This window comes from Aotus nancymaae, unplaced genomic scaffold (genome assembly GCF_030222135.1).
Source record: "Aotus nancymaae isolate 86718 unplaced genomic scaffold, 86718_ANA_hifiasm-v0.15.2.pri h1tg000081l, whole genome shotgun sequence".
NCBI classification, from domain to species: Eukaryota; Metazoa; Chordata; class Mammalia; order Primates; family Aotidae; genus Aotus; species Aotus nancymaae.
In genome coordinates this window covers 4,958,609-5,102,787 of record NW_026988496.1, presented here as the reverse complement: position 1 = coordinate 5,102,787, position 144,179 = coordinate 4,958,609, and the positions used below count along the sequence as shown (strand labels likewise).

Genomic DNA, 144,179 nt, shown 5'->3' with positions numbered 1-144,179 from the left:
AACACAGATGAGGAATATTGGCAGGGGATGATGGAAGTGCCTGTGGGCTCTCCAGGTGGAGAAAACAGTTACAGTTGGCTAATACCAATCAAGAGCTTAAGAATGAAGTTAGGGGTGAAGAGCTGGATTGAGGAAAGATGAACATAGAAGTAACACTTGAAGTCCTCAAATAGAAGAAACCAGACAGTTAAAGTGGTTAGGCAGGTAAGACCCAGTATTCAGAGGCCTTTCTTTTGGAGCTCTGACTGTGGCCCATCACAGAGAAGCTTCTTGAGTATTTCTTTCAAGAGGAACTCTTAGGATCTCATCAACGCTCTCCAACTCTGTACAATGTGAATTAGAAAAGGATACCCTCTTTGGGCAGACCAAGTAGACAAAGATGTCCCTTCTGGGTGGGTACAAAATTATGAGCAGCCATTTGGCAAGTAGGACAAATCTGCCTTCTAGTCTTTGCCTGCTTTCTCAGCTGAGCCCTTTTGTTGTGTAAGGTATCAGTAGTGCCACCCTACAATGTGGTCTTGATTACCACTACCAGGTGAGTGGGTGCAGGTGGAGAAGGTCATCAGTGTTCGTCTGGCTTTCTCTGAGGGAAAGCTACCTAGGTTCTCATACAAGGAACAGGGCATCAAGTCTTCTGCTTTGGCTGAAAAAAAATACTTTCCAGAATTTTCATGGTTGTTACCCAAAGACCACAAGTTTTGGTATTTCAGGAACTTAAGCAGGAAGAAGTTTTCATGATATAATTATAGAATAGTTAAACAAAGACTTTTGCTTTGGGGTCTTGTCCTAAAAACTGCCCATTAAAAGAGCCCCAGTTGGCTTTACTGAGAAGGTGTCAGCACCAAGCTCTAAGCAGATGCTTATCTGTCTCCTTCACTCCCTCAACCTTTTGTAACTAGATGAGAGGACCTCATACTCGTCCCAGAGTCCAGCTACTCAGAGATGAAGTCAGATTCCCTGGATCCAGGCCTTATAAACCTGCTGCCAGTTAGGCTCATAATCACTGATCTAGAACGGGGGTGGGGGCTGGATTTAAGGGACTGAAGGCACAATGCAGGCAATGCAGGCAGAAACTCAAATGCTATATTTGGGGCCCCAGGACAGAACCGTAGCAGTAGCAAAAGGAAGACAAGTAGGACTTGTTTGTTGCTGGTACTAAAGCCCCATTCCAAGTCATGTTGTGTTAACTGATTAGGTCAAAAGGGCCCCAGCTATTCTTGGAGGAAGGAAGTAGAGATTGGAATCCAGGTAAGGTCTGACGAGAGACATTCAGATGCCTTGTTGTCTATAGTTGCTCTCATTAGTCCACGAGCCACCTCTTTCTTGCTCAAGCCAGAGAGTTGGTTTGAGGGACAGCTATGCATGTGGGTTGCATTCCTCTTCCCTGCCCTTGTCTTAGCTGAGATGAGCATGTAACTGGACACTGGTTTTGCCAACAGAAGCTGTCAGCAGCAGAATAGGTTGCTTATAACTAGACATGTCAAAAACAGGAGGCTGTTTAAAGTCTGGCTAATCATCCCATGAGCTAGGCCCCAAATGCTGGTACTTAGTGCCAGTTCTGGCCTATGGGGTTTACTATGCCTGTGGGAGTAATCTCTGTGTTGCCACAGTTTCTCTTGGCGGGAAGGAGCCCTAGATTGTAAGTCAAAAGCCTCAGGTTCTAGCTCTGGCTCCATGACATATTTGAAATATGACTTGGGGCAAATCCCTTCTTTTTCTTTGTCTCAGTTTCTCCATCTGTAGCATGACAGATTCAGACCCTTCTAATCTATTACTTTGTAGCTTTTCAGAGACCTTGACCTGGCTGCTTCTTGCATCAATCCTTTCCCTCTCTTTTTTCCCTCCTTCCCTTCTCCTTTCATCTGCACATTCTCTGAGGGACCCACTGGCCTTAACTTGTGACATTAACTATACCAGGAAAAATTCCTATACTTCAAGAAGGGCTTTAAGGAGATTACACCTTAAACCAGTATTTTTCAAACTGTGGGTCACAACCCAATAGTAAATAATGGAATCAATCTGGTGGATAAGAACTGGCACTTTTAAAAAGTGAAATGAAATAAATAAAAAATATCAAGGTGACTGCATATAATAAGTGTATCATTTAGTGAAATTTTTGTTTTCATATAGGTTGAACAATATATAAAATTGCCAATATGTATATATACACATATGTATGTATATATTTTGTGTATGTACACATGCACAGTGAAAGCATTTACTAGTTTATACTATAAAATGTACACCTTACTATGAGTCACAGTAAAAAATTTTAAGTCACTTCCCTAAGAAGGAGATAGCCAGTGGTGAGCTATGTGGCAATACTGGAAGAGGCAACTATGCAGAGGCTGTTTGGGACCCATCACTTCTCAAATATAGATAAAGACCTTCTCTATTATCTATATAATCTTCCAGTTCTGTTTATACACCAGTTCTGGTGCATTTTTGATAGTCCTGTCCTCCTCATCAGGATAATAGAGTGTGTGCGGGGGACCTTTTCTGCAGAACCATGCCTAAGAGGGAAAAAGAGTAATGAGGCCTTCTAAGAGTGGTGATTTGGGACCTCCATCATTGGTCTTCAGTGTTTGCTGGGCCAGTGGGCCTCCACTCACCATCATGTGCCCCCTGCCATAAGTAGAAATGGAAATGCACCACATGGGGCTTTACAGCACTTCTTGTAACTGACTGGTTCTCTCAACACAGACTCTTTTTTGGACAGGAAGAGGGGCCCTTGTACTCCCAGGAGATGACAAAACATCGACATTGTTTCCAGAGTTATATGCAACAGAATTGTCATCAGCTCCTCGACAGGTTGGGGAGTGCCAGGGACATGGTTAGAAAGCAGAATAAAGAATATCTGGCATGCAAGTCTGTTCTGAAGGGAACAAATAATAGTGGCCAGCCAGCTGCTGCAGTCCCTAATCCTCTCAAGACCTGATTCACTGGCAGCTGTTCCCCCTTCTTGGCCTCCCGATGTGAAGAGGACATTGACCAGTGTTAAGACAACAAGGTCTTTCTGGCACTGAATCTGTCAACTTCTCCAATAATTTCCCAAGAAAGAACCCCTGAGGAGAACAAAATAAATTAAAGCTCAGACGCCTGACTTGTAATGTGAGTTTAATGAAAGAGAATGGCCAATAAGCTCTCACTCTTTGTCAGGAACTGAATAACCTTTCTTGTTTATCATCATAAAGTTCCATGTAAAGAAGGGTAAGCAATGGCTGGGCTAGAAATCATGGGATATTTACATAAGGAAATCTTCATCCCTGAATATTTATATTTCCTGCCTCCAGGGTTTCAGGGTTTCAGCCTTCTGTTCTGACCTCTGTATACTTAAATCCTTCAAGATCTACCTAACTTCTACGTCTTCTGTTAAAATTTCCTTCCCCCATCCTAGATTGACATCATTCTCCATACTACCATAACACTTTTTCTGCCTTTTTATAATTCTCATACTTTCTGACGCAAATATTATGCTATATGCATCAGACAGAACTGAATTCAAATCCAAGCCCCACTACTTATTTCATGATCTTGAGCAAATTCCTTAACATCTCTGGACCTCCATTTTTCATCCGGGAAATTACTATGGCAATAATATCCACCTCATAAGGCTGTTCTGTTAACGAAAAAAAATAGCATATTTAAAATGCTTTCCCAGACTTCCAGTTTCATATCTTATATCAATCCTATCATAACAAAAAGAAAAATCCTGAAAAAACTGAATATCGATGACTTTTCTTTGACCAATCAGAGAATTAACAATGCAGAGCAAACCATCATTCCAAAATCTGGTGAAACAGGTAAATTATGAGACTTATAGCCATGACTTCTAGAGCAGAAATCCCCAGAACCATAAACTTGTAAGAACATTTAAATGATAATTTTGACAAATTGCAGGAGGCTGAGTGTGAATTAGTGTGAAAGTGGGAGCCACATAATTTTGGGGGGAGCATAATTTTGTGGAGTGTATCTTCAAAAATCCCATCAGTTTATCACGGTGAGGAGACAAGAAAAATCTCCTGATGGCTCTGACAGGAGGAAGGAAAAAGTAATCATAATTTTTAAGTGTACCCAGAGCATTCTCAATAACAAAGGCCTACTTTCCAGGGGAAAAGGCTTGACCAGAGAATTCCACATCCAGTAAAATTATCCTTCAAAAGTGAGTAATAAAGACTCTCTCAGAAAAACAACTGCAGGAATTGGTTGTTAGCAGATTCACCCTGCAAGAAATGTAAAAAGTTCTTCAAGGAAAAGTAAAATGATACAGTTCAGAAACAAGGATGCACATAAAGAAAGAAAGAGTATTATAGAATAAATAAATGAAGGTAAAACAAAATCTTTTATTTTCTCATTGTTAATTGATCTAAAACTGTCCATATAAAGTGATACTACTAACAATGTACTACTGTGTGATTATAGAATATGAATAAGTAAAATGAATAACAGCACTATTATAAGGGAAGGGAGGAAGGAATTAGGACTACTCTAAGGTACTGCACTATACATCACATAAAAGTGGTTTAACATTATTTGAAAGTGGACTTAGATAGGTTGGACTTAGGTTATATTTCAAACCCTAGCATAATCACTAATTTTTTTAAAAATACAATTGATGTGTTAAGAAAGGAAAAAATGGAAGCATCCTGTCCTTGCCTGATGACTGCAATTAGAGGCAGGCCAGCATTTATATGAGGAGGAAATCCCAGAGTCAACACATAACCCCTACACCACTACAGTTGCAGTAGTACAGCCCTAACAGCCCTCAGACTTCAGACTAGGGAAGGAACAAAAGATCTAGTCATTACGCTGGCACTTCCAGCACACCACAGCCACCGTATGGAGAAGAGCCCAGCCCCTCTTCCCTGGAAACCCACATCCCCCACTCTTCACCAGGCAGGGCCCCTGGCTCATGAATGCAGAACAGTTGCCCCACCCATGGATGAGCATGCCCACTGGTAGTGGCCCAGAGTTTCCCCGGGGAGAGGCTATCAGAGGCATATGACAGCCCCTCAGCCACTGCCACAATAACAGTTCTATCCCTGCTGCTCTTGGTCTGAGGAGGAAACAAAGAGCCTCAGGGCTACATGCAAGTTTACAGCATGCAACAAGTGGAACCCCAAGCTCATAACAGCAGTGCAGCCACCCCACCCCAGTGGCTGAACACCCCCAGTAACAGCGGCTCTGTGTTTCTTGGAGGCAGAGCTCCCAGGGGCAACTGAAAGTTTCTCTGCCACTGCTTCTGCAGTGGAACTGCTCTTGCTACCCTCAGACTAATGAATGAGCAAAGACCCCAAGTGCCATATCTATACCTCCAACAACCTTCAGCCAACCAAAAAGAGGAGGCTAGTTCATCTCCCTTGGGTTCCACTTACTTCCTTGCTGTTCACCACACAGGGAACCCCTGAATTGGGCTCACGGTGCAGACCTTCTATCCTGAGGTAATTGCACTGATTGATTGCTGACCTACAGCTCTCTGGGGTGGAACCCCCAGGAGACAACCGAAATACTCTTGGACACAGCCACTACTAAGGTCCCTTCCTCTGCTGCCTCCAAATTGTGTAGGGAGCATAAACCCTGAGATCACCCTAGAGCTGTGGTAGGCAGCCCAAGAGTGCCCAGCCACAATCTACAGCCAACACTCAAGTGGGAGAGGAGCCCACACTTTCAGACCATTTAGAGGGAACACAGCTGTAACTGTGAGGAAATACAGGGGAGCCATGTGACTGGGGAAAAGGCTACCAACTGACCAATATGCCTAAGCACCACCTATAGATCAAGTCGCAAAGCTTCAACAAACACACACACACACACACACACATACAACTCACTAACATACATACCTGTGAAACCAAAGACAAGAAGTCAGCTACAAATAAAGACTCCTGCATGAAGTCTCAGCCCTGTGAAAATACCCAGAAAAGAAGGACATCTACTGTACTCAATCTACAATGCAGTTAAAGGAATACTCACTGGCAAAGATGAGAAAGAACCAACATAAGAACTCTGAAAACGCAAATGGCCAGAGTGCTGTACATCCTCCAAACAATCAAACAGTTCTCCAGCAAGGGTTCTTAACCAGGCTGAGCTGGCTGAAATGACAGAAATAAAATTCAGAATATGAATAGAAATGAAAATAATCAAGATTCAGGAGAAAGGCAAAACCCAATGCAAGGAAACTAAAACTCACAATAAAATGATACAGGAGCTGAAAGACAAAATAGCCAGTATAAAAAAGAACCTAACAAATCTGACAGAGCTGGTAAACAGACTAAAAGCATTTCACAAAGCAATTGCCAGTATTAACAGTGGAATAGAACAAGCTGAGGAAAGAATCTCAGAAATTAAAGACTGGCGCTCTGAAATAAGACAGTCAGACAAAAATAAAGACAAAAGAATGGAAAGAAATCAACAAAACCCCCAAGAAATATGAGATAATGTAAACAGGCCAAATCTATGAATCAGTGGCATCCCTGAAAGGGATGAAGAGAAAGCAAATGACTTGGAAAATTTATTCCAGGATATTGTCCATGAAAACCTCCCCAACTTTGCTAGAGAGGTCAACAGTCAAATTAAGAAAATATAAAGAACCACTGCAAGATTCTACACAGCGAGATCATACTCAAGATACATAATCATAAGACTTTCCAAGATTGAGAGGAAAGACAGAATGTTAAAGGCAACTAGACAGAAAAGGCGGGTCACCTACAAAAGGGACACTACAGGCTAACAGCAGATCTCTCAGCTGAAACTCTATGACCCAGAACAGATTAGGGGCCTATATTCAAAATTTAAAAAAAAAAAAAAAGAAAGAAAAAAAATCTTCAAGCAAGAGCAAACAGGTAAGAGAAAGAAATAAAGGGCATCTAAATAGAAAGAGAGGAAATCAAACTATCCCTGTTTACAGAAAACATAATTCTATATCTAGAAAACCCCATACTCTCTGCCCAAAAACTCCTCCTTACCTGATAAACAACTTCAGAAAAGTCTCAGGATACAAAATCAATGTCCCAAAGTCACTAGCATTCCTATACACCAACAATACCCAAGCTGACAGTCAAATTAGTAACACAATCTCATTCACTATTGCCACAAAAAGAATAAAATACACAGGAATACAGCTAACCAGGGAGGTGAAAGATTTCTACAATGAAAATTACAAAACACTGCTCAAAGATATCAGAGATGACACCAAAAATGGAAAAGAATTCCATGCTCATGGATAAGAAGAATCAATATCATTAAAATGCCCATACTACCTGAAGCACTTTATAGATTCAATTCTATTTCTTTCAAACTATCAATGACACAGAACTAGAAAAAACGATTTAAAATTCATATAGCACCAAAAAAAGAGACCAAATAGCCAAGGCAATCCTAAGAAAAAAGAACAAAGCTGGAGGCTTCCCGTTACCTGACTTCAAACTCTTCTACAGAGCTACAGTAACCAAAACAGCATGGTACTGATACAAAACAAACACATAGACCAATGGAATGGAACAGAGAGCCCAGAAATAAGGCCACACACCTACAACCATTAACAAAGCTGAGAAAAACAAGCAATAGGCAAAGGACTCTCTATTCAATAAATGGTCCTGGAATAACTGGCTAGCCATACACTGAAGATTGAAACTGAACCCCTTCCTTACACCATATAAAAAAAATCAATTTAAGATTGATTAATGGCTTAAATGTAAAACCTCAAACTATAAAAAGCCTGGAAGGCAACCTAGACAATACCATTCAGGACATAGGAACGGGCAAAGATTTCATGATGAAAACACCAAAAGTAACTACAACAAAAGCAAAAGTTGACAAATGGAATGTAAAGTTGAGAGCTTCTCTGCAGCAAAAGCAACTATCAGAGTAAACAGACAACCTACAGAATGGGAGAAAACTTTTGCAAACTATCCATCTGACAAAGGTCTAATATCCAACACGTATGAAGAAATTACAAAGTTATGAGAAAATAAACAAACAAATCCATTAAAAAGTGGGCAAAGGACATGAACAGACACTTCTCAAAAGAAGACACACAGGCCGGGTGCGGTGGCTCACTCCTATAATCCCAGCACTTTGGGAGGTCGAGGTGAGTGGATCACATGAGGTCAGGAGTTGGAGATCAGCCTGACTAACATGGTGAAACCCTGTCTCTACTAAAAATGCAAAAATTAGCCAGGCATGGTGGCTCATGTCTGTAATCCCAGCTACTCGGGAGGCTGAGGTAGGAGAATCACTTGAACCTGGGAGGCGAAGGTTGCCAAGAGCAAAGATTGTGCCACTGCACTCCAGCTTGTGCCACTGCACTCCAGCTTATCTGTCTCAAAAAAAAAAAAAAAAAAAAAAAAAAGACCTACATGTGGCTAATAAGCATATAAAAAAAGCTCAACGTCACTGATGATTAGAGAAACTCAAATCAAAACCACAATGAAATACCGTCTCACATATCAGAATGGCTATTATTAAAAAGTCAAAAAATAACATAACTGATGGGGATCAAGTTGCAGAGAAAAGGGAATGCTTATACGTTGTTGATGGAAGTGTAAATTAGGTCAATCATTGTGGAAAGCTGTGTGGCAATTCCTCAAAGCACTAAAAACAGAAGTACAATTCGACCTAGCAATCCCATTACTGACTTACACTCAGAGAAATATAAATGGTTCTATTATAAAGATACATGCACATGAATATTCATCGCAGCGCTATTCACAATGGCAAAGACATGAAATCAACCTAAATGCCCATCAATGATAGACAATAAAGAAAATATGACACATATATACCATGGAATACTATGAATCTATAAAAAAGAACAAGATCATGTCTTTTGCAGGAACATGGGTGGAGCTGGCGGTAATTAGGCAATTATCCTTAGCAAACTAATGCAGGAACAGAAAAACAAATATGGCATGTTCTTACTGTTAATTAGGAGATAAATGGTGAAAACTCATAGACACAAAGAATCAACAGACACCGGGGCCTACTTGAGAGTGGAGGGTGGGAGAAGAGAGAGCACCAGAAGAAGTAACTATTGTTGCTAGTCTTAGCATCTGGATGACAAAATAATCTGTACGACAAACCCATGACACAAATTTACCTACATAACAAACATGCACACGTATCTCTCAACCTAAAATAAAAGCTAAAAAGAAAGAAAAATTAGAAGCAAACTAAATATCTCCCAAGTGAAGTACTTATGGAATGTTATGTCATTAGCAATGATGCTTTAGATCTGAATGTTTTTCCAATGCATATTTTGGATAGTATAACATTGCATTACAAACACACACAGACACACACATACACACACACACACACACACACACACACACACTAAAGCTGCTGGTGCTCACTGATCAAGGTCATTTTCATACCACAGGCCTTGAGAACTGCCCCCAGGAGCACCTAGAGAAGGTGGCCACTATCGTCCTGAAGGAATACATGAGGGACTTGATGTCTCAACAAAATAGTAAAATAGGCTCATGTAGAGAGAGGAGAGGAAATTACTACTAATGTTTGAAAGCTGAAAGGGAGAGAGGAATATTTCAGGCCGTGGAGTTAGGCTCCAAAAAGATGTCAACAGGCTGAAGTAAGTGGTTGAACCTGACCAGATGATTGACAGTTACAAATGGAGAGGCCTGCATTTGAGTGAAGAAAACCAACTGACTATTCACAGGATGGAAGAGACTGTCCTACACACAGTTTGTAGAAAAGGAACTTGAGACTGCCTTATAGGCATCATCACAGAGATGATAAAGCCCAAAAAAAACCTAATGGAAACTTAGGCTGCAATAACATATGTACGGTGTTTAGATCAAGGGAAGCAACAGTCCCTTTCCACTCTGTACTGGTTAGACCCTTACTGAGGGACATTTTTTTGTCTCTGAGTACCGTAATTAAGAGGGTCATATGTAGGATGCATCCAGAAGGGAGTGAACAGAGAGAGGTGGGGGCTGAAAGAATTTGGAGCTGTGGCCATTTATGCTAGTGTGCTAGTTCATTTTGTGTTGCTATAAAGGAATACCTGAGACTAGATAATTTATGAAGAAAGTAGGTTAATGGGCTCATGGTTCTGTAGGCTGCATAAGCATAGTGCTGTTGTCTTCTTAGATCCTGGTGAGGCCACAGGAAGTTTATAATCATGGCAGAGGATGAAGAGGGAGCAATAGAGTGAAGAGGGGTCCTGGATCTTTTTAAACAACCAGATCTTGCATGAACTAACTGAGCGAGAACTCATTCATCACCAAGGAGCTAGTGTTAAGCCATTCATGAGAGATCTGACCCCATGATCCAATACTTCCCACTAGGCTCCACTTCAAACATTGGAGGCCACATTTCAACATGAGATTTGGAGGGGACAGGCATCCAAATTATATCAGCTGGAGAAGAGAAGACTTAAGAGAAGTGGTCTTTGCCTGTAGACCTCTAAGATATTGTCAGGAGCAGAGAGAGCAGATGAAGTCTGAGAGGCTTCAGAAGGCAGAACTGAGACCCTTGGGTGGGAACCAGAGGGAAACAAATTTCAGCTCAACACAAGAAAGAACCTTTTAACTAAGCAGTCTATAAATGAAACAGGTTGTCATTAGATGGAGTGAGCTCCTTATCATAGGAGATGTGCAAGAGAGCCCTAGACAAGTGGTTTTCCAAGATATTGCAGAGGAGAATCATTGTGTGTGTGTGTGTGTGTGTACATCATATATATATATATATATTTATATATATACATATATATATGATATATATGTATCTTTTAAGGGGAGCAGAGGGAGTCTAGGTTATCTCTTAGTTTTATAAGTGTGTAGTTTTCTAGGCTCTGTGCAGCTGAGAATTCCCCCGGTACAGGCACAAGCATAATCTATTTGGTAGTATCTAACAGTTCACAGAGACTTAGATACTAATTCCTGCCTCAAAAGATTCTGTTAGGTGATCCATGGCTTTTCCTTTGGAAATTCAGAAACTTATTTGCTGACTTATCTACCAACAGAACAGCTTCACCACTTCTAATCACCCAGAGCATCTTTTACAACTTACTTCTCAGGATGAAGGCTGAGAACCAGAGAAAGACAGAGGAGAAAGATATGTGGATATCATAATCAGATAACCCAGAAAGGTCAGGCTGTGAGGAGACATAAGGAGTGGTCTGAGAGACAGACAGACAGACAGACAGACAGACAGACAGACAGACGGACAGATAGACAAGACACAACTTTCAGGAAGGTGGGGGCAGATGAGGGAAGATGTGAGGAGTGGGCAGAAAAGGCCAGACTGCCTTAAATATACATTCACTGGAACTCTCATTACAACGACAAAGCTCTCAACATAGTGACCTTAGTAGTTAAATAATCTTTGGATGTCTAAGTGCTTCCTAAATACTGATTATTTTTTAATTGATTCTACCCAAAGTGGACTAAATTGCCCAGTAAATTACTCATGTCTTTCTTGGGGGTTAGGTCTTTGTTTTACACAAGGAGAGAGCACAGCACCTCTGCAAGTATCTCACCATCCAGAAAAGACAGCTACAAATCCAGACTGGCATAGCCTCCTGACTCCCGACACCGGCTCCCCGCCCACCCCTGGGACACAGTCTCCAACCTTGCAACAAGGAGTGCTACAATATCGCCTTGGTATGCAGTGCAAAGACCAGGCAGCAGCTGTGAAAGTAGGCCAAGGAGGGGGATAAGTACTTTGCTAACCAACACACTTGCCAGGCTCAGCACATAGAAAGACCAAAAGAACTCTCAAGGTGAGAGTGTCCTGTTAACTCTAACTTCCCAGAAAGAATGAATAGAACACTGCCCTATTCATTTTCTTATTTAATTCTTAGTCATTCATTAAACAACTTTTCACTGAATACACATTATATGTCAAGCACTATTCTAGGCACTGGGCCTGCAGAAATGATTAAAGCAATGAAAGATCCTTGACCTCATGGAGCTGACATTTCAGTTGAACCAACAATAAGTGAATAAATTACAAGGTATGCAAGAAAGTAATAAATGCTATGAAAATATGTAAAGCTGACTAAAGGGAATTAAAAATGCCCAGTGAGGTCCTGTACCTGTTTTACAGATTAGAAAACCTGAGCTTTGAGTAACGCGGTCTGTGGGAATTTTTCTATTTTGCCATACTGCCTTCAGGGACATACAACTAAGGAGCTGGGAGCCAAAGGGTTGACCTGCTGGCATGTTTGTGGTAGGAAGTGTCCTCCTGTATTAGGCACAAAATTAGGAAGAAGGTTCTGGTAGGGCCTAAAAACCCACCAGACTAACAGCTTTGCTTGCTGGCCAGGGCTTCAAAATGAAACTTCCAATACCATTCTAGAGAGGCCAAAACAGTGCAGAAAAGCGAAGCGTGCTAGGGAGAGCTAGGATTCTTATATTCTTAGAGTGCAGTTACAGCTCCCAAAGTACTGTGTGATGACAGGTTCATCTCTTCCTTTCTGGGCCACAGACCCCAATTTGTATAATCAAGGACTTGATGAACTTTCTAAGATCTCTTTCCCCTTTGACATTCTACAGGCCACTGAGCTTAGTGGTAGATCTGGGCTAGTTACTCAATACTTTCTATAAGATTCCTTAGTTATTTTGGTTTTCCCCTGGCCCAGAAGTGAAAAGCACCAACACCCAAAGTTCCTAAATGCTCACTCTTCAGCAAGGCAAAGAAAAAATGGAAGAAGCTGAGGAGACTATATCCAAATCCACAGTTAAACTCCTGCTAAGCATACTGACGTGGAACCCAAGGAAACTGAGTCAGTAATAATGTGTAAGACAAGTAAGAAGATATAATCCTGTAGCCAGAGGGAAAGAGAAAGAAAGGGATTCGGCAAAGCATGGAGAAAGCACCCTGGTAGCTTCCCCGATAAGACTCCTGGGTTCCCTGACACTCCTCCCATCTTCCCCTCCAGCCTATTCCACCACCTACAAAATGCCTACAGACGCGGTCTGGGTTGAACTTGCTGCCCAGATCTAGCTTACCGCTGCAATCACCTTCTTTCCCTATTACCCTATGTGCCCAGGAAACCACAGCTTGAAGAGAAAGGTTTAAAGGATTACTGCATAGTGCAGAGTGTCTGCACTGATGTCAGAGGCCTGATTTCTAATCCCAGCTCTGACCCTGGCTAATTCTGTGGCCTTGGGAGAGCTCCTCCCCTCTCAGTGCCTTGTTTGTAACTTAAAGGGTTTGTAATGCCTCTTAACTTTTCGTGGAATCACAGACTTCTGAGACTCTGACGAAATCTGTAGATGCAGATACCACAGTTTAGCATATAATTTCAAGTGACTCATGGATTTGTAGGCTAAGAATTCCTGCCTGATAGCTAAGGGCTCTTTCAGCTCTGAGTCTGTGGTTCTGTGATCTGGGCATGAGGCCAAGGTCTGCCTGCCCCTTCCGGAGGAAGAGGAGGAGGAATCCACCTTCCAAATATATCCTTTAGTTTGTGCTTCCAGCTGCTTTTGGCTTTAACCCATGATATGCTGAGGCCATGAGGAGTTCTTGCTTCCCTATAAAGCCTGAAACTGAGTAACAAAGACAAAGGCAAAGTGTTACAGCTTCCTTCAAAACCCAATGGCTCTGTGCTTCCTTCCTAGAGCTTCTTGGGCCCCAGTCTAAAACTAAAGGCAGTGGTAGGAGGGCTTCTGGTTTAGGCATAAATAATTCCAGAAAGTCTGACTTGCTTTGCTAGCTGGCAAGCTTTGTCCACACTGTACTGTCCTAAGGTGGTTACGAGCATGTGTAGGATCTCAGCCAGAGGCGTCAAGCTTTAATATCAGTATAGGGATAATAATCAGCTAGTGACACTAGGAGGGGTCCCACAGGTACTTGGATTTTCCCCACAGCTACCGCTATAAGCCAAGCTCAGAATTTCTGGTATGGGAAGTGGGAGGGACAGTATTACCAGTGCATTCTGAGGTCAGCCTGAACAAGTGCTGACTTTGGGCCTTGGGAATATCATTCTGATTCTAATGAGGCCCGTGCCCCTCTTTTGCAGCTCCCTGCTATTCTTTCCCTGAGACCCTGAAGTAGAGCTCCCCTACTGTGACCCTGCCAATAGATTACCCATAAGGAAGTGGGAGGTAGGTCACAGTGGACAGCCAGGCCCCCACCTGCAAGGAGGACCAGAGCTTCTTCCCCATTACTAAGGCCAATCTCATATCTTCTTTTAGGCTCAAATCTATATGGCCAAGTGACTATTAGGCATTGAAAATATAGATGTCAGGCCGGGCATGGTGGCCCATGCCTGCAATCCCAGAACTTTGGGAGGCTGAGGCAGGAGGATCACTTGAGATGAGGAGTTCAAGACTAGCCTGATCAACATGGTGAAATCCTGTCTCTACTAAAAATATAAAAATTAGCCAAGTGTGGTGGTGCACACCTGTAATCCCAGCTACTAGGGGGTCTGAGTCAAGAGAATTGCTTGAACCAAGAGGTGGAGGTTGCAGTGAGCCAAGATAGCACAACTGCACTCCAGCCTGGCTGACACAGCAAGACTCCGTGTCAAAAAAACAAAAAATAGATGTCCTACAAATTTTTTCAAATTCAAAATATGGTAACTTAGCTCATTATTTTCCTTCATATCCTATTTGCATCATTTTGGAGACTTTAAGGTGCAATAACAGAAATTTAAGTAAAAATGATTAAATTATGGTAACAATGTATTGGCTTTATCTAACAAATGCTTTGGATGTAGTCTGTTCTGGCGTTGGTCAATTCAGTGCCTCAGTGATATGAAGAATCCAGGTTCTTTCCATCTATCTGCTCTGTTATCCTTAGCATGTCAGTTACTCCTCTTATGGTCAAAAGATGGCTGCCACAGTGCCAGGCATAAAGTTTCCATACACTAATGACCAAAGGCTGAAAAAGAGAATCAATCCTTCCTTTTGACTCATTTTTAGACAGCGAAAATCTTTCCTGTCACTTCTTCGCCTTTTGGTGATGATCAAGTGAATTAACCTTTCCTCCAAGCTCCACAATAGACTTCTCCTCACATGTCATCGGTGTAAGAATTGCACTATGCACTTTATGTGCTTCTGCAGTTAGGATTAGATTCAGCAGCAATACAGCAGAAAAACAAACAAATGAAACAAAACAAAAAACAAAATGGATGTTCTAAATAAAATAACATTTTATTTCTATATAGAAGCCCAGGGGAAGGCAGCCTAGGGCCAGTATGATAGCCTCAAGAAGTTGTCGGAGACCCAGGATCCTTCCAGCCTTCTATTCTGCCATTCTTATAGAATTGCCCATATCTACATGGCCCCAAATGGCTGTTGGAGCTCCAGTTATGACATTCATATTCAGAAAGGATGACAAAGGAAACAAAAGAGAAGACACACTATCCATTTTAAGGAGCCTTCCCAGAATTCAAATACAACACTTCCACTTGAATCTCATTGGCAAAAACCTAATGTCATTCCTACACCCCACTGCCAGAGAATCTGATAGCAATGTGCCCGGCTAAAAATTGGCACTCTATTGCTATGAAAGAAGTGGAGAATGAATATCAGGGGGCAGTCAGCACTTTGAAACATATGCCAATTCCTAATTAATCAGCGGCGAAGGAAATGAAATTACCACGGTTAATTTAGAACAGGGTTAGATTAGACCAGGGTTAGTTTAGATCCAGTGCTTCCAAACCAAGGGTGATTTTGGTCCCCAGAGACTTTGACAATGTTTGGAGAAATTTTTAGTTATCACAACTTGGGGGGCATAGATGCACAGGACAAGCCCCACAACAAAGATTGATCTCACCTAGTATGTCAATAGCACTAAACACTGAGAAACCTTGGCTTAGACTCATCAAGATCTACCACATATCTAACCTTGGTCTTCCAGCTGGAGAACTCAGGCTTTTCTAGGCTTCACTATGTCATTGAATGGCGTGATAAGCTATCCATTTGGCCCAGCTAAAAATCTGGAGAATGTCCTTCCTCTACTTAAATCTCTATAGTGATTTCTTATTGCTCTCAGGATAAAGACTAAAACCGTTGCTGTGGCCTGTGAGAACCTACATGATCTGGCACCTTCCAGCTTTATATCACACCACTCTCCCTCCTTGCTGTCTGTGGTATACCCACATTAGCCTTTTGTTTGTTTCTCAAACATGCCATGTGGTCTTTTTTATCTTTCTCCCTTTGTCTCATCCTTCAGATCCAACTGTGGTAGACTGATTGTATTAATGGTCTCAATTATTCACCCTTCTTATTATCCATGCTCATTGTTGACATGTAACATTATAGTGCCCTTCTACTCTGATTCTAGGCCCAGTTATGTGATTTTCTTCAGCCAATGGAAGGCTGGCATAAGTGACAGTATGTCAATTCTGAAGCTGGGTATTAAGAAGCTTTGTGTGTTCGTTCTCACCCCTGTACCCAATCCAGCACAAGCCCAGCCTAGTTATCACAACCCTAGTTGACCTGCTGATATTATAAATGCTTATTGTTATGTGGCATTGAGATCAGTGATTGTTTTGGACCATTAGTAGCTGACTCATAAACCCCTCAGTCTGATATTATTCAAATTCCGTTGATCTGCTACCAAAGTATCTTTTCTATCTGTTACACTGACTCAGTTCTGTCCTTCAAAATGTTCTAATTCATCTCCCTGTTTTCAGGCTTCCCCTCTTCCAGTCAGTCTTCCACACGGCTTCCGTAATTGTTATCCAGAGAAAGAAAACAAAACAATCAACAAAATATGATCATGTGACTTCCCTGCTTAAAATTCCTCAATGCCTCCGCATTTCCCCAAGGATAAGACCCAAATCCCTTAGCCTGGCATTGCAGGCTTCCCTTCTATACCACTTTTAACCTGTAAAACTTCATCTACCCTTTCCTCCCTGGTATCCTCCCATCACAGGGTTCAAACATGCCTCCCCCAGGCATTTACTCATCCCTCTGTTCCCTTTTCCCTTACCTCCCCTGATTTGGGAGAAATCCTTTTCAGCTTTCTAGGCAGAACACAAATGCTAGCTCTTCTGTGCAGCCTTCCTTTCCCCCACCCCCACTAGAAGATATCATGCCCCACCTTTGTACTTCTATAAGGAGCTGTTTAGCTCACACTTTCTTCAGCTTCGAGTTGTAATTAGCTCCTTAAGCAATCACCTGTACTACTTCTTGTGAAATGGTTTTTGTAATTTTTCCCTGCCACTTTCTCACTCTCATGCCTTTCCCATACCTAACACAAAACTTAGCACAAAGTAGGTGCTCAGTCATGAGTGTTACATTGAAAGAATTCTCAAACTTTAAGTCCTTGATGCTAGATCTGTAAGGTATTATATTTGGAGTAATTATATCCCCCAATATTATTCCCCCTCCCCTAACTTCATATTTCCAACTATAATCATCCATCAATTAGAAATTCACTGGGGGCAATTAGCTCTCGTTTTGAAAATGATATGACACCAGGGAGGGAAAATGGCATCATTAGTGTTTAGCTTAGGCCTTCCTTCCCATATATCTACCTGAGGCAAGGTAATAAGCATTTTGTTGTTCATGGGGTGGATCAGGAATTCTGCAGAGTTATACAGGATGCACACTGCAACTCTAAGGGTGCCACTCAGCTGAGTGTAGACACAACCTATACAACTAAGATAGGGCCTAGGAGTAGTGATTCTGAAACAAAGAGTATAAGGAAGAGAGAGAAACTAGAGAGAGAAACTGAGGAGGTCAAGACAGGATAGGGTAAGTGAAAAGAGATGAGAAGAGAAAAATAATGGAAACCAAGCAATTGTTTCATGTGCTTCTAGTGTACAAGCCTTCATTCTGCAGAAGTCTTTGGAAATGAAAGACCACTGTCCAGGACAGGATTGCCTTAGAGAGAGTAAACACACTTACTCTTGGTGTGTGGTCTGCCTGCTTATTCCCTGGTGTCAAGTCCCCGCAGCCTTTTCTTCCATCCCCCACTTCATGATTTAAGGAGTTTCCAAACACCTCTTTCTCCGTGTCTCCATTCCCTAGCTTGCCACTGACTCTCTGTGTTACCTTGGGTTGATTCTTTCTCTTCTCTGGGCCTCTAGATCCGCATTGATAGCATAAGTGGGGGAGGGGGATCAGATAAGCTGTGTTACAGTGGCTCAGTTCCAGGACACTGTGTATCTATGATTCCATAACTTTAAGGAGTGTTTGTGAGTGTGTTCATACATGTGTATGAACTCAGACATGTCTCTGCCCTTGGGCTTCAGCTTCCTAACTTGTAAAATGGTGGAATTTGAGCCAGGCAATCACTGAAGGCCCTTCCAGTCTTTAAATATCACCATCCCATCATTCTTTACTTTAGATGACCTCAAACCTTCTCCATAAGTCAGATCCTACTGCTTCTCCTTGTATCATTTCTGTGCCTTTGTTATCCTTCTACCCATTTTCTCTGTAGTTTAAGGATGTTTCCCTTCTTGCAATTCCTAGAAAGCAACATGCGGATTCGCAGGCTGTGCCCCAGAGCTAAAGAACCATGTTTCCTTCTGGCCATACCACTCTCAGCTTCAAAGAACTATAAAAATGCTAGTAAATTACCTCCTCTCCACCCTACCAATCCCAGGGGGAAAAAAAAGCCATATGCTTGGAGCAGTCTCCCACTGCTAATAGGTTTTTTTCCAGTTGTCTTGAGAAACTAAATTATTCTCCAAATAAACCCCACTTAAGTCTATAATAGATGTGATTTAAATGAGAAAATTATCACCTTCTCAGCCTGGAAAATGCACTTCAATTTCTCTCAGGAAGAAATGCCTTCATTAGCCAAGGCCTCTCTTAGACCTTTCAAGGCCAGGACCTCATGCTGGGGTTGGCACTCAAAAATAAATACAAAGAATACAAAGTCTAGGACATTTGGGTGAGCTCAAATTAGCCCCAGACCCACTTGGGGGACAGACATTCAGGGATCATTGGGCCCTCAAAGGAATCATCCTACACAAACCCCTGTCCTCATGCTGGGCAGCCTCTTTTTTCTAGCCAGACAGATGAATCTCTCCTGGTTGTAAGGGTCTTTGGATATCTCAGTTCACAATTTATGCCAGAATTACAGAGCTGTAAGGTTCTTAGAGATTATCAAGTCTAGCTGCCTTGTTGTAGAGATGGGGAGATCGAGGCTTAGAAAAAAAAGAACTTACCCAAGGTCACATAGTGACTCAGTGGCAAATCCATAGGAAAAGCAGCAAGCACATTGCAGTTTGATTTTGTAAATTTTCCACACCTCATCCCTCATCCTTTATGGCCTAACACTCTAATCAAAGTCATCCTTGTCAGAGTTTTTAGTTCATGTGAGTACCCAAGTTTTGGGCTCAAGGGGAACTATCAAAGTGAGGGCACTACTCCTTCCTTCAATCTGGTTCAAATAACTTGCCAACCATACCTGATTCTGCTTGGGACCTTGATTATCTGACAACATAAGCCTATGGCCAGCCTCTGTATCCTTTTATGACTGCTTTGGCTTAGTTCCCAGCCTCTTTCTCTATAATCAGGCACAGCTGCCCCATTCTTTCCACAGACAGGAACTGCTGTAGATCATGAAAGTGTCACCTTGCCTCAAGAAACATCTTTAAGAGCATACCCTATGAAAAAGGAATGAAATGGGATGTGTCATTCCTGGAGATCTTGATGATTTAGTCTTCTTCCACCCCAACTCCTGTCCTCCCAAACACCTGCCCTCCCATGAGTTCTAACATTCATAGATTATCATGAAAAAAAAGGGGGGGGAGATCTGGGACACATTTTAGGACATCATGAAAGAGGGTATTATATTAAATTCTGTGAAAGTGATGTGTATGTGACAGAACTTATAAAATCTGTCATTGGGGAGTCTTGGGCAGGGAGAATATGATGATCCCACTTGTTGCATTTTGTTTTGCATTCATCATCAATTCATTCATTCATTCCCAAACAGCCACCAAGAGTTTACTGTAGGTCAGGTCCTGTGCAAGATGCTAAAGACAAAGAAACAAGACATAGAGTCTTGCCCTCAAGGAGGTTCCAGTTTAGTGAGCTCTGTGTGCAAAGTGTTAAGTAAACCTAAGTAAATCCCTAATTTTGCTTAGGGGACTCAAGCAACACTTAACAAAGGAGATAAATTTGGAGTGATTTTGGAAGGAAAAAAGAGAGTTTTCCAACAGAGGAGGTGGAAAACGGTGCTCTAAGCAGAGGGACTAACATGCCAAAAGCCCATAGCTGTATTAAAGTAGCTAACATTTATTGAGAACTAACTATACGACAAGTACCTTATGAACTAACTCATTCAATCCTGACAACAAACTTACAAGGCAGGTAATGTTATTATCTCCGTTTCAGTTGGGTAACTGAGACACAGTGAGGTTAAATGACTTACCAAAGGCTATCTTAAGTAGACAATAGGGAAGGCAGTATTTGCCCCCTTCAGAGATGAAGCTCTTAACCACTACATGATATTTAGATATCGTGCAAATGATGTCTAATCTCTTTTAGATGCCAGTGGGAAACATCTTGGCTAGGATGTGGAGTTCATGGGGGGTTGGGACACAGAGGGTGAGCACAACAAGAAACATGTAGATAACGTCGGCATCAAAGGGCCATGTGGAGGAAGAGTGAGGAGCCACTGGAATGAGAAAAGCATTTGCATTAGGTATGACTCTCAAGTACAAATGAAGGTATACATGGCATATTCCATTCATTTGCTTACCTCCATGTAAGCCATTAATGTCACCTCTCACATTGGTCCAGGATCCAGCAGGTTTATGCAGCAACCAGAGAAATGGGAGAAGGGCCTCTAATCTTCAATTTCTCATTGCCACTGCTGACATCCCTGTTAACCAAGCCCAGTCTATGGACTATGAATGGGGCAGGCTGAAAACTGTTCCTGAGGAGATTGGGCCCTAGGCAAACCCTGTCTTTGGCCTTCAGTTAGAAAGAGCTTGTGAGATCCAACAGAGTGTTCCAAAGGTACCTTTCTTATCCTTCTAATATTTTCATTATTATATTTATAAATATACAATACTGTTTCTGTGCTAATGCACCCTTGTAAAAGAAACGTAATGCCATCTGATTCTTACAAAAGATACTCATTTTAAAAAGACAGTAAAATAAACAGGAGAGGTGGCACTTGCGATTTAGAAGGAAGCTGGGAGGGCAGAAATTTAGTTTCCTGGGAGGTGGTGCTAGGGAGGCCCCACTGAAGTTGTAGGGGCTCCTGGATACTTGTCTTCTGACCACAAAGAACTGCTTTGTAAAACTGACTTTGTTAATAAGATTTTATTTTCTTATCATTCTTTCCTTCTTTGCTTTGTTTTTAGTATTTAATACAATTATTTGTGAAATGACAGCCAATTTCAACTGTGCTGCAAAGAAGCAGAAAATGTGTGTGGCAGATTGCTTGTTCTTATCCCATATCCAGTCTCTTCTTCCTTTCTAATAGAGCATTAATTTTATTTGAGGCAGAAGTGCGTCCAGCTGAACAAACTACACTTCTCAGCCCTCCTTGCTTCATAGAGAGGTAGCCAGAAGACAGGTAGTCAAGGAGATATAAACAGAAGTCACTGTGTCAGGATTCCAGAAGTTCATTGTTTTGTTTTGTTTGTTTTGTTTTTTTAAAGGATGGACTCAGTAGGCACATAAGTTTTGCCTTGTTCCTATCCTCTTCTTTCTTCCTGCAAAGCAGGCATGATGCCTGGAGCTTCAGGAGCAATCTGTCCTATAGATAGATACCTATATCATCAGGATGATGCCACAGGCAAGAATGGCAGAGCATAAAGATACAAGGGCCTGGATATACAGTGGTTCCTGGACTTGCTAGCTTTTGATTTTTTGTTATATGAGAAAAGCAAACGCCTTGCTTGTTTAAACTTCCGAGTTTCTTTGTTTTCTTATTTGCTTTTATTATTTGTGGCCAAATATAATCACAAATTTATGTAGTTTGCATACCTTCTTGAGATAGAGTTGAATGAGTAGTGGGGCAGTGTTGTCTGCTGAGAAAGAGATCATCCTGAGGGGTGAGCTGTGGGCAGCCAATCCTTCCCCTCCTGCAGGCTTTCCTTCCCAAGCTCTTCTTTGTCCAAACCTGGGAATTTCTCCATGCTCATTAAATTGAGAAGTGTGTTTCCTTACAAGGGGTGGCAGAGAGATCCAGAGCCTTCAAGGGAAAGTAAAACCCAGAAGATAAAATATGGGCATCTAATACAAACTGTACCTTCCCTCCTACAATCTTGTCTTTTGGAACTCTTATTTGGCAAAATCTAGGATGTTCCCGGTCCTGCTTTTTAAAAATATGCAAATGTAGTGATTTAATAGTGATAAACAAGACAAAATGATAGAATTGTGCTGCATTTACAGACAGGGTACAATAAAATGTTTAGCCGCAATTTTTTTATACAAACCTGAAACAATATTCATATAGAATAAACAGTCTCACATATAATTGATGGATCATAAATATACACAATTTGACCAAAGGAAAATATATATGGAAAATTGTTGGAGTTATTCATATTTTATGTTCAACATGCTCACTCTATTTTAAAATTAATACATGTAGAAGATCATAATAAATTATTTCTATTATCGGACATTACAGAGAAGGTATGTTCCATTGTTTGTAACTGTTAAAGTAATTATTAAATTAGAAAATGCTACTATGCCTCTTACTAAAAAAAGAAAGTTCTGATTCATTTAAAAATTTAAAAATTTCATTTTAAAAATTGCTATAGAATTATAGTTACTGACATACATTTTAAAAACACAATGATTACAGCCTAGCCAACAGACAAAATTTAGAACAATATACATAGTTTTCATATTCCTTGTTTAAAAGTTTTTCTTTATTATAGTAATAAAATTTAAAAGTAAAAAATGTATTATGGGAAATATTTCAACATTGTAATGATTTGTCAATTTATTCCAATGGAAAACAATTTAGAATTGTGTATCCACATTTAAAATGTTATATGATGATAAGCAAGGCTCAAATACAGAGTATCTGCCAAGTCTGAACTAGCTTGGATAACTTGAACTATCACTTCTAAGTACATGAAACACAATGTTTTCATTATTATGCTTATAAATATACAATACTGTTTCTGTACCAATACAACATTGTAAAGCAAGCATAATGCCATCTGACTCTTACAAAATATATTCATTTAAACAAGTCAGTAAAAATAAACAACAGCACCCACTTTTAAAGCACACAAACTGTAAAACTGCTGTTTACTTTCTTAAGATCGTTCTGTGCAATAACAGAGAAGTAAAATGAAATGAAGAAATCAAAATGGTTAAATATGAAAGAAATGGCTATTCACAGTTACATTGCAGCATTCTATGTATAGTCTATGCATCATTCTATGCATATTCTTTTTATTTTTTAAATTTCAAAATAAAAAGCATGTATTGTCTACAGGTTCATAAATCAACATAATAACAAGAACAATCCAAGAGCATGTAACACAGATATTAACGGAGATTGACAAACTATGGACCAAGGTTTACGTCTATCACAGAGTGTTTTCACATTCAAACAGTGTTCACAGCAACCACTTCACACAGAATAAAACATCATCTGCCCACACAAAAACCAGTTCTTTTTAAGAACAATCTTTCTTTCCAAGTAATGTATATATGAATGTCACACTTAGTCCACCATTTATAGTCAAATTCGATGTCACTACAAAAGAAAGCAAATTTGACCATAGTTACATGTATTCGTGTTTGTAAAGCCCTAATGGCATAGAAATACCTATATAAATTAGGAACTTAGCTGGGCACTATGGGTCACATCTGTAATCTCAACACTTTGGGAGGACAAGGAGAGAGGATTGCTTGAGCCCAGGAGTTTGAGACCAGCCTGGGCAACATAGAGAGAACCCTGTCTCTACATTTGAAAAAAAAGTTTAAAAAATTAGCTGGGCATGGTGCATCCACCTGTGGTCTCAGCTACTTGGGAGACTGAGGTGGAAGGTTAGCTTGAGCCCAGGAGGTCTAGGCTTCAGTGAGTTGTGATCACACCACTATGATCCAGCCTAGGCAACAGAGCAAGACCCTGTCTCAAAAAAATAAATTAATTAATTAAGAGCTGAATATTTTTTTCCTTAATAGCCTCAGGTATCAACCTAAGAATGAAGTTTCTGATAACCCATTTGCTGATGATTTTTTAGGTCTATAGGCAGAGAAAGATTGGTAGTTAACAGTGGGACTGTTGCTGGTGCCATTCATAGTACTGGATATGTGAGGAAACTGAAGATGAGCAGACTGGATTGGAGTAGCGTGGCTAGGCAAACAAGAAGAGCTAGAGGAAGTAACTCTTACTGGGTCATTGGCCTTGTCACTTCCAAAGTCACATTCCAGTTCTCCAGCATTTTTGTCAGTTCATCTCTCCAGCGACTAAGTTTCATTCTTTTACTAATAGGTCAAACACCGTACATTAAAGGAAGAAGTTAATTTCTTACCCAAATTTAAATGTAAGTAATATACAGTAGAGTATATTTATCCTTTAAATATTCCTCTTCATACATGACATCAGTCTGGGAAGTATAAGGTATGTTCCTTAGGTGCATCACAGTCATTCCAGCTGAACGTTATAAATAACTTGTATCATTCACGACCTCCTTAAACTTCTTTTTGTCTTTGTTTACTTCCTGTTCTGGTCAGAAAAAGCCAATGGATAAACTTATTGTCTCATCATTAGTTGTAATTCTCTTATCTACATCTGCAACTTCCCTATTTTCAATAGAGTCATTGGCATCAACAGCTGAAGAGATGCATAAAGATCCCTTATCATTTTATTTTTGAAAAGACCTGGAAGTAATTTGTATACAATATATTGAGGATTTTTATCTGATGTTATATTCAGGAGCATAATGGTTTTGTGAACTTGAACATAACAGGATAATATTTGCTGGTCTATAGGTAACACAAAATACAGGTTTTACAGAAGGAATGTAGATATTCTATTACAGTTCTGGCATCAATGAAGTATCCTCCACAAAGCACACTCATTAAGTGGAGATTTAGCTCAGTGATTTTGACTTCGATTGTTCAATGCATTTTTGTGTTATGAAAGATCTCAGAAAAGCAGCCACTGAGAGGCTATTAAAGCAAGTAGAAAAGACAATGAAAGTTAAAAGTCATTCAATAAAAAATGAATGTGGGCCAACCGGCCATCCTAAAGTGAGCCACAGATGCCACTGTCAACAAACAAAGAGGAGTCTCTGCTTTCTGGATATTCAGCTGGGCTACCTCCAAGGCCTGGCTCCTCTTCTGTGCCCTGGGGAAGGAACATGAGGAAGAATTGTGATCAGGAATTAATACTGTTCTGTTGGGCTTGAAGGTATTCCTAATTCCAATCAGGGCTTCCTTGACAACATCACCTCTGCTCCCACCCCCACACTCACCCCTGCCAATTCTCTTTCAGCAAGAGCAGCTGTTTTCCTTGTATGATGGCAGGAAAAGATAAAAGCGGGCCTAGTAACATGGCTAGAAAATAGAGGGAATGTCTAGAAGGCAGAAAGATTAATCATGGTTGCTATGGATTAATCATTTTGCTTTTCCCAGTCAATGTGCTATAGGCTTTTTATGTTCATTTGTCATTAATCCTAGTAAGAATGCTATGCCATAGGTGCAATTGTTATTGCCATTCTATAAAAACTCACACAGAGAGGTTAAGAACTCACCCAAGACTACACAACCAGGAAACTGAAAGTTGCAATTTTAACTTAGAAGCTCTACTCAAGTATAACCTCAAAAACTTCCATAATTTCTTATCATCTCTGGGAAAATCCCAGACATTTCAAAAGGCCCTAAAACACCTTTTCAGCCAAACCTGAATCAATTCAAAGGAACCAAGTCTGTTAGGGCTATAAGTTTTTTCAGAGATTATCTAGCCAAATGTCCTTCTTATATAGATGGAAGGACTGAGGCCTAGAACTCATTCCTAGCGGTAGTACCAGAACTAGGACTCAGTTCTTCAGACTCAGCCCAGTGTTTTTTTCTGGTGTGCCTGGACAGGAAAATGTAATTAATAAATGTCCATTAAATTAATAGATAAATGGATTAAAGTTACACCTAAATGACAACAGGTGGTTCTGACAGTGCTGTGGGAATGCATGGAAGAGATAAATTAGGGCTATTGATCTTAGACTTAAAGCTCCTGGGAGGTAAGAACAAAGTTTCCTGGTCCCTTCCTATATAGATACATATCTTATTTGCATATGATTCAGTCAGTACCACAAGGAACCTAGAAAATACCTGATGAGGGCAGTGATTGATTCTTCTCTCAAAAGGTTGCATGTCACTCTCTCTCTCTCTCTTTTTTTCTCCCTCTCTCTCTCTCCCTCTCTCCTTGTCTAAGACACACACACACACACACACACACACACACACACACGATTTCTCTCTGGCAGAGTATCCTGTAAGAAAGCTGTCACACAATGGTATAGAAGAAAGAACATAGGAACTGGAATCAGATAGATCTAAATTTGGATCCAGAATCTACTATTTAAAAGCTGTGTAGACTTAGACAAATCTCTTAATCTGTTTCTTCATGTGTCCAATTGGAATAATAAAACCTGCCTCATGAAGTTGATGAGAACATTAAATAAGATTATTTTATCAGTTAAGATTGTGCTGACTTTGTGTAATAGAAATTCACCTAAAGTGGCTTAGATAAATAAGGGCTTTATTTGGGTCACTAAAAAAAAATCATAGAAGTAGACCACAGAGGATTGGAACAGTTGTTCTAAAAAGTCTTTAAGTATCAGGTTCTTGGGATTTTTGGCATTCAAATCCTTAGCATGTATATTTTTCCTTGTGCTCTCAAGTTGCATCACACTCTAGGTGTGAAAGGAAGAAGGGCAAAATGCACAGGATGAGCACCAGCTCAATCTATCATTGGCCACAATGGGTCACATTATCACAACTCTTTGCAGGGAGTTTGTAGAGAGGAGTATTTTAAGTGAGTGCATTATTTACTCAAACAAAATTATGGTTCTGTTTAGGAGGAAGAAAGAATGGATAGAGAGTAGGCAACTTGCCAAGTTTATCACAATGGTATAGGTCAAAGTTTTTAGACACTGGGCCAGTTTGCTATATAAGAGATGTTCAGTAAATGTGAGTGATTGCCTTCTAAATCTCAAAAAGAGTTGAAGTGGTAGATGAAGCCAAGGACATTCTGGTCCATTAGTGGGGCACTCAAGAGCCAGAGTCCCAGGTTGGATCTCCCTGCCAAGGTGTCTACTGGGAAATCCCTAAATACAAAAACAAAATATAAGAAAATCTCACATACTAAGTTCTTGTCCACTGGCTTTAAATCATTCCTGAAATTTTACTACTCAGCTTACTCTTTTGAGCTCAGGTATTGTCTCTAGGTTAAAATACCAACATGGAAGTTCAGAGCAATCAGGCAAGAAAAAGAAATAAAGGGCATGCAATTCAGAAAAAAAAAAAGTCAAATTATCTTTGCTTGCCAATGATACAATCATTGGAGAACCTTAAAGACTCCTTCAAAAGACTTTTAGATTTAATAACTGAATTCAGCAATGTTTCAGATAACAAAATCAATGCACACAAATCAGTAACACTGCTGTACACCACCAAACAAGCTAATAATCAAATCAAAAACTCATTCCCTTTTATAATAGCTGCAAATAAAATAAAATAGGAATATACTTAACCAAAAACATGAAAGTTATCCACAAGGAGGACTACAAAACACTGCTAAAAGAAATCATAGATTACAAAAACAAATGGAAATACAACCCATGCTCATGGATTGAAAGAATCAATATCATGAAAATGGCCATACTGTTCAAAGAAATCTACAGATTCAATGTATTTTCTATCAAACCACCAATATCATTTTTCACAGAATTATAAAAAAAAAACCCTAAAATTTATATGGTGCCAAAAATAGAGCCCAAATGGCAATCTTCAGCAGGCATCACATTACCCAACTTCAAATTATACTATGAGGCTATAGTGCCCAAAACAGCATGCTACTGATGATATAAAAGTATATACATAGACACCAATAGAACAGAATAGAGAACCCAGAAGTAAAGCCAAATACTTACAACTGACTGATCTTTGATAAAGCATACAAAAACATAATGTGGGGAAAGGACACCCTATTTAATAAATGGTGTTGGGAAAACTGGATGGCCACATGTAGAAGAATGAAACTGGAGCCCTATCTCTCACCATATACAAAAATTAACTCTAGATGGATTAAAGTCTTTAATCTAAGTCCTGAAACTATAAAAATTCCACAAGAAAATACAGGCAAAACTCTTCTGGACACTCGCCTAGGCAAAGAATTTATGACTAAGACCCCAAAAGTAAATTCAGCAAAAACAAAAATAAATAAATAGGACCTCATCAAACTAAAAAGCATCTTCCCAGCAAAAGAAATAGCCATCAGAGTAAATAAATAATGTAGAGATTGGGAGAAAATATTTGCAAACTATGTATCCAACAGAAGACTAATATCTGGAATCTACAAGTAATATAAACAAATCAGCAAGAAAAAAAATCCCTTTTAAAAAAATGGACAAATGTCACAAATAGACATTTATCAAAACCAGATATACAAATAGCCAAGAAATATGAAAAAAACATGGCCATTACATCAAACATCATTACATTGTCTTCAGGGAAATGCAAATTAAAATCACAATGAGATACCAAACTTTACCCTACCCAGAAGGCTAGGTAAAAGGTTAAAAAACAGGTTGCATGTGGTTACTCACACCTGTAATCCCAGTATTTTGGGAGACTAAGGTGAAATGATTGCTTGAACTCAGGAGTTTGAGACCAGCCTGGGCAACATAGTGCAACCCCATCTCTTCAAAAACTAATAATTAAACAAATTAGTCAGGCCTAGTGGTACACATCTGTAGTCCCAGTTACTCAGGAGGCTAAGATGGTTGAATCACTTGAGCCCTGGAGTTTTAGGCTGCAGTAAGCCGTGATTATGCCACCACAATCCAGCCTGGGTGGCAGAGTGAGTGAGACTCTGTCTCAAAAAAAATTACACACACACACACACAAACACACATACACACATAGTCAAAAAACATGTTGGCAAGGATGTGGTGAAAAGGGAACACTTATATATTGCTGGTTGAAATGTAAATTAGTACAACCTCTATGGAAAACAGTATGGAGATTTCTCAAAGAACTAAAATTAGATTCAGCAGTCCCACTACTCATAACTACCCAAAAGAAAAGAAAATATTATGTGAAATAGACACCTGCATGTGTGTGTTTATTGCAGCATTACACACAGTTGCAAAGATATGGAATCAACCTAAATGTCCATCAACTGATAAGTGGATAAAGAAAATATGGTATATACATATACCAAGAATGTTACTCATCTATGAAAAAGAACAAAGTAATATGCCTTCTGCAGCAACATGGCTAGAACTGGAGGCCATTGTTCTATGTGAAGTAATTCAGACATGGAAAACCAAATACCACATAGTCTCACCTACAAGGGAGAGCTTGCAAGCTATCGGTATGCAAAAGCATACAGAGTGGTATAATGCACATTGGAGACTCTGAAGGGGGAGAGCGCAAGGGGGTAAGGGATGAAAAGCCACCTATTGGGTACAATGTACACTACTCAGGCAATGGGTACACTAAAATTCCAGACTTTACCAATATACAATTCATCCATGTACCAAAAAAAAAAAATTATACCCTTAAGGCCATTGAAAATAAATAAATAAATACCAACATGTTATAACTTTAAGTTGGGTAACATGTTGGTCTCTTAAGCCATATGTATATCAGTACAACTAAAAATGTGAGCGTCAGATGTGCCCTGAAAGAATAAAGGGGCACTTATGAAAAGGTGGAGGTGGAGTTTGAGAAAGTCCAAACAGTGGGAGAAGTTCTGTGGTGACAGGCAATAGACTTAAATGTTGGGCACAGGAAACCCAAAGGGAAGACATAAACCCTGCCCACTTTACTATTTTTCTTTGAAATTGACCTGCTGAGTTGCTTTTATGTCAATTAGGGGACACAGACACACCAACAAGTTTGTCAGACCCTTTTGCCCAACTCTGCTCTCCAAGCCACTAACAAAAGTTGTCCTTATTCTTCTTCTCATTACCATGGTTGGGATTTCTTTTTACTTAGAGAAAAATTAGTAGAATAGGAGTCAAGAGGTTTGTGTTCAGTTTCTAACTCTTACATCCCCTTGTTGATAACATGGAGAAATTGTTTAGAGTATACATTCCAAAGCTTTACTTCCCCCACATATCAAATGAGGATGAGAATTGCCACTTAGCTCACACAATTATTGTGTGGATGAAATCACATAATTGAAGGAAAGTACTTTAAAAATAATAAAGCCCAATGTGTTATACAAATGTAAGAAATTACTTTCTGGGTTTATCTATTCAGTAATTCAACAGCACTTATTAAAAACTTACTGTACTTTGGAGTCTGATTCAGCATAGGGGACACTACTGTAGGAAACAAAACAAGATTCTTATTTTTATAAAATTTTAATTCTGTTAAAAGATTTAGAAAATAAACAAGGTAATATCAACAAGTAGTATGTAAGTGCTATGATGGAATTAAAGAGGGTAATGTGATTAGGAGTAACTTGTGAACTAGAGAAAACTATTTTAAAATTCATATGTAACCAAAAAGGAGCCCATATAACCAAGACAATCCCTAGACAAAAAGAAGAAAGCTGGAGGCATTACGCTACCTGACTTTAACCTATACTACAAGGTTATAGTAACCACAACAACATGGTACTGGTACAAGAACAGATACATAGACTAGTGGAACAGAATAAAGAACTCAGAAATAAAACCACACACCTACAACTATCAAATCATCAACCAACCTGGCAAAAACAAGCAATGGGGAAAGGATTCCCTATTTTATAAATGGTGCTGGGATAACTGTCTAGCCATGTGCAGAAAATTGAAACTGGACCCCATCCTTACATCTTATAAAAAATCAACTCAAAGCCGGGCACGGTGGTTCATGCTTGCAATCCCAATACTTTGAGAGGCCAAGGCTGACAGATCACAAGGTCAGGAGATCAAGACAATCCTGGCTAACACCATGAAACCCCGTCTCTACTAAAAATACAAAAAATTAGCTGGGTGTGGTGGCACGCACCTGTAGTCCCAGATACTTGGGATGCTGAGGCAGGAGAATCGCTTGAACCCAAGAGGAAGAGGTTGCAGTGAGCAAAGATTGCGCCACTGCACTCTAGCCTGGGTGACAGAGCGAGACTCTGTCTCAAAAAAAAAAAAAAAATCAACACAAGATAGATTAAAGACTTAAATGTAAAACCCAAAACTGTAAAAACTCTAGAAGAAAACCTGGGCAATATCATTCAGGACATAGGCATGGGCAAAAAAAAGTCTTCTGACAGGACCTTCGCAAATGGTTATACAATGTATATGGCACAAAGGCACTCAATTGAGAAGAGAGGGGCTGAAATTCAGCCCACAGTCTGCTAACCAAGACTTGAGCCCCGGCTTGGGGTTGTGTCAGCAAAAAAAGAGTGCCTTTTCCTAATCAATCCCTGAAGTTGCCTTTTTTACAGTTTATCGTGGATGGGGAGGTGCCTTTTAATAACTTACACAAAGGTACTATATGCCTTGGCAATCCTCTACTATCTTAGAAGGTAACAATCAAGATGTGAGATGTGACCTGAGCAACAATGGAACATGTCTATCTCATCCAGCTGTTGTTAGCACCTTAAGGTCACAAAAGGGCCCACATATCAGCCTTTCCCTGTGCTGGTTGTCTGGCTGGCTGATTAAAAGAAAGTTTGGCTGGCTGATTAAAAGAAAGTTTAGCTGTCTGTCTGACTGACTGAATTACTGACTGGCTAACCGAATGCTGTACTGACTAAATTTCTGTTTGGCTGGCTTACAAACACACAGAGTGAGTGGCAAATTTATTTAGTTGATAGGATAACTTTCTGATTCCCTAACTAATTAAATGATTGGCTGACTGACTTATTTGTGCTCTATTGAACAAGCTTTCTGTGTATCTCATTAGTGGTCTTGCAGGCTGATTCATTAGCTACTGTTTTCTATCATATAGATAATTTACAGGCTATCTGATGGACTGTCTGATAGACTGATTCATTGACATACAAACTTGGTGATTCTCTGACTGTCTGACACTCTGACTGACTGGCCTACTGGCTGGTTTCATACTGGATAACAGATTATCTAGCATTCTTTCCAACTGACAAGTCTTCAGGCCAATAGGCTGACTGACAGGCTAGTCAACTGGGCATGGAAATGGCCAACTAGATTGCTATTACTTTGTCTGAAAGACTTTCCAATTGTGTATTCATGTACAGAGACAAGGGTGAAGAAAGAAGACTGATAATACATACAATTCAAGACACTATCCTACGCAGATGAAAAAGGAAGGCAAACTAGTGGCAAGCAGAAGAAAAGGGCATTTTATAAAGGCTTTATTGGCTTTTTCCTGATAGTTCAAAGGGGAAAAATGGCTCCATATAAAATCAACCCATTAATAATGAGGCATAGAATTAATGTTAGCTCTAAACCTCCTGAGAAACACAGCTTATTCCTCAATTTGATCATTAACAGGGAAAGCAACAGATGACACTTGAATAATAAACAGTAAAATATCAGGAATGTTCATAAAAGAGTCACTTATTGAGCCAGCAGAATGAAGACGGAGAGGGCACAACTCCCAGAGCCCGCTGATTAAGCCCCAAGCATTTAGTCATAAAGAAGCAAGCCCAGGAAGAAGAGAAACTCAAAAACTATACTTCTTTTCTAGTAGAAAAAAAATGGAAGGTATTATTCTCTCTTTGTTCTCTTATTAAACTGAGCAGCTGAGTCTTTGAAATCTCCTTTTGCCTAATGTCCTTTGACTTTATACTAAGAAATACCAACTGGTAATTTACATACTGTGGTCTATACATTATTTATTTTGCATTAGATGTCAATTGTTATGTCTGCTCACTCATGGTTTCTTACAGACAGCTGGCCATGACTTCAGACCCTACTAAAGGAACATGTGACTTTACTCTCATGCATGGCCATAGCTATTAGACTATGGTATGAACTTAATGAAATTTTAGCCTAACCATAGACTTGCCAGTGAGCTATTATACTTTCTACTACAAAAAGATGTGCTAGGGCAACTCTCCAACTTTTGAGAAGTTGAACTAAGAAATATAGAGACAAGGGGGCTATTAGTATTACCAGTACAGTAGGCCAGAATATGAAAGGTTATCAGGGAAAGAGAGACAAGGGCAACAATGATTAACCTATTTTAAGGCTAAATTATGTGGAAACAAAACTGCAAGTAAGCAGAAGCCAGGAGGCAGAGAAAAGGGTATAAAACAGGTTGTAATTGAAAAGTGAATGGAGAAATTATTGAGGAGCTGAGTTCCATTCATGGAAGACTACTAGTGTGAGACGCCATAACCTCCAGTTGCTGAAGTTCCTTGAACTTCTTTGACCTATTCTGTAGTTCTCCATGCTACTGAATACCAGATGATTTGCTTTTCTTGGGCTCCTGGGCACAAGTCCTTAAGATGGATCCTCTATACTTAAAAAATGAAGTGGACTTCTTATAACCAAAAGTGCCATATAAAGTCTGTATATAGAAACTCCTAACATCTTCCTCCTCTCCCCATCTAGATTTCCTTAGAATTTAATCCTTTTATTAAATTGTTCATTCTTCTCCATCTTTTCCACATCCCCAAGAGTGTTAAAGCAGAATGTCAGATACAACCCTATTTGCTTAGATATGTAATGTTATTTCCCAAGCCTACAACTATTGGGTTTCTAGTGATTACTAATATTTTTACAGAATTTTCACATTCCTTTAGAATTTTATATTACATAACCATGAGAAGTGGGCAAGGTCTTTGAAATATTTGAGATGAAGTAGCAGAGACTGAGGAAAAAGAATGATGAGTCCAAAATCACACAGTAGTCAAGCTAGGACTAGAACCCACTTCCCCTTACTTCCAGTCCTCTACTTCCTAAAATGTTTAAAGATTCATTCTTTTGGCCACAATTCTCAAAAGTGAGGTGTGCCTACATCAGGAAATGTGTAAGATGGTATGTTGCACAAAATAAACAAAATATTAAAAATTCTATATAGACTTCTGCTTCTAGGCAGATGGAGCAGATACAATTTTCCCCATTCCTTGCATTAAGTACAACTAAAAGCCCTGAATGTGATATATAAAACAAACAGAAAAAGACTGAAATGTAGAGAGGAGAAAGCAGACTGGCAAGGGATATCGAGAACTGAGGAACAACATGGTGATAGGTTCCTTTGGGTTTTCCTTTTGCTCATATATCTAAGATATGGAGCCAAAGAAGCCAGTAACCCAGAAATACCAATGGACACAGACAAAATATGCTACAACAAAAGCCTGTTGTTTTTATCCAAAAGGTCAAGAAAGGAGCAACCTAGCCAGACAGAAGATTTTAGACAATAACCACTCTACTTCAGCCAAACAATGCAGAAAAAAAATGATGAAATCACATCAATCTTATTAAGGGTTTTCTAGCAAAAACAAAACAAATAGCAGGCTTCTCTCCTCCAGAGCTGTGAAACAATAAATGTATGTCATTTAAGACAACCAATACAGTCATGTGCCACGTGATGATATTTTAGCCAATGATGAATCATATATATATGATGATGGTCCCATAAGATTATACTACTGTATTTTTACTGTACCTATTCTATGTTTAATTATGTTTAGATACACAAATACTTACCATTGTGTTACAATTGCCTACAGTATTCAGTAAAGTAACATGCTTTACGGGTTTGTAGCCTAGAAGCAAAAGGCTATACCATGTAGCTTAGCTGGGTAGTAGCTTATTCCATCTAGGTTTGTGTAAGTACACACTATAACGCTCACACAATGGTAAAATTGCCCTATGACACATTTCTCAGAACACATTCCCCATCTTCACGTAACACACAACTACATATGGTATTGTGTTATGGCAGACAGAGTTGGCAAATGCAAATACTATGACAGCAGATAAGGCACTCCATAAATCAATGGATGATAATTTTAGTAGAAACGTATGCTGGGAAGACAAATCCATATGCAGAATGTCTATTCAGGTAATAACAAAATGGTGCCCCTTTTATGATCGAAAAGGTTCAATGTAATCAGCCTGCCACCAGGCTGGTCACCCTAGAGAATGGTGCTGTACTGGGGAGTCAGCGTTGCTCTCTGCTGTTGGCGGATTAGGTACTCAGCAATGGCTGTAGCCATGTCAGTCTTGGTAAATGAAACACCAAATTGTTAAGTCCATGCATAACGTCCATCTCTGCCACCGTGTCCAGTTTGTCCATGAATGCATTGGGCAATGACTAGAGTGATAGGGAAAGAAGCTGACTGATATTCACAGAATGGGCTATCCCATGCACTTATTCATTAAAATTCTCCTCTGCTGAGGTTATCCTTTGGTGAGCATTCACAATATTCACATGGATTCACAAATATCTTAATGTTTTCACCCATTCAGAGAGGTCTATCCATGCCCCTCTTCCCCAGACCTCCTTGTTACCAATTTTCCAATCATGTACCTTCCAAATCCCTGATCATCCTTCCAAAACATTGGCCATGATGCATGAACCAGTATACAATCACATGTCTGGCCATTTCTCCTTTCAAGTAAAATGAATGAACAGGTATACTACCAGAAATTATTCCCAGTAGGAGGATTTTTCTTCACCACTGTCTTTCAGGCATATCCCAGAAAGAGAATGTACAGCTAAAGATCTCCAGTTTGGGGTGGTACCTCCATACTGCAGAGAAGCATCAATAAATCAGGCCCTAGTTTTCACTTGCCTTGGCTGTCTGTTATAGGAAACTCCCCAAAAGGCTTAGGTTGAGGATAGGAGAAATAAGGTAAGATAGGAGGACCATGGACATTTGGGCCACATCCTTATGTACCTTTGTTGTGCGTTCAGTCTTACTTGAGGCTTCTGTGCACATCCATGTTTATGGTTTGGTGGGTCAAACAACACCCAGTTTCTGATAGGCAGCTCAGATATGGTAACTTGGTGGCTAAGTTAAGCACTCAGTCCTTAACAAGGTCCAGTAGCAGATCAAAGCCTGTTTCTCAAAAGTACTGTAGTTACCTACAGAGGATTACAAGGCTTTGCTCCAACATCCTAAGGATCTGAGCTGTGATTCACCTACAGAGGCTTGTCAAAATCTCCAAACGATATCACTATCTGCTACTGCCACTTTAATTACCATTGGATATGCTGGCTCATATGGCCCAAGTGGCATGAAAGTCTGTACCTGTTGCAGAGCCTTCTCTTGTTCTCAGGCCCACTCAAAATTAGCAGATTTTTGGCCCTCTAACACCATAATGATGGATACACTGTCTCCAAAATTCAAAGAATCCCACTAAGCACTGGGTCTCTTTTTTGGTTGTAGCAGGAGCAAGATGTAACAACTTATTCTTCACCATAGAAGAGATATCTCAACATGCCCTACACCACTGAGCCCCTGTACATTTACTGAAGTAGAAGGCCCCTGAATTTCTGATGGATTTATCTCTCATCCTCTGACATGCAAATGCTTTAGCAACAAGTCTGTTGTAGTTTCTACTTCTTGCTCACTATGTTCAATAAGCATAATGCCATCAATGTAATGGAGCAGTCTGATGTCTGTGGAATGAAAAGGTATCAGGATCCCTCAATCTAAATTATGACATAAGTCTGGAGAACTGATACATCCCTAAGGTAGAACAGTGAATGTGTATTGCTGGCCTTGACAATTGAAAGAAAATGGTTTCTGGTGGTCCTTGCTACAAGTTATAATTTTTTTTAAAAAAAAGCATTGGCCAGATTAATAGCTACACCAGAGAATTTGTTAATCTTCTCAAGCAATGAAACTACATCTGATATAGCAGCTGCAATTGGAGTAAACAGCAGGCTAAGTTTATGATAATCCAGTGTAATTCTCCAAGACTCACCAATTTTCTGCATAGGCCACATAAGAGTGTTAAATGTAGACTGAGTGGAAAACTTAAGCTTCCACCCTTGTAAGGCTGTAATGATGTACTCCAAAATCCTTACCAGGGTAGTGTCAAAAAAGGCTAAGTAGAAAGCCAAAACTTTCACCCAGCTTGCTATTAACATATCCCCCCATCACAAAAGTGTTAGTGGAGACCACTCAGCAGCCTAGACTTCCCCCATCAATCATCATTAATAAGATATCCCACCACCTCTTAACTGCAATTGTGTCAGAGTTGTACTAGTGGAGAGTCAGGACTTTCACTATCACCAAATGATAAATATGTTTCCCCCAGCACAGTGTACATGAAGACTTTGTGGAAGTCAATACTCTCACCCCCACCTAGCAGTAATACCCTGCCCTTGTCAACAGGAGCTATATGAGAACTTCTACTTCTACCTGGGAGTAATGAGGTGGCAATCTTGCTACTCTTGCCGGAGTGGTCTTTTTAAAAAGTCAGTTAAAACACAATTTAAATCAGGTTTAAATAATGTCCAGGGCTCCTAACATAACTGAAAATGTTCATGTTTTAATAAAAAATTTATCATCTTACTAAGAACAAGGAGGAAGCCAAACAGAATGAAAAGACTATAAATAGATGGCAAAACAACATAATAGAGATGTTAGAATTATCTGGCAAAATTTTTAAAGCACCCATGAAAAAAATGTTTTAACACACAATTACAAATATACATGAGACAAATGAAAAAATAGAAAATATGCCCCCAAAAAACAGACTGAGCAAAAAAAGGAAGAAAGAAAAAAAAACAAAAATGAAAGAAAGAAACAAAGAAAAAGAAAATAAAAGGGACAAGCAAATGGAAAATTGGAATCTACAAATCATGGGCATTCCCATGGGAGAAGAAAAAGCAAAAAGTTTAGAAAACCTATTTAAGGAAATAATTGATGAAAACTTCCCTAGCCTAACAAGAGTTAGACATTCAGATATAAGAAGCCCAGTGAACCTCAGGAAATGCATCGCAAGGTGGACTTCACCATGACATATAGTCATCAGACTATCTAATGTCAATGTGAAGAAAAACATTCTAAAATCAGCAAAAGAAAAGCATCTAGTAACCTATAAAGAAAACCCAATAAAGCTTACAATAGACTAAGCAAAATCCTTGCAAGCTAAAAGAGATTGGGATCTTATTTTCACAGTGCATAAGAGAAAAAAAATTTACCAATGACAAATTTTCTATCCTGCCAGAAAGAACTTCATAAATGAAAAAGAATAAAGTGTTTCCTAGACAAGCAAATGCTGAAGGAGTTATTCATCATTAACGAGTCTTACAAAAAAATGCTCACAAAAGTTCTAAAAATGAAAAAAGGTAGATATTCCCCTATCATAAAAAAAAACACACAAAATATAAAAGTCACAACTCATGAAACAATTGCACAAAGCAAGAATTTTTAAAAAGTGGCAATATGACAGAACTCCATCAAACCAGAAAGATACACATGCAAAAAAAAAAAGAAACAGGAGTGGAGCAAGATGGCAAAATAAACGGCTTCACTTATCTCCTCTTCACCTTGCAAGGGCACCAATTTAACAATTATCTACATACCAAAAAAATACACATATGTATAAGAACCAAAACTCTGGTGAGTACTCACAGTATCTGGTTTTAATTTCATATCACTGAAATAAGCACTGAAAAGGTAGGAAACACTGTCCTGAATCACCAACTTTACACCTCCTCCATCCCCCAACAGTGATGGCATAATGTGGAGATCATTCCTTTGCCCTGGTGAGAGGGAGAGTCAGCAACTGTGATGCATTGAACTAAGTGCTGCTCTTATCATATCAGGAAGCAAAAATCGACCAAACTCAGCTGATGCCTGCCCATGAAGAAAGCATTTAAACCAGCCCTAGTGAAAGATGGATCACCAGTCTTAGTGGTCAGAAATTGAGTTCCTGCAAGCCTTGCCACCATAAACTAAAGGGCTTTGGGAACCAAAATATACTTGAGAATCAGTCTGGCCACAAGGACTGCAACACTTTGGCAAGTCCTAGGGCTGAACTTGGCCAAGATACACTAGGCTCTGGGGGCATGTGATTTACCGAGACATCAGCTGGGGAATCTAGGGAGTACTGGCATCGTCCTTCCCCTAACTTACAGACTGCACAGCTCACAGCTCTAAAAGAGACCCTTTCACTCCAGTGAAGAGAGGAAAGAGTGGGAAGGACTTTGTCCTGAGTCTTGGATATCAGCTCAGCCACAGCAGGATAGGGTGCCGGCCAAGGTTGTGAAATACCCTTTCTACACCCTGGCTCCTGGATGACATTCCTTGACACATGCTGGGCCAGAAGGGAATCCACTGCCTTGAAGGGAAGAAACCAGCCCTGGCAATATTTATCGCCTGCTAACTGAAGAGCACTTGGACTCTGAATAACCAGCAGAGATACCCAGATACTACATCAAGGGCTTTGGGTGAGACACTGAGAATTGATCGCTTCAGATGAGACTCAGCACATTCCCAGCTGTGGTAGGAAACACTAGCTACAGGGCTAGATTCTGTCTGCTTGAGAAAAGTGAAAGAAAAAGTAAAGAGGACTTTGTCTTGCACTTTAGGTACCAACTCAGCCACAGGGCTCCTGACTCCTGGATTTGGCTCTCAGATGACATTGCTGGACCTGCCCTGGGCCATAGGGAAGCCTGCTCCCCTGAAGGGAGAGTCCCAGGTGAGGCATCCTTCACTACAAGCTGACTGAAGAGTCCTTGAGTCTTAAGAGAATGTTGGTGGTACTCTGACAGTACTCCTCATGGGCCTGAGGTAGTAGTAGCCACAGACTGAGGCTCCTCTGCCTTTAAAGGATGAGGAAAGAATGGAAAGAACTGAATTTTCCTGTTTTGGTACCAGTTCAGCTGTAGTACAACAGAACACATGATAGACTTCCAGTTTTTGACTCTAGACTTTAGCTCCCTCACAGGACCCCTGGACCTTCCTAGAGCCTGGGGGGAATTCTCTGCTCTGAAGGGAAGTATATAAGCCTAGATGGCCTTGCCACCTGCTGATTGTAGAGCCCCAAGGCTTTGAGCAAAAATAGATAGTAGCCAGGGAGTGGTTACTGTAGGCTTTGGGCAAGATGCAGTGCTCTGCTGGCTTCAGGTCTGACCCAGTGCAGTCCTGATGGTGGTGGCCACAGGGGTGCTTATGTCACTCCACCCCAGCTCTAGGTGGCTCAGAGGAAAGAGATAGGCTTCACTTGTTAGGAAGAAAATAAGGGGAAAGAACAAGAGTCTCTGTCTGGTAATCTAAAGAATTCTTCCAGATTGTATCCAAGACAATCAAGGTAGCACATCTACAAGGCTAGAAAAATCACAGTACCACAAGGTTTTGGGTCTCCTCTAAAGCAGATATAGCTTATATCAAAACACTTAAGTCCTTCGGAATATCTGAAAAGTCTTCTTAAGAAAGATGGGTACAAACAAGCCCAGAGTGTGACGACTACAATACCTAACTTTTTGATGCCCAGAAACTAATGAACATGTAGAAGTACCAAGAATATCCAGGAAAGTGTGGTCTCACCAAATGAACTAAATAAGGCATCAGGGAACAACCCTAGAGAAACTTTTAGACAGAGAATTCAAGAGTTGTTCTGAGGAAACTCAAAGAAATTCAAGATAACACAGGCAAATAATTCAGAATTCTATAAGATAAATTTAACAAAGAAACTGAAATAATAAAAAAGCAAAACTTCTGGAACTGAAGAAATGTGTTTGGCATACTGAAGAATGTATCAGTCTTTTAATCAGCAGAATTAGCCAGGCAAAAGAAAGAATTTCTTTTTTTTTTTTAATATTATAAACATGATTATTTATTCTGTATTGATGGTCCCACATATGACTATATTGCCCTGTCCTTATATTGTTTAACCATAAAAGCAAAACAAACGTGGCCTTCCACCCAGCTGCCTGGACAACACAAGGCCTGGTGTGGGAGTAACAGGGCTCGGATTGCATGAAATAAAGCAAAAGGAGTCAAGTTGGTAATAAAGACTGGAAGAAAGGGTTCAGGTTCCTCATGCTGGTATTTTGTGTTCTTCCTGCCTCTCCCTGTCTTCCTGCCTCTCCCTGAAGAAAGAATTTCTGAGCTTGAAGATAGGCTACTTGAAAATACAGTCAGAGGGGAGAAAAGAAAAAGAATAAAAAACAGTGAAGCACACATACAAGATCTAGAGAATAGCCTCAAAAGGGCAAATCTTTATTGGCCTTATAGAGGAGGTAGCAAAAGAGATAGGGCTGGAAACCTTGTTCAAAGTGATAATAACAGAGAAATTGCCAAGCCTAGAGAAAGCTATCAATATCAATGTACGAGAAGGATATGGAACACCAATAGTTTTAACCCAAAGAAGATTACCTGGAGGCATTTAATAATCAAACTCTATCAAAGATAAAGAAAATATTCTAAAAGCAACAAGACAAAAGAAACAAATAACATACAATAGAGTTCCAATACATCTGGCAAAAGACTTTGCAGTGGAAACCTTACAGGCCAGGATAGAGTGCCATGATATATTTAAAATTATGAAAGAAAAAAAATACCCTAGACTAGTATATCTAGTGAAAATATCCTAGTAATATAAAGAAAAAATACAGACTTTACAAGACAAACAAAAGCTGAGGGATTTTTATCAACATCAGGCTTGTCCTAAAAGCAATGCTAAAGGAAGTACTTCAATCAAAAAGAAAAGGATGTTAATGAGCAATAAGAAATCATCCGAAGGTACAAAACTCACTGATAGTAGTAAGTATACACAAATACTCACAGTATCAGAACACTGTATCTGTGCTGTGTAAACTCTTATCTTAAGTAGAAAGACTAGATGTTGAACTAATAAAATATAATAACTACAACTTTTCAAGACATAGACTGTACAATAAGATTTAAATAGAAAGAACACAAAGTTTGAAAGTAGAAGGAAAAATATAAGTAGGTAAGTTGTAGACTTTTATTAGTTTTGCTTTTACTTGTTGGTTTGTTTACTTATGTAAACGGTGTTAGGTTACTATAAGCTTAAAATAATTGGTCATAAGATAGTATTTGCAAAACTCATGATATCCCCAAACCAAAAAAATATAACAAATACACAAAACATAAAATGGAAGAAACTAAATCATGCAAACAAAAAAATCACCTTCACAAAAAAGACAAAAAGGAAAAAAAGAAGGCAGAGAAGACAACAAATCCAGAAAACAAATAATAAAACAGCAAAAGTAAGTTCTTACTCATTAATAATAACATATTTAGTGTAAATGAACTAAACTCTCCAATCAAAAGACATAGACTTAACTAAATGGATGAAAATCACAGTACACTTATAAAGACACATATAGACTAAAAATAAAGAGATTAAAAAAGATATTTCATACCAAGGATACCAAGAAAAAGCAGGAGTAGCTACACTTATATCAGACTATGTAGATTTCAAGACAAAAAACAATAAGAAGAGACAAATAAGGTCAATATATAATGATAAAAAGATCAATTCAGCAAGAGGAGATAAAAATTTTAAATGTATGTGCACTAAATATGGAGAACTCAGACATCTAAAGCGAATATTATTAGAGCTAAAGAGAGATACTGGCCCCAATACAATAATAGCTAGAGACTTCAACAACCCACTTTAAGCATTAAACAGATCTCCAAGACAGAAACTCAACAAAGAAATATTGGATTTAATCTGCACTATAGAACAAATGAACCTAATAGATATTTACCAAATATTTCATTCAACATTATGGAATACACATTCTCATTCTCTAAACAAAGATTATTCTCAAGGATGGATCATAAGTTAGGTCACAAAAAAAGTCTTTAAAAATTCCAAAATGAGTTGCAATAATATCAAGCATCTTCTCTGACCACAATGGAACAAAACTAGAAATCAATAACAAGAGGAATTTTGGAAAATATGCAAATACATGGAAATTAAACTATATGGTTCAGAATGACTAGTGGGTCATTGAAGGAATTAAGAAAAAAATTTGAAAAACATTTTGAAACAAATGATAATTGAAACAAAACATACTGAAATACATGGAAAACAGCAAAAGTAGTACTAAGATGTAAGTTTATAGCTATAAATGCCTACATCAAAAAAGAAGAAAAACTTTAAATAAAAAACTTAACAATGCATCTTAAACAACTAGAAAACTAAGAGTAAACCAAAACCAAAATTAATAGAACAAAAGAAATAATAAAGATTAGAGCAGAAAGAAATGAAATTTAACTTAAAAAAATATTGTTTTAAAAGAGTCAGCATTTTAAAACATTAAACAAAATTGACAAACTTTTAGCCAGACTACCTAAGAAAAAAGAGACATTAATAAAATGAGAGCTGAAATAGGAGACATTACAATTGATATTGCAGAAATTCAAAGGATCATTAGTAGCTACTATTAGCAACTACATGTTAATAAACTGGAAAATCTAGGAAAAAAAATTCCTAGACACATACAATCTACCAAATCTAAACCATGAGGAAATCCAAACCATAAACTGAGCAGTAACAAGAGATTAAATCCATAATGAAAAGTTTCTCAGCAAAGAAAGGTCAAGGACCTGGTGGCTTTACTGCTGGATTCTAGCAAACATTTTAAAAAGAATGGATACCAATGCTAGTAAAACTATTCTGAAGAACAGAGGAGGAGGTAATACTTTCAAACTCATTCTACAAGACCAGTATAACTCTGATACCAAAACCAGACAAAGACACATCAAAAAAGGAAACTACAGGCAAATATATATGATGAACACTGATGAAAAAAATCCTAAACAAAATACTAGCAGACCAAATTCAACAATATATTTAAAAGGTCATCCACCATGGGCAAATGGGATTTATCTATGTGATGCAAAGATGGTTTAAAGATATGAAAATAAACAATGTGATACATTTTATAAACAGAATGAAAGACAAACACTATATTATCCTTCCAGTTAATGCCAAGAAAGTATTTAATCAAATTTAATATCCCTTCATGATAAATACACTAAAAAAATAAACTGGATATAGAAGTAACATACTTCAACACAGTAAAATCCATATATGAAAGACCCACAGCTAGTATCCTAATGAAAGGGGAAAGACTGAGAGCATTTCATCTAGGATCTGGAACATGCAAGGATGCCCACTGTCACCACTTTTATTCAACATAGCACTGGGAGTCCTACCTAAAACAGTCAGACAAGAGAAAAAAAAAATGTAATCCAGGTTGAAATGGAAGAAGTAAATTATCTTCATTTGTAGATGATATAATGTTATATTCAAAAAACCTAAAGTCTCTCCCAAAAACTCTTAGAACTGATAAACAAATGCAGTATAGTGGCACATACAAAAACCAATGCAAAAAGTCAGTACTATTTCTATATGCCAACAAGGAACAATCTGATAAAGAAATAAAAAACTAATACCATTTACAATAGCCAACATGAAATTAAATATCTAGGAGTTAACCAAAGAAGTAAAGTTCTCTATAATAAAAACCATAAATAATTGGTGCAGGAAATTGAGGAGGACACCAAAAAATAGAAAGATATTTTATGTTCATGTACTGGAAGAACCAATATTGTTAAAATTTCCATACTACCCAAAACAATCTACAGATTCAATGCAATAGCTAAAACAATCTTAAAATTTACATGAAACCACAAAAGACACAGAATAGCCAAATTTATCTTCAGAAAAAAGAACAAAACTGGAGGAATCATATTACCCGACTTCAAATTATACTACAGAGCTATAGTAACTTATATAGCATTGTATTGGCATAAAAATAGACACACACACCAACGGAACAGAATAGAAAACCCAGAAACAAATCACCACACCTACAGTAAACTCATTTTTGACAAAGGTGCCTAAAGCATACACTGGAAGAAAGATAGTCTCTTCAATTAATGGTGCTGGAAAACCTGTATATCCATATGCAGAAGAAAAAAACTAGACACTTATCTCTTGCTGTATACAAAAATCAAATCTAAATGGATTAAAGACTTAAATCTGAGATCTCAACTATGAAAATACTACACGAAAACCTTGGGGAAAATCTCCAGGACACTGGTCTGGGCAAAAATTTCTTGAGCAATGCCCAACAAACTTAGGCACCCAAAGCAAAAATAAACAAATGTGATAACATCAAGTCAACAGCCTTCTGCACAGCAAAGGAAACAACAAAACAAAGAGACAAAACCACAGAATGAGATAAAATATTTTCAACCTACCCATCTGACAAGGGATTAATAACCAGAATATTTAAAGAGCTCGCTCAACTCTCATGGAAAAAAAATCTAGTAGTCCAATTTAAAAATGGACAAAAGATTTGAGTAGACATTTCTTAAAAGAAGACATGCAAATGGCAATTAGGTATATAAAAAGGTGCTCAATTTCATTGATCATCGTAGAAATGGAAATTAAAACTACAATGAGATATCATTTCACACCAGTTATAAAAGATTATCTCCAGAAGACAGAGAATAACAAATGCTGGTGAGGATGTGGAGAAAAGGAAACTCTAGTAAACTGTTGGTAGAAATGTAAACTGTTGGTATGGTGAACAGTTAGACAGTTTCTCCAAAAATTTAAAAAAAAAAAGAGGTACTATATGATCCAGCAATCCCATCTCTGGATAGATACCCAAAAGAAAGGAAATGAGTATATCAAAGAGATATTTGCACTCCCACGTTTGTTGCAGCATGGGTGGCAATAGCCAAGATGAATGGATAAAGAAACTGTGACCCTTATACACAATGGAGTACTATTCAGCCATAGAAAACAATGAGATTCAATCATTTGAAACAACATGCATGCAACAGAAGGTCATATTCTATGTGAAATAAGCCTGGCACATAAAACAAACATTGCATAATCTCACTTATTTTGAGGATCTAAAAATTAAAATAATTCAACCAATTGAGATAGAGAGTAGAAGGATGATTATGAGAGGCTGAGAAGGATAGTCCGAGGTTGAGGGGGAGGTTAGAATGGTTAATGGGTTAAAAAATAGAGTGAATGAATAAGACCTAGTATTTGGTATCATGACAGGGTGACTGTTGTCAATAATAATTAATTGTATATTTTAAAATATCTAAAAGAGTAGAATTGGATTGTTGTAACACAAAGAATAAATATTTGAGGGTATGGATATCCCACCTTTCATTACATAATTATTATGTATTGTGTGCCTGTATCAAAACATCTCATGTAACTTATAAATATATACATCTAACATGTACCCACAAAAATTAAAAATATAAAAGTAAAAATGAAAAAAATTTATACAACAACTAAATAACAATTAACATGAAAGGAACAAAACCTCATATTGATATTAACCTTGAACATGAATGAATTAAATGATCTATTTAAAAGATATAGATCTGCAGAAAAAAATTTTAAAATGGCCCAACTATATGCTGCTTACAAGAAACTCACCTTTTCTGTAAAGACACTTAGAGACTAAAATGAAAAAATTGGAAAAAGATATTTCACATAGATGAAACCCAAAAGTGAGAAGTAGCTATAGTCATATCAGTTTGAAAATACTTATTTCAATAAACCACAGTAAATATAAGACAAAGAGTCAGGTGTGGTGGCTCATGCCTATAATCCCAGCACATTGGGAGGCTGAAGTGGATGGGTTGCTTAAGCTCAGGAGTTCAAGACCAACCTGGGCAACATGGTTAAGCCTCATCTCTACAAAAAATACAAGGATCTGAAGAATTAATATCATTAAAGTTATGATACTGCACAAAGCATTCTACAGATTTAATGCCATCCCTATTCAAAAAATATTGTCATTTTCACAGAATTTGAATAAGCAATCCTAAAATTCATATGGAACCAAAAAAAAAAAAAAAAGAGCCTAAATAGCCAAAGCAATTGTTTTTTTAACTTTTATGTTCAGGGCTACATGTGCAAATTTGTTATATGAGTAAACTTGTGTCATGGGGGTTTGTTGCACAGATTGTTTTATCATACAGGTATTAAGCCTAGTACTCATTAGCTATTTTTCCTAATCTTCTCCCTCCTCCTACTCTCCACCTTCCAATAGGCCTCAATGTCTGTTGTTCCCCTCTATGCGTGTTCTCATCATTTAGCTCCAGCACAGCAATCTCAAACCCCTAAAACAAAGCTAGATTATCACCTTAGTTGATCTTAAATTATGGGGTTATAATAACCAAAAGAACATGATATCAGTATAAAAATAGACACAAAATGTAATGGAACAGAATAGAGAACCCAGAAATAAAGACATATACCTATAGCCAAATGATCTTTGACAAAGGTGACAAAAACATACACCAGGGAAAAGACACCCTTTTCAATAAATAATACTAGAAGAATTAGACCACCAAGGCTGGGCGTGGTGGCTCACACCTGTAATCCCCACACTTTGAGGGGCTGAAGTGGGCATATCACCCAATGTCAGAGGTTTGAGACCAGCCTGACCAACACGGCAAAACCCTGTCTGTACTAAAAGTACAAAAAATACATATATATATATATATATACCAAGGCCAGTCATGGTGGCTCATGCCTATAATCCCAGCATTTTGGGAGGCTGAGGCAGGTGGATCGCCTGAGGTCAGGAGTTTGAGACCAGCCTGGCTAACATGATGAAATCCTGTCTCTACTAAAAATACAAAAAAATTAGCTGGGCATGGTGGCTGGTGACTGTACTCCCAGCTACTCGGGAGACTGAGGCATGAGAATCACTTGAACTCGGGAGGCGGAGGTTGCAGTGAGCTGAGACTGTACCACTGCACTCCAGTCTGGGTGACAGAGCAAGACACTGTCTCAAATTTTAAAAATATATAGAAAGATTACCATATACATAAGAATGAAACTAGATCTCTATCTCTCACCATATACAAAAATCAACTCAAGTTGGGTGAAATAATCAAATGTAATAGTAGAAATTGTAAAAATACTAGAAAAAAACTAGATAAAACTCCTCTTGACATTGGTCTAGGCAAATAATTCATGACAAAGTGCTCAAAAGCAGAGACAATGAAAACAAAACAGGAAAAATGAGACTTAATTAAACCAAAAAGCTTCTACACAGCACATGAAATAATCAACTCACTGTACAGACCACCTGCAAAATGGAAGAAAATATTTGCAAACTATGCAAGTGAAAGGAATACTATTCAGGATTTACAAGGAACTAAAAAAACTCAACAACAAAACAGAAGGGAAGGATCAAACGTGGCAAAATAGACGGTTCCACTGATTATCTCTCCTATAAGCACACCAATTTAAAAACTACCTACACAAAAAAGCATCATCATTAGAACTAAAAATAAGATAAGCACGCACAAAGTCTAATTTTAACTTTATATCACTAAAAGAGGCACTGAAGAGGTAGGAAAAACAGTCTTAAATGGCCGATGCCACTCCTCTCCCATCACTAGACATTGGCAATATGGTACAGAGAGTATTTCTGTGCACTGTGGAGAGAGAAAGTGCAGCAGTCGTGAAGTATGGGACTCAGTGCTGCCCTATTATAGCAGAAAATAAAACCAGACCAAACTCAGCTGACACCCAGCCATGCATAGAGCATTCAAACCAGCCCTAGATGGAGATGAGGACCTTCGGTGAAACTCTCAGACTTGCTGGTTTCAGGTGATACTCAGCACGTTCCCAGCTTTGATGGCTACAAGGTGAGACTCCTTTTGATTGAGAAAAGTAGAGGAAAAATTAAAAGAAACTTTGTTTTCAACTTTAGGTACCAGCTCAGCCAGTTTTTACAGTACCCAATTCCAGGGCTTAGCTCTTGGACAGCATTTCTGGACTAGGTCGGGGCCACAGAAGAGCCCACTGCTCTGAAAGGTGAGTTCAAGGCCAAGCAGCATTCACCACAAGCTGACAGAAGAGCTCCTGGGGCTTAAGAGAACAACAGAGGTAGTTTGGCAATGCTACTCCTGGGACTGTGGTGGCAATAGCCATGGGGTGAGGCTACTCTGTCTTTGACAAGGGGTGGGAAGAGTGGGAAGGTCTGCATCTTGTGGTTTGAGTGCCACTTCAGCTGCGGTAAAATAGCAAAACAGGTAGATTTATAAAGTTTTTGACTCTAGTCTCTGAAGGGAGTGGTTACAGCAGGACTTGGGTGAGACTCAGTGCTTCATTGGTTTTAGGCCTGACTCAGAGCAGTCCTACTGGTAGGGGCCTCAAGGATGTTCGTGTCATTTCACGTCAGTTCTAGGGAGTTCAGAACAGAGAGAAACTCTCTTTATTTAGGGGAAAATAAAAGAAGAGAACACGAATCTCTGTCTGGTAATGAAGAGAATTCTCCCAAATTTTGTCCAAGACCATTGAGCAGTGCCTATACAAGTCTTCAAGAACCACAGTACTGGGCTTGGAGGTTCCTGTAAAACAGATAAAATTTAGATCACAACACCAAAGTCCTTTCAAATATCTAGAAAGCCTTCCCAAGAGGAAAAAATACAAACAAGACCAGACCAAGAAAACTACAATAAATACCTGATTCTTCAATGCCCAGACATAGATGAACATCTACAAGTATCAAGTATCATGACTGTCCAAGAAAACATGACTTCACCAAATTAACTAAATAAGGTACCAGGGAACAATTCTGGAGAAACAGAGATATGCAACCTTTCAGACAGAGTATTAAAAATAGCTATTCTGAAAAAGCTCAAAAAATTCAAGGAAACAAAGAGAAGGAATTCAGAATTCTATCAGAATAATTTAACAAAAAGATTGAAATAATCAATAAGAACTAAAGAGAAATCTTGGAGATGAAAAATGCAATTGACATACTAAAGAATATATCAGTCTTTTGAAGCAAAATTGATCAAGCAGAAGACTTTAAGCTCAATTAGTAAGCTTAAAGGCAGGCTATTTGAAAAACCACACTCAGAGGAGACAAACAAACAAACAAAAAATAAACCAATGAAGTATGCCTACAGGATCTAGAAAATGGCCTAAAAAGTGCAAATCTAAGAGTTATTGGCCTTAAAGAGGAGGTAGAGGAAGAGATGGGGTAGAAACTTTATTCAAAGAAATAACAACAGAAAACTTCTCAAATCTAGAGAAATATATCAATATGCAAGTGCAAGAAGGCTACAGAACAGCAAGCAGATTTAACTCAAAAACAGTCAAAAAAATGAAGTAAAGGGCATCCAAATTGGAAATGGACAAGTGAAACTAATCTTGTTTGCATAAGATATGATTTTCTATTTAGAAGAATCTAAAGCCTACACCAAAAAAACTATTAGAACTGATAAACAAATTTATTAAGTTGCAGGATACAAAATCAACATACAAAAATTTATAGCATTTCTATATCCCAACAGGGAATGATCCAAAAATAAATTAAGAATGTAATCCCATTTACAGTAACCGCAAATAAAATCAAATACCTAAAAATTAACTTAATGAAGTCAAAGGTCTCTACAATGGAAAGTATAAAATACTGCTGAAAAAAATTGAAGGAGACACCTAAAAATGGGAAGATATTTTATGTTCATAGACTGAAAGAATCAATATTGTCAAAAGGTGGATTCTACACAAAACAATCTACAGATTCCATGCAATTCCTATCAAAATACCAATGATATTCTTAACAGAAATAGAAAAAACAATCCTAAAACTTATATGGAACCACAAAAGACACATAGCCAAAGCTATTCTGAGCAAAAAGAGAAAACTGGAGGTATCACATTACCTGACTTCAAAATATACCACGAAGCAATAGTAAACAACACAGAATGGTATTTGCAAAAATAAAAAAAAAAACAGACACAGACCAATGGAACAGAATTGAGAACCCAGAAACAAATCTGCACACCAAAGTGCACTCATTTTTGAAAAAGGTGCAAAGAGCCTACACTGTTTCTTCAATAAATGGTGTTGGGAAAAGTGAATACACATACACAGAAGAATAAAACTGAATGCTTTCTCTCGCCATATTCAAAAATCAAACCAAAATGGATTAAAGACTTAAATCTAATGCCTCGAACTATGAAACTACAACAAGAAAACTTTGAGGAAACACTCTAGGACATTGTTCTTGTCCAAAATTTCTTGAATCAAGCCCCACAAGCTCAGGTAACCAAAGCGAAAATTGACAAACGGGAACACATCAAGTTAAAAAGCTTCCGCACAGAAAAAAAAATTAACAAAGTGAAGCGACAACCCATGGGATAGGATAAAATATTTGCAAATACCCATCTGACAAGAGATTAATAAGTAGGGTATGTATGGAGTAATACAGTGGAAAAAAGCTAACAATTCAATTTAAAAATAGGCAAAAAGATCTGAACAGACATTTCTCAAAAGAAGACATACAAATGGCAAACAGGCATATGAAGAGATGCTCTACATTATTGATCATCAGAGAAATGCAAATCAAAACTACAATGAGATATTATCTTGCTCCAGTTAATGTGGCCTATATCCAAAAGACAGACAATAACAAATGTGGGTGAGGATGTGGAGAAAGAGAACCCTTGACACTGTTGGTGGGAATGTAAATTAGTACAACCACTATGGAGAACAGTTTGGAGTTTCCTTAGAAAACTAAAAATAGAGCTACCATATGATCCAGCAATTCCACTGCTGAGTATATACCCAAAAGAAAGAAGTGAGTATATCAAAGAGATATATTCATTCCTACATTTGTTGCAGCACTGTTCACAATAGTTATGATTTGGAAGCAAGCTAAGTGTCCAACAAATGAATGGATAAAGAAAATGTACTTATACTCAATGGAGTACTATTCAGCCATAAAAAAAAATGAGATCCTGTCATTTGCCTGGATGGAAATAAAGTTATTATGCTAAATGAAATAAGCCAGACACAGAAACACAAACATTACTTTTTCTCACTTATTGGTGATATTTAAAACTTGAATCAATTGAACTCATAGACATAGAAAGTAGAAGAATGGTTCCTAGAGGGTGGGAAGGATAGTAGGGGAATAAGAGGAGGTGGGGACAATTAATAGTTCCAAAAAAGAATATTTAAAATGAATAAGACCTAGTATTTGATAACACAACAGGGTGCGTATAGTCAAAATACTTTTATTGCATATTTTTAAACAACTAAGAGTATAAATGGATTTTTTTAACACAAAGGATAAATACTTTAGGGGATGGCTACCCCATTTTCTATGAAGTGTTTATTATGCATTGCATGCCTGTATGAAAACATCTCATGTACACCATAAATACACATACCTACTATGTACCCAGAAAAATTAAAAATTAAAAAAAAATTAAAGGTAGTGCAGATTGTCAGATCCATAGCTAATGCTACTGATACCATGGATGAGGATGTCAGGGTCACAGGGTTTCATAGTAGGCACAAGGCCAAAGATAGTTCAAGAAAATGCTGGGGCCTTGCTGCAAACAGTAACATTGAAAAAAGAGCTGTTGGCTTTGGCTGTGGTGGTGCTCCAGGAGTTAATGCTTTTCATAGTTGAAGTAGATTTGTGTTAGCAATGCAAAAAGCTATGATACTGAAGGCAAGACCAGATAGTGATAGTTGTAAGCAGTTTCTAAACTTCAGGAGGGGTATTTAATTTTTTCTAAGTTTGTTGTTGCTGTTGTTGTTGAGACAGAGTCTCACTTTGTTGCCCAGGCTAGAGTGCAGTGGTGAGATCTTGGCTCACTGTAACATCTGCCTCCCTGGTTTAAACAATTCTCCTGCCTCAGCCTCCCGAGTAGCTGGCATTACAGGTGTGCACCACCATGTCCAGAAAATTTTTGTATTTTTAGTAGAGACAGGAATTCACCATGTTGGCCAGGCTGGTCTCAAACTCTTGACTTCAAGTGATTTGGCCTCCTCAGCCTCCCAATGTGCCAGGATTACAGGCGTGAACCACCACACCCAGCCCATGAGGGGTATTATATCAATGTGGAACTCTCTTTCCTAGGACCAAGTTATGCAATGGCAATTTGAAGTGTGAGAGAGAGTTCTATCTTGATCATTGACTCATGCAGCTGGGAATGTCAGCCTTACTAGATTGGAGAATAGGTAAGATGTGTTCTCTTCCTCTGAAAATTTCATGTTTGTCCCTGGGAGGGGATTAATGGCTTGTAGGCAGCCAGGTCTTCCCAATCCCTTCTGGTGGCTCTTTACCATACTCTGAGTATGATTTGCCTGCACATCAGTGATTCTGGAAAGCAGCACGGCATCTTTCAAGCTTCCCTTTGCCGTAAGTAGTGGGATATTAGATCTCTCTAAACAGCTCTAAACATAGATCCTATGGAGTGAGCACTCCTGTGCAGCAAAGTCCACAGTGCTACATACTATTGCGTGCTACTACTCCTTTGGAATCTCGTTCTCCGGAGATTGTAAAATCCTTCACTGAATGTTTCCCTGGCAACTTGGGAATTATATGCTGTTTCAGGCATCATTTCTCTTGAGTTTACCAATGGTTAGAAAGGTGAGGGAGTCCATAGAATAGAAATGAGAGAAAGATTAAAGTGATTTGAAAATTCTAAAATTAAAAAAAAAACTCAATTAAAAAGTAGGTGAAGGATATGAATAGACATTTTGAAAGAAAGACATACAAATGGTCAACAAAAGTGAAAAACTCCTCAACATCACTAATCATCAGGGAAATGCAAATTAAAACCACAATGAGACATCATGGTACACCAGTCAGAATGGCTATTATTAAAAAATTTAAAAATAGCCAATGTTGGCAATGATGTGAAGAAAAGGAGGTGTTTATACACTGTTGGTAAGAATGTAAATTAGTGCAAACTTTATGGAAAAAACAGTATGGAGGTTTATTAAAGAACTAAAAATAGAACTACCATTCAATCTAGCAATTGCACTACTGGGTATCTACCCAAAGGAAAAGAAGTCATTATATCAAAAAGATGCATACACACATGTGTTTGTCACAGTATTATTCAGAAAAATACTTGCACTCATATGCTTATTGCAGTACTGTTCACAATAGCAAAGATATGGAATCAACCTAAATGTCCATGACTAGATAAAGAAAATGTGGAATACTATTCAGTCATGCAATCATGTCATTTGCAGCAACTTGGGTGCAACTGGAGGCCATGATCTCAAGTGAAATAACTCAGGAACATAAAGTTAAATACCCCATGTTCTTACTTATATGGACATAAACTATTTCATGTCCATGGATTATGAAAACTAACGCAGTAAAAAAAAGTCATAGATTAAAAGAATAAATATTGTTAAAATGTCCATACTACCCAAAGCAATCTAAAGATTCAAATCAATTCCTATCAAAATATTAAGTACATTTTTCACAGAAATAGAAAAAAATTCTAAAAATTACATGAAACCACAGAAAAACCAGAACAGCCAAAGCTATCCTAAGCAAAAATAACAAAACTGGAGGAATCGTATTACTGAGTTGACATTATACTATAGAGCTGTAGTAACCAAAACAGCATGTTACTGGCATAAAAATAAACACATAGACCAATGCAACAGAATTGAGAACGCAGAAACAAATCCACATACCTACAGAGAGCTCACTTTTGACAAAGGTGCCAAGAATACATTGGAGAAAAGACAGTCTCTTCAATAAATGGTGCTGGGGAAATTGGATGTCCATGTGCAAAAGGATGAAACTATACCTCTATCTCCCACGTATATAAAATTCAAATTGAAATAAATTAAAAACTTAAATCTGAGACCTCAAACTATGAAACTACTACAACAAAACATTAGGGAAAATCTCCAGGACATTGTTCTGGGGAAAAAATTTCTTGAACAATACTTGACAAGCACAGACAGCCAAAGCAAAAATGGACAAATGGGTTTATATCAAGTAAGTAAAGAGACAACCCACAGAATGGGAGAAAATATTTGCAAACTATTTTTCTTTCAAGGGATTGATAAACAGGATATATAAGGACCTCAAACAACTCTGTGGGAAAAAAATCTAGTAATATAATCAAAAATGGGCAAAAGATCTGAATAGACATTTCTCAAAAGAAGACATACAAATGGCAAGCAGACATGAAGAGATGCTCAACATCTTTCATTATCAGGGAAATGCAAATTTAAAAACTACAATAAGACAGCATCTAACCCCAGTTAAAATGGCTTATATCAAAAAAAGGCAAAACAACTGCTGGTGAGGTTGTGGAGAAAAGAGAACACTTTTACACTGTTGATAAGAATGTAATTTAGTATAATCACTCTGGAGAACAGTTTGGAGGTTCCTCAGGAAACTAAAAATAGAGCTACCATATGATCCAGCAATCCCACTGCTGAGAATATACCCAAAAGAAAGGAAATGAGTATATTAAAGAGATACTTGCATTTCTATGTTGGTTACAGCACTGTTCACAGTAGCCATGATTTAGAAGCAACCTAAGTGTCCAACAGATGAATGGATAAAGAAAATGTGGTACTTATACTCAATGGAGTACTATTCAGTCATGAAAAAGAATGAAAGCCTGTCATTTGCATGAATGGAAATTGAGTTCCTTATGATAAATGAAATAAGCCAGGCACAGAAAGACAAACATCTCATGTTTTCACTTATTTCTGGGATCTAAACATTAAAACAGTTGAATTAATGGACATACAGAGTAGGAAGATGGTTACCAGAGTCTAGGAAGTGTAGCGGGGGTTGGGAGGGAGTTGGAGATGATTAATGGTTATGAAAAAAATGTAGTTAAAAAGGATGAATGGGACCTAGTATTTGAGAGCACAACAAGGTGACTGTAGTTAATAATAAATTAGTTGTATATTTTAAAATAACTAAAAGAGAGAAATTGGATTGTTTGTAACACAAAGAAGGGGTGAATACCCTATTCCCCATGATGTAATTATTTCATATTGCATGCCTGTATCAAAACATCTTATGTAACCCATATATACATATACAGGTATATATATACCTACTATGTACTCATGAAAATTAAAAATTAGAAAAATTATATAAAAATATTTTATACAAATAGTTACCAAAAGAGAGCAGGAGTGGCTATATAGTACTATAGAATAGGATGGATTTTCATATAACAACTATTATAAGAGACAAAGAAAGACATCACATAATGATAAAAGAGTTAATTCACCGAGATATCATGATTATAAACATATGACAACCAAACATCAGAACTCCTAAAAGTATGAAGTACACATTGACAGAATTGATGGAAGAAGTAAACAGTTCTACAATGATCCTAGGAGACTAAAATCCTACTTTCAATTATGGATAGAACAACAGACACAAAATCAATTATGCAATAAAGAATGTGAACAGCACTGCAGGCCCATTGGACCTAAAACATACACAGAACACTCCATGCAACAAAAGCTGAATACACATTTTTGTCAAGTGAACGTGGAACATTCTCCAGGATTGACCATGTTTAGTTCACAAAACAAGTCTTAATAAATTTAAAAGCTTGAAATTATATAAAGTATCTATTCTAATAAGAAATGGAAACAGAAAAGAATAAAGAAGGAAAACTAAAATTCACAAATATGTGAAAATTCAACAACACAGTCTTAAACAACCAATGGATTAAAGGGGAAATCACAAGAGAAATTAGAAAATATCCTGAGACAAATAACAATTTAAACACACAACATACAAAAACTTACAGAATACAGTAAAAGGAAGGCTAAAATGATATTTATAAGTCTAAATGATTACACTGAAAAAAATATCAAATCTACAACAGCTTTACACCATCAGGAATTAGAAAAAGAAGAAAAAATTGACTCAAAAATGGCAGAAGGAGAAAATAAAGATCAGAGCAAAGAAAAATAAAACAGAAGAACAATAGAGAAAATCAATGAGTGAAGAATAGGTTCTTTGGAATAATAATCAAAATTGACAAACCTTTTCTAGATTTATTGAAAATGAAAGAGAGAAGGCTCAAGTGAGTAAAATCAGAAATGAAAGTGAGGATATCACTATGGATTTGACAGAAATAACAAAAGTTATGAAAAATATTATAAATAATTTCATACCAAAAAATTAGATAATATAGATGGAATGAGAAAAATTCTAGAAATACAGCACACACAAAGACCAAATCATAAAAACCTCCCAACAAAGAAATAACCAAGACCAGATGACTTCACTAGTGAGTTCTGTTAATCATTTTAAAAAGAATTAACACCTGTCCTCAAAATTTTGCAAAACATTGAAGAGCAGTGTATTAGTCTGTTTTGTGTGTCTGTAGAGGAATATCTGAGGCTGGGTAATTGATAAAGAAAGAAGGTTTATTTTGGCTCACAGTTCTACAGACTGTGAAAGAAGCATAGTGCCAGTATTTGCTTCTGGTGAGGACCCCAAGAAGCTTATAATCATGGTGGAACAGGAAGGAGGAGCAGATATGTCACATGGTGAGAGAAGGAGTAAGAGAGAAGGGAGGAGTTGCCAAGCTCTTTAAACAGCTTTCATATAAACTAAGAGAGTGAGAGATCACTCACTACCACAAGGAGGGCACCAAGCCATCCATGAAGAATCCATCCACTTGACCAAAACACCTCGCATCAGGCCCTACATGCAATATTGGGGATTATATCTCAACATGAGATTTGGAGGGGGCAAACATCTAAATTTTATCAAGGAAGGAACACTTTTTAACTCATTCTATGCAGCCAGCATTACAATAAGGCTATACAATGACACTATAGGGAAAAACACCTACAAACTAATATACCTTATCAGTATGGATTCAAAAATCCTCAACAAATTACTGACAAAATGCATCCAAAACCACATTAATAAAATTATACACCATGACCAAATGGGGTAATTTTTGGAAATTAGGATGTTTCAACACATGAAAGGAAAACATTATAATATACGACAATAACAGAAAGAAGGAAAGATGCCCACATTATCATTTCAATAGGTGCAGAAAAAGCATTTGATAAAATTCAAGCTCTCTTCATGGTTTTAAAAAAACACTCAATGAACTAGGAATAGAAGGACACTACTTCAGTGTAGTGAAGGCCATATGTTAAAAACCCACAGCTAAAGTCATACTCAATGGTCAAAGACTGAAAGCCCTCCTCTAAGATAAGGAATAAGTCAAGGATACCTGCTCTCACTACTTCTATTCCTTATGATACTGAAAGTCCTAGCTAGAGCAATTAGACAAGAAAAAAATAAAAGCCATCCAAATTGGAAAGGAAGAAGTAAAATGATCCCAATTTTCAGATAATATGATTTTTCCCACTTTTATTTTAGAATCAGGGAGTGCAAAAGTATATATCAGTATACCTCTTTATAAAGGTATACTGCATTATGATGAGGCTTAGAGTACTAATGAAGCTGTCACCCAGGTATTGAGCACAGTATCCAAGAGGTCATTTTCTAATTCTCTCCCCTCTCCCTCCCCCTGGGTGTCCATATGCGAAAGAATGAAACTGGGCCCCAGTTATCCCAGCACCATTTATTGAATAGTGGGTCATTTCCCCATTGCTTATTATGTATAGACTTTGTGAAAGATCAGATGATTGTAAATGTGTGGCTTTATTTCTGGGTTCTCAATTCTGTTCCATCAGTTCGTGTATCTGTTTTAGCACCAGTACCATGCTGTTTTGGTACTGCAGCCTTATAGTATAGTTTGAAGTCAGATAATGGGATGCCTTCAGCTTTGTACTTTTTGCTTAAAATTGTTTTGGCTATTAGGGATCTTTTTTTAAAAATCCATATGAATTTTAGTATAGTTTTTCCTAATTCTGTAAAAAAAAAAATTACATTGGTAGTTTGATAGGAATAGCATTGAATCTGTAAATTTATTTGGGGGTATGGCCATTTTAATGATATTGATTCTTCCAATCTGTGAGCATGCAATGTTTTACCATTTATTTGTGTCATCCCTGATTTCTTTCAGCAGTGTTTTGCAGTTCTCCTTGTAGAAATCTTTTACCTCCTTGGTTAGTTGTATTCCTATGTATTTTTTGTGGCTATTGTAAATGGGATTGCAGTCTTAATTTCTCTCTCAGCTTGAATGCTATTAGTATATAGAAATGCTAGATTTTTATACATTAATTTTGTATCCTGAAACTTTACTGAAGTCATTTATCAGTTCTAAGAGCATTCTGTCAGAGTCTTCAGGATTTTCTGGGTATAAAATCACATTGTCAGTAATGAGAGGTAGTTTGACTTCTAATTTTCCCATTTTGATGCCTTTTATGTATTTCTCTTGCCTTATGGCTCTTGCTAAGACTTTCAGTACTATGTTGAAAAGGAGTGGTGAGAGGGGGCATTGTTGTCTCTTTCCCGTTCTCAAGAGAAATGGTTCCAGGTTTTGTCCTTTCAGTATGATGTTGCCTGTGGGTTTGTCATGGATGACTCTTTTTATTTTGTAGTACGGTCCTTCAATGCCTAGTTTCTTGAGAGTTTTTAACATGGAGGGATGTTGGATTTTATTGAATGCTTTTGCTGCATCTATTGAGATGAGCATATGGTTTTTGTTTTAATTGTTTATTTGTGAATCACATTTGCTGATTTGCATATGTTGAACTAACCTTGCTTTCCATGAGTAAAGATTATTTGACCATAGTGAATTAAATTTTGATGAGTTGCTAGATTCAATTTGCAAGTATTTTGTTCAGGATTTTTGCATCTATGTTCATCAACAATATTGGCCTGAAGTTTTTGTTGTTCTTGTTGTTGTTGTTGTGTCTCTGCCAAACTTTGCTAACACTTTTTTGGAATAGTTTTAGTATAATTGGTATCAGCTCTTATTTGTATGTTTGGTAGAATTTCGCTGTGAGTCCCTCTGACTCAGGGCTTTTTTGGTTAGTTGGCTGGGGTTTTTTTATTTTTAACTGATTCCATTTTGGAACTCATTACTGGTCTGTTGAGCAATTCAATTTCTTCCTGGTTCTACCTTGGGAAGTTGCGTGCTTCCAGGAGAGTATCCATTTCTTCTAAATTTTATGAATTGTGTGCATAGTGCTGTTCATATAGCCTCTGATCTTTTTTTTTTTTCAGATGGCGTATCATCCTGTCACCCAGGCTGGAGTGCAGTGGCACGATCTTGGCTCACTGAAACCTCCATCTCCTGGGTTCAAGTGATTCTCCTGCCTCAGACTTTTGAGTAGTTGGGACTACAAGTGTGTGCCACCATGCCCAGCTGTTTTTTTCTTTTTTTTTTTATTTTTAATAGAGGCAGGGTTTCACCATGTTGGCCAGGCAGATCTTGAACTCCTGACCTCACATGATCTGCCTGCATTGGCCTCCCAAAGTGCTGAAATTATAGGCATAAGTCATTGTGCCCTGTCAGTCCCTGATGAATTTTTGTATTTCTGTGGGATGAGTTATAATGTATTGTCATTTCTGATTGTGTTTATTTGAATCTTCTCTTTTATTTTCTTTGTTAATCTAGTTACCTATCATTCTAGTTTATTCTTTTGAAGAATGAACTTTTTGTTTCATTTATCTTATTTACGGATTTTTGCATCTCAGTTTTATCCAGTTCTACTGATTTGGGTTATTTATTTTCTTCTTCCGGCTTTGAGGTTGGTTTGTTCTTGCTTTTTACTTTCTCTAGCTGTGATGTTAGAGTTTTCATTTTAAATATTTTTAAAGTGTTGATGCATAATAGGTGTTTAGCAGTATAAATGTTCCTCCCCACATTATTTTAATTGAATCCCAAAGATCTTGGTATGTTTTGTTTCCATTTTTATTAATTTCAAGGATTTTTTTTTTTAATTTCTGCTCTAATTTCATTGTTTATCCAAAAGTCATTCAGGAGCATGTCCTTTAATTTTAATGTAATTGTGTTGTTTCATGAGATCTTTTTGATAATGATTTTTATTTCACCATTCTGACAGTATGTTTGGTATGATTTTGATTTTTTAAATTTATTGAGACTTACTTTATGGCTGAGAATGTGGTCAATCTTAGAGTAGGGTCTGTGTACAGATAAGAAGAATGTATGTTCTGTTGGTGTTGGAGGAGATAAACCAGGGATGAAAACTGTTAGAATTAATAAATGGACTACATTTTTGTGTCTCCCTCTACCCCTACAAATCATATTTGAGGCCCTAACTACCAGTGTGGCTATATTTGGAGTAAGAAAGTAATTAAAGCTAAATGAGTTCAAAAGTTGGGGCTCTGATCTGATAGAATTAATGTCCTTATAAGAAGAGACACTGGAGAGTTCACTCTTCCTGCACAGTCACTGAGGAAAGGCCATGTGATGATATAATGAGAAGGCAGCTGTTTTCAAGCCAGAAAGCGAGGCCTCAGGAGAAACCAAATCAACTGGAATTTGATCTTGCAATTGGAACCTCCAGAACTATGAGAAAAGAAATTTCTGTTATGTAAGTCACCCAAACTGCAGTATTTTGTTATGGAAGCCTGACCTTATTAATGCAAACAAATTCAGCACATTTGCAGAATACAATACAAAATGCCAAAATCCGTTATGTTTCTATACACCAACAATGAAAAATCCGACAAGGAAATAAATGAAACAATTCTATTTACAATAGTATCAAAATAATAAAATATCTAGGGGTCCACTTAAACAATATGCTTAAGAGGTCAATGCTACAGAAAATGATGTGTATGTTCAATGCAATTCCTATCGAAGTCCCAAAAAAATTGTGTAGGAATGGAAAAATCCATCCTAAAATTCCTATGGAATCTAAATAGACATCAAATAGCCAACATAATCTTGAGAATCAATATAGCTAGAATTTTCACATTACCTGAATTCCAAAGTTATTATAAAGCTACAGTGATTGAACTAGCATGGTGCTGGCATAAAAATAGTCACATCAACTAGTGGAATAGAGTAGAGAAAATATGATTGGCAATAGCTAAACTAGATAGTACCTCTGTGAAAAAGGGAGAAGGTATTACCTCCAAGCGAAAGGTCAGTTTTAGTTTTCACTTACCCCCTCACTGGGCACCACTGGACAATGAAAATTGTCACAGCTGTATGTGGCAGACTGGGCTGAGTGGAAGATCAAAAGCTTAGATCTCTCAGAGGATCAAGGAACCATCTACCTCTGGATTTCTTGTTATGTAAGAAAAATTAAATCCTTAATAATTACCCCTTTTTGGAGTTTTCTATTATTCATGGGTAAATTCAGTTCTTAACTGATACAACGATGGAAAGGGTTCTTTGAGGAGGAACATCATTGCCAGGGCAAAAAGAAGTCCATACCTTTTTCTATGCACTTGGAAGAATAGATTTTCCTGAGAAATGTGAAAATTGGAGGAAGTACTTTTTAGGCCTAGTTGTTGAAAAAGTGAAATAAGATATTTATTTCTTAGGAGTTTACATCTCTCTAGGATACCTAGCAAATTAAAAAGAAAACAATATTTGTGGAGTTATGAGCTCTGATAATGGGTCCAACAGGTATTTGAAACTAGGCATGAAGACTGAGAGTTTTCACAGGGCAAAAAAATTGTCTTCGTCTTATCCTACCAATTCTTCCTGGCACTTGGCTTGACATACACAAACCAGAAAATATACACAGGTTGTAACTTATACACACTGGTTGTAGCTTTCCTATCCTTTACATCCTGCACCTCTCTCCTGCTCTCCCAACATCCATCACCTAGACAGAAGTCCAAGTTCCTGGTACAGACTGGGTCATGGAGCCCTGGAAGTTTATTAATTATTAAGAAAAAATTCCTACAGACTGTCCCAAAGGGAGTATAATAAGTCAAGGTGAGGTTGAGGGTTGGGGTTGATTCAAAAGTCAATATTCCAAATAAGCTAAAATCAAAGCAAACCACTATCTCAAACCATTTATCCCAAGGGGCTGGTCCAAGTCAACAAATATATAGACCATGTGCTGTCACTCACAAACCCTCAACCCTCATTCCAATGATATACAGTCATGTATATTGGTAAACACTCATAATACTTTCTTCCAATAAGCCTGATAGAGCCACATAATCCTTTCCAACGTGGTACACTACTACACAGTCATGGAGAATTCATTTGTCAGTATATGAAATGTTATTTATTTGTCACTCTGACTCGTGGGTAGAAAGAGAGAATTTGGACATGAGGCAGTCAGGTGCAACATGGAGGTCAAGACAAAAGCAAAAGTCAGGTTGAGAGGCTAAGTAGAAGTGGTGGTGGCCTAGATGGGGTATGGAGATGATCTCATTGCTGCTTAGTGCAGACAACAGGTGAAAAATTTTTTTATTATTTTAAGTTCTGGGGTACATGCACAGAACATGCAGATTTGTTACATAGGTATACACGTGCCATGGTAGTTTGCTGCACCCATCAACCTGTCATCTACATTACGCATTTCTCCTAATGCTATCCCACCCCTAACTCCCCACACCTTGACAGGCCCAGATGTGTGATGTTCCCTTCCCTATGTCCATGTGTTCTCATTGTTCAACTCCCACTTATGAGTGAGAACATGTGATGTTTGGTTTTCTGTTCTTGTGTTAGTTTGCTGAAAATGATGGTTTCCAGTTTCACCCATGTCCCTGCAAACGACGTGAACTAATCCTTTTTTATGGCTGCATAGTATTCCATGGTGTGTATGTGCCACATTTTCTTTATCCAGTTTCATTGATGGGCATTTGGGTTAGTTCCAAGTCTTTGCTATTGTGAACAGTGCTGCAATAAATATACGTGTGCATGTGTCTTTATAGTAGAATGATTTATAATCCTTTGTGTATATACCCAGTAATGGGATTGCTGTGTCAAATGGTATTTCTAGTTCTAGATCCTTGAGGAATTGCCACACTGTCTTCCACAATAGCTGAACCAATTTACACTCTCATGAACTGTGTAAAAGCATTTCTATTTCTCCATATCCTCTCTAGCATCTGTTGCCATTATAACTGGCATGAGGTAGTATGTCATTGTGGGTTTGATTTCATTTCTCTGATGACCAGTGATGATGAGCTCTTTTTCATGTTTGTTGGCCACATAAATGTCTTCTTTTGAGAAGACATTTATGTCTTCTCCCTCTTTTTGATGGGATTGTTTGGGTTTTTTTCTTGTAAATTTGTTTAACTTGTTTGTAGATTCTGGATATTAGACCTTTGTCAGATGGATAGTTTGCAAAAATTTTCTCCCATTCTGTAGGTTGTCTGTTCACTCTGATGATAGTTTCTTTTGCTGTGCAGAAGCTCAAGTTTAATTAGACCCCATTTGTCAATTTTGGCTTTTGTTGCCATTGCTTTTGGGGGGAGAACAGGTGAAATTTTATGACTGATTAGATACTGAGAAAGAGGGCATTGAGGGGAGAAGAAGTCAGAAATTCTGCCCAGGTTTCTGATTTGGACAACTTGATAGAAATGTGTTTTACATAAAAAATCAATGATCATCTATTGAAAATTAACTCCTTACATGTGACTGATTAGTTAGCTAAACATGTGATTTGTAAACAGACAGATTCAGCATGCTAGAGGCAACAAGGTGGGGTGAAGAGACATGGAACTAGGAGTCAGGGAACAAGGATAATTTCCCAGCTATGCCACAGATGTTCTAGCTGCCCTTGGGACAGATTCTGTCACCTCCTAGGGCCTCCCTTCCTCTCTTGTAAATAAAAATGTACACTGAAAGAAAAAAGATAAAAGCAAAAGGATTAAAAATGAAGTGCTGAAGTAAAGCCTGCAGAAATCCACTGAGCCAAAGAGAATAGATATAAGGGCCTTGTGGAAAGTAACTGAGGCTTAGATATGGAAAAGGTGGAAGCTGTTAAGGTTTGCTGGCCCAGTCTAGATAGGAGTACCTCAACAGTGCCGTTTCACAAGAACATTCTGGAGACTAGGTCCTTGGAGAATGCAGCACTGGAAAATCAAGTAAGGAAGCTGTGATAATTGGAGATATAAAGAGAAGCAAGGAAGCACAAGAAGAGAATTACAGGTTTCTAGCCTATGTCTGGCTCACCTTCTGAAAGTTTAGGCATCCCATCCCTGCCTCTAGCCTGTCTTCACTGGATTCTGAACTATGCCAAAATTTTCCCTTATTTCCTCAAACTTCTCTGAACCAAACCATGCCCTCTTAGGCCCTTGCTGCAAGATTGTTTTGTATATTTTTTGTTTCTTCCAGTTTCTTTGGGACCTATTGATGTTGATTTCCCATTGCGTTGTCAAGCTCTAAGGCTAACTCTGCAAAATAGGATCTGCTTATCATTTGGAGAAGGATGCTTCCCCAAAGAGACTTCAGTTCTCATGGCTAACCTTGAAACAACCCTTTTTTATGAGACCACAGTGATTTGGAGGCCCCCAAGAAGTATCCACGTTTTTTTCAGTGTCAAAGAAGCTCCCTAAAGGCAGAACACTACTTTTCTTAATGCTACAAACCTTCTTTCACAGATTAGTAACAGTTGGTTCTAAGATTAGGTACATCTTTTTGTTCTACTTCCCTAGGGTGAGCATCCTACCCTCCTGGAGCAATTTTTGTCCGTTTGCCTAAACTGGCTCATTTGTTGTCCTCTTTTGTTGTTTCAGAGTCTGAAGTTTATAATCAGATGCATCATTGTCTTCACTGTGTTTCTCAAGACATCTAGAACCCTAGTTTAAAAAATTGTCCTGGTCTTAGGCTCTACCTGCTCAAAATTTCAGAGCCAGATATGTATGTTAATCCCTCTGCAATAATAATAACACATTTGTAAACAGAGCAGTAAATCTCATAAAGCATGCCTGCCTACGATTTATTTTAATCCTGCCCTGTGAAATCATAGGTGGATCAGAGGTTATTATCCTCATTTTCAAAAGGAAAAAACTGTATTCCAGAGAGGGGTTGTGACTTGCGCAAGGGCACATTGCTGGACTACGTAATTCTTAGTCTAATGTTGTTTTTGCTCTGCAATAGGCCTCTGGATAAGAGTAACTTACATCCACAGTGGGATCAATCTTCTCCTGGCAAGTCCTTTTTTCCAGGGCCAAGGAGCTGGCAGCCTTAGAGTCCATCTGGTCTTCAGGGGGTGAAGCTTTCAGTGATTGGCAGTAAGCTGTACCCCCCAGTCCACTCCATTAGGAATGTCCTGTTTGAACTGCTGGAGGCACGAAAAGCACTGGGATATATAAGTATGCAGCGGAAATCTGCTTTGCATTTGCAGTTTGCAGACTACAAACCACAAAGCACTGGTTTGGGGATCAAGAGGCCTGAGAATGTTTGAGCAAGCTTACAATCCGAGGAAAGGGCAGAATTTCCAGTACCAGATTATTGGAAGAAAGGGAAGAGGCATTTAAAAGAGAAACAAAAGAGATGGAAGCAAGTGGGAAGGTTGAAATCCATTTTGTACCATTTGCTAGATAAAGGAACACTGAGACTCAGAAAGATGATAGGATCTAGCTGAGGTTCTGCTACCAATGCTTGACAGTGGAAGGATTCGATTTCACTTTGTGTGCTCCCAGAACTGGTACACTCTCCACTGTATCACACTACCATGCTTGGTGCCCTCAAAGGAAGGTTTCCTCGTCTGGTTCACTTCCTTTCTTCCTTTCAGTCAAGGTCTACACAATTCAACTTTCACATCTCCAAGAAAGACATGGTGAGGGTGAAGCAGGGCACAGTGGTAAAATAATTTTGGTTTGCCTGCATGTATATTGAGAGAAGATGAGGGATCTGTCTTCCAGCATGCTCAGAAGGGAAGCAGTTTCTGCTGGCTTTCAGCTGGCTTGCTTTATATTACTTTTAAATTATTTAATAATTTATAATAGATGATTGATAACACACCTGACTCAGATGCCCATAGGAGGATTTTTCCAATAACTTGGCTTTCTAAGTGAAATAAAGAACAATGTAGCCTTGGCAAGTTCATTACCTGAAATGTAAGCTAGAGAGCCTCATAACTGTTTTCAGCTAAACCTCTGGAGGAGAGTGTTCTGTCTGGGTTTAGACCCTGAGTGGACCTCCCATTTGCTTTATGAACTTTGGGTAGTTATTGAAGTCTCTGTTGCCTCTGAGTAGGAGAAGATGTCCATTCTTCAAGTGCAGGGCTATGGTAAAGATTAAGGTGAGTTCATATTGGATGTGCAATGTGAGATAAATCTCTAGCCTGTTCCTTCGAACTAGTGAGCATAGACATACCAGGTGGCTGCTGTCTCCTTTTGAATAAGTTTATACTTAATTGTTTGATTAAACATAGTAGTAAGAAAGATTAGTGGGCTAGAAGTCAAAACATCAAAATTCTAATCTTAGCCAAGTCTCTTCTTTCTTGGCCTTGGTTTCCACATTATAACATGAAGAGGTGAATTAACTACTATTTAGGGGCCTTTCTATTTCTCACAGACTTACTTGGACACCCACTGTAACCTTATAAATATTTAAGTATTTTTTAAACAGTATAATTTTTAAAAACTACAGAAGCATTACATGTTCACTGTAGAATAACAAGAAAATTGAAACAACAAAATAAAAATAAAATGAAATAATTCAATTCCTACGGATAACTACTGTTAAAATTGGCCTATCTATTCTCCTGAACATTTTATGTGCATTTATTTATGATTATATATTGTGTTTGAGTTTTTATTTCAAAAAATGTAATCATATTATACATACTATTTTTAACCTGCTTGTTTCATTTTATAAAACAACATGAATATTGTGCGGAGGTGGAAAATATATGCCACTTTCTTCATGCTGTTGGTTTAACACACAAGAAGGTATCTTTCATCCCTTTTTTCACAATCTCACTAATTCCGTATTTTCTCCTTCCCATGAGAGGAATTGTTAATTCAGAGAAACATAAGGCACCATATATATTGGTGGATAAGTTTGTTATGCTTAAAAAACAGGATCTCTCTTTTCACTTTTATTTCACTACCACCACCCAGGCACTTATGTCTTTTCTCTACATCTAAAAAATCCTCTAAATTTGCATGTACATACTCTACATTAAAAACTCAAAACTCAAGAGTAAAATGTTGACTTCTAGCATAACAGTGGGAGGAAATTCACTGACCACTTAAACTGGTGAAAATTTTTTTTTTTTAAATCATGTAAAAATTTTGGAAATGGTCCAAAGGACAAAGAGCAAATGGAGAAACATCTATTTTAGACAATCTACAAAAATTTAGTAAAAAAGGAAAGGTCTGTGGTATTTAAACCAAGACTGCTTTCTCCCATCCTGCTTTCAGCTTAGCAAGGTGAAGACTCAACTCCAAACTGTAGCAGCCAAGAACACAGGACTTCTTTCCACAGCTCCCAGTAGGAAGTCTTTCTACCCAAGAAGAGCAGTATTTCAGCATTTCTCACATTACCCCCCAGATGCTACAACCAGTTGAGGTTGTAGTGGAAGGAATTGAGAGGAGACTCATAGATCTAATAAAGATACAGCCTAAACTATAGATTGAGTTTTGAGGAGAGAACTAAGGGATAAGATAGCTGAGAGGCACTTTACTGAGATCAGAACAAATAGAAAACACTGATGACGGTTCCATAAAATGAGCCACAGTGTGATTAGATTCATTTGTAGAGTATTTTTATAACCCAGGCATTGTTGTAAATAAATGGTGGAGCAACAGGACAGCAATTAGTGGAGCATAGCAGTTGGTTATGTTCAGAGAAGAGTGGAAGAGAGCCCTACCACCTTCAAGTGACTGTGTCATACCCAAACATGCATCTTTCTGAGAAGCAACATCAGAGACTTAACTCCCAGTGGAGGATTCATGGAAAGTAGAATTCACCAAAATAACTCAGCCATTCACTAAATAAATAAACAAGTAAATAATAAGAACAAGTCCCAGGAATTGGTGTACCAGCATGAAAGGTGCTATAATATATTATCTAAAATATGTAGTTTTCCCCAGAAAATTACAACAAAAGCAAAGAAACAGAAAAGTATGACCCATACAGTGGAAAAAAGCAAGCAAAGCCTGTAAGAGTGACCAGAGCAGATGTCAGATTTAAGAGGAAAAGATTGTAAAGTAGTCATTATGATATGTTCACAGAACTAAAGGAAAGCTCAAGTTAAAAGGTAAAAGCTCATCATCACTGGTCATTAGAGAAATGCAAATCAAAACCACATTGAGATATCATCTCACACCAGTTAAAATGACGATCACTTAAAAATCTGGAGACAACAGATGTTGGATATGATGTGGAGAAATAGGAACACTCTTACATAGTTGGTGGGAGTGTAAATTAGTTCAACCATTGTGGAAGACAGTGTGGCGATTTCTCAAGGACCTAGAAATAGAAATTCCATTTGACCCAGCAATCTCACTATTGGGTATATATCCAAAGAACTATAAATAGCTCTACTATAAAGACACATGCACATGTATGTTCATTGCACCCTGTGTACAGTAGCAAAGACCTGGAACCAACCCAAATGCCCATCAATGATAGACTGGACAAAGAAAATGTGGTACAGAGAGAGAGATCCAAGATGGCCAGTTAGGAGGAGCTCGGGATTGCAGGTCCGAGTGAAAGCACAGAGGGTGAGTGGACGCTGCATTTCCAGACAGATTTTGACTGCCCACAGACCAGGAGATTCACAGGCGGAGGAGCCCCATGGGTCACCAGCATGACTGTTTTGGCCGGTGAGGCTGTTTGGCCTGCGCCCTGGTGCAGCGGTTCACAATGCAGAGCAAACGAGATGGTGTCCCCTCTTAGCCAGCAAGGGGAGCTGAAACAGGGAGCCAGGCCAGGAGATTCCCAGGCAAAAAAGCGCCATGAATCTCAGAGTCGCGGTTTCAGCCGACGCAGCGGCTCCCGGGTCAGAGTAAACAAGATGGTGTCCCCTCTTAGCCAGCAAGGGGGACTGAAACAGGGAGCCAAGCCAGGAGATTCCCGGGCAAAAAAGTGCCACAAATCTCAGAGCCGCGGTTTCAGCCGGCGCAGTGGGTCACCACACGGGAAATCACACAGGTCCCGGCGCCTATTCAACAGGCGACCAGGTCACCTGGTAGAGAGCTGACTGTCCAACTAAAAAACAAAAGGCTCGGAGGCAGGGAGCCAGGTGACCAGGCCCGGCTGGTCCCACCCCCACAAAAACAAAAAAACAGCAATTGGAAATGCTCTAAGTTGAGACTTTCACGGAAAACACAACTGAACCTGGGATGGTCCAGCTCTGTGGAGAAGGGGTGTCCTCCATTACGGAGCCACCCTGCAGTTCCTGAGTCAATCTGCTGTCGCCAAGGCAACCCGCCACTACAGAGAGTGCGTGACTACAGAGGCGGGCCAACATAGCGGAAGCAGTTCTAACTACACCCATATAAACAGGACTGCAGGGAAGTTCACACAGCAGCTGGGCGGAGCCCACAGCAGCTCACTGAAGCCTCTGCAGGCTGAATGTGACTAGGCTGCCACCTTGTGGGCAGGGAAAATGGCAGCAGCACAGCAGAAATGTATAAAGCCCTAACTCCCTGGGACAGAACACCTGTGGGGAAGAAAAGGGGGTTTATGAGTTCTGCTGCTGCAGACTTAAACTTACCAAAATCAGAAAGGCAGCAAATACAAAGTCGACAGGTGGATAAATCCACAAAAATGGGAAGAAACCAGTGCAAAAAGGATGAAAACACCCGAAACCAGAACACCTCTCCTCCTACAAGGGATCACAACTCCTCATCAGCAAGGGAACAAGACTGGATGGAGAATGAGTGTGATGAAATGACAGAATCAGCTTTCAGAAAGTGGATAATAAGAAACTTCTGTGAGCTAAAAGAACATGTTCTAACCCAATGCAAAGAAACTAAGAACCTTGAAAAAAGACTTCATGAAATGCTAACAAGAATGGACAACTTAGAGAGGAATATGAGCGAATTGATGGAGCTGAAAAACACAACACGAGAACTTCGTGAAGCATGCACAAGTTTCAACAGCCGAAATGACCAAGCAGAAGAAAGGATATCAGAGGTCGAAGATCAATTCAATGAAATAAAACGAGAAGGCAAGGTTAGAGAAAACAGGGTAAAAAGGAATGAACAAAGTCAACAAGAAATATTGGACTATGTGAGAAGACCTAATCTACGTTTGATAGGTGTACCTAAATGTGACGGAGAGAATCAATCCAACCTGGAAAATACTCTTCAGGATATTATCCACGAAAACTTCCCCAACCCAGCAAGACAGGTCCATATTCAAGTCCAGGAAATACAGAGAACACCACAAAGATATTCCTCTAGAAGAGCAATCCCAAGGCACATAATCGTCAGATTCATCAGGGTTGAAATGAAGGAGAAAATAATAAGGGCAGCCAGAGAGAAAGGTCGGGTTACCCACAAAGGGAAGCCCATCAGACTCACAGCAGATCTCTCAGCAAAAACCCTACAAGTCAGAAGAGAGTGGGGGCCGATATTCAACATCCTTAAAGAAAAGAACTTTCAACCCAGAATTTCATATTCAGCCAAACTAAGCTTCATAAGTGAAGGAAAAAAAAATCCTTGGTGAACAAGCAAGTACTCAGAGATTTCATCACCACCAGACTGGCTTTACAAGAGCTCCTGAAAGAGGCACTACACATAGAAAAGACCAACCGGTACCAGCCACTCCAAAAACACACGAAATGGTAAAGAGCATCAACACAATGAAGAATCTGCATCAACCAATGGGCAAAACAGCCAGCTAGCATCAAAATGACAGGATCAAATTCACACATAACAATATTAACCCTAAACATAAATGAACTAAATGCCCCAATCAAAAGACACAGACTGGTAAATTGGATAAAAAGCCAAAACCCATCAGTGTGCTATATCCAGGAAACCCATCTCACATGCAAGGATACACAAAGGCTCAAAATAAAGGGATGGAGGAAGATTTACCAAGCAAATGGAGAGCAAAAAAAAGCAGGAGTTGCAATTCTCATTTCTGATAAATAGACTTTAAAGCAACAAAGATCAAAAGAGACAAAGAAGGACATTACATAATGGTAAAAGGATCAATGCAACAAGAAGAGCTAATGATCCTAAATATATATGCACCTCATGCAGGAGCACCCAGATACATAAGGCAAGTTCTTAAAGACTTACAAAGAGACTTAAACTCCCACACAATAATAGTGGGAGACTTCAACACACCATTGTCAATATTAGACAGATCAATGAGACAGAAAATTAACAAGGATATCCAGGACTTGAACTCAAACCTGGAACAAGCAAACCTAATAGATATTTACAGAACTCTCCACCCCAAATCCACAGAATCTATTCTTCTCAGCACCACATCACACCTACTCTAAAATTGACCACATAATTGGAAGTAAATCACTCCTCAGCAAATGCAAAAGAATGGAAACCATAACAAACAGTCTCTCAGACCACAGTGCAATCAAGTTAGAACTGAGAATTCAGAAACCAACCCAGAACCGCACAGCTTCATGGAAAATGAACAACTTTCTCCTGAATGTTGACTGGATAAACAATGAAATGAAGGTAAAAATAAAGATGTTCTTCGAAACCAACGAGAACGAAGACACCACATACCAGAATCTCTGGGACACATTTAAAGCAGTCTCTAGAGGAAAATATATAGCAATAAGTGCCCACATGAGAAGAAAGGAGAGATCTAAAATTGACACCCTATCATCAAAATTGAAAGAGCTAGAGAAGCAAGATCAAAAAAACTCAAAACCTAGCACAAGACAAGAAATAACTAAGATCAAAGCAGAATTGAAGGAGATAGAGACACAAAAAACCCTTCAAAAAATCAATAAATCCAGAAGCTGGTTTTTTGAAAAGATCAACAAAATCGACCACTAGCCAGACTAATAAAAAAGAAAAGAGAGAATAACCAAATAGATGCAATAAAAAATGATAAAGGGGATATCACCACAGATTCCACAGAAATTCAAATCATCATCAGAGATTATTACAAACAATTCTATGCACACAAATTAGAAAACCTGGAAGAAATGGATAAATTCCTAGACAGTTGCCTCCTCCCAAGCCTAAACCAGGAAGAAGTCGAAACCCTGAATAGACCAAAAACAAGGTCTGAAGTCGAGGCAGCAATTAAGAGCCTACCATCCAAAAAAAGCCCAGGTCCAGATGGGTTCACAGTCGAATTCTACCAGACATACAAAGAGGAGCTGGTACCATTCCTTCTGAAACTGTTCCAAATAATCCAAAAAGAGGGAATCCTTCCCAAATCATTTTATGAGACCAACATCATCCTGATACCAAAACCCGGCAGAGATTCAACAAGAAAAGAAAACTTCAGGCCAATATCCATGATGAACATAGATGCAAAAATCTTCAATAAAATACAGGCAAGCCGATTGCAACAGCACATCAAAAAGCTTATCAACCATGAACAAGTAGGATTCATCCCGGGGATGCAAGGCTGGTTCAATATATGCAAGTCTATAAATGTAATTCACCACATAAACAGAACCAAAGACAAAAACCACATGATTATCTCAATTGATGCAGAGAAGGCCTTCGACAAAATTCAACAGCCCTTTATGCTAAAAACTCTCAATAAACTAGGTATCAACAGAACGTATCTCAAAATAATAAAAGCTATTTACGACAAACCAACAGCCAATATCATACTGAATGGGCAAAAACTGGAAGCATTCCCTTTGAAATCTGGCACTAGGCAAGGATGCCCTCTCTCACCAATCCTATTCAATATAGTACTGGAAGTTCTAGCCAGAGCAATCAGGCAAGAAAAAGAAATAAAGGGTATTCAGTTAGGAAAGGAGGAAGTCGAATTGTCTCTATTTGCAGTCGACATGATTGTATATCTAGAAGACCCCATCGTCTCAGCCCAAAATCTCCTGAAACTGATAAGCAACTTCAGCAAAGTCTCAGGATACCAAATCAATGTGCAAAAATCACAAGCATTCCTATACACCAATAACAGACTTAAAGAGAGCCACATCAAGAACGAAATGCCATTCACAATTGCTACAAAGAGAATAAAATACCTAGGAATACAACTAACAAGGAACATAAAGGAACTCTTCAAGGAGAACTACAAATCACTGCTCAACAAAATAAGAGAGGACACAAACAGATGGAGAAACATTCCATGTTCATGGTTAGGAAGAATCAATATTGTGGAAATGACCATACTGCCCAAAGTAATTTACAGATTCAACACTATGCCCATCAAGCTACCAATGACATTCTTCACAGAACTGGAAAAAACCACCTTACACTTCATATGGAACCAAAAGAAAGCCCGCATAGCCAAGTCAATTCTAAGCAAAAAGAACAAAGCGGGAGGCATCACACTACTGGACATCAAACCATACTATAAGGCTGCAGTAATCAAAACAGCATGGTACTGGTACCAAAACAGAGATACAGACCAATGGAACAGAACAAAGGCGTCGGAGGCAACACAACATATCTACAACCATCTGATCTTTGACAAACTTGACAAAAACAAGCAATGGGGAAAGGATTCCCTGTTTAATAAATGGTGTTGGGAAAACTGGCTAGCCATATGCAGAAAGCAGAAACTGGACCCCTTCCTGACACCTTACACTAAAATTGACTCCAGATGGATTAAAGGTTTAAACATAAGACCTAACACCATAAAAACCCTAGAAGGAAACCTAGGCAAAACCATTCAGGACATAGGCATAGGCAAAGACTTTATGACCAAAACACCAAAAGCATTGGCAACAAAAGCCAAAATAGACAAATGGGACCTAATCAAACTCCACAGCTTCTACACGGTAAAAGAAACAGTCAATAGAGTGAATCAGCAACCAACAGAATGGGAAAAAATTTTTGCAGCCTACCCATCTGACAAAGGGCTGATATCCAGAATTTACAATGAACTAAAACAGATTTACAAGAAAAAAACAAACAAGCCCATTCAAAAATGGGCGAAGGATATGAACAGATACTTTACAAAAGAAGACATACATGAGGCCAACAAGCATATGAAAAAATGCTCATCATCACTGGTCATTAGAGAAATGCAAATGAAAACTACATTGAGATACCATCTCACGCCAGTTAAAATGGCGATCATTAAAAAATCTGGAGACAACAGATGCTGGAGAGGATGTGGAGAAATAGGAACACTTTTACACTGTTTTTAGGAGTGTAAATTAGTTCAACCATTGTTGAAGACAGTGTGGCAATTCCTCAAGGACCTAGAAATAGAAATTCCATTTGACCCAGCAATCCCATTACTGGCTATATATCCAAAGGATTATAAATCATTCTACTATAAGGACACATGCACACGAATGTTCATTGCAGCACAGTTTACAATAGCAAAGACCTGGAACCAACCCAAATGCCCACCGATGATAGACTGGACAGGAAAAATGTGGCACATATACACCATGGAATAGTATGCAGCCATCAAAAACGATGAGTTCACGTCCTTTGTAGGGACATGGACAAACCTGGAAACCATCATTCTCAGCAAACTGACACAAGAACACAAGATCAAACATCGCATGTTCTCACTCATAGACAGGTATTGAACAATGGGAACGCATGGACACAGGGAGGGGAGCACTATGCACTGGGGTCTGTTGGAGGGGGACAGCAGGGGGTGGGGAGTCAGGGAGAGATAGCATGGGGAGAAATGCCACATATAGGTGAAGGGGAGGAAGGCAGCAATTCACACTGCCACGTATGCACCTATGCAACAACCTTGCATATTTTTCACATGTACCCCAAAACCTAAAATGCAATAAAAAAAAAAGAAAAGGAAATGTGATACATATACACCATGGAATACTATGCAGCCATAAAAAATAATGAGTTCGTGTCCTTTGTAGGGACTTGGATGAATCTGGAAACCATCATTCTCAGCAAACTGACCCAAGAACAGAAAGCCAAGCACCGTATGTTCTCACTCATAGGTGGGTGTTGAACAATGAGAACACATGGACTCAGGGAGAGGAGCATCACACACAGGGGACAGTTGGGGGGGTAGGGGAGAGACAATAGGGGGTGGGGAGGGATAACATGCGGGAGAAATGCCGGATGTAGTATGCACCAAAAGTAAAATAAATTAAAACAACAACAACAAAACAAACAATCAAACAAAAAAAGTAAAAGTAGGTATGATGACAACATTGATCAAAAGATAATATGAATAAATAGAAATTATTAAAAAGAATCAAGTGGAATTTATTGACTTGAAATGTACAGTAGCTGAAGTAAAATACTCATTAGAGTGGCTCAATAGTAGATTTGAACTGGCAGAAAAAAAAAATAATTACCAAACTTGGAGTTAAATCAATAGAGGGTACATAGGACAAAGGACAGAGAGAAAAAATAATGAAGAAAAACCAACAGAGCCTCAGAGAAATGTGGGACACCATTGAGTACACCAACATGTACATAATAGGAGTACCAAAAGAAGAGAAGAGAAAAAAGAAATATATTGAAACAAATAATAGCTGAAAACTTCTGCATTTTATTTAGGAAGCTGAATAAACTCCAAATAGAAAAATTCAAAGAGAGTCACAAACAGATATATCATCCTAAAAATGCTGAAAATAAAAAAGCAGAAGAAAATCCAGAAGGTAGCAAGACAAAAATGACATACTACTTATAAGGAAACCCCAGTAAGATTAACAGTTGATCAAATGATGTCTCAGAAGAAACAATGGAGGCCAGAAGGCAGTCAGATAACCTATTTGAAGTGCTCAATGAAAAACACTACCAAAAATTTTATATCCAGCAAAAATATTTTAAAAGTTAAGACAAAATAAAGACTTTCAAGACAAGGACTGAGAGAGTTAATTGCTAGTAGACCTACTGCTATGATGTGAATGTTTGTGTCCCTCCCCAAATTTATATTCTGAAATCTTAATCAGGTGATAGTATTAGGATATGGGCCTTTGGGAGGTAATTGGGTCAAAAATGGGATTGGTGTCCTTATAGAATAGGCCCAAGGGAGCTTGTTCTTCCCTTCCACCATTTGAGAAGGCACTGCCTATCAGAAAGTAGGTCCTCACTGGACATTGAATCTGCTACTATTTTGATCTTGGACTTCCCAGCCTCCAGAACTGTGATAAATGAATTTATGCTGTTCATAAGCTATCCAGTCTATGATATTTTGTTATAGCATGCTGAAAGGACTAAGATATAAGAAATACTAAAAAGTATTCCTCAGGTTGAAAGCAAATAACCCCAGATGGTAATTTAAATACAAATGAACAAAAAAAGATGCCCATTAAGGTACTTACATAATTATAGCAGACCCTATTAATATATATATTTTATTCATTTTCTCTCTTAACTGTTTAAAAAGCAATTATATAAAATTATATATATATATATATATATATATAAAATGCATTGCTGGGTTTGTATCATATAAAAAGTAATATATGTAATATATTTACCAGTAGCACAAAATAAGTGGGTGGGAACAAAGCTGTAAGTGGCTAAGGAAAGAATAAAAGATGGGAAATCAAAAATTATAACTATGTATTGTTGGCTTTGTAACATCAATAGAGGAAATATGTGTAACTAAAATACAATAAAAAGGGAAAAGAAATATAGCTATACAGGGGTAACATTTCTATATATTGTGGAATTAAGCTACTGTAAATCTGAACATGATTCTATTAAGTTACAATATATGGTAAACCTTAGTACAACCACTAAAAAAATAAAAATAAAAATCACAAAAAAACTCATTAATGACATTAAAATGCTGCATTAGGAAATATCCACATGATGCAAAATAAATCATTAGAGGAGGAATAGAAGAACAAAAAACAGTATGAGACATATGTGAAATAAAAAGTAAAATTAAAAATGTGAATGAAAAATTTAAACAATAACATTAAATATAAGTGAATTAAACAATCCAGTCAAAAGACAGAGATCATCAGACTGGATTTAAAAATGTATATGATACAAGCAGAGGCAGAGAAAAATGGCCTAATCGCCATTATCTCCAACGACTATCCTCCCCACCAAAGAATATCAAATTTAACAACTAGCTGCAAAAGAATTTTCCTTCATAAGAACCAAAAATCCTGTGAGTAATCACATTATCTATTTTTAACATCATACTAAGGAAAGGATCAATGAAGATGGTAGCAAAGACACTCTCCCATACCCCAGCAGTGGCCACATGGCACAGAGAATCTACGTATTTGGAGCAGGGAGAGTGCAGTGATTGTGGGACTTGACATTGAAACTCAGTGCTGTCTTGTCATAGCAAAAGCAACATGGGGCAGACCTCACACAGAGGCCATGGAGGGAGCATTTAGCCCAGCACTAGACAGAAGAGAATCATCCATCCCAATAGGTAGAACATGATTTCTAGTAAGTCCTGCCACCATGGGCTAAAGTGTTCTGGGGTTAGAAATAAACTTGAAAGGCAGTCTAAAACACAAGGACTACAATCCTCGGTCAAGTCTTGGTGCTGTGCTGGGCTCAGAGTCAATGGACTCTGTGTACACACAACCTAGTGACACACCAGCTAGGGCAGCCAAGAGAGTATTTTCATTACACCTCCCCCAATCTCAGTCAGCAGAACTTGCAGCTCTAGGACAGACTCCTTCTGTCTGCTTTAGGAGAATAAAGGGGAGAGTAAAGGGGACTTTGTCTTGCAACTTGGATAACAGCTCAATCACAGTAGAATGGAGCACCAGGCAGAGTCCTGAGGCCCTTCTTTCCAGGCCATAGATCCCAGATGACATTTCTGGACACATGCTGGGCCAGGATGGAATCCACTGCCTTGAAGGGAAGGACTCAGTTCTGGCTGGATTCATAGACTGTTGACTAAAGAGCCCTTGGGCCCTAAATAATCAGCAATGGTAGCCAGGCAATACTCACTTTGGGTGAGACTCAGAGTTGTCCTGGCTTCAGGTGTGACTCAGCACATAACCAGCTGTGGTGGCTGTAGTGAGCCACCATGGTGGTGACTATCTCCTTTTGCTTGAAGAAAGGTGAAGGAAGAGTAAAGGGAACTTTATCTTGCAGTTTGAGTACTACCTTAGTTACAGTTGGATAGATCAGCAGTCTCCTGGAGTCCCTGATTCTAGGCCTTGGCTCCTGGATGGTGTTTCTGGACCTCCCATGGGCCAGTGAGGAGTCAATTGCTTTGAAGGGAGTGACCTATGCCTTGCAACATTCACCACAAGCTGGCTAATGAAAGAGCTTGGGCATATGGTGAACATCAGTGGTAGGCAGTACTCACCATGGGCCTGAGGTGGTGATGCCCATAGAGACAGACTCTCTTGTTTAAGGAAAGTAGAGGGAAGACTGGGAAGAACTTTGTCTTGTGGCTTGGATGCCATCCCAGCCACAGTAGAGTAGAGCACAAGGTAGATTCCTAAGGTATCCAACTGCAGGCCCTGGCTCCCAGACAGCGTTCTGGACCCACCCAGGGCTGAGGGAACTCACTGCCCTGAAGAGAAGAATACAAGACCAGCTGGATTCACCATTTGCTGATTGTAGAGCCCTTGGGTCTTGAGTGAATATAGACAGTAACCAGGCAGTGGTCACCATGGACTTTGGACAATATCCAGTGCTATGCTGGCTTTTAGTCTGACCCAGCATAGTCCTTATGGTGGAGGCCACAGTGATACTTGTGTCACCCTTCCCCCAACTCCAAACAGATCAGCACAGAGAGAGATAGACTCCATTTGTTTGGGTGAAAGTAAAAAAGGAGAACAAGAGTTCCTGCTTGGTAATTAGGGAATTCTCTTAGATCTCACCCAAGACCACGAAGGCAGTGTTTCTCTGAGCCTGCAAGAGCCACGGCATTACTGGGTTTATAGTGTCCACTAAAGCAAATAAGGCTGTAGTGACAAAAGGCAGATCACAACACTCAAGTGCCTTTGAATACTTGGAAAGCCCTCACAAAAAGGATGAGTACAAACAAGCTCAGACTGCAAAGATGATAATAAACATCCAACTCTTTAATGCTCAGACAGTGATGAACATCTGCAAGCAACAGGAACACTCAAACATGACCTCACAAAACAAACTAAAGACAACAATGAACAATTCTGGAGACAGAGATGTATGACCTTTGAGGCAGAGAATCCAAAATAGCTGTTTTGAGGAAACTCAGTGAAATTAAAGATAACACAGAGAATGAATTCAGAATCCTATTAGATAAATTTAACAAAGAAATTGAAATATTTTAAAATCAAAAAATATAGGAGCTGAAAAATGAAATTGACATACTGATGAATGCATTAGAGTCCCTTACCAGCAGAAATAAAAAGCAGAAGAAAGAATAAATGAGTTTGAAGACAGGCTATTTGAAAACACACAGTTGGGGGAGGCCCCAGGCAGGTCGGTGGTGGAGCCCACAGTCATGGAGGAGCCGTGGGAGTGGGCGATGCAACTTCCATGGGGGACTCCCCTCTGTCCTTGCCTCGTGTCTCCCCTTCCTGTTGCCTAGTATCATGCCATCTCCCCTCTGCTACTCTTTCGACCCAGAGCTTTCAGAGGAGGTTGCTCAGGGGAAGCCATAATTGCCCCCACCTCATGGCCCAGTGAGAGTGCCCATCACACCACATCGCCCCGAGGGCTGCCTCCTTGCCCTCAGTGGTGGCCTCCATTCTCACTCAAAGCACTCCCCATTCTCGCTCAAAGCACTCCCCTCAGCTCCATGAATGGAAATCTGGCTCCACGAATGGAAATCTGGCTCTGCAGAGCACACTGGGGCCCAGCCCCTGACTCATGGTGCCCAGAAGACCTGGCTATGGCACCAAGTGCAAACCCATTAAACTGCTGGCTGTTTTCAAGTGGAAATCACAAAGATTGATCCCTACCTCTCTGAGGTAGATATTAAACCAGGCAAGTGTCCCTAGGAGAGTGAACAGAGAGGCGGTTGACTCAATGGTTCAGCATTTTAAAGTAACTATATTTGGAGACCTTAGACAAGTTTTTGATGAAAAAAGAAGTCTTTACACCACCAATCCACTTCCTGTGGCAACTACAGGGGTAGATTTAGACTTTACCTGGGGAAGGTGGAAAAGATCGACCTTTTAAGGTGTCAATCAAATTTGTCTCTCGGGTATGTTGGCACCTACTGCATGACGTACTGACAGGACGAACCTTGCCTGAGTCACTGGAATCAGAGAAATATTTGTAGTAGTATGTGATAAATTAGCTGAGCTTTAACAAGTATAATGAAATCAAGAGTTTGGATTGAAAATGAGGTACTCAGGAATAAACAATTTCTGAGCTCTCTAAGATATTATAAAACTTTATTAAAAGATCTAAGAGAAAATTTAAATAAATGAAACACATTAGCCTTATTGAGAAGAGTCAATTTTATAGTATATCAGTTCTCCCCAAATTAATCTATAAATGTAATTTTAATTAAAATTCCAATTGGAAGCCAGGTACGGTGGGCATGATGATATTTCCAGCACATTAGGAGGCCAAGGTGGGAGGATTGCTTGAGCCCAGGAGTTCTTAGCAACATGGCAAAACCCCATTGCTAAGAAAAATGCAAAAAAAAAAAAAAAAAAAAAAGAATAGGCATGGAGGCATGTGACTGTAGTCCCAACTACTTGAGATGTTCAGATAGGTGAATCGCTTGAGCCCAGGAGGTCAAGGCTGCAGTGAACTGTGATCTCACCACTGTACTCCAGCCTGGGCCACAGAGTGAGATCCTGTCTCAAAAAATAAAATAAAATAAATTTCCAATAGGGTATAGTATAACACTTGATAAGTCCATATTAAGATGTATATGGAAGAATAAATGACTAAGAAAAATCAATAGAGTTTTAAAGAAAAATAAAGCAGCAATTGCCCTACTTCCTATAAAACTGTAACAGTTATACCACATGGCTTTAAATGCAGGGACAGGCAGATTAATGAAGCAGAGTCTAGAAACAAGACACATGTGTGTTTATGGAAACTGTAAATACCTGACCTAGTGCTTCAGATCAGTAGGGAAAGAGTAGAATATTTCATAAATAGTGTTTGCACAGTTTTTAACTGTTTTTCAAAAATTAGATCCATTTTACATCAAACACAAAATTTATTTCTAGGTGAATTATAATCCCAAATATGAAAAGCAAATTGAAAGTTCTTTTAGGATAAAAACGAGAGAGTATTCCTAACACAAAACAAAGTATAAGTATAAACTGCAAAGGAAAATGTTGATAAACTTGACCAAAATTTAAAATTTTTGTAATGCAAAAGAAACAACAAATTTTGAAATATTAGAAAATTTATAGCTCATATAACTGAGAAGTTTACAAAATATAAGGACAGATGAATTGAAAAATAGGTAGTTCTCAAAATTGGAAACCGGTATAGCCAGTAAAGACATGAAAAGATTCTGATTCATTAATAATCCAGAATTTACAAGTAAAATCACTGTTATCATTTTATACCCATCATATTTGTGAAACTAAAAAGCTTACTATTTGCAAAAAGTGCAAGGTGAAAAGAAAAATCTTATAAAATACCAAATGTTGGTGAGGATGAAGTAAACGGAACTCTCATGCATTGTTTGTGGAAGTATCATTTGGCACAACTACCCTGGAGAGTAGTTCTCAACTAGAAGAGATGAAGTAAAGATGAGATTGTATATCTTAAAGTCCATAAAGAGGTATCTTGCATGTGTGCCTGAAACATTATATGTAATAGCAGAAAATTGGAAACAGCCTAAACTCCTGTCAGTGGCAGAATAAATAAATAGTAAATAAATAGTTATATAAGACTATGGTGTACTACCTAACAGTTAAGTGAATGAACCAGATCTATATGTATCAATGTAAACTATTAAAACAATGTTGCACCCAGAAAAAAAAAAGAAAATACATAGAGGAGATAAAAGAAAAAATAATAAAACAATGAAGCACACCTACAAGCTCTAGAAAATAGCCTCAAAAGACAAATCTAAAAGGCTTAAAGAGAAGGCAGAGAGATTAGAGTTAAAATTTATTCAAAGTCACGATAACAGAGAACTTCCCAAACTTAGAGAAAGATATCAATATTCAAGTACGAGAAGGTACTAGCACACAAAGCAGCCTTAACCCAAATAAGACTACCTCAACACATTTAATAATAAAACTCCCAAAGCTCAAGAATAAAGGATCACAAAAGTAGGAAGATAAAAGAAACAAATAACATCAAAGGACCTCCAATACGTCTGGCAGCAGACTTCTCACTGGAAAGCTTACAGGTCAGGAGAGAGTAGCATGACTTATTTAAAGTGCTAAAGAAAAAAAAAATTCTAGAATAGTATATCCAGAGAAAATATCCTTCAAATATGAAGAGGAAATAAAAAACAGAAGACATCCACTCAGAGATTCCTCCCGAAATCACCAACTTCAAAGATCAAAGGGAAATAAATCCACGAAGATGGGAAGAAACCAGCATAAAAAGGATGAAACCATCAAAATCCAGAACACTTCTTCTCCTCCCCGGGATCACAACTCCTCACCATCATGCGAAGAAAACAAGACAGGGAATGAGTTTGATGAATTGACAGAAGCAGGCTTCAGAAGGTAGATAATAACAAACTTCTCTGAGTTAAAAGACCGTGTTCTAACCCAATGCAAAGAAACAAAGAACCTTGAAAAAAGGTTAGACAAAACGCTAACAAGAATAACCAGCTTAAAGAAGAACAAAAGTGACTTGATGGAGCTGAAATACACAGCACACAAACTTCACAAGGCATACACAAATTTCAACAGCTGAATTGATCAAGCAGAAGAAAGAATATCAGAGATTGAAGATCAAATCAATGAAATAAAATGAGAAGGCAAGATTAGAGGAAAAAAGAGTGAAAAGAAATGAACAAAACCTCCACAAACAAAGGGATTATGTGAAAAGACCTAGTCTATGCTTGATCAGCATACCTGAATGTGATGGGGAGAATAAATCCAAGCTGGAAAATACTCTTCAGGATATTATCCAGGAAAACTTCCCCAACCTAGCAAGGCAGGCCAATATTCAAGTCTAGGAAACACAGAGAACACCACAAAGATATTCCTCAAGAAGAGCAACCCCAAGGCACATAATCGTCAGATTCACCAGAGGTGAAATGAAGGACAAAATCCTCAGGGCAACCAGAGAGAAAGGTCAAGTCACACACAAAGGAAAGACCATCAGACTCACAGCAGATCTCTCCACAGAAATCCTACAAGCTAGAAGGGAGTAGGGGCCAATATTCAACATCCTTAAAGAAAAGAACTTTCAACCCAGAATTTCATATCCAGCTAAATAAAGCTTCATAAGTGAAGGATAAATAAAATCTGACAAACAATTGCTGAGAGATGTTGTCACTACAAGACCTGCCTTACAAGAGCTCCTGAAGGAAGCACTAAACATGGAAAGGAACAACTAGTACCAGCCACTGCAAAAATGTACCAAATGGTAAAGAACATCGACACAATGAAGAAACTCTGTCAACTAAGGGGCAAAACAACCAGCCAGTAACAAAATGGCAGGATCAAATTCAAACATAACAATATTAATGTTGAATGTAAATGGCCTAAATGCCCCAATCAAAAGACACAGACTGGCAAACTGGATAAAAAGTCAAGACCCATCTGTGTGCTGTATTCAGGACACCCATCTCATGTGCAAAGACTCACACAGACTCAAAATAAAGGAATGGAAGAAGATTTACCAAGCAAATGGAGAACAAAAAAAAAGTAGGGTTAGCAATCCTAGTCTCTGATAAAATGGACTTTAAACCAACAAAGATCAAAAGACACAAAGAAGGGCATTACATAATGGTAAAAGGATCAATGCAACCAGAAGAGCTAACTATCCTAAATATACATGCACCTAATACTGGAGCATCCAGATACATAAAGCAAGTTCTTAATGACCTACAAAGAGACTTAGACTCCTGCATAATAATAGTGGGAGACTTTAACACTCCACTTTAAACATTAGACAGATCAACAAGACAAAGTCAACAAGAATATCCAGGACTTGAATGCAGATCTGGACCAAGTGGACCTAATAAATATTTACAGAACACTCCACACCAAATCCACAGAATACACATTCTTCTCAGCACTACATCACACTTACTCTAAAACTGACCACATAATTGGAAGCAAAGCACTCCTCAGCGAATGCAAAAGAATAGAAATCAAAACAAACAGTCTCTCAGACCACAGAGCAATCAAATTAGAACTCAGGATTAAGAAAAACAATCAAAACCGCACAATCACATAGAAACTGAACAACTTGCTCCTGAATGACGAATGGATAAACAATGAAATGAAGGCAGAAATAAAATGTTCTATGAAACCAATGAGAATGAAGACACAATGTACCAGAATCCATGGGACACATTTAAAGAAGTTTCTAGAGGGAAATTTATAGCAAAAAAATGCCCACATGAGAAACAAGGAAAGATCTAAAATCAATATGCTATCACCAAAATTGAAAGAGCTAGAGGAGCAAGATCAAAAAACTCAAAAGCAAGCAGAAAACAGGAAATAACTAAGATCAGAGCAGAACTGAAGGAGATAGAGACCCAAAAAACCCATCCAAAAATCAATAAATCCAGGAGCTGGTTTTTTGAAAAGATCAGCAAAATAGGCAAACTGCTAGCTAGACTAATAAACAAGAAAAGAAAGAAGAATCCAATAGATGCAATAAAAAATGATAAAGGAGAGATCACCACCAATTCCTCAGAAATACAAACTACCATCAGAGATTACTACAAACAGCTCTATGCATATAAACCAGTAAATCTGGAAGAAATGCATAAATTCTTGGAGACTTGCACACTCCCAAGACTAAGCCAGGAAGAAGTTGAAATCCTGAATAGACCAATAACAAGGTCTAAAGTTGAGGCAGCAATTAATAGCCTACCAACCAAAAAAGTCCAGGTTCAGATGGGTTCACAGCCAAATTCTACCAGATGTACAAAGAGATGGTACCATTCCTGTTGAAATTATTCCAAACAATACAAAAAGAGGGAATCCTCCCTAACTCTTCCTGTGAGACCAACATCATCCTGATACCAAAACCTGGCAGAGACACAACTAAAAAAGAAAACTACAGGCCAATATCTATGATGAACATTGTTGCAAAAATCTTCAATAAAATACTGGCAAACCAAATCCAGCAGCACATTAAAAAGCTTATCCACCATGATCGAGTAAGCTTCATTCCAGGGATGCAAAGCTGGTTCAATGTATGCAAATGTATAAATGTAATCCACCACATAAACAGAACCAAAGACAAAAACCACACGATTATCTCCATAGAAGCAGAGTAGACCTTTGACAAAATGCAACAGTCCTTTATGCTAACATGTCTCAATAACCAGGTATCAATGGAATGTATCTCAATATAATAAAAGCTATTTATGACAAACCCACAGCCAATATCATAGAGAACAAGCAAAAATTAGAATTGGTCCCTTTCAAAACTGGCACTAGACAAGGATGCCCTCTCTCACCACTTCTATTCAATATGGTATTGGAAGTTCTAGCCAGAGCAATTAGTCAAGAAAAAGAAATAAAGGACATTCAATTAGGAAAAGAAGAAGTCAAATTGTATATTTACAAGACCCCATCATCTCAGCCCAAATCCTTCTTAAGCTGATAAGCAACTTCGGCAAAGTCTCAGGATACAAAATCAATGTGCAGAAACTACAAGCATTCCTATACACCAACAACAGACAAACAGAGAGCGAAATCATGAGTGAACTCCCATTTACAATTGCTACAAAGAGAATAAAATAGCTAGGAACACATCTAACAAAGGAAGTAAAAGATCTGTTAAGGAGAACTACAAACCACTGCTCAATGAAATAAGAGAGGACACAAACAGATGGAGAAACATTCCATGCTCATGGTTGGGAAGAATCAATATTGTGAAAATGGCCATACTGCCCAAAGTAATTTATAGATTCAACGCTATCCCCATCAAGCTACCAATGACCTTCTTCACGGAACTGGAAAAAAACACCTTAAACTTCATATGGAACCAAAAGAGAGCCCGCATAGCCAAGACAAACCTAAGCAAAAAGAACAAAGCTGGAGGCATCATGCTACCTGACTTCAAACTATACTAAAAGGTTACAGTAATCAAAACAGCATGGTACTGATACCAAAACAGAGATATAGACCAATGGAACAGAACAGATGCCTCAGAAGCAATGCCACACATCTACAACCACCTGATCCTTGACAAACCTGACAAAAACAAGCAATGGGGAAGAGTCCCTGTTTAATAAATAGTATTGGGAAAACTGACTAGCCATATGCAGGAAGCTGAAACCGGACCCCGTCCTTACACCTTATACAAAAATTAACTCCAGATGGATTAAAGATTTAAACATAAGCACTAACACCATAAAAACCCTAGAAGAAAACCTAGGCAAAACCATTCAGGACATAGGCATAGGCAAGGACTTCATGACTAAAACACCAAAAGCATTGGCAACAAAAGCCAAAATAGACAAATGGGATCTAATTAAACTTAAGAGCTTCTGCACTACAAGAGAAACAATCATTAGAGTGAGCCAGCAACCAACAGAATGGAAAAAAAATTTGCAATCTACTCATCTGACAAAGGGCTAATATCCAGAATCTACAAAGAACTAAAACAGATTTATAAGAGAAAAACAAACAAACCCATTCAAAAGTGGGTGAAGGATATGAACAGACACTTTTCAAATGAAGGCATTTATGCAACCAACAAACATATCGAAAAAATGCTCATCATGATTAGTCATTGGAGAAATGTTAATCAAAACCACATTGAGATACCATCTCACTCTAGTTAGAATGGCTATCATTAAAAAATCAGGAGACAACAGATGCTGGAGAGGATGTGGAGAAATAGAAACACTCTTACACAGTTGGTGGGAGTGTAAATTAGTTCAACCATTGTGGAAAATAGTGTGGCAATTCCTCAAGGATCTAGAAATAGAAATTTCATTTGACCCAGCAATCCCATTACTGGGTATATACCCAAAGGATTATAAATCATTCTATTATAAGGAAACATGCACATATATGTCAGTTGTGGTGCTGTTTATGATAGCAAAGACCTTGAACCAACTCAAATGCCCATCAATGATAGACTGGACAAAGAAAATGTGGCACATATACACCATGGAATACTATGCAGCCATAAAAAATGACAAGTTCTTGTCCTTTGTAGAGACATGGATATGAATCTAGAAACCACCATTCTCAGCAAACTGATACAAGAACAGAAAACCAAACACTGCATGTTTTCACTCATAGGCAGGTGATGAACAATGAGAACATATGGGCACAGTGAAGGGAACAACACTCACTGGGTTAGTTGAGGAGTAGAGAAGAGGGGAGGGAAGCGACAGTGGGGGTCGGGGAGGATGGGGAGGGATAACACTAGGAGAAATGCCTGATGTAGATGATGAGGGTGGGGGGATGGAGACAGCAAACCACCACAGCATGTATGTACCTATGCAACAATCCTGCAAGATGCAGGATGTTCACATGTACCCCAGAGCCCAAAGTACAAAAAAAAAATAATTATTCATCTATCGATGAACATTTAGGTTGTTTTCCCTCTTGTCTATTATAAACAATGATGAAATGAATATAAGAATACATGTATCCCTTTGAACTCCTGATTTCAATTTCAATACTTTTGGATGTATACCCAGAAGTGACATTACTGGATCATGTGGTAATTTTGCTTTTAATTTTGAAGAACCTCTACATTGTTTTCCACAATGGCTGCACTATTTTACTTTCCCACCAACAGTTTACAAGAGGTCCAATTTCTCTACATCCTTGCCAGCACTTCTTATCTTTCATGCTTAAAAAAGAAAAATAGCTATCCTAAGATGTGTAAGATAATATCTCATTGTAGTTTTGACTTTTATTTCCCTGATAATTAGTGATGTTGGTCCTCTTTTTATATTTCTGTTGGCCATTTGTATGCCTTCTTTGGTAAATGTATATTTAATATATTATTTCTTGCAACTGCATGTGAAGCTTAAATATCTTAATTAAAATTTCAATTTTAAAAACCCTGGGAAAATTCTGGTGTCAGCAATAATAAATCAAGCACACTACAACCTATATCATCCACTAATTACAACTGAAATCTGGACAAAAACACGAAAAGCAAATTTCTAACTCTCAAAAGCTTACAATGGTAGGCAGATTCAGGAGGAAGTCAAATCCTGAAGAACAACTCATATGGGAGTGAGTTTTAGTAAGCATGGACAGTGAAAACTCTCAAAGAAACTGTGTCTTGCTGGCAAAAGGAATGACAGTGAACCACCCTGAACCAGAGAATGTGGGGATCATCCTTGTTTTTATTCATTTGTTTTCTCTCTTTCTCTCCAGGAGAGATCACTCTCTAGGAGTGATCCTAGTCATGGAACTGTACTACAACGGTAGTAAAGATACCTAAAACCTAAAAAGAAAACCCATCTTTCTGGTCAGAGAATCTGAGAATATGGGACCCTGTGCTTCAAAGAATGTCTATATAATACTCTGTTTTGCTTTTGTTCGTTTTATTTGTTTCCATCCCATTACTTTTCTTTGAGGATGGCCTCAGTGTGTGTAACTGCTTGGCAATATAGGTGGCTAAAACGTTGAGGGAAATTTTATCTTTCTAACTAGAATATAGAGAAAAGGAGCCCCTAGAATCAAGGAAGTGTGAAAGAAATCCCAAAACAGAGAAATTTGGTTAGGTGATCCCCTGATTCTGTGTATTAACCAACAAAAGTCTCAGATATAGCACTATGTTGTGCATGGGAGGGAGAGAGCCAAAACAGCATAGCAGACTTTCACTGTGAAACTATAATATAAGCCACAATCTAGGTCCCAGGCTAACTGCTTGCTGAGTGGCACATGGATAACACAGGCTGAATACAGCATAGGGAAGGCTTTAAAACTTAACTGACACTGGAATCATCAGCAACAAAAGGCAAGACAGAATTTGTGATTTGAATTGACCTAGGTTGAACTCCTGTGGTAACAAAGAAACAAAACAAAAATCAACGTTATCCAGAGGGTTTCAACAAGATCCAGAGTCTCATCATAATATTCAAAATGTCCAGAATAAAATGCAAAGTTATTGAATGTACAACGAACAAGGAAAAATGTAACCAATTCTCAAGGAAAATAAAGATCAATATATGTCAACCACAAGATGACCTAATGTAGAAATGATTGAATAAAAACATTAAAGCAACTACTATAGCCATACCTTATGAAGTAAACACTTTGAAATTAATAGAAAGGCATTCCAACAGATAAAAATGAACCAAATGAAAATTTTAGAACAAAAATACAATGTCTGACTTAAAGAAGAACTATTGTATGGGATCAATAGTAGAATAGAGATGACAGAGCAAAGGGCCAATAGAAATTATCCAATCGATATGGCAGAAAAAAAAAAAAAAACATTGAAAGTGTTAACTAATATTCAGAAGCCTGTGGAATAATATCAAAAGGTGTAACATTTGTGTCATTGGAGTTCTAGAAGAGGAGAAAAGAAGGTATTGTGCAGAAAATATATTTTAGAAAATTATTTCCAAAAACTTCCCAAATTACTTGAAAGATTATACACACACACACATGTATAAGTAAAAATTATATTTTATAAGTTTTACATATATATATGTAAAACTTCCCAAATTACTTGAAAGATTTATATCTGCAAATTCACAGGTATATATTATATATATATACCTGTGAATTTGCAGATTTATATATATATATATGTACACATATATATATACTAAATTATATATTTTGTTAGCTTTGTTTAGGTATATTTAACAAATAAAAATTGCATTTATTAAAGATGTATAATGTGATGCTTTTATATATACATATACTGTAAAATGATTATGGTTACTACTATCAAGATAATTAACATATTCTTCACTTCACATAGTAAAATTTGTGTGTGTTGTGGTGAAAATACTTAAGATAGACTCTCTTAACAAATTTCAAGTATGCAATATGTTATTATTAACTAAAGTAGTCATGCTGTGAATTAGGTATCTGGAAGTTATCTATCTTATAATTGCAAATTCATACCCTTTGACCAACATCTCCTCAATTTCTTCTTCCCTCAATCCCTAAGAACCAGCCTACTACTCTGCTTCTATGCATTAGATTTTTTTAGATACTTTTTTGAGTCAATAATTATCTATTTTTAATAACCTTTCTTACATGTATGCAAAGCTCCCATTTATTTCTTTTTTTTATAACTTTTATTTTAAGGTCAGTGGTACATGTACAAATTTGTTATATAGGTAAACTTGAGTCATGAGAGTTTGCTGTATAAATTATTTCATCACTCAGGTATTAAGCCTAGACACCCCCATTAGTTATTTTTCCTGATCCTCTCTCTCCATTCACCCTTCACCCTCTGGTAGGCCCCAGTGTCTGTTGCTTTTTTCTATGTGTCCATATGTTCTCATCATTTAGCTCCCACTGATAAGTAAGAACATGCAGTCTTTGGTTATCTGTTCTTGTGTTAGCCTGCTAAGGAGGATAATGGCCTCCAGCTCCATCTGTGTCCCTGCAAAAGACATATCATTCTTTTTTTATGGGTGCATAGTATTTTGTGGTGTATATGTACCACATTTTGTTTATCCTGTCTACAGTTGACAGGCATTCAAGGTGATTCCATGTCTTTGCTATTGTGACTAGTGCTACAGTAAACATACATATGCATGTGTCTTTATTATGAACTGATCTACATTACTTTGAGCATATACCCTGAAATGAGATTGATGGGTCAAATGGTAGTTCTGTTTCTAGGTCTTTGAGAAATCGTTGCACTGCTTTCCACAATGGTTGAACTAACTTACCCTCCTACCAACAGATTTCTCGGCAGCCTCACTAGCACCCATTATTTTTTTACTTTTTAGTAATAGCCATTCTGAGTGGTGTGAGATAATATCTTATTACGGTTTTGATTAGCATTTCTTTAATAATCAATGATGTTGAGTTTTTTTTAAAATGCTTGTTGCCTGCATGTATGTCTTCTTTTGAAAACTATCTGTTCATGTCCTTTGCCCACTTTTTAATGCAGTCATTTGCTTGTTCTTGTAAATTTGTTTAAGTTCTTTACAGATGCTGGATATCAAACCATTTTCAGATGTATAGTTTGTAAAAATTTTCTTTCATTCTGTAGGTTGCCTGCTTACTCTGTTAATTGTTTCTTTTCCTGTGCAGAAACTCTTAAGTTTAATTATATCCCATTTGTCAATTTTTACTTTTATCATGATTGCTTTTGGTGTCTTTGTCATGAAATCTATGCCCATTCTTATGTCCATAATGATATTGTCTATGTTGTCTTCCAGGGTCTTTATCTTGGGTTGATTTTTTTACATAGTGTAAGGAAGGAGTCCAGTTTCAGTGTTCTGCATATGGCTAGCCAGTTATGCCAGTACCATTTATTGAATAAAGAGGCCTTTCCCCATTGCTTGTTTTCATCAGATTTGTTGAAGATCAGATAGGCTGTAGGTCTGTAGCCTTATTTCTGGGCTTCTGTTTCATTCCACTGTTCTATGTGTCTGTTTTGTACCAGTACCATGCCGTTTTAGTTACTGTAGCAGGGATCTGTATTATAGTTTGAAGTCAATCCCTGTAATATAGTTTGAAGTCAGGTAATGTGATGCATCCAGCTTTTTTTTGTTGTTTCATTTGTTTGGGTTTTGTTTTGTTTTTGCCTAGCATTGCTTTGGCTATTTGGGCTCCTTTTTGGTTCCATATGAATTTTAAATTGTTTTTCTAGTTCTGTGAAGAATGTCACTGATAGTTTAATAGAAATAGCATGGAATTTGTAAATTGTTTTAGACAATATGGTCATTTTAATGATATTGATTATTCCAATCCGTGGGCATAAAATGTCTTTTTCCATTTGCTTGTGTCATCTCTGATTTCTTTAAACAGTGTCTTCTTTTTGTCCTTGTAGAGATCTTTTACCTCTCTGGTTAGTTGTACTCCTAGGTATTATACCTTTTTTGTGGCAATTATGAATCTGATTGTGTTCCTGATTTGGTTCTTGGCTTGGTAGTTGTTGGTGTATAGGAATGCTAGTAATTTGGGGACATTGATTTTGTATCCTGAGACTTTTCTGAGGTTATCAGGTGAAGGAGGTTTTGGGCTAAGACTATGGTGTTTTATACATATCTGCAAACAGGGATAGTTTGACTTCCTCTCTTTCTACTTGGATGCCTTTTTTTCTTTCTCTTGCCTGATTGATCTGGCCAGGACTGCCAATATCTACCAAACAACACTATGTGTATTAGGAGTGGTGAGAGATGGCACTCTTTTCTTGTGCCAGTTTTCAAAGGGAACACTTCCAGCGTTTGCTCATTCATATGTTGGCTGTGTGTTTGTCATAGATGGCTCTTGTTATACTGAGGTGTGCTCCATCAACACCTAGTTCAATGAGAGTTTTTAACATGAAACGGTGTTGAATTTTATCAAAAGCTTTTTTTTCATCTATAGAGATAATTATGGGTTTTTTTTTTTTTTTGTCTTTACTTCTGTTTATGCTGTGAATCACATTTACTGATTAGCCTAGGTTGAACCAACACTGCATTCCAGGGTTATCCACCATGATCTTCTTGATCATGGTGAATAAGCTTTTTGATATGCTGCTGGATTTTGTTTGCAAGAATTTTGCTGAAGATTTATGAATCAATGTTCGTCAAGGATACTGGAATAAAGTTTTCTTTTTTGTTGTGTCTCTTCCAGGTTTTGGTATTAGGATGATGATGGCCTCATAGAATGAGTTGGGAAGGAGTCATTCTTTCTCCATTTTTTGGAATGCTTTCAGCCTGAATCATACCAGCTCTTCTTTGTACATCTTGTAGAATTTGGTTGTAAATCTTTCTGGTCTTAGGCTTTTTTTGGTTGGTAGGCTATTGATTACTAAGTCATTTTTGGAGATTTTTATTCTTTCAGGGATTCACTTTCTTCCTGGTTCAATCTTGGGAGTGTGTATGTGTCCAGAAATTTATCTATTTTTTCTAGGTTTTCTAATTTGTGCATAGAGCTGTTCATAATATTCCCTAATGGTTTTTTGTATTTCTGTGGCATCAGTGGTACTACATGCTTTGTCATTTCTAACTGTGTTTCTTTGGATTGTCTCTTTTTTCCTCTTTATTAGTCTATCTATGGGGTCTATTTTATTAATTTTTTTCAAAAAACAAACTTCTGTATTTGTTGTCCTTTCTAATGGTGTGTGTGTGTGTGTGTATGTGTGTGTGTGCGCATGTGTGTGTCACAGTCTCCTTCAGTTAAGCTCTGATTTATTTTTCTTCTGCTATCTTTGGTCTTTCTTCTCTGGTTCTTTTGGTTGTGATGTTAGGTTGTTAATTTGTGATATTTTTAACTTACTGATGTGGGCATTTAGTGCTATGAATTTCCTTCTTAACATTGCCTTAGTTGTATCCCAGAGACTCTGGTATGAGTTCTCATTAGTTTCAAATAACTTCTTGATTTCTGCCTTAATTTCATTTACCCAAAAGTCATTCAGAAGCAGGTTATTTGATTCCTATGTAATTGCATGATTTTGAGTGAGTTTTTCTTTCAACTTTGATATTTATTTTTATTGTGCTGTGGTTTGAGAGTGTGTTTGGTATGATTTCAATTCTTTTACATTTGGTGAGGTTTGTTTTATGCCCAATTGTGTGACTGATTTTAGAGTATTTGCCATGTGGCTATAAGAATAATGTATATTGTGTTGTTTGTAGATGGAGAGTTCTGTAGAAGTCTATAAGATACATTTGGTCCAATATTGAGCTCAGGTCCTGAATATCTTTGTTAATTTTCTGCCTTGATGATATGTCTAATACTGTTGAAGTCTTCCCCTATAACCATGTGTTGAAGTGTTGAAGTCTCCCCCTATAACCATGTAAGAACTTAAGTCTCTTCGTAGGTCTCTAAGAACTTGCTTTATGAATCTGGATGCACCTGTGTCAGGTGCATATATATTTAGAATAGTTAAGTCTTCCTGTTGCACTGAACCCCTTACCATTATTTAATGACCTCCTTTGTCATTTTTTTATTTTTGTTGGTTTAAATTCTGCTTTATCTGAAATCAGGATTGAAATCTTTGCTATTTTTCTGATTTCCTTTTGCTTGGTAGATTTTCTCAATCCCTTTACTTTAAGCCTGTGTGTGCCATTGTGTGTGAGATGGGTCTCTTGAAGACACTATACCATTAGGTCTTTGTTCTTTATCCAGCTTGCCACTCTGTGCCTTTTAATTGGAACATTTAGCCCATTTACATTCAAGGTTAGTATTGATATGTGTGAACTGGCTATTATGCAGACTTGTTTGTGTGGTTGCTTTATAGTGTCACTGGTCTATGTACTTAAATGTGTTTTTATAGTGAATCGTAATGTTCTTTTCTTTACATAGTGCTTCGTTCAGAAGCTCTTGTATGGCAGGTCTGGTAATAACAAATTCCCTAGATATTTGCTGGTCTGAAAAAGATCTTATTTCTCCTTCGCTTATAAAACTTAATATGGTCCCATGTGAAATTCTTGGTTAAAATTTATTTTCTTTAAGAATGTTGAATATTGGCTTCCCAATATCTTCTGGCTTTTAGGGTTTCTGCTGAGAGTTCTACTGTTAGTCTGATAGGCTTCACTTTGTAAGTGACATTACCTTTCTCTCTAGCTGCCTTTAATATTTTTTCTTTCATTTCTACCTTGGAGAATCTGATGATTATGTATGAATGATCTTGTGAATTATCTTCTTTTGAGATATCTTTACTGGGGTTCTCTGTATTTCTTATATTTGAATGTTGGCTTCTCTAGCTATGTTGGGGATGCTCCCATGGATGATATTCTGAAATATGTTTTTTCCACATTGCTTCCATTCTCCCAATTTCTTTCAGGGACACAAATGAGTTGTAGATGTAATCTATTTATATAATCTATTTCTTGGGGTTTTTTTTTAGTTCCTTTTTTTCTCTCTATTCTTGTCTGACTGTCATATTTCAGAAAGCCAGTCATCAAGCTCTGATATTCTTTCCTCGGCTTGGTCCATTCTGCAATTAATACTTGTGATTGCGTTATGAAATTCCTGTAGTGTGCTTTTCAGCTCTATCAGGTCGGTTGTGTTTTTTTCTATACTAGCTATTTTGTTTGTCTGCTCCTGTATTGTTTAATTGTGATTCTCAACATCCTTTGATTGAGTTTCAACATATTCCTGCATCTCAATTATGTTTTCTTCTATCTATATTCTGAATTCTGTTTCTGTCATTTCAGTCATCTCATCTTGGTTCAGAATCCTTTCAGGGAAGCTAGTGCAGTCATTTGAAGGAAAGAAGAAACTCCGGCTTTTTGAGTTGGAGTTCTTCTGCTGGTTCTTTCTCGTCTTTGTGGGTTGATGTTCTCTCAACCTTTGAAGTTGCTGTCCTTTGAATGGACTTTTTTTTTCCTTTTTTTATTATACTTTAAGTTCTGGGATACATGTGCCGATTGTGTAGGATTGTTACATAGGTATACACCTGCCATGGTGGTTTGCTGCATCCATCCCCCTGTCACCTACCTTAGGTATTTCTCCTAATGTTATCCCTCCCCAATACCCCCACCCCCACTATCCCTCCCCTAGCCCCCACCCCTCAACAGGCTCCAGTGTGTGATATTCCCCTCCCTGTGTCTATGCGTTCTCATTGTTAAAACCCACTTAGTGAGAACATGCGGTGTTTGGTTCTTGTGTCAGTTTGCTGAAAATGATGGTTTCCAGCTTCATCCATGTCCCTGCAAAGGACATGAACTCATCCTTTTTTATGGCTGCATAGTATTCCATGGTGTATATGTGCCACATTTTCTTTGTGCAGTCTATCATTGATGGGCATTTGGGTTGGTTCAAGGTCTTTGCTATGGTAAACAGGATCACAGCCAACATATGTGTGCATGTGTCCTTATAATAGAATGATTTCCTATTTCTCCACATTCTCTGCAGCATCTGCTGTCTCCAGATTTTTTAATGATCACCATTCTGACTGGCATGAGATGGTATCTCAATGTGCTTTTGATTTGCATTTCTCTAATGACCAGTGATGATGAACATTTTTTCATATGTTTGTTGGCTGCATAAATGTCTTCTTTTGAAAAGTGTCTTTTTTTCTTTTATTCTTGTTGATGACCTTGAGGGTTTGATTGCAGTATAAGGTGGGTTCAGTTGACTGGCTTCATTTGTGGAAGATTTTAGGGGGCCAAGTTTCAGTTCCCAGCTCCTGAACTCTGTGCTCTAACTCTGGGGGACTTGTATGGGGCTCCAACTTTGTTCTCTCACTCCTCGAGGTTAGGAATTTACTGTGTTGGGGAGGCCAGGATGCTTCTGGACCACTGGTCACCACACTCCAATGGGTGGTGCCAGCCAAAGCATTTTGTAGGGTGGTGGCAGTGGGATCCTTCCTCATTCATATGTGCCAGCAGTGGCAGTGCAGTGGGTGCATGCTTACTGGTTGCAGCAGAGTGCTAGCAAGTGTCAGGGTACCTGCCTCTATATGGGCATTAACACAGTGGTGGAGGCAGCAAGGCTTATGGGTGCAAGGGACTCCCACTGGTGACTATGCGTGTGTTTGCACTACTGGTGATGTCAGCAAGGGAGCTGGGCAATGGTGGGTACTGGTCTGTGTGTGCCCTCCATGCACATTAATGCAGGCAGGGGTGGCTGCTTCGAGTTGTGTGTAGGCCAGCTGTTCTCTGTGCCTAGTTTCAATCTGGTGGCAGTGTTGAAATTCTGGTGGGAAGCTGGCTGAAATGTAGCTGGCAGGCTCTGGAGCCCACCAAGGCTCTGACTAAAATGACAGTATGATGGAGAAGTAGGGGTGGAGTGCACTCCTGCCAGCATCAGTGACAGGGCAGGATGCATGTGCATGTGCATGCTGGCAGGACAGGAAAGGCAAGACTCACTCGTGCACACATACGCCAGCAAAGCAATGTGGAGAATAGCTGTGGGCCTGGGGGAAGCTGCAGTGGGTGGAAGTGGGCAGGATGGTATGGACAGGGGCTTGCCCTGCTGGGTCTGTCCAACAGTCAGGCATGGTCCACCAGGGTAGGAGTTACGATACAGATTTCCAGGGCCTCTGAAGCTGCACTGTAAACAGGTGTGGTCATGCTGGAGTCCCAAGAGAAGCCAGCACACCAACAAGTGCTCAGGTCAGACTAGCCCCATTTGATGGGCAAGACTGCTCTGCAGAATTCTTGTCTTATAGTTCCCCTAGGGCTAAAGTCTTTTATGAGAACAAGTCAAGCCTAGGGGAATGGGCATCCCTGGACATGCTCTGCTACAGATGTTCCCACACCAAACCTTCTGATCTCCACATTGGCTGGTGTGCTGCTCCTACCACTTCTCTAAGCAGCTTTCTCTGCCAACTCAAAAGTGTCTATGGTGATCAGAGTGGAGGGGGGTTCTTCTCCTGCCAAGATTCCCAAGGCCCATAGTGAGAGTGTGTTGCTTCTTGTCAGTTCAACTCATGCATTTCCCCAGAGTCATTGAGGGTGAGAAATGAGCCAGTGTAAGTTTTCTATTCTGCCAGGATGCACATGCATATACACCCTGCCCTGTCACTAATGCTGGCAGGAGTGCACTCCACCCCTTCTTCTCCATCATACTGCCATTTCAGTCAATGGGGATCAGAGCCTGCCAGCCACATTGCAGCCAGCTTTCCACCAGAACACTTCTTCATTCAGCCCAGCTTCTGTATCTTCCCTCCATCCACTGCCAGCGACTTCCTTTTGACAATCTGTCAGGAGTGTGCCAGTTGTCCTGGTCCCTCAGTGGCAGCTGTTCCACCTGGCTGTGTCTAGCTGCCCATCTCACCCAAATTCAGATTCTACATATAAATAAAATAATACAGTGTTTATATTTCTATATCTGGCTTATTTACTTAGCATAATGTTCTCCAGGTTCATCCATGTTATCCTAAATGGCAGAATGCTGTTTCTTTTTATGGTTAAATAATATTCCATTTTGTACATATGCCAAATTTTTTATCCATATGCTATATATTTTTTAATTTATTTGTTTACCAATAGACAGGTTGTTTACATATCTTGACTACTGTCAATAATGCTGCAAGGAACATGAGAGTACAGGTATCTCAATAACTGATTTCATTTCCTTTTGATATATACCCAGAAGTAGCATTCCATCCATTCTGTGCAGAGACCTTGGTGCAAAGAAACCCTTTCTGCTACATGCCCAGGAATATCTCAGACATTTGGAGCACCCACTTGCCTGGTCCAGCAGCCTGAGTCACCTCACCCCTTCTGTGTGAGATCTTGGTACAAAGGGGCCCTCTCTGTTCCACACTGACATAGATTTCCAGGCATTTAGAGTATCACCCACATGGATTAGCAGCATGACCCACTCTACTCTTCTTGTGCAGAGATCCTGGTGCAGGGAGACCCTCTCTTTCATGCCCAGGCAGATCACCAGGCATTTGGAGCACCCACTTGTCTCTTTCATCCACCTGAGCCTTCCCACTCCTCCAGGCATTCAGAGAACCTGCTTGCCTGGTGCAGCAACCTCAGTCACCCTACCTCTCTTGGGTGGAGATCTTCATGTAGAGGAGTCCTCTCTGTTCCACACCCGGGCAAATCTCTAAGCATTTGAGAAACCCATTCTCTTGAATTAAGAGTTTAGGCCACTCCCTCATCCCTGTGCAGAAAACTTCAAGCTGAGGAAGTTTCCCAGCTACATGCCTAGGCATTCATCTGGACACCTGGTGGCCACCCAGTGGATTCTTCCTTGGCAACGGTGCTTCTTCCTGCCATGTGGGGACCTGCAGGCAGATCTGCATTCTCTGGCCCCACCCTTCATGTGCAAATCAATAAATCTGCATCACCAAATAAACAAAATTAGAAACAAAACCCACATGATCATTTCAATAGATACAGAAAAAGCTTTCAATAAAATCTGATATCCATTGATGATAAAAATTCTCAAAAAACTAGGCAGCAAAGAAACATACCACAAAATAAAAGAGCCATCTATTACACACCCAGAGCTGACATCATACTGAATGGGCGAAAACTGGAATTATTCTTCTTGAGAAGTGGAACAAGAGAAGAATGCTCACTCTCATCACTCCTACTCAACTTAGTACTGAAAGTGCTCACCAGAGCAATCAGGCAAGAGAAAGAAATAAAAGGTGGAGAGAGATCCAAGATGGCCGATTAGCAGCAGCTCAGGATTGTAGCTCCCAGTGAAAGCACAGAGAATGAGTGGACGCCACACTTCCAGATGAATTTTTGTTGCCCATAGACCAGGAGATTCCCAGCGGAGGAGCCCCACAGGTCACCAGCGTGACTCTTTTGGCCGGCGTGGCTGTTTTGCTGGCGCCCCGGTGCAGCGGTTCTCAGTGAGGAGTATACAGGACTGGGTGCCCTTTTAGTTGGCGTTTGGAGCTCCAGGAAGAGAGTTGCCCATTCAGCTGATTGAAAAGGGGACTGAAGCAGGGAGCCAGACCAGGAGATTCCCAGGTAGAAAAGCGCCACAAATCTCAATGCCGCTGTTTCAGCTGGTGCAGTGGGTCACTGCAGGGGAAATTACACAGATTCCAGCACCTTTTCAGTGGGCGACTGGAACACCTGGGAGAGAGTCGACCGTTCAACTAAAAAAAAGAAGAAAAAAAGGCTCTGAGACAGGGAGCCAGGTGATCAGGCTCAGCTGGTCCCACCCCCACAAAAAAACAGCAATTGGAAGTGCTGAGGATTGAGAGTCACAGCAAGCACAGTTGAACCTGGGAAGGTCCAGCTCTGTGGGGGAGGGGCGTCCACCAAAGGAAAACTAAGAAACAGAAAGAACTTCATCACCAGCAAGCTGGACGTCCACTCAGAGACCCAATCAGAAAGTCAGCAATTACAAAGACGACAGGTGGATAAATCCACAAAGATGGGAAGAAACCAGCCAAAAAGGCTGAAAACACCTGAAATCAGAATGTCTCTCCTCCTACAGGGGATCACAGCTCCTCATCAGCAACGGAACAAGGCCTGATGGAGAGTGAGTGTGATGAATTGACAGAATCAGGCTTCGGAAGGTGGATAATAAGAAACTTCTGTGAGCTAAAAGAACATGTTCTAACCCAATGCAAAGAAACTAAGAACCCTGAAAAAAGGTTTGACAAAATGCTAATGAGAATAGACAATTTAGAGAGGAATATAAGTGAATTAATGAAGCTGAAAAACACAATACAAGAACTTCACGAAGTATGCACAAGTTTTAACAGTAGAACAAACAAAAACATAAAACAGTAGACACAAAAACATAAAATACGAGTCGGGATCGCAGCTCCGAAAGAAGGCGCAGAGGATGAGTGGACGCCGCATTTTCAGACAGATTTTTACTGACCACAGACCAGGGGATTAACAGGAGGAGGAGCCGCACGGGTCACCAGCGCTGCTGGTTTGAGCGGAGCGGCGCGCCGCTCGGCCTACGCCCTGAGGTGGGGGACGGCGGATCCACGTACAGAGCGAGAGAGACTGAATCACTTCTGAGCCAGCAAGGGGAGCTGAAGCAGGGATTCAAGCCAGGACACTCCCAGGCAAGGGCGCGCCACGAATCTCAGAGCCGCTGCTTTGGCTGATGCAGCGGCTCACAGGGCAGCGGATTTTTACTGCCCACAGACCAGGAGACTCACAGGTGGAGAAGCTCCACGGGTTGCCAGCGCCGCTGGTTGGACTGGCACGGCTGCTCTGCCTGCACCCGAGGCAGGGAGCAGCGGCCCCTTGTGCAGAGTGAGCGAGACCGGATCCCCTCTGGGCCAGCAAGGGGAGCTGAGGCAGGGACTCAACCCAAGAGTTTCCTGGGCAAAGAGAACGCCTCCGGAAACACGGCTGAACACAGGACAGTCCAGCTCTGTGGAGGAGGGGCGTCACCCACCGGGAAACACCCTGCAGTTCCCAGGACAATTTGCCCACAGCAGCTCAACGAAGCCTCTGCAGGCTGAGTGTGACTAGGCTGCCACCTTGTGGGCAGGGAAAACCATTGCAACAGCGGAAAATCATAACGCCCTAATTCCCTGGGACAGACCACCTAGGGGGAAGAAAAGGGGGTTTATGAGTTCAGCTACTACAGACTTAAAATTACCAAAATCAGAAAGACAGCAACTACAAAGTCGATAGATGGATAAATCCACAAAGATGGGAAGAAACCAGCGCAAAAAGGATGAAAACACCCAAAACCAGAACACCTCTCCTCCTACAAGGGAGCACAACTCCTCACCAGCAAGGGAACAAGACTGGATGGAGAATGAGCGTGATGAAATGACAGAATCAGCTTTCAGAAAGTGGATAATAAGAAACTTCCGTGAGCTAAAAGAACATGTTCTAACCCAATGCAAAGAAACTAAGAACCTTGAAAAAAGACTTGACGAAATGTTAACGAGAATGGACAACTTAGAGAGGAATATGAGCGAATTGATGGAGCTGAAAAACACAACACGAGAACTTTGCGAAGCATGCACAAGTTTCAACAGCCGAATTGACCAAGCAGAAGAAAGGATATCAGAGGTCGAAGATCAACTCAATGAAATAAAACGAGAAGGCAAGATTAGAGAAAACAGGGTAAAAAGGAATGAGCAGAGTCAACAAGAAATATGGGACTATGTGAAAAGACCTAATCTACGTTTGATAGGTGTACCTGAATGTGACGAAGAGAATGCATCCAAGCTGGAAAATACTCTTCAGGATATTATCCAGGAAAACTTCCCCAACCTAGCAAGGCAGGCCAATAATCAAGTCCAGGAAATACAGAGAACACCACAAAGATATTCCTCTAGAAGAGCAACCCCAAGGCACATAATCGTCAGATTCGCCAGGGTTGAAATGAAGGAGAAAATACTAAGGGCAGCCAGAGAGAAAGGTCGGGTTACCCACAAAGGGAAGCCCATCAGACTTACAGCAGATCTCTCAGCAGAAACCCTACAGGCCAGAAGGGAATGGGGGCCAATATTCAACATCCTTAAAGAAAAGAACTTTCAACCCAGAATTTCATATCCAGCCAAACTAAGCTTCATAAGTGAAGGAAAAATAAAATCCTTTGAGAACAAGCAAGCACTCAGAGATTTCATCACCACCAGACCAGCTTTACAAGAGCTCCTGAAGGAGGCAATACACATAGAAAAAAACAACCAGTACCAGCCACTCCAAAAATGCACGAAATGGTAAAGAGCATCAACACAATGAAGAATCTGCATCAACCAATGGGCAAAACAGCCAGCTAGCATCAAAATGACAGGATCAAATTCACACATAACAATATTAACCCTAAATGTAAATGGACTAAATGCCCCAATCAAAAGACACAGATTGGCAAATTGGATAAAAAGCCAAAACCCATCAGTGTGCTGTATCCAGGAAACCCACCTCACAAGCAAGGATACACAAAGGCTCAAAATAAAGGGATGGAGGAAGATTTACCAAGCAAATGGAGAACAAAAAAAAGCAGGAGTTGCAATTCTCATCTCTGATAAAATAGACTTTAAAGCAACAAAGATCAAAAGAGACAAAGAAGGACATTACATAATGGTAAAAGGATCAATGCAACAAGAAGAGCTAACGATCCTAAATATATATGCACCTAATACAGGAGCACCTAGATACATAAGGCAAGTTCTTAAAGACTTACAAAGAGACCTAGACTCCCACACAATAATAGTGGGAGACTTCAACACCCCATTGTCAATATTAGACAGATCAACGAGACAGAAAATTAACAAGGATATCCAGGACTTGAACTCAGACCTGGACCAAGCAAACCTAATAGATATTTGCAGAACTCTCTACCCCAAATCCACAGAATATACATTCTTCTCAGCACCACATCACACCTACTCTAAAATTGACCACATAATTGGAAGTAAATCACTCCTCAGCAAATGCAAAAGAACGGAAACCATAACAAACAGTCTCTCAGACCACAGTGCAATCAAGTTAGAACTCAGAATTCAGAAGCCAACCCAGAACCGCACAGCCTCATGGAAATTGAACAACTTTCTCCTGAATGTTGACTGGATAAACACTGAAATGAAGGCAGAAATAAAGATGTTCTTCGAAACCAACGAGAACGAAGACACCACATACCAGAATCTCTGGGACACATTTAAAGCAGTCTCTAGAGGAAAATATATAGCAATAGGTGCCCACATGAGAAGAAAGGAGAGATCTAAAATTGACACCCTATCGTCAAAATTGAAAGAGCTAGAGAAGCAAGATCAAAAAAACTCAAAACCTAGCAGAAGACAAGAAATAACTAAGATCAAAGCAGAATTGAAGGAGATAGAGACACGAAAAACCCTTCAAAAAATCAATAAATCCAGGAGCTGGTTTTTTGAAAAGATCAACAAAATAGACAGACCACTAGCCAGACTAATAAAAAAGAAAAGAGAGAATAACCAAATAGATGCAGTAAAAAATGATAAAGGGGATATCACCACAGATTCCACAGAAATTCAAACCATCATCAGAGATTATTACAAACAACTCTATGCACATAAACTAGAAAACCTGGAAGAAATGGATAAATTCCTGGACAGTTGCCTCCTCCCAAGCCTAAACCAGGAAGAAGTCGAAACCCTGAATAGACCAATAACAAGGTCTGAAGTCGAGGCAGCAATTAAGAGCCTACCATCCAAAAAAAGCCCAGGTCCAGATGGGTTCACAGTCGAATTCTACCAGACATACAAAGAGGAGCTGGTACCATTCCTTCTGAAACTGTTCCAAATAATCCAAAAAGAGGGAATCCTTCCCAAATCATTTTATGAGACCAACATCATCCTAATACCAAAACCCGGCAGAGACTCAACAAGAAAAGAAAACTACAGGCCAATATCCATGATGAACATAGATGCAAAAATCTTCAATAAAATACTGGCAAGCCGATTGCAACAGCACATCAAAAAGCTTATCTACCATGATCAAGTAGGATTCATCCCGGGGATGCAAGGCTGGTTCAATATACGCAAGTCTATAAATGTAATTCACCACATAAACAGAACCAAAGACAAAAACCACATGATTATCTCAATTGATGCAGAGAAGGCCTTCGACAAAATTCAACAGCCCTTTATGCTAAAAACTCTCAATAAACTAGGTATCGACGGAACGTACCTCAAAATAATAAAAGCTATTTATGACAAACCAACAGCCAATATCATACTGAATGGGCAAAAACTGGAAGCATTCCCTTTGAAATCGGGCACTAGACAAGGATGCCCTCTCTCACCACTCCTGTTCAATATAGTACTGGAAGTTCTAGCCAGAGCAATCAGACAAGAAAAAGAAATAAAGGGTATTCAATTAGGAAAGGAGGAAGTCAAATTGTCTCTATTTGCAGACGACATGATTGTATATCTAGAAGACCCTATCATCTCAGCCCAAAATCTCCTGAAACTGATAAGCAACTTCAGCAAAGTCTCAGGATACAAAATCAATGTGCAAAAATCACAAGCATTCCTATACACCAATAACAGACTTAAAGAGAGCCAAATCAAGAACGAACTGCCATTCACAATTGCTACAAAGAGAATAAAATACCTAGGAATACAACTAACAAGGAACGTAAAGGACCTCTTCAAGGAGAACTACAAATCACTGCTCAACGAAATAAGAGAGGACACAAACAGATGGAGAAACATTCCATGTTCATGGTTAGGAAGAATTAATATCGTGAAAATGGCCATACTGCCCAAAGTAATTTACAGATTCAACGCTATCCCCATCAAGCTACCAATGACCTTCTTCACAGAACTGGAAAAAACCACCTTAAACTTCATATGGAACCAAAAGAGAGCCCGCATAGCCAAGTCAATTCTAAGCAAAAAGAACAAAGCGGGAGGCATCACACTACCGGACTTCAAACTCTACTACAAGGCTACGGTAATCAAAACAGCATGGTACTGGTACCAAAACAGAGATATAGACCAATGGAACAGAACAGAGGTGTCGGAGGCGACACAACATATCTACAACCACCCGATCTTTGACAAACCTGAAAAAAACAAGCAATGGGGAAAGGATTCCCTGTTCAATAAGTGGTGTTGGGAAAACTGGCTAACCATATGCAGAAAGCAGAAACTCGACCCCTTCCTGACACCTTACACTAAAATTGACTCCAGATGGATTAAAGACTTAAACATAAGGCCTAACACCATAAAAACACTAGAAGGAAACCTAGGCAAAACCATTCAGGACATAGGCATAGGCAAGGACTTTATGACCAAAACACCAAAAGCATTGGCAACAAAAGCCAAAATAGACAAATGGGACCTAATCAAACTCCACAGCTTCTGCACAGCAAAAGAAACAGTCAATAGAGTGAATCGGCAACCAACAGAATGGGAAAAAATTTTTGCAGCCTACCCATCTGACAAAGGGCTGATATCCAGAATTTACAATGAGCTAAAAAAGATTTACAAGAAAAAAACAAACAAGCCCATTCAAAAATGGGCGAAGGATATGAACAGATACTTTACAAAAGAAGACATACAAGAGGCCAACAAACATATGAAAAAATGCTCATCATCACTGGTCATTAGAGAAATGCAAATCAAAACTACATTGAGATACCATCTCACGCCAGTTAGAATGGCGATCATTAAAAAATCTGGAGAAAATAGATGCTGGAGAGGATGTGGAGAAATAGGAACACTTTTACACTGTTGGTGGGAGTGTAAATTAGTTCAACCACTGTGGAAAACAGTGTGGCGATTCCTCAAGGACCTAGAAATAGAAATTCCATTTGACCCAGCAATCCCATTACTGGGCATATATCCAAAGGATTATAAATCGTTCTACTATAAGGACACATGCACACGAATGTTCATTGCAGCACAGTTTACAATAGCAAAGACCTGGAACCAACCCAAATGCCCATCGATGATAGACTGGACAGGAAAAATGTGGCACATATACACCATGGAATATTATGCAGCCATTAAAAATGAGGAGTTCGTGTCCTTTGTAGGGACATGGATGAACCTGGAAACCATCATTCTCAGCAAACTGACACAAGAACACAAAACCAAACACCACATGTTCTCACTCATAGGAGGGTGTTGAACAAGGAGAACACATGGACACAGGGAGGGGAGCACTATACACGGGGGTCTGTTGCAGGGGAGTGGTGGGGACAGCGGGGGGGGGAGTTGGGGAGGGATAGCATGGGGAGAAAAGCCAGATATGGGTGAGGGGGAGGGAGGCAGCAAATCACACTGCCATGAATGCACCTATGCAACAACTTTGCATGTTTTTCACATGTACCCCAAAACCTAAAATGCAATAAAAAAAAAATAAATAAATAAATTTAAAAAAAAAAAAAACAAAAACATAAAATACCTGAAATACATCTGACAAAAGATGTGAAAGATCTCTACAAGTAGAACTACAAAACATTACTAAAAGAAATTGCAGATGGCACAAACAAATGGAAAACCATCCCATGTTCATGGATTCAAATAATCATTATAGTTAAAATGGTCAAAATACCCAAAGCAGTGTACACATTCAATACTATTCTTACCAAACAATCAATGTCATTTTTTACAGAATTGGAAAAACTATTCCAAAATTTCTGTGAAGTCAAGAAAAGAGCCCAAGTAGCCAAAGCAATCCTAAGCAAAAACAACAAAGCTGGAGGCATGACTTTACTTGATTTCAAACTCTACTATAGGGCTATAATAACCAAAACAGCATAGTACTGCTACAAAAACAAACATGTGAGCCAATGGAACAGAACAGAGAACCCAGAAATAAAGCCACACACCTACAGCCTTCTAATATTCAACAAGGTAGATAAAAATAAGCAAAAGGAAAATAACTCACTATGCAATAAATTATGCTGGGATAGCTAACTAGCCATATGCAGAAGAATGAAACTGTATTCCTACATTTCACCATACAAAAGTTAATTCAAGGTGAATTAAACATTTAAATTGTATACCTTAAACTATAAGAATCCTAGAAGACAACCTAAGAAATATTATTATAGCCCATTCTTGCAATGCTAGGAAGAAACACCTGATAATGGATAATTTATAAAGAAAAGAGGTTGAATTGGTTCATGATCCTGCAGGCTGTGTAGAAAGCATGATGCTGGTATCTGCTTCTGATGAGGCCTCAGGGAGCTTACAATCATGGCAGAAGGCTAAGGGGGAGAGGCACAACACATGGCAAGAGTGGGAGCAAGAGAGATAGTGGGGGTGGGGGGGGTTGGATGCCACACACTTAAACAATCAGATCTTTCAAATACTCACTCACTATCATTAGGACAGCATCAAGCCAGGAGGGACCCACCCCCATGATCCAAATGCTTCCCACTAGGCCCCACCTCCAGCATTGAGGATTACAGTTCAACATGAGATTTGCACAGTAAAAAACATCCAAACTATGTCAACTATTCTGGACACTGCTTTTAGAAAATAAATTATGACTAAGTTATCAAAAGCAATTGCAACAAAAATAAAAATTGACAAATGGGGCCTAATTAACCTAACAAACTTCTGTATAGCATAAGAAACTATCAGTATAGTAAACAAACAACCTATAGAATGGGAGAAAATATTCATAGACTATACATCCAACAAAAGTCTAATATCCAGAATATGTAAGGATCTTAAACAATTGAATAAGCAAAACACAAGTAACCCCACTTAAAAATGGGCAAAAGAAGGGCTGGACACGGTGGCTCACGCCTGTAATCCCAGCACTTTGGGAGGCCGAGGCGGGTGGATCACGAGGTCAAGAGATCGAGACCATCCTGGTCAACATGGTGAAACCCCGCCTCTACTAAAAATACAAAAAATTAGCTGGGCATGGTGGCGCGTGCCTGTAATCCCAGCTACTCAGGAGGCTGAGGCAGAATTGCCTGAACCAAGGAGGCAGAGGTTGCAGTGAGCCGAGATAGCGCCATTGCACTCCAGTCTGGGTAACAAGAGCGAAACTCTGTCTCAAAAAAAAAAAAAAAAATGGGCAAAAGACATGAGTAGACACTTCTCAGAAGCCATACAAGTGGCCAAAAAACATGAATAAAAAGTTCATTATCACTAATCATCAGAGAAATGTCAATCAAAACCACAATGAGATATCATCTCTCACCTGTCAGAATGTCTATTATTAAAAAGTCAAAAAACAACAGATGTTGGCAGGGCTATGGAGAAAAGGGAATGCTTATACACTGTTGGTGGGAATATAAATTAGTTCAGCCACTAATGGAAACCAATTTGGAGATTGCTTAAAGAACTTAAAACATAACTCCCATTCAACTAAGCAATCCCATTGCTAGTTGCATATCCAAAAGAAAACAAATCATTCTACCAAAAAGACACATGCACTTGCATGTTCATCATAGCACTGCTCACAATAGCAAAGTCAAGGAATCAACCTAGGTGTCTATCAATAGTGGACTGGATTTTTTAAATGTGGTACATATAGAGAATGGAATGCTACACAGCCAAAAAAAAAAAAAAATGAATGAAATTGTGTTCTTTGCAAAAACATGGAGGCAGCTGGAGGCCACTATCCTAAGTGAATGAATGCAGGAACAGAAAACCAAATACCGTATGTTCTTACTTATAAGTGGGAGCTAAATAACAGGTAATCATGGAAGTAAAGATGGCAACAATAGACCATGGGGACTATTAGAGAGGGGAGGAAAAAAAGGGGCAAGAGTCGAAAAACTGTTGGATAGTATGCTCAGTGCCTGAGTGATAGAATCATTCACACTCTAAACCTCAGCATTATGCAATATACCTAGGTAACAAATCTGTATATGTAGCCCCTTAATCTAAAGTAAAAGTTGAAAAAATAAATAAACATACTCTCAATACATGATCCAGTAATTCCACTCTTATGCATTTACCCAAGAGAAATAAAAACTTAAGACAAATACCTATATAGTTAATATTTACAGCAGTCTTATTAATAATCAGCAAAACTTGGTTCAATCCAAAAGCACTTCAACTGATGATGATAAAGAAAGTGGTACAATACTACTCAGCAATAAAACATGCAGAAATGTGGGCGAATCTTAAATGCATTATGCTAAGCAAAAGAAGTCACCCACAAAAAGACTACACACTATACAATTTCATTTTATAAAACATTCTAGAAAATGCAAGATTATAGGAATGGTTTACAGAAGTTGGAGGTAAATGGAAGGCTTGATTATAAAGTATCAACACAATTTAACTTTTAAAGTCATGGAACTTCTACATACTGATTACACAGGTGGTTACAAGACCCATAGAACTATATACCAAAGAAGGAAATATTAATGTATTAAAATTTAGAAATAACAACTTTAGGCCAGGCGCAGTGGCTCACGCCTATAATCACAGCACTTTGGGATGCCGAGGCGGGCAGATCACGAGGTCAAGAGATCGAGATCATCCTGGTCAACATGGTGAAACCCCATCTCTACTAAAAATGCAAAAATTAGCTGGGCATAGTGGCGTGCACCTGTAGTCCCAGCTACTCGGTAGGCTGAGGCAGGAGAATTGCTTGAACCCAGGAGGCAGAGGTTGCGGTGAGCCAAGGTCGTGCCATTGCACTCCAGCCTGGGTAACAAGAGTGAAACTCCGTCTCAAAAAATAAAAAAAATAAAAATAAATAAAAATAACAACTTTAAAAACAATGTTTGTAAGGGCCATCATAGCCAAGTCTTTGTGAGTATCCTTAATATTCCACTAAAAATATTCCTACAAACAGATTTCCTGGACAAATAGTATGAATATTTTAAGATCTTTGGTGTGACGGTGTGTTTTCCTAGATGATGAACCAAATGAGAGTATCTTCAACATAGCAACTGCCCTAAGAGTAAGAAGTTGAAGTATTTTTCATCTCAGATTCTTGGGTTTACCTTTATTCAATTAAATGAGCTGTTATTTTCATTAGGGTTTTATGCAGATAAATGCTTAGAAAAATGAGTTGTAGATATTGTTTAAGATTTAGTAGTTGCCAGGCCCGGTGGAGTGTGCCTATAGTCCCAACTACTCAGGAGGCTGAGGTGGGAGAATCGCTTGAGCCCAGGAGTTCTGGGCTGTAGTGAGCTATGCCTATCGGATGTCCACACTAAGTTCGGCAACAATATGGTGACCTCCTGGGAGCGGGGGAACACCAGGTTGCCTAACGAGGGGTGAACTGGCCCAGGTTGGAAACGGAGCAGGTCAAAACTCCCGTGCTGATCAGTAGTGGGATCGTGCCTGTGAATAGCCACTGAACTCCAGCCTGGGTAACATAGTGAGACCCTGTCTCAGAAAAAAAATATTAGTAGTTAAGTGGTATAGCTGTGAAGTCAGAAACTGCATAGATTCAAATCATAGCTGTACCAATTCCTAGCCATGTAACCTCGAGTAGATTATTTAATTTTGCTAAGCCTCACTTTCTTTATATGTGTAATGAAAATTCTATCAGTGCCTGTCTAAAAGGATATCAGTGTATCTAGTCTATAGCAAATACTCAATAAATAGAGATGATGATGATGTGTTATAGTTTCAGAATTTGGAAATTAGACAGAGCGTGCTGAGCAGATGTACAATACTTTAAGCTCTATATGCCTGCCTCTTACAATGATTCCTTCTAAACAGGAAACTCTAAGAAGGTTTTTTTTAATATGTTGTAAGATTTTTATACTATATGATATAGGGCCCTAATAGCCAACCTCTGGCTACATGTTATTGATGCACAGATCCATGCCAAAATCAAAACATTTTTTCTAGAATTGGTTTTCTTAACCTCTAATAAAATACTTTTCTCCTGAGAAAACTGTACATTGATTATACTTTGTTAAAAATTTCAGGGAGATTATGGACATTCTTGAAGATATCTATGGGCCTCAAGATCCCTCTGATCAAGGAACTGAATAAGAAGGAGTCAAAATCCTATGTGACAAGCCCTATGTGAAGCCCAGTGATGAACTAAACCAATCAGATCCTCCTTTTCAATTTGGAAGTATAATCATGGCATGTACATAGAGAAAGCAGCAGGGAGAAAAGAACATATTCTTTAGGGGTGTCAAATGGATACCTGGATCACTGAGACTTTGCTTATATCTTGAATGATGCTAAGTTATGTTATTAGTCTCATTCTCTCTGAGGTTACACAATTCTTCCTCAATACCATGCCCTCCACATGCACCAAAGCACCTCTACATAACAAGATCTGACCTAAACTAATTCAGGCATTATTTGCTTGAAACTTAAAACTGCCTAACAAATATAACCTGAAAAGAGAGAAAGTACCATAAAATATATAAACTTACCTTCCAAAATTCATTCTGTGGCCACCCGTGGTGATGAGTCCCATTCTCAGATTGAGGAATATGTGTCCCCTTCAAAAGTCAGGTGTTACCAATGTGATGGTAATAAGAGATGGGGGCCTGTAGGAGATTGGGCCAGGTGCAGTGACTTATACCTGTAATCCCAGCACTTTGGGAGGCCAAGGCAAGAGAATCATCTGAGGTCAGGAGTTTGAGACCAGCCTGGGCAACACAGTGAAACCCTGTATCTACTAAAAATACAAAAATTAGCCAAGCATGATGGCATGTGCCTGTAATCCCAGCTACTCAGGAGACTGAGGCAAGAGAATTCCTTGAACCTAGGAAGCAGAGGTTGCAGTGAGCCAAGATCACACCACTGCACTCCAGCCTGGGTGACAGAATGAAACTCCGTCTGAAAAAAAAAAAAGGAAGAGGTAATTAGGCCATGAGGGTTTCTTTCCCATGAATGAGATTAAGGCCCTTATAAAAGAGGCTTCATGCAACATTTGTCCTTCTTGCCTTTCCACCTTCCCCAAGTGAGGACACAATGTTTCTCTCCTCTGGAGGATATAGCAATAAGATAATAAGATGCCATCTTGGAAGCAGAGAGCAGCCCTCACCAGACAATTGAACATGATGGTGCCTTGATCTTGGATTCTCAGCCTCCAGAACTGTGAGAAAATAAATTTCTGTTCTTTATAAATTACCTAGTCCCAGATATTTTGTCATAACAGCACAAAGAGAATAAAACAGGCAACTGCAATATGCTTTCTTATATCAAACTGAAATCTATTTTGACAGGCTCACACCCACAAGGTCTATCCCTCTTCTCATTAAATAATGCTGATTATGTAATGAATTAGACTTGCATTTTTCTTTTTGGTTGTCTAGAATACATTTTTGAGATTTTCACAATTACATATTTTCTGTATTGTTTTAATGAGAATATTGGCCACCAACTAAGTAACCAAAGCTTTCAGACTAGCCAGAGATGAGAAATGAATTGTGAAGCATCAAGATGGGCACTATAGTCAGAGCCCAAACCCACATTTGAGATGCAGTCAGAGAAAACCTGAGAGTCTACTGGTGGTAGACAAGGGTTTACTTACATTTGCTTCCCAGGATTGTGCCATGTACTTTATGCATAGTGTCATTTGAGAAAGGTCTCAATCTTCTGCACTCCTCTACCCTCCACTCTCTCTATTGTTAAAGATAATTATTTAATAGCTAAGTGACTTTGTTTATCATATATGGTCCACTTGACTACTTCTCTTTATCTAGAATCACATACCATCAGAATTTGGAAGTATTATGTTCCCAACCTTTCATGTTATAATTGGGCAACCTAAAGTCCAGATACTGAAAGAACAAGCACTTAAGAGAAGAGTGGTGGCTTGCCCAGGCAAAGGTAAAGCCACTGGCGAAATATTCCTCACCAGCCACGGGGACTCTGGAACTGAGAAGACCATAGGGGAAGTCAAGACTGGATTCTAGGGCCACCTCATTTGACCCAAGTTATAAAAAGTCTGAGTATTCTAGAGGTCTCATCCAAGGCTTATTATCAATGTGACACCTAAGGATTCACTATACCCAGGTGTAGGCTTTATGAGACAATTTTTATTCCCAAGGAAAGGAGAAAGGGTAGTAAAAGTTAAGTTTAGTAGAAGGAGGAAGAGACCTCAGAGGTTGTCTCCCAAGATTTCCTTCAATGAAGCAATTACTGTCCAGAGAAGGAGAGTTTGTACTCATTGACAATTCTGGTTTGTCAGTTTCTCCAGCACTGAGTTCTGGATATATTAAGCCAAAGGAAAACCAAAGTTTCTTGAAACAACTAATAATGAAAGCACAACATACTAAAACCAGTGGAATACAGCAAAAGCAGTACTAATAGGAAAGTTTAAAGCTAAAAGTGCCTACATCAAAAAAGAAGAAAAACTTCAAATAGCCTAATGATACATCTCAAAGAATTAGAAAAGCAAGAGTAAATCAAACCCAAAATTAGTAAAAGAAAAAAATTATAAAGATCAGAGCAGAAATAAATAAAATTGAAATAAAATAGAACAAAAGATCAATAAAACAAAAGATTAGTTTTTGGAAACGTTAAACAAAATTGACAAACCTTAGCCAGACTAAGAACAAATGAGAAAAGATATAAATAAATGAAATCAGAGATGAAAAGAGAGACATTACAACTAATACTGCAGGAATTCAAAGAATCATTAGTAACTACTAGAAAAACTGTATGCCAGTAAATTGGAAAATCCAGAAGAAATAAACAAATTCTGAGACACATACGACCTACCAATATTGAACCAGAAAGAAATCCAAGACCTGAACAGATGTGATTAACAGAATAAGTCATAGTTGAAAAAAAAAAAAGTTTCTCATAAAGAAAAGTCCATAACCCAATGACTTTACTGCTGTATTCTACCAAACATTTATAAAAGAATTAGCACCAATTGTACTCAATCTATTTCAAAAAATAGACAAGGAGGAAATACTTCCACACTGACTTTATAAGCCAGTATTTCCCTGACACCAAAGCCAGACAAAGACACATCAAAAAGAGAAAAATACAGGCCAATATTTCTGATAAATACTGATGCAAAAAACCTCAACAAACTACTAGCAAAGCAAATTCAATAATACATTTTAAAAATTATTCATCATGACTAATTGGGATTTATTTCTGGGCTGCAAAGATGGTTTAACAAACACAAATCAATCAATATGGCACATTATATAAACAGAATGAGGGACAAAATCCAAATGATCTTTTCAATTAATGCTGAAAATGCATTTGATAAAATTTAACATCTCTTTATGGCAAAAACCTTCAAAAATGTGGGTATAGAAGAAATATATGTCAACATAATAGAAGCCATATCTGACAGACCCACAGCTAGTGTCATGCCAAATGTGGAGAAGCTAAAAACATTTCCTCTGAGATCTGAAACATGGCAAAGATGCCCACATTCACCACTGTTATTCAAAATAGTACTGGAAGTCCTAGTTAACACAAGCAGACAGGAGAAAGATATACAGAATATCCAAGCTGGAAAGAAAGAAGTCAAATTATTATTGTTTTCAGATAATATTATCGTATATTTGGAAAAATCTAAAGACTCCACTAACAAACTCCTAGAGCTGATAAATTACAAAAAACAGTAGCATTTCTATATGTCAAAAGTGAACAATCAGGATAAGAAATTTTTTAAAGTGATCCAATTTACAATAACCACAAATAAAGTCAAATACCTAGAAATTAATTTATCTAAAGAAATGACAAATCACTACAATGAAAACTATGAAACACTGTTGAAAGAAACTGAAGAGGACATCAAAGAATAGAAAAGTATTTCATATTCATGAATTGGAAGAATTACTATTGTTAAAATGTCCATACTACCCAAAGCAATCTACAGAGTCAATGATATCCCTATCAAAATACCAATGACACTCTTCACAGAAATAGAAAAAAATTCTAAAATTTATATGGAACAACAAAAGACACAGAGTAGCCAATGTTATTCTGACCAAAGAGAATAAAACAGGAGGAATCACATTACCTGACTTCAAATTATACTACAGAGCTATGGTAATCAAAACAGCATGGTACTGGCATCAAAACAGACACGCAGACCAATGGAACAGAATAGAGAACCCAGAAACAAATCCACACACCTACAGTAAACTCATTTTTAACAAACGTTCAAAGAACATACACTGGGAAAAAGACAGTCACTATAAGAAATGATGCTAGGGAAAGTGGATATCCATATATAAAAGAATGAAACTAGATATTTATCTCTCAACATAAACAAAAATCAAATAAAAATGGATTACAGACTTAAGTCAAAGACCTCAAACTATGAAATTGTTACAAAAAACACTGGGGAAATTAGATATAACAACTTGAAAGAAAATCAGCAAAAATGTAGAAAATCTCAACACCATCATCAGCCAATAGGATGTAATCAACATGTATAGAACACTCCACAAAACAAAAGCAGAATAAACATTCTTTCAAGTGTTCATGGAACATTTACCAAGACAGACCATAACCTAGACCACAGAACGAACATCAATATTTAAAGCAAACTAATATATTTTGTTCTCTGGTCAAAATGGAAGCAAGCTAGAAATTAATAACAGAAAAATAATAAGAATATCACCAGTTAGAAGCCATACAACACTCTTGTAGATAATTCATAGACCAAAGAGGAAGTCTTAGGGAAATTTTTAAAGTATATTGAACTTAATGCAAATTAAAATACAACATATCAAAATTTATGAGACACAGCTAAAGCAGGACTGAGAGGGGAATGTATGGGACTAAGTGCTTATAAGTGTTAGAAAAAAATGAAAACTCTCAAATCAATAATCTAAGCTCCCACATTAAGAAATTAGAAAAAGAAGAGAAAATAAACCCAAAGCAAGAGAAAGGAATAAAGAAAGAATTGAAAACAGAAATAACAATAGAGAAAATCAGTAAAACAAAAATCTAGGTCTCTTCAAAATTCAATTCGATTGATAGGCATCTATTAATAGCAAAACTGACAAAGAAAAAAAGAAACTCACAATTACCAATATCTGGAATTAAAAAGGAGATATCACTATAGGAGTGGTAGACATCAAAAGCATAATAAAAGGCAGATTTTTCTATGCACATAAATTTTAAACTTAGATGAAGAGGACTAATTCCTTGTAAAACACAAACTACCACCACTCAATCAATATGGAATAGATTATTTTAATAGCCTATAACTATTAAAGAAGCTGAATTAACAATTTTTAAATTTCAAAAAAAAGAATATCTAGGATAAGATGGTTTCACTCAGAAATTCTACCAAACATTTTAAAAAATTAGTATCAATTCTACATAATCTCTTCCAGAAAATAGAAGAGGAAGGAATGCCCACTAACACATTTATGAAGTCAATATTTTGAAAACTCCTGGTAACCACTAATTTGTTCTCAATTTCTATAATTTTGTCATTTCCAGGATATTATGCAAATAAAATTATACACTATGTAACCTTTTTTGAATTGGTTATTTTACTCAAAATAAATTCCTGGAGATTCATCCAAGTTGTTGCATGTATTAATAGTTCATTCCTTTTTACTGTTGAGTAGTATTTCATGGTATGGATGTACCACCATTTGTTTAACTTAGAATATTTGAGTTTCCAATTTTGGGGTCTTATGCTGTCATAAATGTTTATATACAATCTTTTGTGTGCACGTAAATTTTCATTTGTTTGACAAAAATGCCCAGAAATGCAATTACTTGGTTGTATGGTAAGTGTTTGTTTATATTTTCAAGAAATTTCCAAACTGCTTTCTAAAGTGGCTGAACCGTTATAAATTCTCACTAACGATGTATGAGGGAATGTTTGTATGAACACTTACCAACATTTTATGTGGTCATTATTTTTTATTTCAGCTCTTCTAAAAGATGTGTAGTGATATTTATCTTATTATAGTTTTAATTTACATTTTTCTAATGACTAGTGATTGTGAATATCATTTTATGTGCTTATTTTTCACTTGTATATACATTTCAGTGAAACATCTGTTCATATATTTTTCTAATTGAATTCTTTATTTTTCACTTTTGAGTTTTGAGAGTTCTTTATATATTCTATATATTAGTACTTTGTCAAATATATGGTTTGCAAATATTTTCCCCAATGTCTGCAGTTTGTCTGTGTATCATCTCAACAGGGTTTTTAGCCTATTAAAAGTTTTTAACTTTAGTTAAGTCCAACTATCAAACTTTTCCGTCATGTTTTTTATATCATGACTAAAAACTCTTTAGCAAGCCACAGGTACCAAAAAAACTTTCTCTTATGTTTTCTTTAAAAAGTTTATGGCTTTACATTTTATATTTAAAGCTATGATTTATTGGAGACAATTTTTGGTATAATATGTAGTGTTTACATCAAGGTATAATTTTTTTTATCCTATGGGTGTCCAATTTCTCCAGCACCATTTGTTTAAAAGACAATTCTTTGTTCATTAAATTGTTTTCAGTTCCATACGTAAGTATTGCATTTTTTGAGTGATTATAAATCAAATTATGGTATTGTATTTGAATTTCCACATCTTTTTGAGTTTCCACATCTTTTTGCTAGTATAGAAATACAATTGATTTTCATATGTTATCCTGTGGCTGCTGAAGTCACTTTTTAGTTGTACAGTTTTTGTTTGTTTTAGATTCTTAGAATTTTATATGAAGGCAATGATATCATTTGCAAATTTAATGAGATTTATTTATAAGGAAATTTAAAAATATATCTGTATATTTTTTTCCTTTTCTTGCATTATACAGCTGGGCAGGCTCTCATTATTTTGTTGAATAAGAGTAGTAAGAGTAAATATACCTGTATGTCTATTATCACTGAGTATGCTATTTGTTGTGCTGTGTTAGTTTCGTGTTGACATTCTTAATCAAATTGAGGAAATTTTCCTTACTGCTAGTTTTCTGACAGTTTTCGCCATAAATGAGTACTAGATTTTATCGAGTGCTTTTTCTGCATTAATTGATATTGGGAACGAAAAATATCTGGGGTCCCCAAAATCGCTAAGAAAAAATCAAGCTGAAAACTGCTTAGGGCAAACTTGCCTCTCATTCTATTCAAAGTCATCCCTCTGCTCTCTGACGTAAACGCATATGTGATCACCTGCTTTGGAAAGGCTAATCAGGAACAAAAGAATGCAACTGTTTGTGTCTCACCTATCTGTAACTTGAAAGCTCCCTTCCAACTTGGAGTCTGCCTGCCTTTGCTTCAAGTTGTCCTGCCTTTCCATACTAAACCCATGTACTTTTCACATATGTTGATTGATGTCCCATATCTCTCTAAAATGTATAAAACTAAGCTGTGCCCCGACCACCTTAGGCACATGTCTTCAGGACTCCCTGAGGCTTTATCACAGGCACGTCCTCAACTGTGGTAAAATAAACTTTCTAAATTAACAGACCTGTCTCAGATTTTCTGAGTTCACATTTTGGTAACCACAGGAGAATTCTGAGTGTAGATGCCCCCGAAAAATTTTCTCTTGGTGCCTGGTGCTAGCATGAGCTAACTTTATGGCTCAAACCAGTAGGACAATTTGTTGAGGTCTGAGAGCACCACCTCCAGAGAAGCCCTGATCTCCCAAAATTTGGTCGAGATCTGAAGTTTATTTCGTTGTACCACTCTTCTTTATTTGGAGTTTTACTTGCTTCCAAAAAAAGGCAAGTTTTCCTGCTTCCATGAGAATGGAAGGCAGGTTACTCCTTTATGGAGTTTTAGCTTGTTTCCAACAGAGGAGATGACTTGTTTTCCTGCTTCTAGGATGCTTCACTAGGTAAGAAACTGGTTTGAGATTCTGCCTTGCAAATTCTTTTTAAATGACTAAAGTTAGCATTTAAAAACCAGCTGATGTTAATTTCTGCTTACACTTAGAGTGCTCGGAAATCTTACAATTTGTGTGATCACTCTTAGTTTTGCTTAACTGTTTTGTTGTTTGTTTCTGTCTTAGTCAAATCCGAAGAGGAACACTAAATTATAGGAAACGAGGCCTCTGAAGTGGGAGGAAAATGGCCAGCAAAAGAAAAAAAATAAAAGACTTTTGATTTAAATTACTAAAGGGACTTTATTTATGTAACAAGGCCACCTTTTTGTCAGGCAGGGCAAACTGAAAGGGCAATGCTGTGCAACTGAAATAGCAGCATTTTGTCCTGGCTGAAATATGGTAATAAGATTTTTTTAAAAATTTTAAAGGCATTCAGTGGTTAAAAGTCAGCTTAATCATAAGGCTAACATTCAAGATGTGTGTGTGTGTGTGTGTGTGTGTGTGTGTGTGTGTATGCGCGCGCACGTGCGCGCACATGTGTGCATGTTTGTATTTGAAAGGCCTTCATGATTTTGTTTTTTGTTTGTTTTTCTCTCCTAGGACCTTGTCCCTTTTTTAGAAAAAGTTTTTATTTTCTCTTTTTCTTCTCAGTTGACTGAATTCTGTTTTAACCTGAAGTTTTGACTAAAATAGTTATTGCAACAGAGGCTACTTGGGTTTTTAAGGAAGAGTGTAGTTTAATTTCATGTTTAACTTGGCTCGAAGAAAAATAAGAGCACTTAAATCAGATACTAAAATAAAAAGACTAGTCAAATGCTTTTTCAAGTTTATGTAACTTAAGTAAAATCTTTAATAAATAAGCTGTATCTTTTAAATTATTGGTAAAGTGATATTAGAAATGTCTTAAGAATTGCCAGCATATGTTTTTGTTTGCATTTATTAATCAAGCTTATTTCATACTTATCCCTGCCAAAATTATAAGGTGTCAAAATTTGAATATGGATTGCAAAACTATAAACCCAGCCAAAAACAGAATGATCTTTCTTTGGGTAATTTTTCATAAATAAGACATTGATAGGGGTTTAATGAAAATAGCTGCATATTGAATTTAGTAAGATTATCATAATTTATAATCCTGTGGCTTTAGGCAATCTAACCCACAGACAATAAGGAGGTTTGCTTCAGGAAAAGACTATTATCATCTTTGTTTCAAAGCTAAACTATAAAATAAGTCCCTCCCAAATTTAGTCTGGCCTATGCCCATGAATGAAGAAGAATAGCTTGGAGGTTAAGAGCAAGATGGAATCAGTTAGGTCAAATCATTTTTCACTGTCTCAATTATACTTTTGCAATGACAGTTTCACAACTTTACATCACGACTATCACAATTTTCATAAATAATCTAGGTAAAAAATTAAAATAACTAGGTAAATTCAATGGGATAAATACTTGTAGACAAATGGGTAATAATTTAGAATGTAAAGTTATATTAAATGTAATAATAACTATTTCATTATTTGGGAAATTTTCAATAAATATGTATTGCAGAAAAACATTCTTACTAAAAAAAAAAAAAAAGTGTGTCCTTTTAAAAAAGTGAACAAGTTTTGTCTAATTCGAAGCTTATTTAAAGGTTATGTATAAAATGAGGCAAACGGAACCAAGAAATAAAAAAGATGTAAAGTTACAAAAATAAAGGGGTATTTTTGAGGTAAAAAGGCTTAAAGAGAAATAATTTTATATAAGAAAGAATCTTGTATAGTAAATTTAATCCTAAAATATAATAACTGGCTGTTTAAAAAGGAGAGTTGTTTAGGACAAACCAGAAAGTCTTATTATGTCATGAATGGTTGATATAAGTCTCAATAAGAGGATTTATATTTTAAAAATATTATATAATCAAGTTGTCATATTATTATTTTTGGTTTGCTTAGGCAAAAAAGCTGATATAAAAAATTTTAATTATGTTTATTACATCATGTATCTTCCTATACTTGCTTTTAAAGTCCTGTAACATTGAGTTACAGGGCTTAAACTCCTCAGTCTAAAAAGGACACCAAGTACTGCTGAATCTTAAATACTGACAGCAAATAAAGCCTCATCTTCAAGACCTGTAGAAGATGTCAATCAAAATAAACTGCATTCCTGAGACACACGACAAGCAATTAAAGCTATTCCACTCCTCAAGACCCAGTGACTATCATGGAAGAGGTAGGCGTGTAAGACTGTAAGGGCCAGTTTTGAAAGATAAAGTAAGTTTCTCTATAAATTAATCATTAATATCAAAGGCACACTGATGCAAAACCCGTATATGGAAACCTGTGTCAGAGTTACAAGGTTTTCTGGAAGCATTAACCAACTCTTTTATAAAGGTTATAAAAGGTATAAAAGGCTTATATTTTATAATTAAGATTAAATTTTATAGATTGTTCACAAAATTTGAAAAGCAAATGTAATTGACTTTATGCTGTTTTTATTAAAGCTTTTGTTTAGAAAATTAAGTCTTCCTTCAAAGAATGAAGGTTTTTGTCTTTTTTTGAAATTCTTGAATTATCACTTTTGTTAAATAAATGACTTTGCAATGACCGGTAATCTTATTTTGTAATATCAAGTATTTTAAAACTTTCATGTTTGACAAACTTTCTAAAATCAAATTATAAATTGTGTCTTTTTCTAACCTAATTAATCCTTTAAGATATTAGGTTCCCTAATGTCCAAAAATGACATAATTTGTCTTATTTGGTATAAAACTTATACAAAAAGCATTGTCAAATACGAAAAGTTGTTTGGTTTTCTTTGGGCTGTATTTGTATAAAAATGTTATTAGTATGTGTTCCAAAATTATGGGAAACTCCTATGATTCTGATATAACTTAGTGTACATTATCAGTGAAAATCATAATTGTTATGTTAAAATTATTGTGTGCCACAGAGGTAGCAAATTTCCTTGTCAATTGTGTCATTTGACTATGGCTACCTTAAAACCTTTTTTTTTAATCCATGAATAATAGTTGCCTTGTTTTGATCCTCTGTAGAAGATGGATTTCTAATCAACTATAAAATTCTAACAGGTGCCCTTAAATGCAGGTTTCTGATGACTTTGGAGACTGTGAAATCAGAATAGAGGAAAAACTTTCAGGACTCATAGAGGATTAAAATGTTTTTGAATATCAAGCAGAATAGGAATTAACTGCACATACTGAACCAGTCTTTTTTACTTTTCCCTTAAAATATTTGCTGATACTTTGCTTTGTTTTTCAGAGTATTAAGATTTCTCTTTTGAGTTTTTGACAGCTTTTAACAATTTGGTATACTCCCATGAACAAACTTTGGAGCATATTTGTTTTTGTCTACCTGATTTCTTCAGAATTCAAAAACTATTTGTCTTTTATTGTTGTTTTTGTTTTTTCTTTTTATACATATTCTGCTTATGTATTGAAAACTGTTTGTGAATATTCTTAACTTATGACAATACAGTTATTTGCATAAGTGCAATAAGAATCTGTTTTCATTTGTAACAAGACACAATTGGATAAATTGGTTATTTTACCAAGGCTTTGACTGTAATGGTGCGCTTTCCTTTAAGAAATCAAACTTCATTTATAGAGCCAAAAAAGCCCTTGGGAAATACTGGCCTCATATTTTGTGTACACAGTTCCTGTACAAGGTTTCTCTGGTAAATAAAGAATGTCATGTTCTGATAGGTGCAGAAGCCCCAGGTTTATCTTGGAATCTCAGGAGAAGAGGAAATTCACCCAACTCGTAGGTATTTGATGGCACAAATTCATGGTTGGGATCAACTTTAAAAATGATTTATCTGAGATTCCTCTTACGCAACAAAGTTCCGTCAAAGCCAATTTAAAATCCTATGTAAAAAATATTTTTGCTGCACTATATAAAAATAATTACACCAAGTATGGTAAGAAAACTAGTCCTGCCATGATTTGTCCTTAGTAAAATGGGAAACTGGAGAGAGAAAAAAATTATTTCACGACTATAATACACCTGTTGCTAGACTTTAGTCTTACCTATTTTTTTTTTCTAGTTTCTGTTATTTTCTACACTTTGGACCAAATTCTAATTTTTCTTGGCTAAAGTCTTTAAAATAATGTTTTCAATTATTTTTCTTCTTTTCTCCCCCATTTTTCCTAATTTGGAGTCACTGAAAACTAAGCTGTGCTTTCTTAAAACCCTGCCAACTGAAGCCAGACAACTTAAACTTCAGAAGACAATAACAGCAACCTGTTTACATACATAAACCACTTTCATACGTGCCTACTAATGTATGGAATTCAGAGTAATTGAGCCTATGTTGATGTTTCCAGGATTGTTCTTTTTGTTTTTGTTGTTTTCTCCCTTCCTCCCCACTATTTTCTTTTCACAGAACATGAGACTTCACAACCTGCTAAAAATGAGCTTTTGAGACTTACCCATCTAGGAGTAAACTATCCTAGCCATGAGACCACAGGTGAAACCTGACACCAGAGACTCATTTTCGTGTAAAACGCTTTCTCCAAAAGACTTTTTTTTTTTAAATGGGGAATATGTAAAAGGAAAAAATCTTGGGACCCCAAAATTACTAAGGAAAACTCAAGCTGCAAACAGGTTAGAAGAAACCTACCTCCCATTCTATCCAAAGTTATCCCTCTGCTCACTGAGATAAATGAATATCTGATTGCCTCCTTTGGAAAGGGTAATCAGAAACAAAAGAATGCAACTGTTTGTATCTCACTTATCTGTGACCTGGAAGTTCCCTCCCCACTTGAAGTCTTCCTGCCTTTGCTTTAAGTTGTACTGCCTTTCCAGACTGAACTAATAATGTACATTAATTGATGCCATATGTCTCCCTAAAATGCATGAAACCAAGTTGTGCCCCAACCAGCTTGGGCATATGTCATCAGGACTTCCTGAGGCTTTGTCACAGGCACATCCTCAACCTTGGCAACATAAACTTTCTAAATTAACTGAGACCTGTCTCAGATTTTCTGGGTTCATGATATAGTCAGATAATATTTCTATATCCTGCTAATATAGTGAATTACAATGATTATTTCTTGCCAGAGGTATATCAATTTTACTACATGTTTTAGGGCATCAACTTTTGGCCTTAATAAATTTTCCCATTTTAAGTTTGTTTTCAACTGAAATCAGTTCTACTCTCATCTTTATTATTCCAATTCTCTTTTTTTCTTTGGGTTTTACTGGTTTCTAGTTTGCTAACATTTTGACATGGATACATAGATCATTGATTTTTAATCTTCCTTTACATTTAATGCTATGATTATTAAATATTTAATACATGTAATATATTCCATGCTATATTTTCTTATATATGTATTTGACTCCCTTAAGTATGGCTAAGGTGGTTCACACAACTTTGTTATGCCATGTATTAATTACTATTCAGTTCAGTTTTTTTCCTAATTGCCACTGTGATTGCTTATTTTACTCATGTATTATTTAAAAGTGTGCTCCAAACAACAAAAACATAGAATCTATCTTAATTGTCTATCAATGGTAAACTGGGTAACGCACCTGTGGCACATATACATCGTGGAATACTATGCAGCCATAAAGAGAATGAGATCATGTCTTTTGCAGTAACATGGATGGCACTGGAGGCCATTTTCTTAAGTGAACCAATGCAGGAAAAGAAAACCAAATACTCCATGTTCTCATTTAAAAGTGAGAGCTAAACATTGGGTACACACTGACACAAAGAATGGAACAAAAGACATCCGGAGAAACTCAAGGGTGGAGGGGGGCAGGAGGGTAAGAATAAAAATGAAATGACCTTTGAAAAAATTATAACTGAGAAAATTATTACAGTGAAAGAGACCTAACCTAACTGAATCCATCTTGCTTCTAGCTCCAAGCTGTCCCTGTTCATTCCTAGGTATAGGCTGAACTAACTTTGGGAGAAACTAATTTATTATTTAGCTTTGAAACAAAGATAATAACAGCCCTTTCTCACAACAAACCCCTTTCCTGCCTGGGGATTAGAGTGCTTTTGCAGGACTAACTAGCCACAAGATTAGAAATTATGGTTTAAGAGTTATGCAGCTGTAGGCTGCAAAATGTTAAAACTCCCCAAATTGCTCCTGGGTATAGCATCACTGCAAAACCTAAAATCAGTGCTTGAGATATTTTGCAGACCCTGCATTGTATGGGGGATTAGCTGGCACCACCCAGATTGATAAACTGGATCATTTTGTCTTGTGTCCCCACCCAGGAACTGACTCAGCACAAGAGGACAGCTTCAGTTCACTACGATTTCATCTCCAATCTGACCAATCAGAACTTCCAACTCACTGGCCCCCTACCCACCAAATTATCCTTAAAAACCCCAATTTCTGAGCTGGGCACAGTGGCTCACACCTGTAATCCTAGCACTTTGGGAGGCCAAGGCATGCAAATCACAAGGTCAGGATATCGAGACCATCCTGGCCAAAATGGTGAAACCTTGTCTCTACCAAAAATACAAAAATTAGCTGGGCATGGTGGCATGTGCCTGTAATCCCAGCTACTAGGAAGGCTGAGGCAGGAAAATCACTTGAACCAGGGAGTCAGAGGTTGCACTGAGGTGAGATTATGCCACTGCACTCAGCTGAGATTGTGCCACTGCACTCCAGCCTGGTGACAGAGCAAGACTCCGTCCCAAAAAAAAAAAAAAAAAAATTCTAAATTCTCAGAGACACTGATTTCAGTAGTAATAAAACTCTTGTCTCCCCCAACAGCCAGCTCTGTGTGAATTACATTTTCTCTATTGCAATTCATTTGTCTTGATAAATTGACTCTGTCTAGGCAGCAGGCAAGGTAAACCCATCCGGCAGTTACAAAAATACTACCTATCAGGTACTATGCTTATTACCTGAATGATAAAATAATCTGCATACCAAATCCTGTGGCACATAATTTACCTATATAATAAACCTTCACATGTACCCCTGAACATAAAATTAAGGTTAAAAAATTTGTATCATAGTTGGGATTTTCGTTAAGTAGATTTTAGCTGCTCTTGTCAAAAAAAACAGTTATGTGAGATGCTAGATACATTATTTACTTCACTACAGTAACCATTCTACTATCTGTATGTATCAAGTAACATCATGTTGTGTAAACCTCACATATGCAGAATAAAATGTATTCTTTAATTAGAAATGACAAGAGGGATATTAACACTCACCCCACAGAAATACAACCATCAGAGAATATTATGAACACTTTTATGCACATCAACTAGAAAATCTCAAAGAAATAAGCAAGTTCCTGGACACATAAACCCTCCCAAGACTGAACCAGGAAGAAACTAAATTCCTAAACAGACCAGTAATAAGCACTAAAATTGAATCAGAAATAAATAGTCTGCCAACCAAAAAAAAAAAAAAAGGACAGAACCAGACAGATTCACAGATGTGTTATATCAGATGTGCAAAGAAGAGCTAGTACCATTTGAAATAGCTGAAACTATTTCAAAAGAAAATGAGGGTGAACTCCTCCCTCACTCATTCTGTGAGGCCAGCATCATTCTGATACCAAAACCTGGCAGAGATACAACAACAACAGAAACATCAGGCCAATATCCTTGATGAGCATCATTGCAAAAATTCTCGACAAAATACTAGCAAACTGAGTCCAGCAGCACATCAAAAAGCTTATCCACCACAATCAAGTAGGCTTCATCCCTGGGATGCAAGTTTGGTTCAATACACACAAATCAGTAAGTGTGATTCATCTCATAAACAAAACTAAAGACAAAAAGCACATGATTGTCTCAGTAGATGGAAAAAGGCCTTAAAGAAAATTCAAAATCCCTTCATGTGCAAGGCTTAGTACCTGAGTGATGAAATAATCTGTACAACAAACCCCTATGACACAAGTTTGCCTAGATAACAAACATGCACATGTAACCCAAACATAAACGCTTTAAAAAAAAATAAAAATACGTAAGTAAAATGCAGTTGTATTAAATCCAAAAGAAAAAAAAGACGTGTGTTCTACAATTTTCAGGCAGTTTTGGAATTTTATATTTATCTTTTTGTTATTGATTTCAAGCTGTGGCCCCTTAAAGTTTGCTGAAAATTACTTACAGAAGCCAGATTGACTAGTAAGAGAAAAACCATACAAATGTATTCAATGTGCATACACAGGAGCCTTCAGAATAAAGACCCAACCCAATAATATATCCAGAGGTTTATATTATACCGTCCTGAGATTATAGAAACAATGTGGTCTCAGAACTTAAACACATTTACAAGAAAAAAAACAAACAACCTCATCAAAAAGTGGGCAAAGGGTATGATCAGACACTTCTCGAAAGGCGAAATTTATTCTGCAGTTCTTATGCTGTACAGAAAATTTTAAAAAGACTAAATAATAGGTGTTACGAAGGGTAATATGGTGTATTTAAACACTAATATATTAGTGATTACAGTAAGTGTAAATTAAATAACCCACTTATAGAATGCTGTACACCCAAGCTTTATGGACCAGCGTCGTGTTAATTTTAGTAAAAGTTTTACGTACACTTGGTCAATTTTAAAATAAGTGTGATGTGGTCCTGATAATAATGTATATTCCGTTGATTTGGGGTGGAGAGTTCTGTAGATATCTATTACATCCACTTGGTCCATAGCTGAGTTCAAGTCCTGAATATCATTGTTAATTTTCTGTCTCATTGATCTGTCTAATATTGACAGTGGGGTGTTAAAGCCTCCCACTATTGTGTGGGAGTCTACATCTCTTTGTAGGTCTCTAAAAACTTGCTTTATGAATCTGGTCACTCCTGTATTGGGAGCATATATATTTAGGATAGTTAGGTCTTCTTGTTACATTGATCCTTTTACCATTATGTAATTTTTTTTATCTCTTTTGATCTTTGTTGATTTAAAGTCTATTTTATCAGAGATAGGATTGAAACACTTGCTTTTTTTTTTTTTTTTTTTTTTTGCTTTCCATTCACTTGGTACATATTCCTCCATGCCTTTATTTTGAGCCTATGAGTGTTTTTGCATGTGAGATTAGTCTCCTGAATACAGCACTACTGCAGCTCTTATAAGGTAGGCCTAGTGGTGACAAAATCTCTCAGCATTTGCTTTTCTGTAAAAGATAATATTTCTCCCTCATATATGAAGCTTGTTTGACTGGATATAAAATTCTGGGATTAAAATTCTTTTTTTTTCGGAAGTTGAATATTGGCCCCAACTCTCTTCTGACTTGTAAGGTTTTTGCAGAGATATCCACTGGTAGTCTGATGGGCTTCCCTTTGTGGATAACCCAACCTTTATCTGGCTGCCCTTAACGTTTTTTGTTTGTTTGTTTGTTTGTTTTTTTCATTTCAATCTTGCTGAATCTGAAAATTATTTGTTCGGGGGTTGTTCTTCTCAAGGAGTATCTTTGTGGTGTTCTCTGTATTTCCTAAATTTGAATGTTTGCCTGTCTTGCTAGGTTGGGGAAGCTCTCCTGGAGTCTTTGTTTCTTTTCATTCTTTTTTCTCTAATCTTGTTCTCACACTTTGTTTCATTAAGTTGATCTTCAATCTCTGATACCCTTTCTTTTGCTTGATCGATTCAGCCATTCATACTTGTGTATGTTTCACCAAGTTCTCTTGCTGTGTTTTTCAGCTCCATCAGGTCATTTATCTTATTCTCTAAACAGGTTATTCCAGTTAGCAATTCATCTAACCTTTTTTCAAAGTTCTTAGCTTCCTTGCATTGGGTTAGAACATACTCTTTTAGTTCGGAAGGGTTTGTTATTACCCACCTTCTGAAGACTACTTCTGTCAATTTTTCAAACTCATTCTCCATGCAGTTTTGTACACTTGCTAGAGAGGAGCTGTGATCCTTTGGAGAAGAAGAGGCATTCTGGGATTTTTTTGTTTTTGTTTTTGTTTTTTTTTTTAATTTCAGCCCTTTTGTGCTGGTTTTTCCTCATCTTTGAAGTTGTGTATACCTTTGGTCTTTGATGTTGGTAACCTTTAGATGAGGCTTTTTTGTGGATGTCTTTTTTTCTTGATGTTGATGCTATTCCTTTCTGTTTGTTACTTTTCTTTCTAACAGTCAAGTCCTTCTGCTGCAGATCTGCTAGAATTTTCTGGAGGTCAACTCTAGACCCTGTTTGCCTAGCTATCACCAGTGAAGGCTGCAGAACAGCAAATGCTGCTGCCTGTTTCTTTCTCTGGAAGCTTTGTCCCAGAGAGGCACCTCACCCCCCAGATGCCAGCTGGAGCTCTCCTGTATGAGATGTCTGTTGACCCCTGATGGGAGGTGTCTTTCAGTCAGGAGGCATGGGGGTCAGGAACCCACTTGGGGAGACAGTCTGTCCCTTAATCAGCTTGAACACTGTGCTGTGAAATCCGCTGCTCTCTTCAGAGCTGGCAGGCAGTAATATTTAAGTCTGCTGAATTTGTGCCCACAGCTGCCCCATCCCCCAGGTGCTCTGTCCCAGGGAGATGGGAGTTTTATTTATAAGCCCCTAACTTGGGCTGCTGCCTTTCTTTCAGAGATGCCCTGCCCAGAGAGGAGTAATCTTGAGAGGCAGTGTGGCTACAGAGGCTTTGCTGAGCTGCAATTTGCTCCATCCAGTTGGAAATTTCCAGCAGCTTTGTTTATACTGTGAGGGGAAAACCACCTACTCAAGTCTCAGTAATGATGGATGCCCTTCTCTCCACCAACTCAAGCATCCCAGGTTGACTCCAAACTGCTGTACTGACAGCAAGAACTTCAAGACAGTGGATCTTAGCTTGCTTGGCTCTGTGGAGTGAGATCTGCTGAGTGAGACTACTTGTCTCCCTGGCTTCAGCTCCCTTTCCAAGAGGGTAAACGGTTCTGTCTCTAGGCATTTTAGGTGCCACTGGGGTATGAAAAAAAACTCCTGCAGATAGCTCCATTTCTGCCCAAACAGCTGCCCAGTTTTGTACTTGAAACCCAGGGCCTTGGTTGTATAGGCAACTGAGGAAATCTCCTGGTCTGCAGGTTGCAAAGACTGTGGGAAAAGTGTAGTATCTGGGCCAGAATGCACCATTTCTCTCAGCACAGTCCCTCACAGCTTCCCTTAGCTAGGGGAGGGAGTTCCCTGACCCCTTGCACTTTCAGGTGAGGCAATGCCCCCCTCCACCACTGCTTCAGCTTGCCCTCTGTGGGCTGTAACCACTGCTTAACCAGTCTCAATGAGACGAGCCAGGTGCCTCAGTTGGAAATGCAGAAATCACTCATCTTCTGTGTTGATCTTAGTGGGAGCTGCAGATCGGACTGTTCCTATTTGGCTATTTTGCCAGCCACCTATTTTTGCTCTTCGTTTTTTATCAATTTTTTCATAGCATTAGTTGTTGTTGAAATTGATATCACTCCTTGAAATAGTAGTTTTATGTCTTTTAGAGGTATTAAAAAAGTCTTAGCCATTACTTCTTCATATAATGCTTCTGCTACTTTTTCACTCTTATTAGTTTTTGGGAATCTATTTATACCTACGTGATACAGGTTGGGTGTTTGTCTACTCTGAATCTCATGTTAAAATGAGACCTCCAGTGTTGGAAGTGGGCCTAGTGGGATGTGTTTGGATCATGGGAGAGAATCCCTCATGAGTGGCTTGGTGCTTTCCTTGTGGTAATGAGTGAATTCTCATGCTATGAGTTCACATGAGATCTGGTCTTATAAAACATCCTGATAGCTCCTCCCTCTCTCTCTTTCTTGCTCTTGCCATGTGATGTGCCTGCTCCCTGCTTCACCTTCAACCAGGATTGTAAGCTTCCTGAGGATCTCACCAGAAGCAGTTGCCAACATCATGATTTCTGTATAGGCTGCAGAATTGTGAGTCAAAATAAGCCTCTTTTCTTTATAAATTACCCAATCTCAGATATTCCTTTATAGAAAGGCAAATGGACTAATACACTATTCTAGACATGTTGTTCCTTATACATCTCTTATTATGTCTAGTTACAACTTTTCTTTATCTATGCTTCCTTTTTAATTATATTTTAGATTCAGAGGGTAAATGTGCAGGTTTGTTATAAGGGTATATTGTGTAAATCTGAGATTTAAACTTCTATTGCTTTTATCACCTAAATAGTAATCATAGTACCCAAAGGAAGTCTTTAAGCCCTTGAGTCCTCATACCCTCTTCCCTTTTGAGTACCCGGTGTCTGTTGTTCCTATCTTTATGTTTATGTGTTTCCCATGTTTAGCTCCCACTTATAAGAGAGAACACGCAATATTTGTTTTTTCTGTTTCTCTGTTAGTTTGCTTAAGATAATGGCCTCAAGCTGCATTCATATTGCTGCAAAAAACATGATTTTGTTCTATATTATGGCTGCACAATATTCCACAATGAATATGCACCAAATATTTTTTAGTCAAATCCACTGTTAATAGGCAGCTGGTTTGATCCCATGTATTTGCTTTTATTTTCATTTGTTTATGTTATCTGTGATTTCTTTAAATGTTTTTTCGTTTTTTGCAGAGATCTCTCACCTTGCTAGTTAGATCTATTTCTAGGCATTTTCTTTTTTGTGGCTATTATAAATGAAATTGCATTTTTCATCTTGCCCTCAGCTTGAATATTATTGGTGTAGAGAAATGCTACTGATTTCTGTGTGTTGATTTTGTGTCCTGAAACTTTACTGAACTTGTTTATCAGGTCTATGAGTCTTTCAGGAGTCTTTGGACTTTGCAGCTATAGACTCATATTGTCAGCAAAGAGAGATTATGACTTTTTCTTTTCCTATTTGGATGTTTTTTATTTCTTTCTCTTGTCAAATTGCTTTGCTAGCACTTCCAGTACTCTGCTGAATAGGAGTGGTGATAGTGGACACCCTTGTCTTTTTCCAGTTCTTAAAGAGGATACTTCCAGCTTTTGCCTGTTCAGTATTATGTTGCCCGCGTGTTTGTTATAGATAGCTCTTCATATCTTGAGGTATGTTCTTTCACTGCCTAGTTTGTTGAATGCTTTTATCATGAAAGCATACTGGATTTTATTGAATGCTCTTTTCTGCATCTACTGAGATGATCACATGGGTTTTTGGTTTTTTAAAAATTCTGTTTATATGGTTAAATCAGATTTATTGATTTGTGTATGTTGAAACAAACTTGCCTCCCAGAAATAGAGATCACTTGCTTGTGAGCAATTAATTTTTTGGTGTGCTGCTGAATTTGGTTTCCTAGTATTTTGTTGAGGAATTTTGTCTCTGTGTTTATCAAGGATATTGACCTCTAGTTTGTTCTTGTTGTTGTTGTTGTGTCTTTGCCAGATTTTGTTATCAGAATAAAACTGGTTTTGTAGAATGAGTTAGGGAGAAATATTTTCTCTTTAATTTTTGGGAATAGTTTCAGTAGGAATGGTACCAATTCTTCCTTGTATATCTTTCATAATTTAGCTGTAAATCCATCTGGTCTTGGGCTGGTTTTGGGTGGTAGGTATTTTCATTACTGATTCTAGTCTGGAAATTGTTATTGGTCTGTTAATAGTTTCAATTATTTTCTGATTCAATTTTGGGAGGTTGTGTTTACCAGAAATTTATTCACTTCTTCTGAATTTTCTAGTTGGTGTGTGTAGAGTTGTTCATAATATTCTCTGAGGACCATTTGTATTTCTGTGAGATAGGTTCTGATGTTAAGTTTCTCATTTCTGATTGTACTTCTTTTGATCTCTAATTTTTTACTTTGTGCATTTAGTTAGTAGTCTATTGATTTTCTTTATCCTTTCAGTTAATCAACTTTTTGTTTCATTGACCCATGGCATTTTTTTTCTCAATTTCCTTTCGTGCTGCCCTGCTGCCATGATTTTCGTTATTTCTTTCCTTTTTTTAATTAATTAATTAATTAATTAATTATTTTAGCTTTGGGATGCTTGTTCTTGTTTTTCCAGTTGTTTTAGGTGCAATATTAAATGGTTAATTTGAGATCTTTATATCTTCTGACTGTAGGCATTTAATGCTATAAACTTTTCTGTTAACACTGTTTTTGCCACATCTTAGAGGTTTTTATATTATTTGCCTCTATTGTCTTTCTCTTTTGTTATCGATTGTTTGTTTCTTATTATTATACTTTACATTCTGAGATACATGTGCAGAATGTGCAGGTTTATTACATCGGTGTGCATGTGCCATGGCGGTTTGCTGCACCCATCACCCATCACCTACATTAGGTATTTCTCCTAATTCCATCCCTCTCCTAGGCGTCCACCCCCAATAAGCCCTGGTGTGTGACTTTCCTCTCCCTGTGTCCATGTGTTCTTATTTTTCAACTCCCACTTATGAGTGAGAACATGCAGTGTTTGGTTTTCTGTTTGTGTGTTAGTTTGCTGAGAATGGTGGTTTCCAGCTTCACCAATGTCTTTGCAAAGAACATAAACTCATCCTTTTTTATGGCTGCATAGAATTCCATGGTGTATATGTGCCACATTTTCTTTATCCAGTCTATCATTGATGGGCATTTGAGTTGGTTCCAAGTCTTTGCTATTGTGAACAGTGCTGCAATAAACATACAGGTACATGTGTCTTTATAGCAAAATAATTTATAATCCTTTGGATATATACCCAGTGATGGAATTTCTGGGTCTAATAGTATTTATGGTTCTAGATCCTTGAGGAATTGCCACACTATCTTCCACAATGGTTGAACTAATTTATACTCTCACCAACAGTGTAAAAGTGTTCTTATTTCTCCACATTCTCTCCAGCATTTGTTGTTTCCTGACTTTTTAATGATTGCCATTCTAAATGGTGTGATTGTGGTTCTCATTGTGGTTTTGATTCACATTTCTCTAATGACCAGAGATGATGAGCTTTTTTTCATATGTTTGTTGGGTGCATAAATGTCTGCTTTTGAGAACTGTCTGCTCACATCCTTCACCCACTTTTTGATGTAGTTTTATTGGTTTTTTTGTAAATTTGTTTAAGTTCTTTGTAGATTCTGGATATTAGCCTTTTGTCAGATGGATATATTGCAAAAATTTTCTCTCATTCTGTAGGTTGTCTGTTCACTCTGATGATAGTTTCTTTTGCTGTGCAGAAGCTCTTTGGTTTAATTAGATCTCATTTGTCAGTTTTGGCTTTTGTTGCCATTGCTTTTGGTGTTTTAGTTATGAAGTCTTTACCGACGCCTATTTCCTGAATGATATTGCCTAAGTTTTCTTCTAGGGTTTTCATGATTTTAATTTTTATGTTTAAGTCATTCATCCATCTTGAGTTAATTTTTGTATAAAGTGTAAAGAATGGGTCAAGTTTCAGTTTTCTGCATATGGCTAGCCAGTTTACTTAACACCATTTAGTAAATAGGGAATCCTTTCCTAGTTGCTTGTTTTTGTCAGGTTGGTTAAAGATCAAATGGTTGTATATGTGTGGTGTTATTACTGAGGCCTCTGTTCTGTTCCACTAGTCTATATATCTGTTTTGGTACTGGTACCATGCTGTTTTTGTTACTGTAGCCTTGTAGTGTAGTTTGAAGTCAGGTAGCATGATGCCTCCAGCTTTGTTCTTTTTGCTTAAGATTGTCTTGGCTATGTGAGCTCTTTTTTTGTTGTTGTTCCATATACAATTTAAAGTACATTTTTCTAATTATGTGAAAAAAGTCAATGGTAGCTTGACGGGGATAGCATTGAATCTCTAAACTACTTTGAGAGGTATGGCCATTCTTACCATATTAATTCTTCCTATCCATGAGCATGGAAAGTTTTCCCATTTGTTTGCATTCTCTCTTATTTCCTTGAGTAGTAGTTTGTAGTTCTCCTTGAAGAGGTGTGGGGGTTGATTAGAGTGGCAAAAGAAGCTGTGAAGAGGAAGGTCTTTTGAAAGGTCAGAAGGTTCTGCAAAGCTTCAGGGGAGAATAAGCTGAAGTCAGCTGTTCTCTTACCCTGAGGCAGAGGGCAAGAAGTAGGTGTAAGAAAATGTAGGAGAGTTTATCTAAATAGGCTTGTTTACTTTTGTTGTCCAGAAACCTACCTTTGATCATCCACCCATGAGACTCTTCCCTACAAGGAGGGACAACAATTTTAATTACCCGAAACACTTCCAGCATGGAAAAATGGCAGCCGCCGTTCTGGACTCACATGTGAGTGCAGAGGAAAATCTGAAAAGGACCCCAAAGAAGATGATGAAAATGACAACTGGAGCTGTAGCGTCGGTGCTGGAAGAGGAGGGCACAGATGCTTCTGATAGCAAAGGTTCTATAATAGGAAGATCTATAATAGGAAGCTGTGGATTAGAATATGACTACTTTTATTCTGATGAGGAAGCAATAGAAGCTGACAATGAGGGTTATGCTGAGCCCTGTGATGAAGAAAATGAAGATGACGGAGAATCAAATATTGGGACTAATACGGGCTGGGCAGATGCCATGGCTAAAGTCCTCAACAAGAAAACTCCTGAAAGTAAACCTACTATTCTGGTCAAAAATAAGAAGCTGGAAAAGGAAAAAGAAAAGTTAAAGCAAAAAAGACAAGAAAAAATAAAAGAGCATGATAAGAGGATGAAGTGGGAAATGATGCACAGAGTAAAGCCAGATGTTGTCCAAGACAAGGAGACAGAAATCTTCAGAGAATTGCAATGAGGGGTGTGGTGCAATTATATAATGCTGTTCAGAAACTTCAAAAGAACATTGATGAGAAGGTTAAAGAAGCTGGAAGCTCTATTAGAAAGTGAATTAAGTTGTTATCAACTGTTTCCAAGAAAGATTTTATCAGTGTTTCGAGAGGAATAGATGAAAGTACAAATGAAACTACCTTAAGCAGAAGAAACCAAAAGCCAAACACACTGAAGTGAAATCAGAAGAGGGCCCAGGTTGGATGATCCTAAGTGATGATTTCATGATAGGAGCATCTATGAAAGACTGGGACAAGGAAAGTGATGGGCCAGATGACAGCAGACCAGAATCTGCAAGTGACTCTGGTACATAAAGCACCATAGGAAATAAAATTATAATCATTTTATTTTTTCTAGAAAAATATTCCATCCCCTGATAGTTGGGGAATTATAAGGATATCATTTGTAAGAAAGTCAAAAAACTTTTCCCTCATTTCATATTTCCTCTTTTCATGTACACTTTATATATATTTTATTAAAATTATATTTTAAACCCTGGTATAATATTAAGCATTGTTCCTTAGAACATTTATAAAAGGAAATATTGCTGCTTGACCAGTGAGATATGCATTTTTTCAGGGTCATATTGGTCATGGTTGTTAGTATGTTATTTCAGCATCACCAATTTTTTCAGAAATACAGTACAAATTCATAATTAAACTCTTTCAAGTTTAAAAAAAAAATTTAATTATCCACAGATTTGGCTCCAGGTTTTTGGCATTATTTCTGTACTGAATGAAAGCAAGTGGCTTCAGCTTATCGAAACTGCCCACTATGCCAGTGGTCCCCTAGGTGCTCTACACTGCATACCTGTGTCTGAGTACTCCTTGCGTGTATCACTCCGCCAGGGGCTGCAGGACAGACTGAGCAGCTGGTGCCCCTTGTGAGGAGTGTTGCAACAGATCACAACAGAATCCTCAAAAATAAAGGTGAAGAGACTGTGCAGTCAATAAGTCATTGGTGCCCGCTCAGGATTTCCAAGTTTGGGGGAATTTTTAAGCTAGGGTTTCATCATGGGACAACAGTTATCAGTTCAACAGCAACAGTATATACAAGTATTGAAACAGCTGCTTAAAGCTAGTGGAGTCTCAGTTTTGCAGGCTTAATTAAGGGACCTAATGCAAACTGTTGTTTCCTATAACCCATGGTTCCCAGAAGAAGGCACACTAGACATAAAGTGGTGAGAAATCTTAAACGGCATCATGCACAAGGGCAAAGGGTCCCAGTAACATCTTTAATGTTATGGGCCTTAGTCATAGCTGCTGTGGCCCCACTCTACACAGAAGCACATAAAAAGGGAAGGGAGGAGAAACCATCACCTACCTTACTGTCTCCTCCTCCTCCCTGTGTCACACCATTACCGGGTAGAGATACCAAAGAGGAAGCAGAGGCTTTTCCTGAGTGTCCTCCCCCAATAAATTGGAAAAAAGACAAGGGATACACTACAGTTATGAGACCCTGTTTTAGGCAAGCAGCATTAAAAGGGGAGCTCTTGGCTTGCACAGTGATAAAAGATCAACAAGGCAATCAGATGTATGAACCCATTACTTTCAACACTTATAAAGAGATAAGAAAAAGCATTAGAGGAAATGGAGTTTCTAGCCCATTTACTAAAGGATTAATTGAGGCCATAGCAAACAACTTCCATATGATCCCAAGGGCCTGGTTAGTGCTAGCTAAAACAACTTTAGATGCTAGTCAATACCTCCTCTGGAGGGCAGAATTTGATGAATTATGTGAACATAAGATCCCTGTCTCATAATGGCTACCGTTATTCCTCCCCTACTCCTGACATAGCTCTCTCAAAATCCTATTTTGGTAGAATAGCAGCCTTTAAAGGGAGAGAATTACAACAATCCCATGAATTAGTTGAGGAACAATTAAGAGTCAACCATATGGAACCATCAAACAGCCCTTGGAATTCGTCCATTTTCATCATTCACAAAAGGTCTGGTAAATGGAGACTTTTGCATGACTTATGGGCTATCAATCCTAATTTACAACCTATGGGGCCCCTTCAACAGGGGCTTTCTTCCCCTGTGGTGATTCCTTGAGATTGGCCTATAGTCATTATTGACTTAAAAGACCGCTTTTATACTATTCCCCTTGCAGAAAAAGACAAGAACAATTTGTTTTTACAATACCAGCTATCAATAATGAAAGGCCAGCTCACTGATTTCATTGGAAAGTACTTACTCAAGGAATGCCAAACAGTCCTATCATATGTCAGCATCATGCAAATCAGGCTTTGCTCCCCAGTAGAAAAGAATTTCCTAATTGCAAGATCATCCATTTTATGGATAATATCTTACTTGTGGCCCCAATGGAGCCAATACTTTTAAATTTACATGCCTCTCTCAAAAGGAATACACAGTTAAGAGATTTAATCAGGCCAGGTGCAGTGGCTCAGGCCTGTAGTCCTAGCACTTTGGGAGACTGAGGTGGGAGGATAACGAGGTCAAGATACCAAGACCATCCTGGCCAACATGGTGAAACCTCATCTACACTAAAAATACAAAAATTAGCCGGGCGTGGTGGCACACGACTGTGGTCCCAGCTACTCGGGAGGCTGAGGTGGAAGAATCACTTGAACCCAGGAGGTGGATGTTGCAGTGAGCTGAGATTGCGCCACTGCATTCCAGCCTGGCGACAGAGCAAGACTCCATCTCAAAAAAAAAAAAAAAAGATGTAATCATAGTGACTGAAAAAGTACAGATGTCCTTTCCTTGGAAATATCTTTGATATATACTAACTTCCCAATCAGTGAGACCTCAAAAGGTTAAATTAAATACTAGCAACTTACACACCTTAAATGACTATCAAAAATGACTGGGTGGTATTAACTGGCTTTGCCCCACCTTGGGCATAACTACTGATAAATTACAAAACCTGCTTTCTATCCTAAAGGGCAACGCAGCCCTGGACTCCTCAGGTATTTAACCATGCCGAAAAAAGGGAAATTGAGGAAATAGAGTAAGCTATTTCTCAAGGCAACTAGATCACACAGACCCATGATATTTAGTTCAATTGTTTGTTCTTCCTACTAAACATTTCCCAACAGGATTAATAGGACAGATGGCCCCAGGGCTAAGTTTCCTAGAATAGGTCTTTTGCCCACATACTGGGACTAAAACATTATCTCCCTATGCCCAGCTAGTTAGTAAAGTCATGTATACAGGCCTCAGATGATGCAATCAATTGCTAGGTTACAATCCTAATGTCATAAGAGCACCCTTAAGTAAAAAAACAGTTCAAAGCAGTCCTGCCCCTGTCTCTAGGCCTGCGGGTTGCACTCTGATTATGCAGGCCATACATATCTTGCCCTTCCTGCTGACAAACTACTCCAGTTCTTATCTTGTGTTCCTATAGTTATGCCTACAAAGATAGTTCACTCCCTAATACCTAACACTTTAATGCTGTTTACTGATGTCTCTGATAAAAATGGAAAAGCGGCTATCTGGTGGCAACTACATAACTCCCTCACTCAATCTGGATTTACTAGCACTCAGAGAGCTGAGGTTGGAACCTTAATATCGGCCCTAGAAACCTTTTCTGCTCAGCCTATCAATATTGTTAGTGACTCTGCTTACTCTGTTTACTTATTGCAAAACCTTGAAACAACCCTCATTAAGTCTACTTGCAAGACTACACTTTGTGTACTTTTTCTTTGACTTCAGCAATTGTTGGATCTAAGGACACATCCTATTTTTATTACACACATTTGGGCCCACAGCTCACTGCCTGACCCACTTGCTTATGGCAATGATCAAGCAGATCAGCAGGTTATCATGTCACTGCTTGACCAAGTTACCCAATCACATCAATTTTTCTGCCAAAATTGGAAAAAATTAACTAAACAATTTCAAGTTACCCAAAGACTAGCTAAACATATTATTTTACAATACCCAGATTGCCAGGTCACAGGCACACCCCCCTCCTTCAACAGGCACTAACCCTAGAGGACTACACCTTAATCAGTTATGGCAAACAGATGTTACACACGTCCCTGAATTTGAAAAACTAAGGTATGTACATGTATCCATTGATACCTATGCCCACCTAATGAGTGCTCATGCTCTTTCTGGACAGTCTGCCCAATATGTCATTAAACATCTTCTCTTAACTTTTGCATTTATGGAGCAGCCCACAAAAATTAAAACTAATAATGGTCCAGCTTATGTCAGCTCACAATTTTGCCAATTTTGTCACATGTAGAACATCCAACAGTCCATAGGCATCCCTTATAACCCCCAAAGACAGGCCATAGTAGAACGTGGCCACTCCACCCTTACAAATACACTCAGAAAACAAAAAAGGGGGAATATGAGTAAGGACCCTCCAACGCTATTGGCACAAGCCTTATTTACCCTTAATTTTTAAAATTTAGATGATAAATTTCAATCAGCCATAGAAAAGCATTTTTCAAAAGCCCCTCAAGACATAAAACCAGTGGTTTTATGACAAGATGTAAATAGTAATGTAAGGTGTGGTCCAAATGATTTGTTAACGTGGGGAAGAAAATATGCTTGTGTTCACATCCCCTCAGGTCCTCTTTGATTGCAGTGTGACACATCAATCCATACCATGACATGGCTAGGACCCAACTCGATACCAGAAATGAAAGAAATGGCCCTGCAGGACCCACATCCCTGAATGATGTGACTTCCTCAGATGACACAGGCCCCAGAAATTACCTGGGGGATGCTGAAGAAGATAACTCAGGAGACTAAGTGAATCCTGCTCCAAACACAGACACCATTCACTCTATATAATTTGTTCCTTCCTATGCTTTCTGTTGCACAATTCAACTCTCTTAGAGTATTAACCCTTCTTATTCTCTCACTCTGCCTGCAACCCGCACCTGCTACTCTCCAGTTGGGCCCATCTTCTGGATCTGCCTTCCTTCTACCCTGTTACTTGGTTGGGCACCCCCTTCCCAGCCTCTAACAATATGACTGCTTGGCTAAGAGGTATTGACATACCCCCAGTGAGGTTCCTCAGTAATGACAGACACTGGACTGAGGTGCCAAGTAACACTACAGGTCACTCCTTGATTGGAAAAGAGTATTACTGATTATACTCATGTTTGTCTTATGTTACTTACTAATTCTAGAATGTAAAATGAGAACACAAGCTGTAACCACTGCTCCTGTCAAACCTGTCACTGCACTCATCTGTACTCTTAAATCAACAAAACCTGATGCAAAAAAAAAAAAAAATGGTGGAGGGAGATGTGGGGGATCATCAGAGTGGTAAAAGAAAATATAGGGAAAGAAGCAGGTCTTTCAAAAGGTCAGAAGGCTCTGCAAAGCTTTGGGGGAGAATAAGCTGAAGGCAGCTGTTCTCTTACCCTGAGGCAGAGGGTAAGAAGTAGGTGCAAGGAAATGTAGGGGAGTTTATCTAAATAGACTTGTTTATTTATGTTGTCCAGAAACCAACCTTTGATCATCCGCATACAAGACTGCTCCCTGCAAGTGGGGACAATTTTAATTGCCCACGGATTGTGTTGGCTCCAAGTTTTTGGCATTATTTCTATACTGAATAAAAGCAAGCGGCTCCAGCTTATTGACTTCCCACTGTGCCAGCAGTCTCCTAGCTGCTATATACTGCATACCTGTGTCTAAGTACTCCTTGCATCCGTTGCTCAACCAGGGTGTGTGGGACAGACTTGGCAAAGAGGTCCTTCACATCCCTTGTAAGTTGTATTTCTAAGTACGTTACTCTCTTTGTAGCAATTGTGAATGGAAGTTCACTCATGATTTGTCTCTGTTTGACTATTATCGGTGTGTAGAAATGCTTGTGATTTTTGCACATTGATTTTGTATCCAGAGACTTTGTTGAAGTTGCTTATCCACTTAAGGAGATTTTGGACTGAGACAAGAGGGTATCCTTGTCTTGTGCCAGTTTTCAAAGGGAATTCATACAGCTTTTGCCCATTCAGTATAATATTGGCTTTGGGTTTGTCACAAATAGCTATTATTGTTTTGAGATACATTCCACCACTACCTAGTTAATTGAGAGTTTTTAGCATGAAGTGGTGTTAAATTTTATTGAAGGCCTTTTCTGCATCTATTAAGATAATCATGTGGCTTTTGTCATTGCTTTTGTTTATGTGCTGTATAACATTTATTGATTTGCATATGTTGAACCAGCCTTGCATCCCAGGGATGAAGCTGATTTGATCATGGTGGATAAGCTTTTTGGTGTGCTGCTGGATTTGGTTTGCCAGTATTCTATTGAGGATTTTCATAATGATGTTCATCAGGGATATTGGTCTGAAATTTTCTTTTGTGGTGTGTCTCTGCTAGGTTTTGGTATCAGTATGATTCTGGCCTCATGAAATGAGTTAGGGGAATTTCCTCTTTTTCTATTCTTTGGAATAGTTTCAGAAAGAATGGTACCACCTCCTGGTTGTACCTCTGGTAGAATTCAGCTGTGAATCCATCTGGTCCTGGGCATTTTTTGGTTGGCAGGATGTTAATTACCGCCTCAATTTTAGAACTTGTTAGTAGTATATTCAGGGATTCTACTTCCTGATTTAGTCTTGGGACAACGTATGTGTCCAGGAATTTATCCATTTCTTCTAGATTATCTAGTTTGTTTGCATAGAGGTGTTTCTAGTATTGTGTTGTGGTGGTTTCTATTTCTGTTGGATCAGTGGTGATATTCCCTTTATCATTCTGAATTTGAAGGTTGGCCTGCCTTGCTAGATTTTGGAAGTTCTCCGGGATAATATCTACTTGATTAGAAAATCTATTTGATTCTTCTTTTATTTTCTTCTTTATTAGTCTGGCTAGTGGTTTATTTATTTTGTTAATCTTTTCACAAAACCAGCTCATGGGTTAATTGATTTCTTTGAAGGGGATTTTGTGTCTCTATCTTTTTCAGTTCTGCTCTTTCTTGCCTTCCGCTAGCTTGACTATGTCTGCTCTTGCTCCTCTAGTTCTTTTAATTGTTATATTAGGGCATTGATTTTAGATCTTTCCTGCTTTCTCCTGTGGGCATTTAGTGCTATAAATTTCCCTCTAAGCACTCCTTTGGCTGTGTCCCAGAGATTCTGGTATGCTGTTTCTTTGTTCTCATTGGTTTGAAAGAATTTATTTATTTCTGCCTTAATTTTATTTACTCAGTAGTCATTCAGGAGCAGGTTGTTCAGTTTTCATGTAGTTGCGTGATTTTGATTCAGTTTCTTAATCCTGAGTTCTAATTTGATTGCATTGTGTTCTGAGAGACTGTTTGTTATGAATTCTGTTTATTTGCATTTGCTGAGGAATGTTTTACTTCCAATTATGTGGTCAATTTTAGAATAAGTGTGATATGGTGCTGAGAAGAAGGTATATTTTGTTGATTTGTGGTGAAAAGTTCTGTAGATGTCTATTAGGTCCACTTGGTCCAAAGCTGAGTTCAAGTCCTTAATATCCTTGTTAATTTTCTATCTTGTTTATCTGTCTAATATTGACAATGGAGTGTTAAAGTCTCCCATTATTATTGTGTAGAAGTCTACATCTCTTTGTAGGTCTCTATGAACTTGCTTTATGAATCTGGTTGCTCCTGTATTGGGAGCATATATATTTAGGATAATTAGGTCTTCTTGTTGCATTGATCCATTTGCCATTATGTAATGCCATTCTTCTTCTTTTTTGATCTTTGTTGATTTAAAGTATGTTTTATCAGAGACTAGGATGACAACCTCTGCTTTTTCATTTGTTTGTTTGTTTTTGCTTTCCATTTGCTTGGTAAATATTCCTCCATCTTTTTATTTTGAGCCTATGTGTGTCTTTCAACATGAGATTTTTCTCCTGAATACAGCACATCGATGGATTTTGACTCAATGTTGTTGAGCTTCAGATGGAGTTTCTGTGTGGACATCCTTTCTGTTGATGTTGATGTTGATGCTATTCCTTTCTGGTTGTTAGTTTTCTTTCTAACAGTCAGGCCTCACTGTTGCAGGTCTGCTAAAGTTTGCTGGAGGTCTACTTCAGACCCTGTTTGCCTGTATCATCAGTGGAGGCTGCAGAACAGCAAATATTGTTGCCTGTTCCTTACCCTGGAATCTTCATCCTAGAGGGGCACCCTCCAAATGCCAGACTGAGCTCTCCTGTAGGAGGTATCTGTCGACCTTTGCTGGGAGGTGTCTCCCAGTCAGCAGACATGTGGTCAGGGATCCATCTGAGGAGGCAGTCTGTCCCTTAGCAGAGCTCGAGTGCTGTGCTGGGAGATCTGCTGCTCTCTTCAGAGTCCACAGGCAGTGACACTTGAGTCTGCTGAGTTTGCACTCACACCC

General features: G+C 38.2%; 2 pseudogenes; one reads left to right on the top strand and one right to left on the bottom strand.

The window, feature by feature from the left end:
- Nucleotides 1–24,050: 24,050 nt before the first annotated feature.
- Nucleotides 24,051–129,128, bottom strand: LOC105722954 (polycomb complex protein BMI-1-like; annotated as a pseudogene).
- Nucleotides 129,129–135,338: 6,210 nt separating this feature from the next.
- Nucleotides 135,339–136,209, top strand: LOC105722974 (RRP15-like protein; annotated as a pseudogene).
- The last annotated feature ends 7,970 nt before the right edge of the window (nt 136,210–144,179 follow it).